The sequence below is a fragment of the Hypanus sabinus genome, chromosome 10 (assembly GCF_030144855.1).
Source record: "Hypanus sabinus isolate sHypSab1 chromosome 10, sHypSab1.hap1, whole genome shotgun sequence".
NCBI lineage: Eukaryota > Metazoa > Chordata > Chondrichthyes > Myliobatiformes > Dasyatidae > Hypanus > Hypanus sabinus.
Window position 1 is genome coordinate 128,342,965 of NC_082715.1, and position 109,232 is coordinate 128,452,196.

General features: G+C 45.0%; 1 protein-coding gene across 4 annotated transcripts; it reads left to right on the forward strand.

Moving 5' to 3' along the window:
- The first annotated feature begins 27,829 nt into the window (after positions 1–27,829).
- Positions 27,830–108,582, forward strand: traf3ip2a (TRAF3 interacting protein 2a). Of its 4 annotated transcripts, none has more exons than XM_059982926.1 (9): positions 27,830–28,021; positions 40,596–41,501; positions 55,288–55,537; positions 80,811–80,986; positions 81,513–81,601; positions 84,428–84,496; positions 90,581–90,697; positions 96,437–96,511; positions 101,234–108,582. In XM_059982926.1, exons 1-9 carry the CDS (start codon positions 28,015–28,017, stop codon positions 101,378–101,380), a joined length of 1,836 nt encoding a protein of 611 aa, XP_059838909.1. In that variant the 5' UTR covers positions 27,830–28,014; the 3' UTR covers positions 101,381–108,582. The 4 variants fall into 4 exon arrangements, with proteins under 4 accessions (XP_059838909.1, XP_059838910.1, XP_059838911.1 ...); XM_059982927.1 differs by having other exon boundaries at positions 90,581–90,813; positions 101,234–101,369; XM_059982928.1 differs by lacking the exon at positions 40,596–41,501.
- The last annotated feature ends 650 nt before the right edge of the window (positions 108,583–109,232 follow it).

The following is a 109,232-nucleotide window of genomic DNA, read 5'->3' on the forward strand; positions in this document are numbered from 1 at the left end:
TATTCGCATGGGTATAAGATTGGCTGACTGGCAGAAGGTAAGGAGTAAAGATAAAGGGAGCCTTTTCTGGTTGGCTGCTAGCAACTGGTTGTGTTCCACAGGTGTCAGTGTTGGATCCACTATTTTTCACATTATATGTTAATGATGGCTTTGTGATCAAATTTTTGGATGACACGAAGTCAAGAGGCAACTAATGTTCAGGAAGCAGGGACTCTACAGAAGGACTTGCACAGGTTGGAAGAATTGGCAAAGAAGTGGCAGTTGGAACAGATAGTGAAGTGTATGGTCCTGCATTTTGGTAGAAGGAATAAACAGGGAGGGAATTCAGAGATAATATGCAAAGGAACTTGGGAGTCCTGGTGCAGGATTCCCTAAAGGTTAGGTTGAAGATTGAGTCAGTTGTAAGAAAGCATTGTTAGCATTCATTTCAATTGGACTGGAATATAAGAGCAAGGATGTGATTCTTAGGCTTATAAGGCATTGGTCACACCACACTTGGAGTATTGTGAGCAGGTTTGGGCCCCCTGCGTGGGAACAGATGTGCTGGCATCGGAGAGGTTCACAAGAATGATTCCAGGAATGAAAGAGTTAACATATGAGGAGTGTTTGATGGCTTTGGGCCTGTTCTCACTGGAGTTTTAAGGAATGACAGAAGATATCATTGAAACCTATCAAATATTGAAAGGTCTAGATAGAGTGCATGTGGAGAGGATATTTGAAGTAGTGGAATTGTCTAGGACGGGGGTCGGCAACCTGCGGCTCCCGAGCCATTTGTGGCTCTTTCACCTCTGTGCTGCGGCTCCCTGTGGCTTTGGGAAATAATTGGTCAGTATTTAATTAAAATGTATTTTATGTTTGTTTGTTAGCTTTTGAAATGTAATTCTAAATTTGAAAATTATGGTGATCTTGTACAATCTAAGTGTGGCGACACATTTCCTCACAATTAGCCAGCATTCCGGCTAAGGGAGATAGCCTACGGGGGTTTGTGAGTACGCGTCTTTTGCAGCATCTGCGTCCATGGGGGCTGAGTTGAGGGAGGCTTAAAAGCAAGGCTGTTTAGTTCGAATAAAGTTATTCGACTGCAGTTTACTGACTGCGTGAGCACACCGCTACAACGTGTTTTTATCGCTATTAATATACGTCACCACTGCCAATACCTGACACCCGCCAGTGCGCGATTTCTTTAATTTTTCGATCCAAGGTAAGCCAACTATGGAGAATTCTAAAAAAAGAAAAGTGACTGAAGAAAACAGAACGCTTAATGATACGTGGACAGATTCATTTGCTTTCACTGTTGACGAGACTGGTTTACCGGTATGCTTAATATGCAATGAGAAACTAGCAAACAACAAAAAGTCAAATGTCGCAAGGCATTTCCAGAATAAACACGCAGCCTTTGCTCAAAACTATCCGGATGGAGATGAGAGAAAAAAAGCCGTTTCGGAACTGATGCGGAAGGTTGATCTGAGCAAAAATCATTTCCAGAAATGGATGAAGTCTGGAAAATCAACGACATACGCCAGTTATATTGCCGCTCAGGAAATAGTCAGGCACGGGAAGCAGTTTACAGATGGTGAATATATAAAAGAATCTTTCATTAAGATTTCAGAACATCTATTCACGGACTTTAAAAACAAGAGTGAAATTGTGCAGAAAATCAGGGATATGCCCCTCTCTGCAAAGACTGTCAAAGACAGAACCATAAAAATGGCAGAAGACATCACAAGACAGCAAATTAAAGACATCAATTCAGCTGTGGCCTACTCGATTGCCTGTGACGAGTCTAAAGACAAAGGTGATATTGAACAAATAGCGTTGTTCTGCCGGTATGTAAACTCTGCCGGGCCACAGGAAGAACTGATTGAGTTGATCAAAGACCAAACACGGGGGGAGGACATCTGTGAGGCTGTCTTGAATTGTTTAAGAGCCAAAGGAATAAAGACCACCCATCTGGTGTCAGTAGCTACTGATGGGGGCACCGAATATGACGGGAACGCACAAGGGAATTGTGGCTTTACTGCAGAAGTCGCTGGACAGAAAGCTGCTGACTTTTCACTGCATCTTGCACCAAGAGGCACTGTGCGCTCAAACATTTCCTCCGGAATGCACAGAAGTAATGGATGTTGTCATTCAGATTGTCAATAAAATAATGGCAAAAAGTTTAAATCACCGTCAATTCCGTTTGTTACTGGACGAGCTGGAAATTGCATATTCTGATCTCCTGCTGCACAACAAAGTCTGATGGTTGTCCAGGGGGGAGGTGCTGAAACGCTTTGTCGCGTGTCTGGAAGAAGTGAAAACTTTCCTGGGCAGCAAAGGGCTCAACTTTCCTGAGCTGGAACAGCCAGAGTGGCTGGAAAAGCTACACTTCATGGTAGACATGACAGCGCACCTGAACACGCTGAACACAGCTCTTCAACGGGGTAAGGACGTACAGCCCTGCACATGTTGGAGGATGTTTTGGCATTCGAGCGCAAGTTGACGTTGCTTGCCAGAGATTTACAGAAAGGCACATTGTCTCACTTCCCCAATTTGAGAGAGTTCAAACAAGGTCACGACATGATAAATTCGGAGTATTTACATTCTGCAATCATCGCAATGCAAACATCGTTTGGGAAACGCTTCTGTGAGTTCAGAGAGGAAAAAAACACATTATCCTTCCCGGTCACTCCCCTAAGCATCGATCCATCCCTACTGAATACGACTGCATTGTCAGGTGTGAGTCAACCTGAACAAGTATGATAAATATTTTAATTGCCTATTATTTTACGTATATTCATATGTTTTCATTGTTCAGTGAAATAGTCCTTTTATTTTTCAGGTTGACAGCTGGCTGACGTTATTTTTGGTTTGCTGCTGGCGGCAAATTTAAGTTTGGCGTTTTTCATAAATACAAGAAGGACTCAAATAGACGTTGAGTATTTTACTTAAAAGTAACCTTCAACCCAACGTCTTTTTTTCGGAGTTCAAAATGTTTTTGTTGCATGCAGAAATGTAATTTCATTTTCTCTGCAGGAGTTCATCAATTTCATAAATGCAACACATTATAGTTTGTTTATACATAGCATAAAGGCAAAACAAAACGTTGTATGCAGTGTTATTTCATTTTAAATGTCAAACGGGTTTTGCGGCTCCCAGTGTTTTCTTTTCTGTGGGAAACGGGTCCAAGTGGCTCTTTCAGTGGTAAAGGTTGCTGACCCCTGGTCTAGGACCAGAGGGCACAGCCTCAGAATAGAAGGATATCACTTTAGAATAGAGGTGGGGAGGAGTATTTTAGCCAGAGACACAGTGGAATTCATTGCTGTCATTGGGTATATTTAAAGTGGAGACTGATATGTTCTTGATTAGTAATGGTATCAGAGATTATGGGGTGTAGGCAGGATAATAGGGTTAAGAAGGAAAAGTATATCAGCCATGATTGAATGGCGGAGCAGGCTCAATGGGCCGAATGGCCTAATTCTTTTCCTCTATATATTATGGTCTTATGGATCAGGAAGTCTTCGAGCAAAATTACTCAGCTAATGGGAAAACAATGCCACTGACTCTACACTTCCCAGTCAGTTTTCGTTCAGAGTTATTCAATCTATTTGTGTCTGTGCCGTATTCAATCCTTCTGTAAGCATGCTTTAAAATTGTTGACTTGTGTAGAACACAACATTCTGGATCTCAAAATCCCCACTGGAGCCCAGCTTAAGCATGCTGAAGTCACACTATTAGATATGAAAAGCAATTATAGGCCTGCTGTATCTCCAACTTGAGACCAGTTGCCACATTCAGACTCCAGCAATTCCTTCTGTTGGCCTGTGATTTTTACAGGGACTCAGCCGACTGCGCTAAATGCTTCTTTGTGTGTCTGTGGTAAACAGTAAGCACCACTCATTTGGTTTTAAGTAGAAACCAAAAGATGCTGAAGTCCGAAAGCAAAGGTTGCTGGAGCCAGTCAGTGTGTGCAGGGAGGAAGAGGAGTTAGGCCTTGTCTGATAAAGGTTTATTTTACCCAAATGTTTACTAATTAGGCCTCTGCACTATTGGTCACTGGGTCAAAGGCATATTTATATTATCTTCCATGTAATGTACTGCTTTCTTTAAGTTGGAGAGCTTCGTTGCTACTCTCTCACTACCACACATGGTGAGTTTGTTTATTACAGAGCTCCAACTTGCTGTGGTTGATTAATTAATAATGGGTGGTATAATCTAGGAGACCGCCTAGCCAACCACCACCATCATCTCAAAGCAGCTGTCAGCCACTGAAATGTGTTTGAAGTGTTGCAGGAAAGAGGGGAAGTAATATGTGCACAGCAAGATCTCATCAACAACTGTGTACTCAGGACAAGATGTCAATGATTGAGTATCGGCAGGACAACAGTAATCTCTCCTTAGCTCTCCATCAGAATTCCACAATGGTGCCTGTCTTTTCCATTCAGGGAAGAGACTGGACCTCAGTTTAATACTGAGACACAAGAGGTTGCTAATTCTGAGATACGGAGCATGTCCAGGTGAAAATATGACAAAGTCCCACATAGGAGGCTGGTCCAGAAGTTTCCATCACTTGTCGCTCAGGGTGAGGCCCAGTCAAGATGGCGGCTGCATACAACGCTCCTTCAGTCGACGTCTTCTGGATAGATCACGAACCACGTTTCACTTTTATGTCTTTTGCGTTTGTATTTCATCACGGATGTGATTCTGGAACTGTTCGCTGTTTGGAGGTGGTTTGGGTGTTCCGGTGCTAACTGCAGTTTCCTAGAGGATTCCAGGAGGCAGAGGCAGTTTGCGTGAACCTCATGGCCTTTGCTTGACTCCATTTTGTTGATTAAACCTTCTGTTCGCCGAGGAAGATTGAAACTTTGAGGTGAATGCAGAAGGTGAGCGCCATCTGCTGTCTTTTAATCGCCCGTCTACCAGAGAGGGGAGAGACTGCCACTGTGCTCAGAGACTGGTACCCAGGTTTACCGCATCTTGGATATGGACTTCGACTGACTTTTTTTTAAGTCTTATAGTTTTTTATATTCAGTTTCTTTCACCCAATCTTCCTCGTTTTTTTTGTGCAAGGAGGGGGATTTGGGGGCTGATGAGCCTGTTCTGTTTGTTTTGTTTTGTTTTTTTGTGCGGGAGGAATGATTTGAGGATTGATATGCCTGTTCGGTTTTTTTTGTGCAAGGAGGGGGATTTGGGGGCTGATGGGCCTGTCCTGTTTGTTTTTTTGTGCGGGGAGGAGGGATTTGGGGGCTGATGGGCTTGTCCTGTTTGTTTTTTGGTGTGGGAGGAGGGATTTGGGGGTCGACATGCCTGTCCTGTTTGTTTTGTTTTTTTGTGCGGGAGGAATGATTTGAGGATTGATGTGCCTGTTCTGTTTTTTTTTTTGTGAATGGAGGGAGGATTTGGGGGGGGGGGGTTGATGATTCTTTCTTTCTCTTTCTTGGTTTCATGGCTACCTGGAGAAGAAGAATTTCAGACTCCTATACTTTGATAATAAAATGAACCCTTTGAACCTTAAACTGGATTTGACATTGGCTTTGTGGGAGAAGCCAGAGAGTGGTAGTAGATGACTCTCTACTACCTCTCTGCCTCTCTGACTGGAATATGTGACCAGTGGCGTGCCACAGGAGTCGGTGCTGGGCCCATTTGGGATCTATATCAATGCTTAGAATGATAATCTCATAAGTTATAGTAAACCAAGGTTAGCACTGTAGTGGACAGTGAGGAAAACTATCAAAACCTGCAGTGGGATCTGGACCAGCTGGGAAAATGGGCTGAAAAATGGTAGGCGGAACTTATTGTAGGGTATTGCTCTTTGGGACAACAGACCAGGGTAGGACTGCACTGTGAACGGTAGGGCACCGAGGATTGCAGTGGAGTAAAGGGACCTGGGTATACAGATCCATAATTCTTTGAAAGTGTCATCATTAGTAGATAGGGTGGTAAAGGGAGTTTTGGCGTGTTGGTTTTCATAAATCACAGTACTGAGTTGGGATGTTGAAGTTGTATAAGATGTTGCTGAGGCTAAATTCAGAGTATACTGACTAATTGGCCCATCGGTTAATCAGTGCAGCCACTTATTTGGGACGACTCTTAAAGAACAGAAACCACTGGAGAAAAGAGCAGGATTTGCTTCATTTATTTGGGATGCTATTCCACTTAATTGAGACGGGAGACTGTTGCTGAACGGTTTCTCGCTAGCATCAGTCGTGTGCACTACACTGCCCCATGCTTTGAGCAGAAGTTTTTTTAAATACCATCAGTTGCGTCTGTTTGTGTTTAAAAAAAACAGTGATTTTGCTACTGATGGTTGGCGAGAAATAAGCATTAAGACTATCCGAACAATTTTGCTCACTATGGTTTCAAGCATTCAGGCTTGGAGATGCCAGAAAGAGCTGGGAGTGAAAGTGAAACAACGTCACTACTTCAACGAGTTAGGAACGGTGAAGAATTTGAAGGTATTAACAATCACCTTGGTCCCCACTGGACATTCAGCTCTCATCTGCGCCTCCAAGTAGCGGTTTGCCTGCGACAGTGGCCACACCGCTTCAAGGCTGCAGGCCGGTGAGACAGAGACATGCCTGCCCAAGCAGGTAATGTCAGCGCTGGCAGGCTGGGTGAACTCCGGTCAGATCCAGTGGCCAGGAAGGCCGTTCTGCAACACCACAGGACGTGATAAGAAACATAAGAAGCCACGGCAATCCACTTCAACCAGGGAGGACCACATTCGTGACGTCTACTCGTTCCGCTGAACCCAGACATCCGAGGTCCAGATAGTGGAACTGCACCACTGCAACCGCATTTCCTCTTTAAAAACTCTCCCACATAGATACACCATCAGATACAACGAACAACCACCAATAGTACTGGTAGTGTTCTGATTTGTTCTGTTTTTCATTTAAATACACAATTTGTTACTCAGTTGAATGGTAGTCTGTCGCTTTTAAGCCTTCTTAACTATTTCCATGAAATTTTGGCTAGTTGGGTCATCTGCTTAATTGGTCCCAATTGCATCACTTGTTACCTTGTCCCAGTTGAACAGAAGCCACTGTATTGTGCATAGTTCTGGTTCCCTGCCTACAGGAAAGATATCAATAAGATTGAAAGAGTACAATGAAAATTTACAAGGATGTTGCTGACGCTTGAGGTCTTCAGTTATAAGGAGAGGCTGAATAGGTTGGGGTTTTTTCCCTGGAGTGTAGGCGAATGAGGGGAGGATTGATAGTTATACAAAATTATGAGGGGCATGGAGTAGGGTTAACACAAGCAGGCTTTCTCCACTGAGGTCGGGTGCGACTACATCTAGGAGTCATAGTTCAAGGATGAAAGGTGAAATATTGAAGGGGAAGCTCGGGTTAAGGGTCGAAGGTGAATAAATAAGGTGTGGAACGAGCTGCCACGTAAGTGGTGGATGCAGTTTCCACTTTGGCAATTAAGCGGAGTTTGGATAAGTGCCTGGAGGAGAGGAGTGTGGGTCCATGGGACTAGGCAGATAAATACATTGAGTAGACCTGCTGAATTCCTCTAACTATTTGTTTAATGTTACTTGTTTATTTGTTGACTGAGATACAGTGAGAAGTGTCACCCTAGCCCAATCACGGGACAACAATTAACCTGTCAACTGGACCGTGGGAGGAAACTGGAGGAAATCCCCCGCGGTCACGGGGAGAACACATAGACTCCTTACGGGAGCTCGGAAGAGAGCGTTCCTCAGCACTGCGCCGGAGAAGTCAGCGTGGGTTTTCTGAGCCCGTGCCTCCAGGTGGGCGGGCCTGAGCCCATCGCCTTCCGCCTCGGCATAAGCTGTGTTGGCTGGAGAGGGAAATCCCAATGGCTCTGTAAAATGAGGGGAGACCTGCTAACAGTGCTTGGTGTACGAAATGAAACAGAAAACGCTGGGGATACTCAGCAAGTCACCCGGCATCTGGAGGGGTTGGCTTCGCAGGTCAGTGACCTGGCCGGTGACAGGAGATGCCGAGATGCGACATTTCCCGCTGGGAGGTCAGTGCTCACTGGTGGTGTGACTGGTATTCCAAAGAAGAAAACCAGCCCACTCCTACCTGTCAAAATCCCTTGCCTCAACAGAACCGACTCTAGGGAAAAAAAATGTTAACCAATCCCTGTGTCACCCATAAGTGAGGTAAAGTGCCTTTGTGATCCTGCAGAAAGGGCGACTGGGCCACTAATAATGCTCAGTGCTAGTCCCCTCGAAGCCCGGGATGAGAGCAGCACAGGGGCCTCGTCACTGACTGAACGTTTAGATCCCATTCACCGCGCACTCCCAACGTCTGAACTATCACCTTTCCTACTTCTCAACGTGACTGTGCTTTTTCCTTGTAGGAAGTTCTTACAGGGATTGAGCTCTTTGTGAATCCTGGGTCTTGGTGTCTTCGAGCTCTGGCCACGCTATCAAGCAGCTTAGGCTTTAGTGCTTGAAGACCTTTATCCCTCCAACAAAGCACCAGAGCAGTGGTCAAGTTCAGTGATGGCCGCTCTCTCCGTTCCAATGACTAGGTTAGTTACGAGTACTCAGAATGTCTTTGGCTTCCACTGTGATCTTATCTGTCTCTACAGCTGAACTGGTGCTTGTAGACTGGCTATGCTTTTCCCCACCGGTGTGGTCTAAGCACCCGTCTGTCTATATAAGGAAACTGACACTTGGGAGAAGGCGAATTTGAACCAATGGCTCCCAACCAGTGCGGCATTTCACTCCGTCACGACAGAGTCTCGCGATGGCCGGTCCTCGAGCCTCATCGTTACCCTCGTGCGAACCCAAAATTGGCGAAAGGCCAGTGAGGTGGACTTGGGTCGGTCCCAAAACTGTGCTTGGCTTGGCCCAGTGGGCAGCCCTGGCACCCCTGAGCTAGAAGGTTGCGGCTCCACTCTGAATAGTTCAGCATGGAAGTCACTGTCACGATGTATGGGGGCAGCGCCCTCTTCTGGTTGGGACGTCAAACTAGAGCCCTGGCTGCCCACTTGGGTGAACGTAAAAGATTCACGTTATTTTAAGAAGAGTTATTGTCTTCTGCCCAATATTTAACATTAATCATTGTCGTGTTGTTGTTTGTAGGATGACGTGTATAATTGGCCTATTGGGTTTCTCAGGGTACTAAAAACAGTGCTTTCCAGGAGCTATTTCATTGTCTGCATGGTGGGGCTTTGAAATGTGATGTAGTGATCCCAGTTTCCCTCGGGATCAATAAAGTATGTCTGTCTGTCAAAATGCTGCAGATCTATTAAACTCTGGTTAGACCACACTATTGTGTTGAGTTCTGGCCACATCCTCATCAGAAGGAAGTGGAGGCTCCAGAGAGGGTGCAGAGTAAGATTTACCAGGATGCTGCCTGGATTAGAAAGCATGGCTTACGAGGTTAGGCTGAGCGAGCTGGGGCTTTTCTCTTTGCACCGAAGGAGGATGAGAGGTGACTTGATAGAGGTGTACAAGATGACAAGAGGCTTAGATCAAGTGGTCAACCAAAGACTTTTTCCCGGGGGGACTGGCTAATACAAGAGAAAATAACTTTAAGGTGTTTGGAGGGAAGTATAGAGAGGATGTCAGAGGGGTTTTTTTACACAGAGAGTGATAGGTGCATGGAACTACCTGTGTCTCTGTATATTGCAGAGACAGATACATTAGGGACGTCTAAGATGCTCTCAGATCGGCACATGGAAAACTATATAGGAGGGAAGGGTTAGATTCATCTTAGAGTAGGGTTTTTCCAACAATATTTTTATTGTTTTTTTTAAATGAAGAGAACATAGTATAAAGGAGAATTATGCAGTGCGTAACAAATGTATGAAATATACAATTCACATTCATGAAAGAGATGCACCCATAGTACAGACATTATCACCCCACCCCTCCCTGTCCCCAACTCCAAACCATCTATGCATTGGCAAAAGGGGTTAAGCAGAACCTTTGTCCCCACAGAGCTGCATTGGTATAGAGAAGGTGTATTCTTCTATACATAGGCTGTTGTGTGATAACAAATTTGAGTCCAATGAGTTTTACCGGAAAATGCTGGAGGTCAGGGATTTATGTACTGATGAAAGGGAGAGAGAATGGCTGGGAATTTTGAAAATGTTCAAGAAAGGGTCCCACACCTTTTGGAACTTCAGGATCTTAGAGTAGGTTAAGAGGTTAAGGGCCTGTACTGGGCTGTAGTTGTGTCAAACACACCACGTCCTTGTGAATGTGCTAATCATTCTGGGGGTATTAGCAATTGTACCGTTTGTTTCCGAAGGAATCAGTGGCCCACGGAAAATTTCAGTGGGTCATTCTGACACTCTTCACGACCATGTTATCCTGTCGTTCACCGTGTTTCAAATTAACGTGTAGCTACTGTACTTGTTCAAACAGTAGAAAGGGCAATTGATCTTGCACTGCCTCGTCTTAGGTGATATTGAAAGGGTGATTTCTGGTCGGAAAAGAACAAGCCGCTTATGAATGATTGGCGGCGAGGCTCTTCCCTCGGGCCCGATGATGGGACACAATGGGACCGAATTCACGGAATTGGGGAACTGATACAAAATAGGTGGAGGCCTTCTGACAATTGCAGAAACATTAAATATGCCCAAGCCTTGACTTTCTGCCTGTTAACATCCCACCAGACTGTGGAATCCACACGATGAAATGGCATCTATGGATGATGTGCTTTTATTGCCAACATTCATTCTGAAAGATCTCGTAGGTACTGTAGCGGTGTGCTACACGCAGCGCTAAAATTACGACACGGAGTCGGTAACTACAGTCGAAGGAAAAAAACTTTATTCGAAAACTTCAGCCTCACTTTTAAGCCTCTGTCAACCAGCCCCCCATGGCGAAGAGGCTCCAAAGCTCTGTGCTCGCAAACCCCCGTAGGCTATCTAATTGTGAGTCGGTTCGGATACGCTAGGAAATGAGTCGCCACAGTACTGTATTAATTTTCCTTCCGTCAGCGATCAGGCTGTAATACCAAGGCTGGCCACTGAGGGGTAGTGCAGAGCAGGGTTTGAAATCTTCCCACCGGTGGCTGAGTTGGGGGGGGGGGGGACCCTTCTCCCACCTAACCCCTACTCCCCCACTGTCTAAAATACTTTTTTGCTGCATTGTACTCAGCAGATAATCTGGGAGTCTGATGCCAATTCAGAGACATTTTCAGGTAGGAAGCGAGGGAGTGTGAACCCAGGGTGGTGGCGGTTGCTAGTGTTTTCAGAGAGGGGTTAAACTAGCTCAGAAGGGGGTTTGAGCATCAAAGGAAGGAAAGAAACAAAGCAGGAAGAGCAATTTAGAATAATGGGTAGCGGAAATAAAGCCAGCCACATAAGGGGTGGGGGAGAAAGACTAAATGCTTTTTAAAAATGTTATTTATTGAAATGTACAAAAAAGCTGGATGAACTCAGCAGGTCGGACAGCATCCGTTGAAAGGAGCAGTCAACGTTTCAGGCCGAGATCCTTCGTCAGGACACCCGAACCGTTGACTGCTTCTCTCAACGGATGCTGCCCGACCTGCTGAGTTCACCCAGCTTTTTTGTACGTCTTGATTTGACCTCAGCATCTGCACTGCACTTTATGTTTGTTATTTATTGAGATCCCTGCCGGCCCTTCGAGCCGCGCTGCCCAGCAGCCCCCGATTTAACCCCAGGCTAATCACGGGACAATTTACAATGAGCAATTAACCCACCAACATGTAGATCCTTGGACTGTGGAAGGAAACTGGAGCCCTTGGAGGAAATCCACACGGGAGGGAGGGAGGAACACAGAAGCTCCTCGCAGACAGCAGCGGGAATTGAACCCGTGCCGCTAAATGACAATTGTTAAACAGCTCTGTATCTGAATGCTCATAGCACCAGCGAATTAAAAGCACTGCTTCACAACGCTCGGTGAAAAAGTAAAAAGTAAACAGGTGTGGCCTAGGTTGTTGAAACTTGACTGCAGAATGAACAAAGCTGGGAACTAAATATTGGAGTGGTGTGGCCCTGTTGATGAGGGAGGAGATCAGCATTGCCCGGATATTGGCAACAAGAATTATAATCAATTTGCATCAGGTGTAGGAACAGGTTAGTGCAGAAAACATTGGCAGAAGTTACTATTCATGGCCATTCACTGGTGATTGTAATATTAGGCAAAGCATAGATCAGGAGATTAGTTGAGACTTTAACATAGAGAACATTTGTTAGAGGGGAGGAGGTGAATTCACGGAATGTATTCAAGATGCTTTTCTGGATCAGTATGTTGAAGATCCTGTGCGTGCCAAAAGGAAGTGCTGGTACTTCAGAGGGATGTGGGCAACTGGACTGACTGGTCTGAAACGTGGCAGGTGGAGCTCAGTTGAAAAAGTGTGAAGTCATCCACTTGGTTGTACAAGCCAGGAAACCAGATATTGGTTAAATGGTGGGAGGCTGGTTTTGGTTAAAATGCTGCTGTTCAGCTGGACATACGGCAGGCGTGACTGCAAATGAGTCACACAGTTAGGATGGCAGATAGTACATTACTCCTGGAGACACAGAAGTCTGCTGATGCTGGGTTCTGCAGCAAGCATCAAGCTGCTGGAAGAACTCAGCAGGCCAGGCAGCATCTGTGAGGGCAGAGGGGTGGTTAACACTTGGTGTTGAGACCCAGCATCAGGACAACAGTGTAAACTGGTGAAGTGTAAATGTGTTAGCCGTATTAATTTTAATCCAGGACTAAGTAATACTTTTTCAGTTTGTATAGTCTTGGAGTAATGTGTACTGCTTTGATCTCCTAGAAAGAGAAAGAGCAGCGGAGATGAACGGGTCTGGTTCAGGAAGAGGAGACTGAGTGCAATAGGAGTATATTTTCTCCAGTTTAAAATACTGAGAAGAGATCTGAGTGAAACTAACAAACTTCTTAAAGGGCTGGGCAGGGGAGTCCAGGTCCTGAGCTCAGTGTTTGAGAGTAAGTGGTAGGCCAGCTGGAGCAAGAGAAGGGTCTTCATTCAGTTCATGGTGAATCCTGGGAATCCTCTGTCCTGGAGGCTATGGAGATTCAGTCACTGTGTCCTTTCAAAATCACAATAAATAGGATCCTGGATGTGTAGGGAATCAAGGCTGACTGGGATCACAAAAGGAAGTGCAGCCGTGATCCGGATGAATGGTGGAGAAGGGCTGAATGGTCTCCCTCCGACCTGTTCTTTTGCCTCTTGGGCAACGTTGCACGGTTGGTCGTACTGGAGCGAGCCCCTTGCAGCGTGCTGTGCACGGTTGGTTAGCACATTAGCTGCTGTGACGTCCACCCTTCAGCAACTCTACATTGGCCCATTCAAATCTGGAAGAAACATCCAGGGTGATAGAAGGAGAGGAACACTGGGGCAAGAACTGGCCATTCATCCCTTCAGGCCTGCTTCACCTTTCTGTGACATCATGGCTGACCCGCCCCTGTCTTGTTCACTGGAAGTACATTGATGTCCTTCATAAAAATAAACAACCACTCGGCTGCCGGAGTTCCACCAATCTTAGAGTGAAGAGATCTCTTCCCACCTCCGTCCCCACATCCTGAGAGTGTGACCCCCTCAAACTTGGACCATTCTCCTTCTCCCTCCCTCTTCCAGGAGAAACATCCTCTCTACATCCAGCCTATCTAGTCCTGTCAGGGGTTTGTACAGTCAAACACCCAGTGTGCGGGCGGGGGGGAACAAATCACGCAAACAACAAAAGCAAGCGACTGTCTGAAGTTCGGGAAAGTGAGTCGTCAGCCGTGAAGCCAGGCGTCAGTGCAGTTGATCCAGGCGCCTGTTAGTTGCAGGCCTCAGCCTCAGTGCCGCGCAGAGACAAGTAAACCTCGCTGAGCAGCGTGGTGAACCAGCCCTCGCCCCAACACTCTGACCGTCTCAATCTGGCCTGGCCTCAGGCCATTCCTTGCTCTCAGAGCCGGGCCCTGCCGCTTCGATACACTATCAGGCGAGGGCCCCACTGCCTCTATCCAGCCTGGTGCCGAAATCGATCGGACCTCGGTAAATACGAACCTAATCCTTAAGCGTCGAGCGCTGTTCCCAGTACTTACACAGGACCTCATGAGCGGCAGGCCCATGAGTGTCCTGCACTCACTCTGTGACAGGCATGTCCCTTCCTGGGTGAGACGGTCAAACTACTGCAGGCAAAACTTGCCTGTGTTCTCAGCAATTGATATATAGAAATTCTACTTTATTCAAACGTACAAGATCGTGCAGAGATGTTTTCACGTGGCGAACAAGGGGCATAGTAACAAAGCAAGGGGTGCTCACTTAGAGTGAGCGGCGCAGGAATTCCTACTCCCTGAAGATAGTGATTCCCCAGGATTCTCCCCCCCCCCCCACCACTCCCGAGGGAAAAGCTCGTTTATTAGATATACAGCATTTCAGCTGGTTATGAATAAATATTTGAAAGATTGGGGGTAATAGGGAACTGTGACGAAAGAGGCCGGTATGGATCAGTCTCTCTCCCCCTCTCCCCCTCTCCCCCTCTCCCCCTCTCCCCCTCTCCCCCTCTCCCCCTCTCCCCCTCTCCCCCTCTCCCCCTCTCCCCCTCTCCCCCTCTCCCCCTCTCCCCCTCTCCCCCTCTCCCCCTCTCCCCCTCTCCCCATCCCATAGGATGACTATGGTTCCTTTCAGTCAGTTAGTGGGGTTTGATATATGCATCCTGGAGTTGCTGTACAGGCCAATCCTTGAGAGGCACTGCTTGCCACATACTTGGCAGGTGAGGTCTGGAGGGGCAGCAGGGGCAGAAGCTCTGTTGTGGTGCTTCCTGTGCCTTTCCTCTAAGCTTGTTCTCAGCAGCGTCCGCTCCTTTTCTGATGGCGTCCCTCCACTGTGAGTGATCTTTAGCCAGATCCTCCCATGTTGATGGGGCAATGTCAGTTTCTTGAGGCTCTTGTGCAGAACAGCCTTGTAACATAATCGCTGGCCTCCTCGTTTTCGGGTACCACTGGATAGTTGGCCATACCAGAAGTCCTTGGGAAATCTTCCATCAGATATTCTGACATGTCCTGTCCAGCGCAGTTGGGCTAACATCACCAAGGTTGAAAATGCTGGCATTCTGAGGACCTCAGTATTGGAGACCTTGTCTCGGCAGGTGATCTTCATCAGAGAACGTAGGTGACGCTGCTGCAGTTGGTCCAGCTGGCATAAGTGACTCTGATATGGGCACCATGTCTCACATCCGCATAGCAAGGCTGATATGACAACGGGCCTGTATACCTTGCACATGGTGGCCAACCTGATGTTCTGTGACCAAATTCAATCTTTCAGCTGACTAAAGGCAAAGCAGGCTTTTCTGGTTCTTGACTTGATTTCTACATCCAGAGCTGAGGATGTTGTTATGCTGTCCACGTAGCAGACAGTACTGAGATGAGTTTCATCAATGAGGACAGTTGGTTCTTAGTAGCTTGAGCCAGGGGCCAGTTGGTACAAAACTTCCATCCTTTTTCAGGCTGATTGTCAGTTCGAAGCTTTTGGCTGCACTGGCAAAGCGACTGGTGATCTCCTGCAAGTCTTCGAGAGAGTGGGCAACCAGTGCACAGTCATCAGCAAACTGTAGCTCATGCTCCACAATGTCCCTGACTTTTGTTTCTGCTCTCAGTCTTGTGAGGTTGAGGAGCCCACCATCAACCCTTGTTTGTAGGAAGACCCCTGACTTCAGGTCTGATGTGGCATCCTGAAGGACAGCAGCGAAGAATAGTCCAAACAGGGTAGGAGCCAAAACACAGCCCTGTTTTACGCCGTTGCTGATGGGGAAATGGGTCAGACAACTTACCACCCACGTTGATGCGGTCTTCCATGCCTTTGTGGAACTGACGGATGGTGTTGGTTAGGCGTGGGGGGCAACCGAATTTTGATAAGATAAGATAAAATGTGACAGAGAGGCTTCTCTGCTGCTCAAGACATTTCTCTTGGAGCTGCCTCGGTGAGGAGATCACGCCCACTGTACTACGGCCTACTCGAAAACCACACTGGCTTTCTGGAAGGACGTTGTCACTGATGTTGGACACCAAGCGTCTGAGGATGATCTTTGTGAGGCATTTTCCCGCAACTGACAGAAGAGAGACGCCACAGTAATTGTTGCAGTCTCTCTTGTCTCCCTTGTTCATTATCATATTGAAAAGCAGAGCAGGTTCAAGGGGCCAAGTGGACTCTCTTCCTCCTATTCCTCAAGGTTACCGTGACCTCACCCTCTGAGTTAAACTATTTATCTCACCAATTCTTCCCCCACCTTCTTTGCAACATGAAACTGCCTTGTTTCCACCCCACCCCTTGCCCGGTCCTGATAAAGGGCCTTCAAATTCAAAACAATAACTGTTTTTCCCTTTCCATAGATGCTGGTTGATTTGCTGATCATTTCAAGCATTCCTATCTTTTATCACCCTCCTCCCTCAGATATTTCCTCAACCACTAGATCTCATAAAATGCATTGTTGACCTTTTTATGTGCTAGGGCAGGGGTCAGCAACCTTTACCACTGAAAGAGCCACTTGGACCCGTTTCCCACAGAAAAGAAAACACTGGGAGCCGCAAAACCCGTTTGACATTTAAAATGAAATAACACTGCATACCACGTTTTGTTTTGCCTTTATGCTATGTATAAACAAACTATAATGTGTTGCATTTATGAAATTGATGAACTCCTGCAGAGAAAACGAAATTACATTTCTGCATGCAACAAAAACATTTTGAACTCTGAAAAAAAGACGTTGGGTTGAAGGTTACTTTTAAGTAAAATACTCAACGTCTATTTGAGTCCTTCTTGTATTTATGAAAAACGCCAAACTTAAATTTGCCGCCAGCAGCAAACCAAAAATAACGTCAGCCAGCTGTCAACCTGAAAAATAAAAGGACTATTTCACTGAACACTGAAAACATATGAATATACGTAAAATAATAGGCAATTAAAATATTTATCATACTTGGTCAGGTTGACTCACACCTGACAATGCAGTCGTATTCAGTAGGGATGGATCGATGCTTAGGGGAGTGACCGGGAAGGATAATGTGTTTTTTTCCTCTCTGAACTCACAGAAGCGTTTCCCAAACGATGTTTGCATTGCGATGATTGCAGAATGTAAATACTCCGAATTTATCATGTTGTGACCTTGTTTGAACTCTTTCAAATTGGGGAAGTGAGACAATGTGCCTTTCTGTAAATCTCTGGCAAGCACTGTCAACTTGCGCTCAAATGCCAAAACATCCTCCAACATGTGCAGGGCTGTACGTCCTTACCCCGTTGAAGAGCTGTGTTCAGCGTGTTCAGGTGCGCTGTCATGTCTACCATGAAGTGTAGCTTTTCCAGCTACTCTGGCTGTTCCAGCTCAGGAAAGGTGAGCCCTTTGCTGCCCAGGAAAGTTTTCACTTCTTCCAGACACGCGACAAAGCGTTTCAGCACCTCCCCTCTGGACAGCCAGCGATAAAAACACGTTGTAGCGGTGTGTTACACGCAGTCAGTAAACTGCAGTCAAAGATAGCTTTATTCAAACTAAACAGCCTTGCTTTTAAGCCTCCCTCAACCCGCCCCCCATGGGCGCGGATGCTGCAAAAGACACGTACTCACAAACCCCCGTAGGCTATCTCCCTTAGCCTGAACACTGGCTAATTGTGAGCCGGTTCGGATGTGTCAGGAAATGGGTCGCCACAATGTCTTATTTAGATTGTACAAGATCACCATAATCTTCAAATTTAGAATTACATTTCAAAAACTAACATAAAATACATTTTAATTAAATACTGACCAATTATTTCCCAAAGCAACAGGGAGCCGCAGCACAGACGTAAAAGAGCCACATGTGGCTCCGGAGCCGCGGGTTGCCGACCCCCGTGCTAGGGTAACTTCCCATTCCTTATCAGTGGTTGTGTTGTAATTCCGACGCTGGCCACCAAGGGGTGGTGTGGTGCAGTATTTGATCAGTTGAACACGAAGTCAGTAAAGAAAACAGACATAGAGGGTAAAATCAGCAGATAAAAAGCAAGTATTCACCCTCAGGAGAACAGTCTCAGTGGTACGAAGAACTCCGATGTATATTCTGCCTTAAGGTTTAAAGGTGCTTCACCAGACAGTCATCAACCAGAGGTGGACAAGGAGATATTCAGGTGTGGTCCTACAATACAGTTAATGTGGCTTTCAGCTCCATTGAGTACATGTCATTCATCAACCACCCATCTATACTAGTCCCATTTTCCAGCGCTCACCTCATCGTCTTCTATCCCTTAGGACTTCAACTGCTCAGCTAAATACTCCTTAAATGTGAGAGCACCTACCTTCACCAACACCTTCAGGAATCGATTCCAGATCTCAACCAGCTTCTGGGTGAAAAAAAAACATTCTTCCTTAAATCCTCTGTAAATACAAGATTCCAGACCGGTTAATATCATTTCCAGTGTAAAGGAGAACAAAGTAATTGTTATTCTGATTTGGCACAGCACAAACAAAAGTCAATAAGATGAAAAAGACAATAAATATAAATACATGAGCTAGTTTAGAGACATGATTGATTGCATGTGCATAAAGTGGTGTTGGATACAGGGGTATCTGTACATGGTGTCAAATCTGACAGGAAATTATAAAGTAGTGGTGGAGGGGTGGGTTAGTGGGTGGAGGTGTTGATCAGCCTTACTGCTTGGGGAAAGTAACTGTTTTTGAGTCTGGTGGTCCTGGTGTTGCTGCTACGTAGCCTCCTCCCTGATGTCAGTGGGGCAAGCAGTCCATGAGCAGGGAGGGTGGGATCCTTCCCGATATTGCTGGCTTTTTCCCGGCACCTTTCTGTGGGTACATCCTTGAAGGCAGGTTGTCGGAAGCCTGTGATACCACTGACAGCTTTGACTACCTGTTATAGGGCCGTCACTATTAAGATAAATTTCATATTGTTTTTAAAAATAGGAAATAAATGACGAAACTGTGCAACAGCGCGCAAGCACCATGGGAAGCTGGAATGACAATATCCTCTATTACATTGAACAGCGGGGCCTGGGGGGACGAATCTACATCTGCCGTTCCTTTGTCAATCTGGAGAACGGGACAACCTTCCAATGTGACCATCGAGCTCTCACCGGTCGACAGTTAGACCAAGGTGAAAATTCCTCTATCATAAGAACAGATACAACCATATAACAATTACAGCACGGAAACAGGTCATCTCGGCCCTTCTAGTCCGTGCCCACCAACCCGCACTCAGCCCATAACCCTCCATTCCTTTCCTGTCCATATACCTATCCAATTTTACTTTAAATGACAATCGTGATCATGACCTTTTATTTTACCCCCCGTGTGCCACTGGCAGATCCCAAAGCCCTTTGGAAAAACTTGTGGTGCTCTTCCCACTCTCACTTTCCTCCATCTTCACCACCACGTCACCTCTTGCTCCACGCCTCCCTCCACCATTTTATACCGTGGCTGCCCCCCTTCTGTCTATTACACCAGTTGAACAGCCTCAGCCCAAAACGCGGGTGGGATGGATGAAGTTGTGCTGATTGAGGGCAAGGAGGGTTGGATGAATCGGGGGTGTGGGATCAGCTTCGTGGGTCAAAAATGATGAAGGTTTATTTTCCGCACATGTACTGAGTTATGGTGAACGCCTTGGCAAGTTATCCACACGGATCACTTTGAGGGAGTGAAGGGAAAATCAATAGTGGATTGTAGGAAATGGTATAAAAGTTACAGTCACACAGAAAGTGCATTGCGAATGTGATATGGTGTGGCGGCCATGATGAGGTGGGTTGTGAAGTCAAGAGTCTGCCTTTATTGTACACGAGATACATTTCAGAGGAGAGACACTGTCCTTGAGCTGGGTGCGTAAACACAGTAGATTCTGCAGGTGCTGGAAATCCAGAGCAACACACACTAAAATGCCGGAGGAACTTAGCAGGTCAGTCAATATCTATGGTAATGAATAAACAATCGACGTTTTTGGCCAAGACCCTTCATCAGGACTGGAAAGGAAGGGGGAAGATTCCAGAATAAAAAGGTTGGGGGGGGGTGATAGGTGAAGTCAGGTGGATAGAAAAAGCAAGGGCCGGAGAAGAAAGAATCTGATAGGAGGAAAGAGTGGACCATGGGCAATAGGAAGGGCACCAGGTAGGTGACAGGCTGATGAGGAGAAGAGGCAAGAGGCCTGAGTGAGCAATAGAAGAAGAGGGAAGGGGGATGAAAACTACTACCAGAAGGAGAAATTGATGTTGGTGCCATCAGGTTGGAGGTTACCTAGGTGAAATAAGACCGTAAGACATAGGAACAGAATTAAGCCATTTGGCCCATCGAGTCTGCTCCTCCATTCAATCATGGCTGATCCTTTTTCTCCTCCTCAACCCCACTCCCCGGCCTTCTCCCTGTAATCTTTGATCTGTAAAATTCTCTGCATCTGTGGTTTAAATGGACGCCCCCCTATCCTGAGGCTGTGCCCTCTTGTCCTATACTCCCCCACCATGGGAAGTATCCTCTCCACATCCACTCTGTCCATATGAGATGTTGCTCCCCCATCTCATATGACCTCGTCGCAGTAGGAGAGGAGGCCATGGAGTGACATGAATGAACGGGACTAGGGATAAGAACTGAACTCGGCCTCTGGGAGATTTTGCTTTTGGCAGATGGGGCAGAGGTGCTCGACTAAGTTGTTCCCCAATTTACGTCAGGTCTCACCAAACTTAGGAGAGGCTACATCGGGAGCACTGGATGCAATGGATGACCCCAACAGATTCACAGGCGAAGTGCTGTCTCACCTGAAAGGACTGTTTGGGGCCCTGACTGGAAGGGAATGGGCTAGTACAGCAATGCTGGGTAGACCTGCCAGGTCACCTCCAAGCTCCCCAGCTTTTTATTCTGGAGCCCCTCCCCTTCCTCACCAGTCCTGAAGAAGGGTCTGTTCTTTCATCTCCATAGATGCTGTCTGACCTCCTGCATTTAGTGCCTGGTGGCACGTGAATCTTTCGTACCTCCTGGACAATGGAAGGTCGGGGGGGGGGGGGAGGGAGAGAGAGAGAAAAGAGAATGGAGTATTAGGTGGGCACGTTTGAAAAGTGGGGCTTGTGGAAGTCATAGATGTCAGACGGGGGAGAAGAAGTGAAAAGATTGCTCCACGAGGAGCTGTCAAAGACTCAGCCGGTCAGTTGGGTTGGGTTGTCCCAGTGAGGTAAAGATTCTGTTCAATGATTCTGCTGATGGGGCGGAAGGTGAGAAGTAAAAGCTGCATTCGGACTGAAGGAGACTGGTGAGTTCACGCACGAAAAGACCAATACTTCAAATGTGTAAACTGTTAAGGAAAGCCAGACACTCAGGCAAAAAGCACCAGGGACTCCAGTGCAATTATAAAGCACTGACCTCACACGCCTTCACCAGGGAGCAGGATCTCCAGGGGCAAAGAGACAAGGAACCCGCAAACCCCCTCCACCCCCCCCCCCCCCCCGAGGACTGGAGAAACAACAACAACTCATTTAAGGTGCAAAGACAATTCCCTTGTGAGCCTTAATGAGATGTGTCATGGTCTATAGCCTGAGGCTGGAACTGAGCAGTCAGGATGGTGGGCCGGGAAGAGACTCTGCTGCCCATGCATACTGTGGGATATTCATTTCCGCCTCTTTCCACTCTTGTTTGCGCTGGAGTCCTCACGTGAAGTTCCCTCGTCTTGAAGCACTTTGGCACCTCGTTAGAAAGACACGCGTGGAGAGGTACTGCGTGGTCAGAGGGGCTTCCCGTCGAAGGAGATGATCATCAGCTCCGTCGCGAGGCATGAAGCGTATTGGATGGCTGTATGGATAGCAAAGGTTTAGAAACACAAGTGCAGGCAAATGGGACGTGCTCAGGGAGGAATCTTGGGTGGCTTGAGCAAATTCTGTTCCCATGCTCAAAATACTGTTATACCACTCTGACCAACCCCAGGAAGAGGCGATAAATCAGATTGTCACACGGCTATTATGGGGCCTTGCAGAATAACAGTAATTCATGTGTTCTGTTGAGTCAGAGACATTAAACCTTTTAGGAGATCCTTGGAATGTGGAAGGCACCATGTGTACAAGTCTTGTTTTCTCTGCGGCATCAGCTCTTTAGAATGACACTTTCACTTTGACCGTGCACAGCAGGGAGCAGTCCTGATGAAGGGTCTTGGCCAGAAACATCGACCGTTTACTCTTTCCCATAGATGCTGCTGATGGCATTCTGCGAGCCTTGCCTTGGATTGCCAGTGTCTGCAGTTTCTTGTGTTTGTGGGGGCCATGCCGGCTGGTTGCATCACAGCGTGGTATGGAAACGGGGACACAAAAGTCTACATAACGTGCTCGATACAGCTCAGCCCATCACAAGCAAAGCCCCTCTCCCCCACCACCGCCACAGAGCGTATTTTCAAGGAGTACTGCCACAAGAAAACAGCATCCATCATCAGGGACCTGTCCTCTTCCTGCTACTACTATTGGAAAGAAGCTACAGGAGCCTTAGGCCCCACACCACCAGCTTCAGGAACATACAGCCTTCAGGCTCCTGAACCAGCCTGGATAACTTCACTCACCTCAGCTCTGAACTGAATCCACAGCCTATAGGCTCGCTTTCCAGGACTCTACGTATCATTCTCTATTTATTTATTTTTTTACATGCACTATTTGTCTCCTTTTTCACATTGCTCGTTTGTCAGTCTTCCTTTATGTACAGCTTTTCTGTTGAAATTCTATATTTTCCTGCAAGATGCCTGCAAGGAAATGAATCTCCATATGTGGTGACATCAGTGTATTCGATAATAAATTTGATTTTGAAACAAGTCATCCCGAGATCGAATGGAGGAAGTAAATTGGTTTATTAGTGCCACAAGTACCAAGATGCAGTGAAAACCTGTCTCGCATGCCATCCATACTGATCATTACAGTGTATTGAGGAAGCAGAAGGTAAAAATTACCAAGTGCAGAATAAAGTATTACAGTATGAAGGAAGTACAGTGCAGGTAGGCAGTGAAGTACAAAGTCACGAGGAGGTAGATTGTGAGGTCAATCTTATCACACTGGGAAAACATGGATAGAAGCTGTCCTTGAACCTAGTGGTGTGGGCTTTCAGGTTTTTTGATCTTCTGCCTAAAGCAAGGGAGGGAGGGGGGAGGAAGTGAAAATGTCTGGGTTGGAAGGGGCCTTTGATAATGCTGGCTGCTTTATTGAGGCAGTGAGGATTGTAAACCGAGGTCATGAAGGCAGGACTGGTCTCTGTGAAGTTCTGAGTGGTCAGTGAAGGCTGCCACAAAACTGTTAAGATGCAGGTAAAGTTGAAAGAAGAAGAAAATGTGCAAACAAGTTTTTCAGATCCACCTTCCGTTGTATCAAAAGCCAGAATTTTGCCTGAAATGCTCGATGTTTCAATGACTTCATTAATTGCGATACCAAGAGAGGAACTGTGCCGCGCACACAGTTTTCTATGGGGATAGGAGTTCTGCTTCTTACTGCTCAGTCAGCTGAGCTTCAGCAGCTCCTGAGGATAACCCAGTAATCCTGCTTAAGATCTGAACGCAAGGTCGTTATCAATAAGATCAAACTTGGCACAGAGGTGAGGCTTTCTCCTCTCACCTGGGAGCTCAGCTGAGAGAAAGTCTGCAGACGCTGGAAATCTAGAGCAACACACACAAAATGCTGGAGGAGTTCAGCAGTCCAGGCAGCATCTATGGAAAAGACCCTCATTGGGGTCTCAGTCTGAAACGTCGACTGTTTACTCTTTTCCATTTATGCTGCCTGACCTGCTGAGTTCCTCCGGCATTTTGCGTGTGTTTCAGTGAATCACCTAGTTGCTACTTTACTTTTGCTCTGTCATTGTGACCATGTGATCTTCCACAGTGAGTGAAGTGTAAAGACTCCGTTCTTCTGTCAGAATAATCTCTGCAAACTTTGCAAGCTGCAGAAGGATCTTTTAACCCAGCAGGTTAAAGAGCTCTGAGATCGTGGCAGAGGGTGTCGAGGGGCACGTAGAAATTCCTGGGCTGAACAAGCTCTGTTGTTCGGTGATCAAAAGAACCTTACCCTTTGCGTTGGTCCGTGAACAGGGCAGTAGGGAAGTAGACACAACTGGGAAAGCATCGTCATTCTGGAGCCTTTTCTCTTCATATTAACTCTCGATAAACAGGTTCTTTTCCCTCTGGCTTCCCTCTAATAGTTTTGTACACGTCAACAACACTCATCAATCTCTGCTGCAAAGCAAAACCATCATCTTTCTTAATTGCTAAAATTCTCCTGTCCTAGCAAAATGCTGACACCCTCTCTGGTTATGTAACAAGACTGGACACAGTATTTCACACATGGCCCTAAGATGTTGTACAGGTTAACTATGATATTCTCACACTAAACCGCCATGCCTCCGCCAACAATACATCCTTTAACTCTTCTTTAACAACCTTGTATTTGCTGATCACACCCAAGTCCAATAAATCTGCCCCCAGTGCAGTTCCAGAAATGATGTAGTACACTAAATGGGGCCCTGCTGAAGGGTTCCAGCCTGAAGCATCGACTGTTTACTCTTTTCCACAGATGTTGCCTGGCCTGCTAGGTTCCTCCGGCATTTTGTGAGTGTTGCTTGGGGTCAAATGTAGTCTTTTATAACTGCAACGTAACTTTCACCCCAACCCTACAATACCATAACTGACGAGGAAATCTGCAGATGCTGGAAATTCAAACAACAACACACACAAAATGCTGGTGGGACACAGCAGGCCAGGCAGCGTCTACAGGGAGAAGCGCTGTCGACGTTTCGGGCCGAGACCCTTCGTCAGGACTGATACCATCACTCTCTTATTTTTTCTGTGGTTTTATTGCAAGGCTGTCCACAGCCTCCTGGTGTTTTGCTGGTTGGGCCCTTTTATCTTTGTTTCTCCATCATTACTGTTCTCCCAGTTTAAGAAACACCCCTGCAGCCTTGTGAGCACCTGTATTTGTTCATTGTTGTCTTTACCTGAGTCGTTAAGCCCTCATGCTTTCTGTTTAATCTTGTCACGTTTATTTTGACTGGCACAGGTTTTCCATGCACAATGATTATTTAAAGCGGACTCCCGATTAAAACTTATTGTGGGGTCCTTGTTCTGAGAATGATTTGTCTCACGGTGTTACTTGGTCGAGCTACCGATGTTCTGTTGGATTTCCAATGTATGAACCTGTGTTTCCATCTCCTCATAGGAGTCTGGCCTGGGTTCAGTCGTTGCCAGCGCACACTGTGACAGAAGGACCCCACGATCAATGGACTCAGCAGAGGTTCAACAGTCGGCTGGAGGCGAGGGTGCCTTCTATACTCAGTTCATGCCCCGAGTCTACATTCTGAGCTTCTTCAGTCTACGTTCAAGACTTTTTCCAAGGTTCTCTATGTCAACAACTTTTGCTAGGTCTCCCATAGAGTCTGTCTGGGTTCAGTTATTGCCAGTGCACACAGTGACAGCTCCAATCTCTCCCTATCAGCAACAGAACACTCTAGGCCACCTTTTGCACGACCAGGAACTTGCCTCTGATTGTGTCTTTTCTTTTGCACTAAGGTCTTATTTTTTCTCTCTTCACTGTCCTGTGGAATTTGTGTATCATTTATATTCTGCGTGTGGCCTGTCATGCTGCTGATGTAAGTATTTCATTGTGCCTGGATCTCACCATGCTTGAGCATGGCAAATAAACAGTTAATATCCGAAGAGGATGAACGTGCACTTTCTCATACCAGGCTGTAGCTGCCACAGTTTTTCCCACTTGCTCCATCTATCAGTGCCTTTCTGTCTCGGTCTACAATGTTCACTGTTGCATCTCATCTATTGTCACAACGTGTGCTGGCAACATCGCAACCCAGCTGTGGAGGAACTCTGCATGTAGAGACGGTGCCGAGAGCCAAACGACACCGTGAGAAGCTAAAATTCTCAAAACCAGGACCCTGCGATTAGCGCTAATCAGGCACCCACCTGATTATACAAGAAACACGGAATCCCTGAGCCTATCAAAATAAACTTAACGAGTTTAAACAGAAAGCACCAGGAGACCACATCAGAAAGAGCAAGCTGCTTGAGAAAAACACAAGGAAATCTAAATGATTAATAACCTTCGCTGGACAACAATTAACCAGTTCAGGTGATCTAAACGCCTGGGGGCCCCCAATGCTTTCTGGCACCCCACGCAGGCCCAAAGATCTCATTACACTTACTGTCATCTGCAAATCTGACTGTAAATTACTCATGTTCTGTTACTTAGATCACTAATAAATATAGTGATAAGCCAAAATCTCAGTCTCTGGTACCATCCTGTGAGTCACTTATGTCACGTCTTGCTGCAAGTTTTCCTGCTCTCTTATGTTGTTCCCTGCCATGTCACTAAGTTCCTTTCGTTTGTCTAAAGTGTGTAGGGTTCCCGGGGACCAGTGGGCTGGTAGGTTGATTGAGAATGCTCCACTGAAAGTCAGCATGCACACAGTGGGACACATTGAAAAACAGGCTGGGACCCTTCATCAGGATTGGAAAGGAAGTCGGGGCAAGGAAGTGGGGGTGGGGGTGGGGAAGGAGTACAAGGTGGTAGGTGAAACCAGGAGGCAGGGGGAAGGGTGAAGTAAAGAGCTGCGAAGTTGATTGGTGAAAGCGATAAAGGGCTAGAGAAGGGAGAATCTGATGTCTTTGTCGCCCCTCTCGCTGGGAAATGGGGGCACCTCTTTATTTCTTGCTAGGGCGAGAGAGAGCCTGTGATAAGTCGCATACCGGGTGAACGAGTTGTCTTTGGGGTACTGCACGTCTGTGTCTTTATTGATGCTTTGCTGCAGACTTGAGTGCTTGGTGGGGGGGGGGGAAGAGGGGAGTCATTGCGTTGCAGCTGCTTACGCTTGGGAGGGGGGAGCTGGGGAGGGTCTTTGGGTTTCTAACGTTTAACTGTCATTCATTCTGTGGGGCACTCCTCTGTTTTCGTGGATGGTTGCAAAGAGAAAGTATTTCAGGATGTATGTTGTACACATTTCTCTGACATTAAATGCACCTATTGGTATGAGAGTACAGAAGAAAGGGAAGGGGTAGGAGCACCAGAGGGAGGTGATGGGGGTGTGAGGAGATGAGGTGAGAGAGGGAAACGGGAATGGTGAAGGAGAGGAGGGGGGAATGGTAATTACCGGAAGTTCGAGGAAGAGTACTTGGTTGCAGTCAGAGGTCACGGAGTGAGAGAGAAGGCCATCGAACTCCCATTGTATGGAAGATTTAAACTTCTTCTGGGTAGGCATCTCTCAGAGAGACTTTGCAGTAGTAGTGGCATCACAAACACGAGAAAATCCCCAATCCCAGGAACACGCACAAAATGCTCGAGGGAAGTTCCTGCGTCATTTCGTGTGCGTTCCTTTGGATTTTCAGCCATCTGCAGATGTTCTCCCGTTTGGGAAACAGACAATGGGCTGAACGGCCTCCCTTGTGTTGCAATAAGCCCTGGAGAAGCTGGGTGCACTAATCTCAGATGGACATGTGGAGAGTGAGTGTTTCTCTGTACCTGACCCCATTCCTCTGTCCTGAGGTCTGGAAGTGGAAGGAATTTTATGGAGACACAAGAGACTGCAGATGCTCCACTCTGGTGGTGGTGGGGGGGGGGGGGAATGGACAGTTGACTTTTCATCTGGACATTCTCTGGATTTGACCGCACTCTCCATTCCTAAAGGAGTGAGGCGGAGGGAGGGGGGACACTTTTACTCTGGACCTGACTGCGCGATCCATTCCTGGGGGTGTGAGGTGTGGAGTGGAGGGAGTATCGGACCTCACTGTCCAGTACTGGGACGTTTGGGGGCACACTCTGTTTCTAAACCGAGGTGTGTGTCAGCCTTTCGTTATACCAGGAATTCCGCACTGGCCGAGTTTCCCGTACTCGGCGCAACAAAGTTTGGCCGCAAGAGTTTTTGGCCTGAAGTTTTTCTTCCCGAAGCCAACAGCAGCTGGGTTTCCTGTGGGAGCAGGAAGAGGGAAGTCCCGCTCCACAATGAGCCTGGCCTGGGGGAGTGCTGGGGTTTTACAGCCCAGCCTATTTGCATAGGGTGAGTTGAGACCGTCCCTGATTTTTTTTCTCTCTCTGGGATCTTCCTCCTTCCACTTCTATGAACAGCGGCAAACCCCGAGCAGCCGAGGTGCTCTTTGACTGGCTTTCCGATGCAAGGTAGGACACGCTCCCCAGCTGTGGGCTCAGTGGGCCGGGGTGTGGGCGACCAACTGAGCGCCCGGCTTAATGTGCCCGCCACCCTCGGCAGACGGAGGGCCGAGCGGAGCGACGGGGCGAGGGGAGCAGCAGCCTGAGGGTTAAGCCGGTGCCCGCCCCCCGGAGGAAGCTCGGCGCTTGAGTTTCGGTGGGGGGGCGTGTTTGAGGGACGAGTCAGCCTTTCACAGCAGGGAGGGGCTCAGCATCCGGAGGAGGGAAAGAGATGGTCATCGTTTCTGGACCCTGCGTCCGAAGTGAGGGTTCAGAGGGGAGGTAAAATGGCGAGGGGGGGGGAGGGATGAGGCAAATAGGTGGGAAGCAGGTGAGGAAAAAGATGATGAGCGGCTGGAACCTAGAGGGAGAAAGGTGGAATAGAGAGATGGAGACCAAAACCACTGCCTTCAGTGTGCCCAATATGGCCTCCTGTACACCAAGTCCAAGCAGAGACTAGGCAACTAGTTAGCGGAGAATCCACAGTACCTGCGGTGGTCACTCCGAGTTCCCTTGGCATGCCGTTTCAACTCCCTCTTCCATTCCCACGCCACCCTCTGCAGTCTCAGCACTGCCAAGCTGAAGCTCAACCCAGAAGAGCGGAACACGTTCCAGCTGGAACGGTACAATGGCAGGACTGAGCATGGACAGGTTGCTGTGGGAATGGCACGAAACTGGGAGCTTGGCATGGCCATTGTATGCAGACAGTCAACTAGTCTATTCGTGGTCTCCCATCATCCCTGTGGCGTTTCCCACAGGCTGGGCGAGGTCAACCACAAACTAGAAGGACAACACTACATAATCCTCATGAGCTGTCTGCAGTCCAGTGGTATGGATAGCAAACTTCTCTATTTCAATTAGCTTGCACCCTGTATTTCTTTTTCTCTCCCCTTCTAGTCCACTCTCACAACCTTCATACCCCCCACCCCCAAGCCAGCCTCCCAGTCCTCCATTATCAAGTTCTGTTCCAGTCCCCACTTGGTTCTGTTGGCCCTTCGCTTAACCTACAGGGTCTCCTGTTGTCCCAACTGGTTCTATCAGCCTATCATCCCTCCCTGATTGGATTACACTTACCACCTTCCTTACACTAGATTCCAGCGTCCACAGTTTCCTTTGTCTCCACTCATCACATTCAGTCTCCTCCTCCTGCCTAATTATACCTGCCTCTTTACCCTTTCTTCTTTTGCTGATCACACACTGCCCACTGTCTCCCTACGGCACCAAACCCCCTGCCCCGGCCCATTCAGCTCATTCCTATCATCTCCCTCCTCTGGGGTTCCCAGCCATTACTCACCACCCCATCCTCTCACCTCTTTATGTCTCTATTTTGGCTCTCTTCCCTCCACAGTCCTGATTCAGAGTCTCAACTTGAAATGCCAACAATCCCTCTGCGCCCACCGCTTGATCTGACTTCCTCCAGCCATTTTCTCCCCGCTCCCAATTAACAGCATCTGTAGTCTCTTGCATTCCCTAGTTCATGGGCCTACAGTCAACAGTAAGTGTTGAATGTGTCTGCGATCCAGGGAGGGTGAACAGGTCATGTCTCAGTGGGTTAGAGTAGATTTGGTCTGGGGGTGTCTGAATGGAATTCACTTGTCCTTCCATTTTGTTAACCAGCAGCAGTTTTATTTTCATTGGGAGCTTGGCTGGGATTAAATGTGAGGACCTGGTTCCTCATTATGGACTCTAGCATCCTGAGGGTGAAGGCAGCCTAGAGAAGCAGCTCTCTTCTCGCTGTCTTTGTAAATGGGGTGTCAGATTCACATGTCAGGGCGGTACAGAAGGTAATTCAGTCCAAACTGTTCAACACTTGGAGAGGACAAAAGCGATTATTTTTATTTTTCAGGATTAGATTAGCATGGACAGTCTCTGAAATTCATCATGGATTTCAATGGGATCAGTGCTGGACTCCGAAGCGAAGGCTCCCGAGTCAAATCCAAGTCGGGCCCCCCCCCCCCCCCCCCCGCCGAGCATGCTTCCCGTCCGTGCCGGGTCGAGTGTCGAGCTAGCCACTTGGCCTCGTAAAAAAAAAAGCGTCGTGTCAGGAACGTTCATACCGTGACCTGGTTAATCTGAAAGGAGACCAATCCTGACACCACACGCCAGACCAGGATGGCTGACTGTCCGGTGTGACGCGCAAAAAAAAAAATCATGGACATTTGGTAAAGATCAAGGACTGTGATGGAAAACCAGAATCTCTCTCTCCCTGCCCTTTCCCTCCTCTGTGTGGATGCTGTCTGACCTGTTAAGTCATCTCAGCATTTCAGATTTCCAGTATCCACTGTGCTTTCATTTCTGAACACATTATCATCCCACTGGCTAGCTCCAGTAATGGAAACCATGAAACTACCAGACTCTTGTACAAGAACAACTCACCTCATTCGTTAATGTCTCTTACGGAAGGAACACTGCTACCTTTACTCTGAGCTGGCCTTTGTTTGATCACAACCCACCAAAGTGGGTCGTCTAACCATCTTCTCAGTTCATGGACATTTAGAGCTGGATAATGAAATGTTGCCAATGTCAGCTACATCCACGTTTCCTGAACAAAGATATTCTGCAAATTGGATATGATAGATATTCACTAATATCCACAGGCAGCACAACACTTTACAGTACAGGTGACCCAGGTTCAATTCCCGTTGCTGCCTGTAAGGAGTCTGTACCTTCTCTTTGTGACCACGTGGGTCGAAAGGATGGATCGGTTGGTAGGTTCATTAGTCCTTGTCAGTTGTCCCATGATTAGGCTAAGGTTAAATCAGGGTTGCTGTGCAGTGTGGCTTGAAGGGCCTATTCCCTGCTCAATCTCAAATACGCTGGATGTCAGGAGGCTGAGGGTGGAGCTTGGCTTTCTGAAATAGTGTAGTGGGAACTGTTTTGCATCTCCATGGTCAAACGGAAGTTTACGTCAGGAGGAACAAACAGCTGCTGGTTGACTGCCAGCATTTCATAATGTTGATATTCAAACATTTCCTTGTGTCAAAGTCTACCTTAATGAAATTAGGGCGTCTGAGATTTGATGTCAAATGATGTCAAAGAGTCTAAAGTGAACAAAGAACTGGAATAAATTGGCATCTGCAAAAAAAAAGATTGGAGTAATTAATGAGGGCAAAATCCCCAGGACCTGACGACCTGTTTTGAAAGAAGTGGCTATGGAGCTGGTAACTGCACTTCCCAACTACTAAAATTCCATATATTCTGGAATGTTTACCACAGACTAGAAAGTAGCAAATGTAATTCCATAATTTAAGGAAAGAGGGATAAATAAATCAGAGAAATAGATTACAAGAACTAAATGATTCAATGTTGTAAAACAATAAAACATGAAAAATTCCAAGGCAGGTGAATACTTTTTATAGGCACTGTTCTATTTTTATACCTACAAATAAACTCTTCTCTGGCTTTCAGCTGAGTACAAGTCACAATTATAACCAATGTTTCGATGACAAACTCTGCCATCTTCATAGGGATGATGCCTGGGCATGTCTCGTCCGGGGGGGTATTCCCCCCCCCCCAATAGTCCTGATTAGTTAGTTCTCCTCCAATCAGGTTTTTGCTCTCCCACATTACATACAACCAAATTCCATTTCTTTCTTAGAGTGAGCCCTTCGTCTTTGTTAAAATTCTTTTCCTCTAGTTTTATTTCAATGGCTTCCTTTACCAGGTGGTTCCAAAAGCCATTGGTGTGGCAGAGTAGGTTTGTGCTGTGGAAGTCAATGTTCTGCTACCACTGATTTCTCTGGGTAACCAAACGGATACAACCTCCTGTGCTCCTTGATGTGGGTTTCCGCTGTGTCTCCTCTCTGGCCGAAGTTCGCTGCTCTGCATTCACAGTCCAGGTCATCTCTGACCCACATAAATTGTGATTTGAGATTGCTTACTGGTTTGTGGATGGCATTAATCCAGTATTTCTTCGGGATCCTGGCGATCCTTCCAGAAACTGTAGAAATACAGGGAAGATAGGCGGTAGCAACAGGTTCCTCCTTATTGTTAGGTGTGGTGAACTACATATACCTGTCTGGACACGCCCCCCTCCCCCCACCGCTGACTGCTCCTTTGGCTCCTCCCACTGACCCCTGTATAAAGGCGATTGGAGGCACTGCTCCTCCCTCAGTCTCCAGGATGTTGTGTGATGGTCTCTTGCTGCTGACAGTGCTTTCTTCCAGCTAATAAAAGCCGATCTCTCGCCTCACGTCTCCGAGAGTTATTGATGGCGCATCATTAGGTTTTCTGGTTTTTCTGTCGGCCCTTTTAAGGGCCCGATTTTTCCTTCACCTTGTAGCGATTCTGTAGGAACATGCTGCTTATTTCCTTGGGGAAGCTCTCCAGGTCCCAAATAGCTTTCACACGATTAATCAAAGTAGAAAGAGCCGCTCTACATTGAGAGGTGTGATGCTGGCTGTATTGTTGAGGACACTGCATTTGTGATGGCCAAAGGATTGACTTCGACAGCACAAAACTACTCTGCCGTGCCAGTGGCTTTCAGGACCACCTGGTAAAGGAAGCCATTGAGATAAAACCAGAGGAAAAGAATTTTAACAAAGACCAGCGTCTTACTCTTAGTGAGAACTGGAGTTTGATTGTAAACAAGGTGGGAGAGCTGAAACCTGATTGGATGGGGAATAACCAATCAGGAGGGATGGACTACGGAGAGGGGTATAAATACCACCGGACCAGACATGCCCAGGCATCATCCCTGAAGAAGGTGGCGGAGCTTGTCAGTGAAACATCAGTTATAATCGATACCTGTACCCAGCCGGAAGCCCGAGAAAAGTTTATTTGTCATATACACTGGGAAAGCTCTGGATCCTGTTTTTATTCATTGCCAAGATTTGAACCAAGAATTAGAAGCTGGTAATGCACGTCAGGTCAGTCATCAAATGGAAGGCAAATAATAAGTTAACAATGCACAGAATGAAATCTCACTGGAACCGGCTGATCATGAACAAATTCTAAGTGGACACAGATATATCCTGTGCCTTTATTCACCTTTAAATCTGTGGCTTTTATTTCTATATTCTTAGCTTTGAACTTTGTTGTAAGGTGGGACAATTCTTATCTTCATAGTGTTTCTAATAGCTGGTGATTGCTCTCAGATCAGATTTAAATTGACTTCTGACAAATATCCCTATCAGACATGGGTCACACCTTAAAGGATATTTAAAGACGTTTTGTAACACTGTATCTCATGCATGACATGAATCCTTGTCATGGGATTGCAGAGATTTGTTAACATCCCGAAGGAAGGCAGTCGAATCAAGTGTGTGTTTCCCCCGTTCTGTCACTACCACCTCTTATAATACACTTCACAGCAAAATGTTAAAAGTTCCTTTCAAAGCATTTGACTTAAAGATTTTTGAAAAATCATGTTTGTGAACATTGGTGTGGTGCAGTAGTTCTCTGGTGGGGGGGGGGGGGGGGGTTGTAGCCTTTCCCTACCCGGTGACAAACAATACCACAGCAAGCCATTGCTCGTAACCAGATTGAATTCCATTAATATCCATGTAAAGACGGTCCTAACACAGATTATGGGTTAACCCCACAGAGATCCAGAATCAGAATAAGGTTTAATATCACTGGGAAGTGACAAGTTGCATCTCCATCTGGTACGGGAGCAGCCAAGCATCGGACCAGAATTCCCCACGAAGGACTGTGAGAGCAGCTGAGAGGATCATAGGGGTCTCCCTACCATCCTTCAGGGACATTTATCGGGAGCACTCCGTACGCAGGGCCCTTAGTATTATCAATGATCCCACCCATCCATCCAGCATCCTCTTTGACTTTCTACCATCAGGCAGGAGACTGATGCATAAAAACAAGATCAGTTAGAATGAGAGACAGCTTCTTCCCCCAGGCCGTTAAGCTTCTGAACTCCCTGCGGCATCGTATTCAAAGTGTCACTGCTTAATTTGTTCCAAACCTTACAATATTTAATATTGATGCACTTTAGTTTGTTATTTATGTGTGATTCATCTGTAGATTCTATCCTTACCTTCATAAGTTATCAGGTGTTATGTGTACTACTGTGCTTTACACCCTGGTTCGAAGAAACATCTTGTTTCACTATATATTTTATTGTTATATGTGTTATATACATGTGTATCATTATATGGCAATAAACTTGAGTTGAGTATGTCTTGAAATTTGTTTTGTGGCAGCAGTACATTGCAATACATTAAAATAATTATAAATTACAATGAGTATATATAACAAAGAAAATTAAATTAAATAAGTAGTGCAAAAAGAGAAGAAACATCCTCAGGAATCCTCATGGGTTCAATGTCCATTCAGAAATCTGACGGCGGAGGGGAAAGAGCTATTGCTGAAATGTTGAGTGTGTGTCTTCAGGCTCCTGTGCCTCCTCCTGGATGGTAGCAGAGAGAAGGGGTGCTGGGGAGGCCAGTGCCCATGATGGAGCTGGCAGAGTTTACAACTTTATGCAGATTTTGTCTGATCCTGCGCAATGATCTCAGACAATGATGCAACCAGTTAGAATCCTCCACAGTACCTCTGTAGAAATTTGTGAGTGTCTTTGGTGACATACCGAATCTCCTCAAACTTATAATGAAGTATAGCTGCTGTTGTGCCTTCTTTGTAGTTGCATCATTATGGTGGGCCCAGGATAGACCTTCAGAGGTGTTGACACCCAGGAACTTAAAACTGCTCACCCTTTCCACTGCTGATTCCTCAATGAGGATTGGTGTGTGTTCCCTCGACTTCCCCTTCCTGTAGTCCACAATCAATTCCTTGGTCTCACTGATGTTGAGTGCCAGGCTATTGTTACAACACCATTCAACCAGCTGATCTATCTCGTTCCTGTATGCCCCCTCATCACTAACTGAGATTCTGCCAGCAACAGTTCTGTCATTGACAAATTTATAGATGCAAAGGATTTCCATAATGATTAAAGTTCAAGGTATATTTATTATCAAAGTATATATACTATAAACACTCTTAAAATCTGTCTCCTTACAGGCAGCCACAAATAAAGATTGTGTCTAACAAGTCTGAAAGAATTTTTTGAGGAGGTGACCAGGCATATAGATGAGGGTAGTGTGGTGGATGTGATCTACATGGATTCTAGTAAGGCATTTGACAAGGTTCCACATGGTAGGCTTATTCAGAAAGTCAGAAGGCATGGGATCCAGGGAAGTTTGGCCAGGTGGATTCAGAATTGGCTTGCCTGCAGAAGGCAGAGGGTCGTGGTGGAGGGAGTACATTCAGATTGGAGGGTTGTGACTAGTGGTGTCCCACAAGGATCTGTTCTGGGACCTCTACTTTTCGTGATTTTTATTAACGACCTGGGGGTAGGAGGGTGGGTTAGCAAGTTTGCAGACGACACAAAGGTTGGTGGTGTTGTAGATAGTGTAGAGGATTGTCAAAGATTGCAGAGAGACATTGATAGGATGCAGAAGTGGGCTGAGAAGTGGCAGATGGAGTTCAACTCGGAGAAGTGTGAGGTGGTACACTTTGGAAGGACAAATTCCAAAGCAGAGTACAAAGTAAATGGCAGGATACTTGGTAGTGTGGAGGAGCAGAGGGATCTGGGGGTACATGTCCGCAGATCCCTGAAAGTTGCCTCACAAGTAGATAAGGTAGTTAAGAAAGCTTATGGGGTGTTAGCTTTCATAAGTCGAGGGATAGAGTTTAAGAGTCATGATGTAATGATGCAGCTCTATAAAACTCTGGTTAGGCTACACTTGGAGTACTGTGTCCAGTTCTGGTCGCCTCACTATAGGAAGGATGTGGAGGTATTGGAAAGGGTACAGAGGAGATTTACCAGGATGCTGCCTGGTTTAGAGAGTATGCATTATGATCAGAGCTCTTTGGAGAGAAGGAGGATAAGAGGAGACATGATAGAGGTGTACAAGATATTAAGAGGAATAGATAGAGTGGACAGCCAGCGCCTCTTCCCCAGGGCACCACTGCTCAGTACAAGAGGACATGGCTTTAAGGTAAGGGGAGGGAAGTTCAAGGGGGATATTAGAGGAAGGTTTTTTACTCAGAGTGTGGTTGGTGCGTGGAATGCACTGCCTGAGTCAGTGGTGGAGGCAGATACACAAGTGAAGTTTAAGAGACTACTAGACAGGTATATGGAGGAATTTAACGTGGGGGGTTATATGGGAGGCAGGGTTTGAGGATCGGCACAACATTGTGGGCCGAAGGGCCTGTATATAAAAAAAATAAAGAAACCCAATAGAGCCCATTAAACTAAAAGACTGTGCAGAAAAATAAACAAATCATGTTAACCATAATAGTAAGCAAATCATGCTAACCAAAACAGTCAGAACTGAAGTTCACAGTCACAAAACCAGTCACCACTGCAGCCATTTCAGGAGCCAATTAATTGCAGGCCACAGCCTCAGTTCAGCGCAGAGGACAAGAAAGCTTCACGGAGCAGGGAGGTGAACCGGCTCATCCCTTAGCTCCCGCCATGACACCCTGATCTTTTCAATCTGGCCCAGCACTAAAATTGTCCATACCTCGAGTTGGGCCCTTCTGTCTCGATTGGGCCTGTACCCAACTTTTCCAATTGCGCCTGGCGCTTAAATCAATCAAGCCTTGGGTCTTTCATCGCTCTCAAGCCCAGACCCGGATCCTGACGTTTCAACTCTGCATTGCCTCTACTTGCCTCGCCTCAGTTCTGCGCATCGAATCACCTCTAAATCCGCGCCAGCAATGGCCAAACATCGGCTCATTCCCCGCTGTCGTGCCCAGGCCAAGTCACCTTGAGTCTACCTGTACACACCAGGCCGCAACCATCATGCACCTTCAAGAATTAAGTTCACATCACAAAAGTGCCAGGTTGTTCAGGCAGCTCAGCTCCAAGTAGGAAGTAACAGGATTGCAGTGGTCGTATCCACGAAAAAGTGTGATTCATGCAGTAACTTTTTGTTTTGTTTGCTCCCTGCAAGTGGTCGCTGTGCTTCACCAGTGCCATCTTAAGCGGAAGTTTCCTCCTTACTGTTGGAAGCCTTTGCATTGATGGTTCAATCCTGCATGAGACTTCTGAGGAAATTGTGGCAGTCGGACTCATTATATTGGTACGTTTAAGTGGTTGAAGCAGCGTTGTTTCCCAAATGCTGGAAGTGCACAGCATGAAAATCCGTAGTGCTGACGGATTATCAGTAATGTTGACCTCAAAGGCAGAAGACTATCATAAAAACCTATCTGTTTCACTAAAATCTTTTAAGGGCAGAAATGTGTAGTCCCTATCTCGTGTGGCCTATGTGTGCACTTGTCTTCTAAATTGGCTTAATAAGGTCTTTGGTGCAGTTGAGGATGGAACAATGCCATCATTGTTGACAGCACCAGCTTCATGTGAATAAACAGGTAAAAGTGCTTCACTCCACTTTCCCGAGTAACTGCCACTCAATAGAGGAAATGTGAAAAGGAAGCTCTTTTGTGGTGAAAAGTGCACTACGTTCTACGAGATTTTTCTGGTTATCTCTTCTTCAGAGCCCAGCTTATTCCTGGAAAGGAGGTTAGTTTTGATAACTGTTCACTTTATCTCTCCACAACGCCCCGTCTCCCCAGCCACCGTCAGAACGTGCCTCTGAAAGGCATCAACTGTAGTGCTCACCTGGCACAGCCCCAAACCTCAGCAGTCGCCATTTCCCCCACGTGGTCTCTCTCTGGTCAACCATCCAATGACTGACTCTGTTGCGGTTTCTGGGAGTTGGAGTAGTTCGCCGTGACCTGCCAGAAACGACACGTAGAGGCGATTGTTCGTTACTGGTAGGGAATTCCTGAACCTCTGCCACCAGTTCTCATGCATTACGCTGAAACCACAGGGGCTGAGATTCTCTGTGAGATCAGTTTCCGTTAACTCTGTTGGGCCCTTTGGCGCAGTAACCCAAAGGGCACGAGGTCAGATCACATCCCTGCAGATGAAGCACCGGAGTTCAGCTCAAAGCATCCAGAGCTCTGGATTCTCATGAAAAGGATATCCAGGCAAACTCACGTTCTTTGAAAGAAATCCGCCAACATCTATCATTCAAAGGCTGAGATGGATAGTGTGTAAACTGTACTCCAAAACAAGGATTGGAGGGGGGAGGGTTTCAATCCCTGTGACTCGGGCACGCCAAGAATGAGGGAAGCGTACAGGTGGGAGTACTCTCTGTAGATTTTTGGAGCTCCCATTGTATGTATCCTCATCGAAGGATCAGCAGTAGAGAGGGTGAGCAGCTTCAGGTTCCAGGGTGTCAACATCTCAAAGGATCTGTCCTGGGCCCAGCGCAGAAACACTCATGAAGAAGGCATGACAGTGTCTCCACTTCCTTAGAAATTTAGGGAGATCTGATAAGTCATTCAAGTACTGTAACAGATTTTTAGAACTATGTAATCAAAAGTATTCTTATTTAATTTACGTCTGTCGTGATTGTAATGTGCTGAGATAAACTCTGCTGCAAAACAAAAAGAATTTTCATGGCACTAGTACCCTGTGTGTGTATGTTCATCAGAATAAACTTGAATTGGATTGCATCCCTTCTTATGCAGTCGTCTCCAGACGGAAGCTCTTTCACTCCTGAGCCAAGAGTTGGTTACAGGTCCGACTCCCAACAACTTTGGCGCTAATGACTATGCTGGATGGAGTGCTGCGCTATTGAATCTTCCAGACAGGACACCATTTTGTGTACGTCTTCTCACAGGAACATGACGAATTAACGTTTTGTTGCCACCAGCGAGTGGGAGCATGATCATCGAATCTTTGGGAGCAGCCTCCCTTACTGCTAAAACAAGGAGTGGGATTCGAGAGGACAGGGCGGGAGTGGGGATGAGGCATTGCAGACAAAGATAAATTCAGTTTCAGTGGCGAGTCCGGATAGGCTATCTTACATAGACGTTTGTGTCTTTAGGATACAAAAAAACGGACAATAGACCATATCTTTTTTGTGGGAATCCTGTCTTCATCTTCAACTAACTGAATCTAGGGAACTCAGCTTGATTTAGTTACTATTTATTTCCAACCTACTACATTGTTCATATCATTTTTATCTACATCCTGTTTGCGTTTCTTAACAAAAAGCAATTTGATAAAAGTAATGAAATGTAGAAACATTAGTGGATTGGAGAATTATCAAGGTCAACCATTTATTCTTTTCACAGAAAGAACAATGTTTGCACAGATTAATCTCCCAGAAAGAGTAACAAGGTTTGGCACACAAACTTGTGCTTTCAGTAAAACTTTATACTTACTTATTATTAATTAGAATGTGGCCAATCAGCCCATTTAATCCACGCTGTCTCCCAGCAGCAATCCCATCCCTCCCTGTTTACCTGAAGAGTATTTTCTACAACAGGTAACTGGGTGCCACGATGGCGTAGCAGGTTTCACAACGCTAGTACAGCTCGAAGCTTCAGAGTTCAATTCCTGCATCACCTGTAAGGAATCTGTATGTCCTCTTAAGGGAATGGGTGCTCTGGCTTCTTCCCACGGTCGAAAGACATACTGACGTGCTGGTTAGTAGTTAATTGGTCATTGTAAATTGTCCCGTCATTAGGCTAGAGCAGGAGTTCCCAACCTTGGGTCCCCGGACCCTTCAATTAATGGTAGGGGTCCATGGCATAAAAAAGGTTGGGAAACCCCAGGCTAGGGTTAAATGGGGGGGGGGGGTGTTTGCTGGGGAGCACAGCTGAAAGGATTCTGCACGGTATCGCTGAATAAATAAATAAATCTTTGGAGGCCACTAAGCCATCAGGATGCCTTTAGTGAGTAGGAGCAAACTGGAGCGCATGGTAGAACACACCACACGATCACAGAGAGACTGCACAGATCGTACCAAGGTCAGGTTCAAAGCCATGGGGGCAGAAACACAGACAACTGCTCCACAGTAATAATGCTGGAGGCATTCTGCAGGTCAGGCAGCATCTATGGAAAAGAATAAGCAGACTGTGTTTTGGGCTGAGAACCTTCGTCTGGAGTCCAAGTGAAGGGTCTCGGCCCGAAGTGCTGACGGTTTACTCTTTCCTATGGATGCTGCCTGGCCTGCTGAGTTCCTCCGGCATTATTACTGTCTGTGTTGCTTGGATTTCCAGCATCTGCAGATTTCCTCGTGTTTGTGATTCGACTACTGCTCCACATCTTAGGGAAATGGAAATTTGTGATTCTGCCAGTTGATGCAAATACAAATTTATGTGTCTTCATGCGGCGGGACCTAACTTGTCATCCCCTGCAGGCAGTAGCTTAGTATGCTAGCTACGATACTAGCTTAGTATCGTTGCTTGCAGTGAAATTGGACCAATATATCTTGCCAGTCAGTCTTCTAAATTGATATGCAAATAATCAGATTCAGAAGGAGTTGCTTTTCGAGTTTCTCCAGTGCTTTGGTAGATGGGACCTACCTCCATGTTTATCCCAGCAACCCCCGCCGCCTTTTGCTTTTGACCTGAATTGTGGTGCATGCTGACTGTCGTGGGTTGGGCGGGCTGGGGTGAAGAAGGTGAATAGAAACTGTTGGGGGCCTAGTTTCCCAGTGTTGTCGAAACCCATGTGTAACTGTGCTCAGCTCATTGAGGTCTTGCTTCACCCTCTGTCTTCCAGCAAGAGCGGCTGTCCAGAACGGACCCCAGGAGGTGGATGAGGACTTGCATTACTGGACCCGACCCACATGCTCGGCGAGGAACCATGCGGGTGAGACAGTGCAGCAGTGCAGCAGTGCAGGAGAAGCTGAAGACTGGCTCTGCCACTGCGAGCCTGCTCAAACTCTCCGTTCCTGCCCAGCGCCGGAGGAGAACGCAGCAGTGCCTCGGGAGAAGGTGAGACCAGCAGTTCCAAGGGCGGGAGCCGGCAGCCATCAACGTCACTCTGAACCCACCTTGGTTAGTCATGGTCAACAGCATGACCTCTTCTCCGTGGAGGCTCAGACTGACTCGAGGGAAGCCCGGGAATCTGAATTCGAGGATTTCGGGGTGACAAATGACCCGGAGCAGTTTTCTGGATATGGCACATCCCAGAGCTCCTCTGATGTCAGTGTGCTTGTGGCAGCAAAAGACAAACAGACCTCTTCCAGGAGGGAGGGTCTTCACAGCAGACCCGAGAACAGGGACCAGGCCAAAGCAGGCTCAACCCCGTCCTTGAGCTGCAGGAACCCCTCAGTGAACTGTGCCTATTCGTGTGATATGGGGAAGGACTTACTCGGCTCAAATCAGAGTTTAAACAAGAGCACACTGACTAACCTGCCTGATGGTCAGCACCAGTCAGAACTACCCAGTCAAGACACAGGATACGAGTCCCAAGATGACTTTGCAATTGGTTTACTAGATCCACCTGGACCACTGCGATCTGGATTGAATGACCTGGAGCCCCCTGGTCCTTTGCGGTCCTGGGCAGTTCCCATAGGAGATCTCCAGATCCGTCCAATGTTTCCTTATCCTAATGGACCAGCCTATTTCCATCCGTACCCTCCTGGTGTGCCTCAACCCCAATATCGACGCTTGCAGGTTCCAGGTAAGTACGTAATTAGCCTCATTTGGAATGTGACCTCTTGGAGAATTACTCACATTTGCTTATTGCATTGATTATCCGGCAGGGAATGAGACCATTTCACCAACCAGCTCCGCCCAGCCCCCTTTAATATCAGCGACAGCATGTTCTGTTTCTTTCTCAGACTCAGAGAGAGATACGGAGCGGAAATAGATTAGTTAGCCCACTGGGTCCACACCGACCAACAAGCTCCCATTCACGCTAAACCTACATTGACCCCGTATTCTCATCGTCTGTCCCATTCGCTACAACCAACCTACACAGCAGGGGAAAGGTTCTTACACTGGCATGCAGGAGGACAGTCACAGAGAATTCTACACAGACCGCACCGGAGTTGAGGATTGACCCCAGCTCACTTGAGCTGAAAGGTGTGCTCCTCACAACTCCCCCTTAAGTGCTTTACACATACAGTGCCTATAAAAATATTCACCCCCCTACCCCGGAAGTTTTCATGTTTTATTGTTTTACAACATTGAAAATCTCAGTGGATTTAATTTGGCTTTGTTTGACACTGAGCAACAGAAAACATCTCTTTCGAGTCAAAGTGAAAACAGAGCTCTATAAAGTGATCTGAATTAATTGAAAATGCAAAGCACAAAATAATTGATTACTTATGTACTCATCCCCTTTAATATGACACACCAAATCATCACTGGTGCAGCCAGTTGGGTTTTAAAGTCACATATTTAGTTAAATGGAGATCACCTGTGTACAGTCACGGTGTTTCAGTTGATTGGAGTAAAAATACACCTGTGTCTGGAAGGTCCGACTGCTGGTGAGTCAGTATCCTGGCAAAAACTACACCACGAAGACAACAGAACACTCCAAACAACTCTATGAAAAGGTTATTGAACAGCACAAGTCAGGAGATGGATACAAGAACATTTCCAAGTCACCGAATATCCCTTGGAGTACAGTGAAGTCAATCATCAAGAAATGGCACAGCTGTAAATCTACCTGGAGCAGGCCGTCCTCAAAAACTGAGTGACCGTGCTAGTGAGGGAGGCCACCAAGAGGCCTGGGGGAGTTACAAGCTTCAGTGGCTGAGATGGGAGAGACTGTGCGTACAACAACAGTTGTCCGGGTGCTTCACTGGTCACAACTTTATGGGAGAATGGCAAAGTGAAAGCCACTGTTGGAAAAAATCTCACATGAAATCTTGGCTAGAGTTTGCCAGAAGTCACGTGGGAAACTCTGAAGTCAACCGGGAGAAGGTTCTATGATCTGATGAAGCCAAAATTGAGCTTTCTGGCCATCAGACTAAATGTTATGTTTGGCGTAAGCCAATCACTACGCATCAAAAACACACCATCCTACTGTGAACCATAGTGGTAGCTGCATCACGCTGCGGGGATGCTTCAATGCAGCAGACCCTGGAAGGCTTGTGAAGGTAGAGGGTAAAATGAATGCAGCAAAATACAGGGAAATCCTGGAGAACAACCTGATGCAGTCTGCAAGAGAACTGTGACTTGGGAGAAGCTTTGTTTTCCAGCAAGACAATGATCGCAAGCATTAAAACCAAAGCTGCACAGGAATGGCTTGAGAACAACAAAGTTAATGTCCTGGAGTAGCCAAGTCAGAGTCCAGACCTCAATCCAATTGAGAATTTGTGGCTGGATTTGAAAATGATCCAAATGATCCTGACTCATGTTCCAAATGCAATCTGACTGAGCTTGAGCAGTTTTGTAAAGAAAATTAGTGTGCAGATGTGCAAAGCTGATAGAGGCCTACCCACACAGGCTCGGGGTTGTAATTGCTGCCAATAGTGCATAAACTAAATACTGACTTGAAACGGGTGAGTAATTTTGCAATCAATCATTTTGTGTTACTAACTAATAAATTTTGACCAGTTTGTAGAATTGCTTTCTGCATGGATCGCTCCCTATGTGACTTCATTCGTCCCTCCCTCCCTCCCCAGTGATCTCCCTCCTGGTACTTGTCCTTGCAAGCGGAACAAGTGCTAACACCTGCCCCTACACCACCTTCCTCACTACCATTCAGGCCTCCAAACGGTCCTTCCAGGTGAGGCGACACTGCACCTGTGAGCCTGTTGGATCATATACTGTGTTCGGTGCTCCTGGTGTGGCCTCTTGTATGTCGGTGACACCTGACTTAGATTGGGAGACGGCTTCACCGAGCTTCTACGCTCAATCCACCAGAACAAGCGGGATCTCCCAGTGGCCACCCATTTTAATTCCACTTCCTATTCCCATTCCAATATGTCCATCCATGGCCTCCTCCACTGTTGCGATGAGGCCACACTCGGGTTGGAGGAACAACACCTTATATTCCGTTTGTGTGGCCTCCAGCCTGATGGCATGAACATCATTTTCTCGAAATTCTGGTAATGTCCCCCCCCACCTCTCCTTCATCATTTCCCATCCCCTTTTCCCTCTCTCACCTTGCTAGACCATTGCCTCCTCTGGTGCTCCTACCACCAACCCCCCCCCCCGATTTTTTTCTTTCTTCCATGGTCTTCTGTCTCATTCACTAATCAACTTCCCAGCTCTTTACTTCACCCCTCTTCCTTCAGGTTTCACCTATCTCCTGGCGATTTTTCTCTCCCCATCCCCACCGTTCAAATCTACTCCTCAGCTTTTTTTTTCCAGTCCTGCCGAAGGATCTCGACCCAAAACGTCGACTGTACTCTTTTCCATGGATGCTGCCTGGCCTGTGAGTTTCCAAGCATTTTGTCTGTGATAGCAATTTGTAGAAAATTTATTTTCACTTTGACACAAAAGAGTCTGTTCTGTCGATCAGCGTCAAAAAAGCCAAATTAAAACCACTGTGATTCAATGTTGTAAAACAAAAAAACATGAAAACTTTCAAGGGGGGGGGGGAGTTGAATACATTGTAGGCAATGTATATTCAAATTAAACTGGTTATTTACTCAGTTGTTCATTCTTTCAGACCCAAGGCAGCATGATTTCTGGACTTGTACGTACAACCCAGGATTCAAATCTCATAAGCACCAGCTGGGGAATTTAAATTTAAATCATCAAATCAAAATGGAATAATTAAAGCTTGTATTGTTAAGGGTGACAATTGAACTGAAAACCTACCAGTGTACTTAAGGAAAGGAAGTTTGCCATCTAAACCCAGACTGGCTTATATGGACACGTGTCTTTAGCAAGGGTGCCTAAGACTTCGGCACAGCACTGTAGTAATTTTATATATTGCTCTGTTCTGTTGTCACTTTAAGAAAAGCAAATTTTCATGATATGTGAGTAATGATAGACCTGATTCTGATGTGGGTCTGTGTTGTGGAGTGGGAAGGAGTAAGGGAGAGAGGAATTATGATGGGGGGGGGAAGGAGAAGGGGGTTGGAAGCACTAGAAAAGCATCCTGCAATGTTCAATAAACCAATAGTTTGGATCAAATGCCTTGCCTGGTTTCTCAGGGCTGGGAGTATCTGCACCCATGCTACCCCGCCCCCGACACTCCTTTGTTGCCACCCAACCCAAACTCCTCCCACAGTGCCACGCCCTCACCATTCCCGACATCCTTTGCTCCCGTCAGATTTACAAACTGGCTGTCCGCTCCACGTTGAGCAATAGTGAGTGGTGCAGCTGCTATTTTGGAGTAATGAAAGATGGAAGTAGTTGTTAGTATTGCTAGTGACATTGTCAAAGCTGTGACAAACTGACGTGCTCTTAATCTGTATAATTTCTATTTTTCCATTTTCATATTTCCAGCATCTCATCCTGAGTCCTAGATGTATTAAACTTGCATCTACATATGGTCATAGAGAGAGAGAGAGAGAGAGATAGCAGGGATACAGGCCCTTCAGCCCACCAAGTCCATGCTAACCATGTCATCCACCTAGCTAATTCCAATTTCCAGGTCCTTTCACGAGTTACTCGGTTCTTTCATAGCAGGTCCCAGACTCTCAACTTGAGATAATCTGCCCGAGGGAGACACAACAGACTGTGGAGGCTAGAATCTAAAGCAAAAACCAAACTACTGCAGGAACTCAGCAGGTCAAGCAGCATCTGTGAGGGGAATGGAATAATTGATGTTTCGGAACTTCCAGCAGTTTTCCGTCTGTCCAGAAGTCGGGTAAACAAGACGTGTTTGTCCCAAGGATTTCTTGCATTTCATTTAACATAGTCATTAATGTGATGTCAAACTCCAGTGTCCCATAACATCAGACACCTGCTCATTCAGCTGTTCAGTTTGCTTAGTTCTTAGAGTAATTTGTTTTGTTTGTGTTGCAAGACATGGGTGATCATGATCTTTCCCTGACCACCGTTGTTCTTGGCAAATTTTTCAACTGAAGTGGTTTGCCATTGCCATCTTCTGGGCAGTGTCTTTACAAGACGGGTGACCCAGGACATCATCAATACTCTTCAGAGACTGTCTGCCTGGCGTCAGTGGTCACATAATCAGGACCTGTGATGTGCACCAGCTGCTCATACCACCGTCCACCACCTGGCTTCACATGACCTGGATCGGGGGGCTAAGCAGGTGCATCACCTGCCCTAGGGTGACCTTCAGGCTAGCAGAGAGAAGGAGAGCCTTTGGTAGAGAGGTGCAATCGCCTAACTCCCATAGTGGTCATGTAAAGTTGGCTTTATTTGCTATCGTGCTTTGTAACTTAACTGAGAGCCACCTGGTTGTGTTACATTTAACCCTGCTGCCCTCTCAACTTCCTCTAATAATTTCATACAAACTCCCGTCTTTCCTCCCTTTTACAACTTTATTTAGGATGGGATGTACCAGAAAGCTGTGCCTTGTCATTGTAGCACGGCCATACACGCGTTCACATTCTTATCTACAGGAAACATCGAGGCAGGCAATTAAGCAATGACATGTACTGCTGACATTTTATTGATGAGCCTACCTGGTTTTGGCATGTGGTGGCAGATGGTAACTTTTTCCCTCCTCAGACCTTGGGGTAAACATTGTTGTGGTGTGGCTGAAACGTTAAACCAAGTTGGTCTTCTTGCCTGTTCCTGCAGTTCCGCTGCATCTTAAAGACCTTTGGAAAATATTCTTTTTTTAAAAAAAAAGAGAGAAACAGAGCATTTCTCAGCTTGCAACTTCCCTTCAGAATGACACCATCAAATACCAGCCATCTTGTGATTCTGCTCAGTGCTGATTATACAATAGCCCTGAGCAATCAAATAGCAAACTTTACTATCTCGTGTGCTCAGTGCTGGGCTTCACCCTCAAAAAGAAAATTCAGAAAGAGGGTGGTGTGAATTTACTTCAGCATACTCTCCTATAAAAGGGATTGAGGTAGCACAATTATGAAGCTCGGTGAGCTGGTGTGCCACATCTCCGGTGATCCTGTGCTGAGTTAGCATATTCTCTCCCTAACCCTAAAGGTTTCCACCGGGTGCTCAGGTTTCCTCCCACATTCCAATAATGTCCAGGTTGGCAGGTTAATTGGCGACGGTGAATTGTTTCTCGTATGTTGGTGAGTGACGGCATCTGTGGGGAGTTGATAAGACCATAAGATATAGGAGCAGAATTTGGCCATTTGGCCCATCGAGTCTGCTCCACCATTTCGTCATGGCTGATCCACCTTTCGTCTCAGCCCCAGTTTCCCGCCTTCCTACCCCCCTGCCACATATGCCCTGACCAATCAAGAGTCTATCAACCTCTACTTTGAATATACATAAAGACTTGGCCTCCAGTTACCTGTGGCAATGAATTCCACAGATTCACCACTCTCTAGCTAAAGAAGTTCCTCCCCATCTCTGTTCTGAAAGGACGTCCTTCAGTTCTGAAACTCTGTGCTCTGATCTTTAGTCTCCCCTGCAATAGGAACCATCCTTTCCACATCCACTCTATCGAGGCCTTTCACCATTCGATAGTTTTCAGTTAGCTCACCCCCTCAATAGGTTTCAATTCAGCCACCCTTCTTTCTTCTGAATTCTAGTGAGCACAGGTCTAGAGCTATGTGACAAGCCATTCAATCCTGGAATTATTTTCATGAACCTCTCCAATTTCAGCACATCCTCCCTAAGAGAAGGGGCCCAAAACTGCTCACAATACTCCAAGTGAGGCCTCACCAGTGCTTTATGAAGCCTCATCCTTGCTTTTATAGTCTAGTCCTCATAAGGATGGTGAGGGAATAAAATGGGATTAGTAAATGTAATAAGTGAGGTGCCATGATAGCGCAATGTTATCACAACGCCAGCAAACTGGGTTCAATTCCTGCCACTGTCTGTAAGGAGTTTGCATGTTCTCCCTGTGACCGCGTGCCTTCGCTCCAGTTTCCTCTGGCATTCCAAGGATGTAGTTGGAGACCAGAGAAGAGGGGCATCATAATCATGGAGAAACCAGAGGAACTGAGATAGTCTGCATTTAAATTTGATTGTCCTCCATATTGATCAAAATACTGTGAGAACTAAGCTAATCCCAATGGTTGCATTTGGTCCATATTCTTTTTCCTAGCTATGTACCTGTTTGATTTTTTTTTAAGTCGTAATCATACCTGACTTTTCCACCTCCTCTGGTAGTTTGCTCCATATTTGCACCCCTCAGCCTCCACTGCTCCAGGGAAATCGATCACAGTCTATCCTTAACTCCTGCAGCCCAGGCAATATCCTGTGAATCTTTTCTGCACCCTCTCTGGCTTAATCACAGTACTAAAGCGGCCTTTTTTACTCTACTTGCAACGTTAGTTACTGCCTGTTACACCGCTGGTGTTTCAGGCAGCACTAAAGGTTCTTCATCTGCCTGTCCATACCATTGCACACGGATACAAAAGGATTATTCTTTGCTGTTTCCGTAACAATTGTTTTTTAACCAGTCAGGGTTGTTGGCTCTGAGCTGAATCCTCGAACCCAGAGGACTGGTGGATCACTCTAGCCTGGCCTCTATCCTTTGATCTTTTTGGCAAGGGTGGCCCTACCAAGAGCCAAAATGTAAAGCCCTGACTCCAGCCAACATAGCTCTCTGGGTCATTGAAGCGCGCAAACCTCCAAACCCTACAACAAGGCTGTGGTCCTCTTGGAGAACTTGTAATGTTGAAAGCCATGAAATACCCAAACGTTATGCCCTGCATCACAATACTGAAATTCAAATTGATTTGATAGCTGAACTCACTGACCTGGAAAATCAGGCTTGCAGAGTGTGCATTTTTTTTTAAATGCTCCGTGATTGGTGTGTGGCATTGTGTCAGTCCTGGGTAACCCCCATTTGGGAGCTCGTATTGTGCATGGTCCATCGCAAAAAGCTCATACTCATGGTTTGTACTGAACGTCCAGAGCATGTAGGGATGATATCGGTCCTGATTTGCCCAGATCCAGGGGCCATGCACATGGGGTCTAAATAGTGGGGAGCTGTCCTCTTTGCCAGCATCATCAATTGCTTACAGGTTGATGACGGTGCGAGTTGGGGAGTTATGTGGAGTCTGAACACTGCAGAAATTTCTGAGTGTGTCAGACGCTCTTGTAAGGCCACGTATTCACTATCCAAAGAAGGGAAGCTTTAACAACAGCTCTCTGGCCTCTTGGTCAGAACAGGAACAGAAGGACTAAAGGCGATGTTCTGCCACAGAATACCAGAAGATATGGGAATGTCTGTGCAGTTTGGAGGGTGGCTGCTTCTCCTTTTCCTGATGTTTTTATGCGGCAGAACATTTGATACGTTGTGGTATCAGATACTCCTGTCAGCTCAGTTGCTGCCTTCAGTAGAATACATTCTGCTGATGGCTCTGCCTCTTGACTTGGCAAGCAGCAGCACTAAGAACTCTGCAGTGACAGCTAGCAGTGGTTCCACGCCGGCTGATGCTGGACCTGTTCCACTGCAAGCCCAGCATTGGGAGGAGGTTCTGGCCATAGGCATCATTGCTCTCTGATACCATGTACTTCTGCTTCACACCCAGGAGATGAACTATTGTGTTCCTTTCACTGCGCTAGAGGGAGACTGCACAAATTGCCTGCTGCACTTTCTGCATGACATCTGCAACTGAACTTCAGAAAGGAATTCATCAGTTCTGAAATGCTTTCAGATGCCTCAATGCTTTTCTGCTTCCATTACTCCCCTGGCCTTTGGAGCAGAGGTGGCTGAATTTATTTATCCAAAATACTTTTGCTTTACTCATAAAGATGTACCTCTTCCATAAATGTTTTAAAAAAATTACACATGGTCTGCTTCTACATCCTTTTTAAAGTCCTCGGTGCCTGAAACAATGGCATAATTTTCTTTTTAGCAATGACAATACCAAGTGCAACCGTGTTCTCATAATTGCATAAGCTTCTATCAAGTCTCCCTCAGCCTCTGATACTCCAGAGAAAACAGCCCAAGTTTGTCCAACTTCTTTTAGCTCGTACCCTCTAATCTGTACAGCATCCTGACAAACTTTGTCTGCACCCTTTCCAAATCCTTCACATCCTTCCTGTAATGCAGTGATCAGGATGCCCAAATATTTCATTAGTTCCTTCATAATTTCACATTTTCTTTATGACATAAAGGATGGCCATTTTGGCCCTTCGTGCCCATGCAGGCTCTCAAGCTATTTCTATTCTCCCATTAATCTTTTTATTGCCAAACACCTGCCAGAAGCTACCATTCACCTACACACCAGAGACGGTTTATCATAGCCAATCAATTCTCCTCCTACCCTGAGGAAGACACCTGGTGAATCTTGCACATTGTTCTAACCAGCAATATGAGGCAGATCAAGAGGCAGTTTTGAGATCCAATTTCAAATTCAAGTTCGAGTGAACATCACCAACAGCCGTCCTGATCCAACCACATAGATAGCCCAGCTAAGCAAGCTCAAAAGCGCCTCTACTTCCTCAGGAACCTAAAGAAATCTGGTGCGTCCCTGTTTACCCTCACCAAGTTTAAAAATGTGCGCCAAAGAAGGCATTCTATCTGGATGCATCATAGTTTGGTATAGCAACTATTCTGTCCATGATGGTGTGAAATTGCAGAGCTGTGGACTCAATTTAGTGCTTCATGAAAACTAACCCCTCCTCTTAGATTCTGTCTGTACTTTTCAATGCTTCAGTAAAGCACTCAACAGAATCAAAGCCCCAAACCACCCTGATAATTCATAAAATCCTGAAAGCATGTAGCACCAGCCTTACTGGCACCTTCCATCCCACTGTTGTAATACTCCTGAAAAGACTTCTTGTATGATAAGATGGAATCCAGACCTCATAATCTACTTGTTATAACCTTGCACTTTATTATCCACCTGCACTGCACTTCCTCAGCAAAGTAATTATGTCCTACAGTACTGGGCAAAAGCCTTAGGCACGTGTATAGCTAGGATTCCTAAGACTTTTGCACAGTACTGTATTTGTCAACTTGGAGCAAAGAATGAGTTTGTAAATCTGGAGCAAGGAAATTTGGGAATGGCAAGGGTGGAGTGCTGGGAGGGGGTGTGGGACAGGTGGCAGAGAAGGAGTGCAGGGGCAGGGGGTAGACACACCCAGCCCTGAGACACCAGGTGAGGTGATTTGATACCAGACAACTGGTTTATTAATCATTACAGAATGTCTCTCTGGTGCTTTCTTCTCCCTTCCCCTTTTTCCAACCATGATTCCCCTCACTTCCTCCTTCTACTCTCAGTCCACGACAGAGACCCATGTCAGAATCAGGTTTATCATCACTCGCCTGTGTCATAAAATTAGTTTTTTTGCAGCAGCAGTACAGTGCAATACTTAAAATTACTGTAGTACTGTGCAAAAGTCATAGGCACCCTAGTTTTATATATAGCTAGAATATTCAACAGGCTATACAGGTTATTTAAAAGTATATTTGCATATATACACACGGAGCTTCTGTGACCTCCGCCTACACAATGCTTACTGGAAATAGTTGCTGATGCTGTCTAGTGTAGTTAATGTAAACCTCACTTTGTCAATAATAGCAATAGGGCAGGAAGAGCTTCAATGACCTCACAAGGGCAGTGAAGACACTGGGGTCGGGATAAACCCTTCAGCATCTCAGACCTCTTCGCTGGCTCTCCAGTTGCATCTCGTTGCTTCTTGAAGACCATGAGGAGAGACTGGATAGGCTGCTGGGTATTTTCTTAAGAGCAGAGATGGCTGAACTTATTCAAAATAGTTTTTAATCTAGCAATGACCATACCAAGTACTACTGTTCTCACCGAACATAGCACAAGATGTCCATATCATCAGGTTTGCCCTCAATTGTTGGCTGCTGCTAGTTCAGGTTCATGGTGTGCACGAGGAACAGCCATGGAGGAGTAAATCTCACAGAGGTAGCTCCAACACGAGAAAATCTGCTGATCCAAGCAACACACACTGGACTGACATGTTGGAATGGGAGTTCATGGCCTTCTCTACTGCCGCAATGAAGCCACACTCAGGTTGGAGGAGCAACACCTTATACTCTGTCTGAGTAGCCTCCAACCTGATGGCATGAATATCAGTTTCTCAAGCTTACGGTAATTACCCACCTTCACCATTCCCTATTCCCACTTCCCTCTCTCACCTTATCTCCTTACCTGCCCATCACCTCCCTCTGGTGCTCCTCCCACTTCCCTTTCTTCCATGGACTTCTGTCCTCCCTGTCAGATTCCCCCTTCTCCAGCATTTTATCTCTTCTACCAATCAACTCCCCAGCCCTTTACGTCACCCCTCCCCCTCTCCTGGTTTCATCTATCACCTACCACCTTGTACTAATTCCTCCCCACCCCCACCTTCCTATTCTGATCTCTTCCTCTCCAGTCCCCATGAAGGGTCTTGGCCCGAAATGTCAACTGTTCCATCGATGCTGCCTGGCCTGCTGAGTTCCTCCGGCATTTTGTGTGTGCCATTCACAGATGGTTTACTTAAAGTTAATAAGGATCTTACTGCATCCATAACTAAGTCTTTGACATCCACGCAAGGAGAATTACTTTGCAGACTAGCCATGTGCGGCTATCATCAAGCACGCAAAGCTGTGAAGCAGTTTTTGATTTGTAATCTTGACTTGCTGACACATCCTTGTTGGTCAATATTTCAGAGAAGTTTCAAAAGCCTCGTGGGGGTTTCAGGCACACTCAGTACTCTGACACACTTGGTGTTCAGCTTCATGGATGTGGTAGATATAATTCTTCACTTGACAGGCTCTGTTCCTGCTGATACAGTATCACCAGAGGCTCCTGCTCTTCCAGAGGGCGGACATTCATCAGGAGCTGTCCTGTTTCACAGTGTCAGCCTGTAATGAAAATTACTTTCAAATTCCTTCCGTGTTCTTTTCTTACTGAGCAGGACTAGGTTTTTGCAAACCAAGGAGGTAACATGCAACAATGCATGTGTTGAAGGCCACGAGAGATCACTTTATTAGAGTTATATAAAGATAGAGAAAGAAAGACAAATGGTTACTGAAGTAGTTGTACAGAAAATAAATTAATATTTATCATCCGCTTAATGAGATGATCTACACCATGCCAAAGGGAAACCACAGACCCCACAACTTCTCTTAGTGCTCTGCCCCCCTCTCTCCCCCTCTCTCCCCCCTCTCTCCCCCCTCTCTCCCCCCTCTCTCCCCCCCTCTCCCCCCTCTCCCCCCCCTCTCTCCCCCCCTCTCCCCCCTCTCTCCCCCCCTCTCCCCCTCTCCCCCCCTCTCCCCCCCTCTCCCCCTCTCTCCCCCTCCCTTTCTATCTCCAACACTCCCTTACCCCCTCTCTCAACATCTTTGACCATCTCCAACCCTTAGCACTAGCACTAGTCAAGACCCAGCCTAAGAGAAGATACCCCATTTGTACAAAGAAATTGCCCCTTTTTATACCCTCCAGGAGCCCTTTTTATCTCATAACCTTCAGTCTTGATATACACAAATCAGAAATAGGAACAGCAGGCATGTAGAGGGGGAAACGTTCTTTACTGGTATCTAATCTTAATGAAATGTATTCAAAAATAGAACTAAAACGTTGGTCAATAAGGGGGGAAACGGGCTGCTACCACAATCTGAACCAACACCATTTTGTCTTTCAAACTTCCAATTTATTTGAGCAAAGGGATCACATTTAACTCTTTCCTTACACACTGTGAGCCAGTGGCAGGACATTTGCCTCACATGCCAGAAGGATTGGGGTTTGAGTCCTAGAACAGTGTCCCATCCTAAGACAGTATTGAACCCTGGCAGAGTGCTATAGTTTTGAAAGTGCTGTCCTTTTAAAATAAAGTCTCAACCACTGTATCCAGTTAATGTAAAAGATCCAATGGAGTTACTTGGAAGGACAATTCTTACTCCTCCATCAATATCTCTAAACAAGACTTTACTATTTGTGGGATCTTACTAAGCTCCGCAATTTCCTGCTGATTTTCCTACATCACAACAGTGCCGTTAGCTGTAAAGTGTAAATTACTGTACTTCAGAAATCCAAATCTTTAATTGCCACTCTGTATCATCCTTGTTTGTGCTGAGAACAATGCAGGAGATAGGGATGGGGGTAGGCCATTCAGCCCCTTAAACCTGCCTCACCTTTACTAAGATGGTGGCTGATCTTCTCCTCAACACCAATTTCCTGCCTTATCTCCATATTCCTTTGTTCTGCTGATATCCAGAAGCCTACTGATCTGTGTTTTGAGTGAACCTGCTGACTGTGCCGCGGCGTGCGCTCACAGGAGTGCGCGGAGGACCGGAAAGCCTTCTGTGTCTTAGAGGTTGCTGGCACCGACTCAAGCCAGGAGCACGCACCATGGTAGAGTGACCCCACAAGAGCACTAAACGAGAATACTCTTTAAATAATCATAGAAAGCAAGTCACAATGAACTCGGGCAGATGAAAGCACAAGGGCCTAATGGCTTTAGTTAAGATAACGATTACTAAATACAAATGCTGAAGAATCCTAGCAACTTAAGGCTCCGTGGCAAGCTGTGGAGCTGATGATGGACTGAACCTCCGCAACATCCAGGGTAAAGAATTGCCCTCCTTGTTTGACAGACCTGCCACTATTAGATGAATCTTTACCACTCTGTTTCTGTTAAAGGAATATCAGGTTTAGCATTGGAGCTCAAAACTGTATTGAATACTCCCAGCATGGTCTCCTCAAAGCCCCAGTTTAATTGCAGTAAAATAAGTTACTTTTACACTTCAATGCTCTGCAGCAAAAGCCAACGTTTCTTTTGGCTTCCAGTGATTTGTACTCAAGGGCACATAGATCATTCGGAACATCACCACTTTCCATCTCTTCCCCCCCCCATGTAAAGCACACAGTGTTTTCAGAATGTGCTGTGCCAGAGAGAATGGGCCAAACTCGTTCCAGCTTCACAGGCTGCTGGGTAACCACATTTGGCTTCACCCTGTCGGCCCAAGTGATGAAGGAAGGAATAGAGGCAGATATTCACCTCTGCCAGGAAAGGAGTCGCTTTAGGTCTTCCTTCTGGGAAGGAAGAGCATCAGAGGCAATGCCTCTCATAGTCCACAAACAGTTTATCAATTAAAACAGAAAGTAACAGAAACGGTCAGCAGGTTTCCGCTGTGAAAGCAGAAACAGGAGGAACATTTGTCAGAGAAGAGCAAATGGTCATGTAACCTTACCTCCATTTCTCTGGGTATTTCCAGCACTTTGTTGTTTCAGATTTCCAGCATCTACGCTTTCTTTGCCCGTCAGAGTTCTCACCTGGCCTCAAAGAGGAACTGTAGCATCTCCTGTAACTTGCTGGTGAAAGTTACCGCAATTCAGGAATTGTGAACGAGCGGGGGATAGACGTGAGGTAAAGCTTGGAGCCACCAGGCTAATTGTGGAAACAGATTCACTTCCAATCCAAAGTCCTGTCTTGTCATTTAAGTAAATCACGGTTTTATTTCCGTGCGTTTCTGCCACCAGGTGACAAGAGCTGCAAGTCTCCGGTCTGCAGGTGCCAACAGTGCTCTGGCGGCATAAATCAGTGTGGTCCACTCCCTCTGCACCCTGGTCTAAGCCGTAACCAAGACGGTGCTGTGAAAGAGATGTCGCCTTTTCAACCACGTGGATATGGAGTGTTTAACAGCCCACCTCGGTATACCCTGAGGCACCCTTGGAGCGGAGGAACTCAAAGAGACTTCACCCAGGGTCAACCTCACCCACAAGAACTTCAGTGAGTTACTGGTTTTACTTGTCACTCTGTTTGATGCCCCTTGCTCCACAACTGTGATTCGTTACTGTTTTCATCCTGTCCATCCCCTTTCTCTGTGTTTGTGTATGTTGTTTTCATGTGGGATCCTTCCTCTGTTCCTGCCTTTTTGTGTGCTATTACAGTCTCCCATTGCTGCTGTTACACACTGTATGCCAGTTCATGACTATTCATGTGGTTGGTGCACAAGTGCTGTGATTAGCACATTGCCCAAAACCTCCTGGCATCTTATGGCTGGAAGAGGGCACAAGAAAGACCACTGGTATCTTTCATTGCCTGAAGACCCAAAGACTTAATCAATTTCTCCTTTCCCTTCAACCACTTTCTCCCAATGGAGATCCAAGCAACACCTGCAAAATGCTGGAGGAACTCAGCAGGCCGGGCAGCATCTATGGAAAAGAGTGAACAGTCGACGTTTCAGGCTGAGACCCTTCATCAGGACTGCCAGTTTCATCAGAAAAGCCGGTTCATCACCACAGTTAGTCCAGGAGCCCATTTGTTGCAGGCCACTACCTCACTGGTCCTGATGAAGGGTCTCGGCCCGAAGCATCAACTGTTTACTCTTTTCCATAGATGCTGCCTGGCCTGCTGAGTTCCTCCAGCATTTTTGTGTGTGTTTCTCCCAATGGAGTTTACCAGTCAGGTGACGCCTCTGAGGAACAATTCTGTGAGGATTAATCCAGATGGAGAAATCCGTAATGAACGCAGTAGATGGTGGTGAATATTCGTAGTTCGGGTTGAGGTTCTGGATGTTGTGGTGTTTGCCAAGTTTGGCAATTAACCTGCAGGCATTTCATCATCATATTTTAAGGGACAACACATTTTAAGTGTCCCCATATTTTGGGTGGCAGGGTAGAGATGCATCTCTACCAAAATTAAAATAAAATTTGTCTACCCTTCCTTAAATCGTGTTAATGTTATATAATCAGGATAGCAGGGTGGTGGTGGGGGGGGATGTGGTTGGAGATATACATCTCTATCAAAAGAAGTGGAAAGTGCTTCTTCTCTTTGCTAGCCTGAAGGTCACCTTGGACAAGATGTACCACCTGCTTACCCCCCACCCCTCCCCGATCAGGGTCACATGAAGTCATGGTGGTGGATGGTCGTCTGAGCAGCTGGTGCATATCGCAAGTCCTGGTTATGCGACCACTGATACCAGACGGACAATCTCTGAAGAGTATTGATAATGGCTGGGGTCACCCGTCTTGTAAAGGCACCGTCCAGAGGAAGGTACCAGCAAACCACTTCTGTGGAAAAATTTGCCAAGTACAATCATGGTCGTGGAAAGACTAGGATTGCCCACTTCATACGACTCAGCACATAATGATGATGGTGATATTTAATATTTCCATAATAAATATCCCTATATTTTAAGTCTTTGCAACAATTGAAACACTAGTTGACTTCTCTAGCTAAGGCACTCCACATATTTTATCATAAGTATGTGTGTGTGTGTGTGTGTATATATATATATATATCTAAGACTTTCGCAGAGTACTGTACATCCAATGAAAATTCTTTGAGATGAAATTCCTATGAAAGCAGCCGAATTCATCTCGTTTCTGCCAGTACCACGGGCCTCCTCGAGGTTGTAACAACAATCCCCCAACTGCTGTTCAGAAATCAGTCTCCGGGTAGTTCAGCCGCCACCTTTTGGCATGAATCAGGTTAGGAACTTTACTGTGATGCCCAAGGCTGAAGACACGTCCTCCTGAGCCGTTTCCAGGATTTGTGTACTTCTGGCTTAGTGAATATCCTTTTCTTTCCCCTCATCTACCTCCAATGGGCATCACAGTGACACAGTCACAGGCCAGTACACCCCCACGTTGCCAGGCTTAAGAACTACTTCAGGCGTCTCTTCTCATTCCACCAGCACACATTATCTGAAGAAGCACCTCTCCTGTTTGTGAAAGGAGACACACCATAGACTTTAAAACAATATTAAATTGTGTTCATTTTACCCTCTTTTGTGCATAATTTTTTTGCAGAGCTTGTGTTAATGGTCCTGCTGCAGCATTGCAGGGAAGTGGCAGGTTGTCTGTGTGGAGATGCATGTAGGCAGAAAGCCCAGAGTAATGGAATGGCAGCCAAGATCCAGTTCTCTTGTAATGAATGGACCGAAAGAAAATAATACAAAGAGGTTTCTTTTCTCTATTTTTGGTTAAGTATATAAAAGAAGCCATAAAAGAAGGAATGAAAATCGACAAAATAGGAAGACGGTATGAATTTAGTGCAATTAAATAGGTCCTCGAGAACATTATGTGAAGCAGTTTTGCCGTAATGTAGAAATGTTCTGATGTCACAAAGCAATTCTTTGCAGATGCAAGCTTCTTGGGGTCCAACGGGTTGCAGACATTTGTCAGGGACCGCCGTTGAAAGCTCAGCTCCCAAACCACATGAGATGCAGCAGACATCGTGAGATCACTGAGCACAGTCTTTTTCCACAAAGGGGTCGATTGAGGACTGTGCTTTTAGTGCTGTGCCAGAGTGAAGTGAGCTGTGTGGGCAGGGGAACAGTTCCCCACATGCATCTGTCTCAGGAATGGATGGCTCAGTGAGCAGACAGTGCCTGTTAGCGACTCAGCGGGACCTGGATTCTTAGCCACGAGACCCTGCACTGCAGAGTCCTCGACCTCAGATGCGGCAGGGTTGAGAAGACTGACTGGATTTAGCTTGGTGCGATGGAAGGACAAGGAGAGATGCAAAGGATCAAGCGATTCGTCGCCGCTGCACAGTTCCTGGCTGTGAGCTCGGGGAACATTTTTGCCAGGCTTAAAAAAAAATCAGCATACCTATTTCCTCTCTTCAAAACCATGAACGAGTAAGTTTTCTGGTAGCGGGCAAGCTGCAAAGCACGCTGAACAGGTGCCCCTGGAGCACGCCAGTCTTAGATCTGACTTTCCACAAGATGATATACAGCTCCATCGCAGACATTCCCAGCGTATATTTTTGTCTATCGGTCTTCACTGTGGGAGACACTGGCAGGATGGTGGAAGTTCCAGGTGTCAGGGGTCACGAAGTGTGTGAAGTTACTATAACTAGGGAGAAGGTTCTTGTGAAACTGAAAGGTCTGAAGGTGGATGAGTTACCCGGACCAGATGGTGTACACCACAAAGTTCTGAAAGAGGTGGCTGAAGAGATCACGGAGGCATCATCTTTCAAGAATCACTAGGAAGACCGGAAAGTTGCACTCCATGCTTCAAGAAGGAAGAGAGGAAACTATAGGCCAGTTAGTCTGACCTCAGTGGTTGGGAGAATGTTGGAGTTGATTATTAAGGATGAGGTCTGAGGATAATTGGAGGCACATGGTAAAATAGGCCATAGTCAGCTTGGTTTATTCAAGGAAAAATCGTGCCTGACAAATCTATTACAATCCTTTGAAGAAATAACAAGCAGGATAGACAAAGGAGAATTGGTTGATGTTGCACACTTGGATTTTTAGAAAGCCTTTGACAAGGAGCCTCACGTGAGGCTGCTTAACAAGGTACAAGCCTATGGTATTACAGGAAAGATTCTAGCATGGATAAAGCAGTGGCTGATTGGGAATAAAGGGAGCCTTTTCTGGCTGACTGCTGGTGAGTGGTGGTGTTCCACAGGGGTCTGTGCTGGGACTGACTCTTGTTATATGCCAATGATTTTGATGATGGAATTGACGGCTTTGTTGCAAAGTTTGCAGATGAAACGAAGTTAGGTGGAGGGGCAAATAGTTTTGAGGAAGTAGAGAGGCTACAGAAGGACTTGGACAGATCAGGAGAATGAGCAAAGAAATGGCAGTGTCAGGACGTGTATGGTCATGCACTTTGGCAGAAGAAATGAAAGGGTTGACTATTTTCTAAATGGAGAGAAAATACAAAAATCCAAGGTGCAAAGGGACTTGGGAGTCCTTGTGCAGGATTCCCTCAAGGTTAATTTGCAGGTCGAGTCTGTGGTGAGGAAGACAAGTGCAATGTTGGCATTCATTTCAAAAGGACTAGAATATAAAAGGAAGGATGTAATAAATCTTTGTCAAGCACGAGTGAGGCCTCACTTGGTGTATTGTGAGCAGGTTTGGGCCCCTTCTCTGAGAAAGGATGTGGTGATTCATGAAAATGATTCCAGGATTGAATAGCTTATCATATGAGGAGCATTTGATGGCTCAAGGCCTGTATTCACTAGAATTCAGAAGAATGAGGAATGACCTCATTGAATGGTGAAAGGCCTCAATAAAGTGGATCTGGAGAGGATGTTTGCAATGATGGGAGAGTCTAAGACCAGAGGACACAGCCTCTGAATAGAGGGGTGTCCTTTTAGAATGGAGACGAGGAGGAATTTCCTTCATCGGACAGTGGCAAATCTATGGAATTCTTTGCCACAGGCAGCTGTGGAGGCCAAAGCTTTATGTATATTTAAGGCAGAGGTAGATAGTTTCTTGATTGGTCAGGTCATGAAGGGATATGGAGCGAAGGCAGGATTTTGGGACTGAGAGGAAAATTGAATTAACCATGATGAAATGGCAGAACAGATTAGAAGAGCCAAATGGCCTAATTCTGCTCTATCTTGTGGTCTTATAAAAGTGTTCATTATTACTTCACATTCATCAGTGCATGGGCAAGCATAATTTTAAGCAGAGGGTGTTTCTACTAAATATTCACACTTTGGGCCCATCTCAGAGCATCTAACTGAAAGCTGATGTATAGTGGCATCTTACACAGCTTCAGGTGAAAATAGCCTTCAGGAAGCTTAAGAAGGGATGGATTATATTTAAAGTTTGTTTTTGTTCCTCGCCACATTTTGTGGTGCCTCAGGAGACAACCTTGCCGTTTCTTTAGCATTTCTCTGTCTTTAATGTGGCCAATTTGCTAGCTCAGTGCTCAACCCAGCACTGACGAATGGAAAGCGTGGAAGGAGCTGGCTGGATTGGAACCCAGGACCACTCTCCTCAAAGTCCAGTGTGGATGCCACTACACCACCAGCTGGCATCTGACGTCTTAGTCACAAATTATTTGGGGGTTTATCCGTTTTGTTTTATTCTGCAGAGGCTTAATTAAGTGAAAAGGAATCGAGTAACTGCTTTAAATGCAAACATTAGTTTTGATCAAAGCAGTTTCCAATAATTTTTTACTGAGTAAGCCATTTAACAGTTTCTCAGGAAACATTGGTTTCAGGATAGTTGTGCATACAGATGTATATTACTCACTTCCTTAATTCACGGAATTCAAGGTTATACTACTTACTAGCTATTGTATTCACCCTCTCAGTCAGTGCAATCAAATACTTGACTGTACTCTGCATGAGCCGAATATCACATCTGATATTTTTTATGTTGACACCCTCCCAGAGAAAACAAAGAGCAGGCGTTACGGTCTATGTAAAAAAAAACACTGCAAAAACAGCTCCTCTTTCTCCCTCTCCTCATGTTACTTTTGAGAAAATCTGCTCTGTGTGGTTTTTAGTTTAATCCATTAGTGTAGTATTAATTTCCCACACAGAATTCAGGTCACAGGGAAACTGTAGTTATGGGGCACTGCATAGCAGCTGAAGCTGTCAAGTCACTGGGAGAACTTGAGGCAGAGACTGATAGGTTCTTGATTAGTATGAGGAGATGGCAAGACAATGGGGTTAAACGGCAGAACACACTTTGCTGGACAGAATTCTGAAATTCTATTATCTTATGATCTAAGCTCACAGACCTCAGGATACTGGCAGGATTACAATTGTTGCTGTGCCATAAAGCTATACAGCATATTGAAGGAAATGAATCTCATGGAGGATAATGTGGAAAGGTTCTATTGAATATAGGACATAGAACAGTACAGTATAGTACAGGCCATTAGCCCACATTACCTTATGGCTCCTGAACTCAAACCTGACAGTCAACACACCACGTGTCTTCCTAACCACCCTATCAACTTGCACAGCAATTTTGAGGGATACACAGACTTGGACCCCAAGATCAAGAGGATAATGTTGAGGCTTTATAAGATGCTAGTCAGGCCACACGGTATTATTAAACGTTTTGCACCCCGTATCTCAGAAAGAATGTGTTGTCATTGGAGAGAGTCCAGAGGAGACTCACGAGGATGGTTCCGGGAATGAAGGGGTTAACATATGAGGAGCGTATGGCATCTTTGGTCTTGATCTCACTGGAATTTAGAAGAACGCAGGGGATCTGATTGAACGTAGCGAATGTTGAAAGGACTAGATAGGGTGGATGCGGAGAGGATGCTTCCTATGTTGGGAATATCCAGAACTAGAGAGCACAGCCTCAAACACCAAAGGATACGGCGAGAAGGCAGGTGTATGGGGTTGAGTTAGATCGGGGATCAGCCATGATGGAATGGCGGAGCAGACTCAATGGGCTGTTTGGCCTAATTCTGCTCTTATGTCTTATGGTCTTACCTCTGTGAAGGAGAACCCTGTCATTAACCTTCAAGTTAGACCTTCCAACGTGTATCACTTCACACTTTTCCTGGTTGAACTCCACCTGCCATTTCTCATTGAAGTAAAAATGACCCACAATGACTTGCGGAGCAGAAGTGAATGGCATAGGTGGTGCTTCTGTCCCTAATTTTTTGTTCTCTTTAATGAGATTAAGTCCAACTACGCTTGCAGAATGGACGTTGGTCCAGCTGCTGCAGCTCACCAGGTGAGTGTTGCCGGGTATTTCCATGAGCAATGGGTGGTGATATATGCCAAGGTGGGAGTTGCCATTGCATCACAGTGGTCATTGGGGACCTCAGTATTGTGGGGCAGGCCCTTGATGTTCAGAGGACAGTAATTACTAAGATCAACTTTTGTATGTTGGTAAAATAGATTATCGACCTTAACTGGAGGGGAAAAGGTGGTGAATATTTTCCTCCTCCATTTTCAAGATATGAGCATCTCTATTAAAGCTAGATTTATTGCCCATGCCTAATTCCCCTTGACAAGGTGGGGGTGAGCCGACACAAGTCCTCCTTGACTGTGGCATTCTAAGATTTCAGTCCAGTGACGATAAAGGACCATCAGTATCTCTCCATATAAAGATGGTGTGTGACTTGGAGGTGAATTTTCAGGTGTGAGTCCATTGATGGCTTTGTCTTGCACGATGGTAGAGTTCATCACTTTAAGGGGGTGTTACCTGAGTAGCCTGGGTGTAACTTGGAGACGTTTTGTAGATGGTACACACAGCATTATGTGCTGGTGGTGGAGAGAATGAATGTTTAGGGTGGTTTATCAAATCATTTGCTTTGTCCGAGATGCTTGTGATCTTCCTGAGATTTGCAAGTGTATAGTATTCCATCATCCACCTGACATGTTCCTTGTCGATGGAAGGTTTGGGAGTGCAGGAGGTAAGTAACTCCATACAGGAGTTCCAGGTCTGAATCACTCTTGTAGCACCCAGTATTTATCTGCAAAACAAACCAAACCCTTCATCTGGATTCATGTGGCAGGTCCATTTGAACCTGGATGTTGATGATGGAAATTGGGAGAAGGTCATGTTCCTGAATGACAAAGGAAAGTATTGTGGCGACCCATTTCCTGGCACATCCGAACCGACTCACAATTAGATAGCCTACGGGGGTTTGCAAGCACAGAGCTTTGGAGCCTCTGCGCCACGGGGGGCCGGTTGAGGGAGGCTTAAAAGTGAGGCTGAGGATTTTGAATAAAGTTTTTTCCTTCGACTGCAGTTACCGACTCCGTGTCGTAATTTTAGCGCTGCGTGTAGCACACCGCTACAATTGGTGACCCCGACAGTCCAAACGATTTTTGGACCAGAAATGACCGACGCCGCCTCTGTTCATGCGGTTTCGTTGAAACTGCCGGGTTTCTGGACACAGCGACCGAACCTATGGTTCCAGCAAGTCGAAGCCCAATTCCACGTTCGCCAGATCACCTCAGAAGACTCCCGCTACTACTACGTGGTGAGCTCCCTCGACCAGGATACAGCGGCCCAGGTCGCGGAGTTCGTACAGTCGCCCCCGGCAGACGGCAAGTACACGGAATTCAAAGCCCTGCTCCTCAGCACTTTCGGACTCTCACGGCGTGAGCGGGCTGCCCGTTTACTGCACCTGGAAGGCTTGGGCGACAGACCTCCATCGGCTTTAATGAATGAGATGTTGTCCCTCGCCGACGGACACACACCCTGCCTCATGTTTGAGCAGGCATTCCTGGAGCAGCTGCCCGAGGGCATACACCTGCTGCTGTCCGACGCGGATTTCAGTGACCCCTGGAAGGTGGCAGCCCGGGCGGACTTGCTGTGGAACGCCAAAAAGGTCCATCGCACAGATCTCCCAGCCACGCTCCCGGCAGCAAACCAGTCCAGGCCCGGCCGCAGAGCCCGCCAACCCCCAGCCCAATGAACACTGGTGCTTCTACCACCAGCGGTGGGGCGCAGAAGCCCGCCGTTGTCGCCCGCCCTGCAAGTTCCCGGGAAACGCCAGGGCCAGCCGCCGCTGATGGCTACGGCGGCTGGCCATCGGGATAGCCTCCTGTATGTGTGGGATAGAAGATCGGGACGCCGGTTTTTGGTCGATACTGGGGCTGAGATCAGCGTTTTACCCCCGACGAGTTACGACACCCGCAGCAGGGCACCGGGTCCTCCCCTGAGGGCCGTGAATGGCAGCACAGTAAGGACCTATGGCACCCGTCAGGTGCAGCTACAGTTTGGCTCCAGCCAGTTCACGTGGGACTTTACACTGGCCGCCGTAGCCCAACCACTTCTGGGTGCGGATTTTTTGCGGGCTCACAGCCTACTGGTCGACCTGCCCAGGAAGAGACTGGTCCACGCCGAGACCTTTCAGACGTTCTCCCTGGGTGCAGCCCAGTTGCCAGCCCCTCACCTCGGCTCCATCACGCTGTCCGACAACGACTTCACCAGGGTCCTGGCGGATTTCCCATCGGTTCTGGCACCGCAGTTCACAGCAGCCATGCCCAGGCATGGCGTACAGCACCACATCCCTACCCAGGGCCACCCCTCCACGCCCGCGCTTGGCGGCTTCCCCCGGACAAGCTCCGACTGGCGAAGGAGGAGTTCCAGAGGATGGAGGAATTGGGGATCATCCGGCGGTCCGACAGCCCATGGGCCTCCCCCCTGCACATGGTGCCCAAAGCGACGGGGGGCTGGAGACCGTGCGGCGACTACCGCAGGCTGAACGAGGCTGCCACACCGGACTGCTACCCTGTGCCGCACATTCAGGACTTTGCAGCAAACCTGCACGGCGCACGGATCTTCTCCAAGGTAGACCTCATCCGAGGGTACCATCAAATCCCGATGCATCCTGACGACGTCCCCAAAACGGCTCTCATCACCCTGTTTGGCCTTTTCAAGTTCCTCCGCATGCTGTTCGGCCTGAAGAATGCCGCACAGACGTTCCAGCGGTTAATGGACGCGGTGAGACGGGACCTGGACTTCGCGTTCATCTATTTGGATGACATCCTCATAGCCAGCAGCAGTCATCAGGAGCATCTGTCCCACCTCCGTCAACTCTGCGCCCGACTGAGTGAGTACGGTCTTACAATCAACCCCGCCAAATGCCAGTTCGGACTCGATACCATTGACTTCCTGGGCCACAGGATTACTAAAGACGGGGCAACCCCTCTGCCCGCTAAGGTAGATGCGGTCCGCCTCTTTCCCCGACCCACCACAATCAAAGGCCTTCAGGAATTCATAGGTATGGTCAATTTCTACCGCCGCTTCCTCCCTTCAGCTGCCCGGATCATGCGCCCCCTGTTCGCCCTGATGTCGGGTCCGAGCAAGGACATTACCTGGGACGAGGAGTCCGCCGCCGCTTTCATTCAGACGAAGGAAGCTTTGGCGAATGCCGCAATGCTAGTACATCCCAGAATGGACGCCCCTACCGCCCTCACAGTGGACACATCTAACACGGCAGTCGGTGGGGTGCTGGAGCAGCTCATCGCAGGTCGCTGGCAACCCCTGGCGTTTTTCAGCAAACACCTGCGGCCACCCGAGCTCAAGTACAGTGCTTTCGACCGGGAACTGTTGGCGCTCTACCTGGCAATCCGGCATTTCAGGTACTTCCTAGAAGGTCGGCCCTTCACCGCGTTCACGGACCACAAACCGCTTACCTTTGCGTTTACGAAAGCGTCCGACCCCTGGTCGTCCCGCCAGCAACGCCACCTGTCCTACATCTCTGAATACACGACGGATGTCCGGCACGTCTCGGGTAAGGACAATGTCGTGGCGGATGTACTCTCTCACCCTACCGTTCATGCCCTTTCCCAAGGGGTAGACTTTGAGGCACTGGCAGAGGCGCAGCAGGCGGATGAGGAGATTCCAAGTTACAGAACCGCAGTCTCCGGTTTGCAGCTCCAGGACCTCCCCGTGGGCCCGGGTGAGAGGACCCTACTCTGTGACGTCGCCACCGGCCAGCCCCATCCCGTCGTCCCGACAGCCTGGCGGCGCCGCGTTTTCGACTCCAATCATAACTTGGCGCATCCCTTCATCCGGACAACTGTCCGGATGGTTTCTAGCAGGTTCGTTTGGCACGGACTCCTCAAACAGGTCAGTGAATAGGCCAAAACGTGCATGCACTGCCAGACGGCCAAGGTGCAGCGGCACACCAAAGCCCCACCGCACCAGTTCCATCCATCCCACCGGCATTTCGACCACATTCATGTGGATATTGTGGGCCCCCTGCCAGTGTCGCGCGGAGCGCGGCACCTCCTGACTATTGTGGACCGGTTCACAAGATGGCCAGAGGCAGTCCCGCTCACCGACACCACCTCCGAATCTTGCGCCCGAGCCCTGATCGCCACCTGCATATCTCGCTTTGGTGTACCAGCCCACATTACCTCCGACAGAGGCGCCCAGTTCACCTCCAGCCTGTGGTCAGCTATGGCCAGCCTTTTGGGGACTCAGCTGCACCACACCACTGCCTACCACCCACAGTCGAACGGGCTAGTGGAGCGTTTCCACCGTCACCTGAAGTCGGCCCTCATGGCCCGCCTGCGAGGAGCCAACTGGGCGGACGAGCCTGGGTCCTACTCGGCATCCGCACAGCGCCCAAGGACGACCTGCACGCCTCGTCGGCCGAGTTGGTATACGGCGCGCCCCTGGTCGTTCCCGGGGAGTTCCTACCAGCCCCAAGGGGGCTACGCGAGAAGCTCGGTAACCTGGCCCCCATACCCACTTCACAGCACGGGCAGCACCCGACCTGCGTACCCAAAGACCTACAGAACTGTAAGTTTGTGTTTGTACGAAGGGGCGGGCATCGGCCACCGCTGCAGCGGCCAAACGAGGGGCCGTTTATGGTGCTCCGGAACAACGGGTCCACGTTCGTGCTGGACGTTGGGGGGAAAGAGGAGGTTTTCACGGTGGACCGCCTCAAACCGGCCCATGTGGACCTGGCGCAACCGGCCGTTTCCAGCACCTCGGCGCAGAGGCCGACCTCCCAAGCAGGTTCTGGCCCAGACTGCGGACATTGGGGGGTGTATCTCCGGTTCTGGGGGTGGGGGTGGTAATGTGGCGACCCATTTCCTGGCACATCCGAACCGACTCTCAATTAGATAGCCTACGGGGGTTTGCGAGCACAGAGCTTTGGAGCCTCTGCGCCACGGGGGGCAGGTTGAGGGAGGCTTAAAAGTGAGGCTGAAGATTCCGAATAAAGTTTTTTCCTTCGACTGCAGTTACCGACTCCGTGTCGTAATTTTAGCGCTGCGTGTAGCACACCGCTACAGTATGTCGATTCTGGGCGTAACCTTCTATGAAAGTTTAGAAGGATTGCTTCAAGCAGGGTTAGTATGTTTTTAAAGGAACTGAACCTGTCTTTAACACATCTAGTTGGCCTTGTCAAGGATATAATTAGTGGGGTGGAACCAGAATACTTAGATTTTTAAAAATAATTTAAAAGCTGCCACATAAGTTATTATGCATAAAGTAAGTGTAAATGGGATTGGGGAAATACAGTATATTGTCATGGGCAGATGATTGATTTAAGGACAGAAAATAGAGACCAGGTAAACTGGTCACCTGTTTAATAGCAGCACAAGAAACAGACAGTTATGAATGGGGTGCTGCTAAGATCAGTGCTGGAGTTACAGCCATACACAATAAATGAATAACAGCCTTTCTTTCTTTCTTTTTACATTATTTTTATTCAGAAGAAAAAAACAAGATTTACAGAGTGCAACACATAGATACATCTCAACATAACTTGTGTACATTCATATATTGTAATAAAATTGATCAAAATGTTATAGCGTAACACCTAAAGGCATACCACTCTGTAATCAAAAATTTAAAGATAGGTCATACATCATAAAAGAATTTTTTTTATATTAAAAAAGTCAACCCCCTACCAACTACCAAAGAAAAAAGCTGATGGATGATAATGGATAATTAGAAAAAAAACATATTAGCTTAAGAAGGGAAGATAGAAATATACATAAAAGTCTGTGCACTGTTAAGCTTTATAAATTGGAAAAGTAATTTAGGAAAGGTCCCTAGATATCATAAAAAGATTGTTTCGAATTTAAGACTGAGCAGCGGATCTTCTCTAACTTTAAATAAGACGTAATATCACATAGCCATTGAAGATGTGTAAGAGGGGAAGACTCCTTCCATTTAAGCAAGATTGCTCTCCTTGCTAAAAGAGAGGTAAAAACTAAAACCTGTAGGTTAGGAGTATTTAAAGTTATATCTTCATTTGCAGTAAAACCAAACAAGGCAGTAAGGGGATTTGGGTCAAACTGGACCCTAAAAAGTTGTGAGAAGATATGGAATACTTCACGCCAAAACTTTTCAATTTTAGGGCAAAACCAAAACATATGAATTAAAGAGGCATCAGCAGAGTTGCATTGATTACAAAGTGGAGAAACATTTGGATAAAAACTGGACAGCTTCTGTTTAGAAATGTAAGGTCGATGAACCACTTTAAATTGTAGAAGAGGGGAATTCAGGTAAGATGGCGATTGTTTAGTTGCTCCGAACTTTTGCTCCGTTATTCTTCTTACCTTTGCACTATATGTCTCCCTTCTTAAACCTTAGTTAGGTATTTTATTAGTTCTCTTTTACCTGCCTGCAAACACATCTATCTTATAATGGCTACCAAAAGTACTAAAACCGGGAAAAAGGAAACTTCTACGGCTTTGTCGGCTGACATTCTCACTGTTCTGGAACAACATCGACAAGATACTTTAAAGGATTTTAGAACTGAATTTAGAACTTCTTTCAACCAGCTGAATGTTGAATTGGATCAGATTAATGCTAGAGTGGATGAACATGCTGAACATTTATCTCGCATTGACGTAACTTCTGAAGATTTAAAACGCCATGTTCAATATCTTGAAACTCTCTGCTCCAGCCTAGAGGAGAAGAATAGTAAACTTTTTTCCAAAATGGTGGATCTTGAAAATCGGAGCAAACGTTGCCATCTATGAACTCTTGGTTTGCCAGAGGCCACTGAAAAGGGCTCTCCCGTTGAATTTTTTCCTAAGTTTCTCTGTGAGATTTTTGGGAAAGAATTCCTTCCAACTCCACCTGAGCTTGAAAAGGCACACAGGACCTATGTTCCTCGAGCAATTCTGGGTTCCCGCCCACAGCCGATTATTTTATGCTTTCATCAATACCAGGTGAAAAACCGTTTGATGATGGAGGCACGCCGCAGAGGTACTTTTACTTTTCAAAATACGGTCATTCGTTTTGTGGAGGATTTTGCCCCCCAGGTTCTGAAGATGCGTGCTGAGTTTAAAGGTGTAATGAAAGTGCTTTTTGATCGCGGATTCAGACCCTCTCTCCGAAATCCAGCGGATCTTCGAATTACGCTTACTACTGGAGATTATAAGTGGTTTAAATCAGTGAAGGAGGCTGAGGTATTTGTTGGAAGTCTTCCGGCCACCTCGTCTTCTTCGGAACCGGCCTGACCTTCTAAAATGGTTAATAAGTACTTCTCAAAGTAAAACTATCTTTTCCGAACTCAGACTTTACTTGAATAATTCAGACATTATCTATTGAAACTCTAAGGGCTGTAGTCAATCTCTCCCTGGACTTGGTGCGTTTTTTCTAAATAGATAATTTAAATTTGATGTTTCCCTGCGAACTTTTAGATTTTACCTGTGTAATCTATTTTATTTTTGTATAACTTTATCTGTAGAGATCTACAATTGTCTTTAACTTGTTTTGGAGGTTTGGAGTTTTTATTGAAGGCCTCCCTGTTGGTTGATTCATAGTTTAAGTTTTGCTTTTTTTTCTGTAAACGGTTGATAAGGACTCTCCTTGAATTTTATAATTTCCCCCTTTTCTCCCTCACCTTTTTTTTTCTCTTTTAATCTTTTATAATTTTTCGCGGGTAAGTTAGTTTTAGTTTCCTTCTGATTTTCTTTGTATCAAGTTTTATACTTCTGTTGAAGTTCCTATTTGTAATTCTGTTTTCTAGTGCATAAATTAGTTATTATTTGCTTTATTATTTATACGGAACTTTTGTTAATGATACAGAACTGGAAGTCATACTTGGGTTAATTTTTTTGGTAGAGCTAGCTGCTTTTTTAGGTAGCCGTCTAGTTTTGGGTTGCGAGGATGAGGTGGATTCTCCAGTTCCAACACTACTCACTGTTTCTTTTGTTTTCCTTTGTTATTCAGGACATGTCTCTGTTTTGATTCTACGGATCTATGTTTACATTTTTGCTCCCAGACTGTTATTCTACTGCTTGATTTTTTATATGCCTGCTACCTTCTATGCACTAACAATTGATAATGGTTAATTCACTCAAATTTGTGAGCTGGAATGTAAAGGGATTGAATCATCCTGTTAAAAGAAGGAAGGTCTTCTCACATATTAAACAACTCAAAGCTGACATTGCTTTCCTTCAAGGAACTCATATTCGTAGTTTTGATCATTCTTGGCTTCTGTCAAAGTGGACGGGTCAGCATTTTCATTCATCCTTTGCTGACAAAGCTGGGGGGGGGGGGGTCTCCATCCTTATTAACTCAAATATTCCTTTTGAACTCCATAATAAGATATCTGATACAAATGGCCATTTTATTATTGTTTCTGGTAAATTATATAATACTAAAGTTGTACTAGCAAACCTGTATGCTCCCAATTTTGATGATGTTAATTTTTTTGAATGTTTTTTTCTCCTCACTACCAGATTTAAACTCATACTCTTTTATACTGGGTGGTGACTTCAATTGTCGGTTAGATCCTAATTTGGATCGATCATCCTCTGTTACTAGATCTGCTACTAAATCTGCCTTAGCTATTCACTCTTTTCTCTCTAATTATGGTATCTCTGATATATGGCGTTTCCTTCATCCTACTGAGAGAGACTTTTTTTTCACATGTTCACCACACCTTTACTAGAATTGACTACTTTTTACTCGATAATCAACTTATTCCATTTGTCTATTCTTATGACTATCATAGTATACTGATTTCTGACCATGCCCCAATTACTTTGTCTTTAAATTTTCCTGGTCTCCCTCAGAGGAATAAACACTGGCGTTTTGACTCAACTTTATTATCGGATGATGATTTTCTAAAATTTATTAAAGATCAGATAACCTTTTATTTTAACACCAATACATCATCTGAAATGTCATCCCAGATTGTCTGGGATGCCATGAAAGCATATTTGAGGGGTCAAATAATCTCCTATACAGCAAATCTTAATAGAAAGTCCTGTGCAGATCGATTAGACCTCATTAATCAGATTAAAGAATTGGATCAAACTAAGAATCCTGAATTATACAAGAAGCGTGTAGAACTTCAAACTAAATTTAATCTTCTGTCTACTCAACCTGTCAAACGCCAACTTCTTGAAAGTAAGAGTCGCTTCTATATTCATGGTGACAAATCTGGTAAATTTCTAGCCAATCAGCTGAGGCGTTCCAAAGCCAAACAACATATTACAAAGATCCGGAAGGAGAATGGAGACTTTGCATCGGATCACTTAGAAATCAATGACGCATTTAAAAATTTCTATTCCCGACTTTATTCCTCTGAATCTTTGAATGACAATATCTCTGTTGATCATTTTTTAAATAATCTGAATATTCCTTCGCTTTCATCTGATTTTAAAGCCAAACTTAACGCGCCTATATCATCAGAAGAAATATCTTTTGCAATTTCTGCATTGTCTTCAGGGAAATCTCCTGGACCTGATGGGTTCCCCATAGAATTTTATAAATCATTCTCTTCACTTCTTTCTCCTCAGTTATTCTCAGTATTGTCTGACTCGTTTAATAACGGTAAATTGCCACCCTCTTTTAATGAGGCATCTATTATTCTTTTATTAAAAAAGGGTAAAGACCCAACAGAGTGTTCCTCGTATAATCCGAATTCTTTGCTTAATGTTGATGTTAAAATCTTGGCCAAAGCTTTGGCTTATAGATTAGAAACTGTTATTCCCTCTATTTTTTCTGATGATCAAACTGGTTTTATTAAAAACTGTCTTCCTTTTTTTAACACTCGGCGTTTATTTAACATTTTATATTCACCTCCAACTGGGATTCCTGAATGTGTTATTTCCCTCGATGCAGAGAAAGCATTTGATCGTATAGAGTGGAACTACCTTTTTGCAGTTTTAGAAAAATTTGACTTCGGTCAAAGTTTTATCTCTTGGATCAAATTGCTGTATTTGTGTCCTACTGCCTCTGTTTTGACTAATTTTCAGAAATCCCAGTTATTTGACCTCAAACGTGGCAGCCGTCAGGGATGCCCTTTAAGTCCCTTTCTCTTTGATTTGGCTATAGAACCTTTGGCGATAGCATTTCGAAATTATCCTGAATTGACCGGGATTTGGAGAGGGGGCGTTGAGCATGAAGTTTCTCTTTATGCTGATGACTTCTTGTAGCGGTGTGCTACATGCAGTGCTAAAATTACGACACGGAGTCGGTAACTGCAGTCGAAGGAAAAACTTTATTCGAAATCCTCAGCCTCACTTTTAAGCCTCCCTCAACCTGCCCCCCGTGGCGCAGAGGCTCCAAAGCTCTGTGCTCGCAAACCCCCGTAGGCTATCTAATTGTGAGCCGGTTCGGATGTGCCAGGAAATGGGTCGCCACATTACCACCCCCCCCCCCCCAGAACCGGCGATACACCCCCCAATGTCCACAGTCTGGGCCGGAACCTGCTTGGGAGGTCGGCCTCAGCGCCGAGGTGCTGGAAACTCGACCGGTTGCGCCAGGTCCACATGGGTCGGTTTGTGGTCCATGAACGCGGTGAAGGGCCGACCTAGGAAGTACCTGAAATGCCGGATTGCCACGTAGAGCACCAACAGTTCCCGGTCGAAAGCACTGTACTTGAGCTCGGGTGGCTGCAGGTGTTTGCTGAAAAACGCCAGGGGTTGCCAGCGACCTGCGATGAGTTGCTCCAGCACCCCACCGACTGCCGTGTTAGATGCGTCCACTGTGAGGGCGTAGGGGCGTCCATTCTGGGATGTACTAGCATTGCGGCGTTCGCCAAAGCTTCCTTCGTTTGAACGAAAGCGGCGGCGGACTCCTCGTCCCAGGTAATGTCCTTGCTCGGACCCGACATCAGGGCGAACAGGGGGCGCATGATCCGGGCAGCTGAAGGGAGGAAGCGGTGGTAGAAATTGACCATACCTACGAATTCCTGAAGGCCTTTGAGTGTGGTGGGTCGGGGGAAGTGGCGGACCGCATCTACCTTAGCGGGCAGAGGGGTTGCCCCGTCTTTAGTAATCCTGTGGCCCAGGAAATCGATGGTATCGAGTCCGAACTGGCATTTGGCGGGGTTGATTGTAAGACCGTACTCACTCAGTCGGGCGCAGAGTTGACGGAGGTGGGACAGATGCTCCTGACGACTGCTGCTGGCTATGAGGATGTCATCCAAATAGATGAACGCGAAGTCCAGGTCCCGTCTCACCGCGTCCATTAACCGCTGGAACGTCTGTGCGGCATTCTTCAGGCCGAACGGCATGCGGAGGAACTTGAAAAGACTAAACGGGGTGATGAGAGCCGTTTTGGAGACGTCGTCAGGATGCATCGGGATTTGATGGTACCCTCGGACGAGGTCTACCTTGGAGAAGATCCGTGCGCCGTGCAGGTTTGCTGCAAAGTCCTGAATGTGCGGCACAGGGTAGCGGTCCGGTGTGGTAGCCTCGTTCAGCCTGCGGTAGTCGCCGCACGGTCTCCAGCCTCCCGTCGCTTTGGGCACCATGTGCAGGGGGGAGGCCCATGGGCTGTCGGACCGCCGGATGATCCCCAATTCCTCCATCCTCTGGAACTCCTCCTTCGCCAGTCGGAGCTTGTCCGGGGGAAGCCGCCGAGCGCGGGCGTGGAGGGGTGGCCCTGGGTCGGGATGTGGTGCTGTACGCCATGTCGGGGCATGGCCGCTGTGAACTGCGGTGCCAGAACCGATGGGAAATCCGCCAGGACCCTGGTGAAGTCGTTGTCGGACAGCATGATGGAGCCGAGGTGAGGGGCTGGCAACTGGGCTGCACCCAGGGAGAACGTCTGAAAGGTCTCGGCGTGGACCAGTCTCTTCCTGGGCAGGTCGACCAGTAGGCTGTGAGCTCGCAAAAAATCCGCACCCAGAAGCGGTTGGGCTACGGCGGCCAGTGTAAAGTCCCACGTGAACTGGCTGGAGCCGAACTGTAGCTGCACCTGACGGGTGCCATAGGTCCTTACTGTGCTGCCGGTCACGGCCCTCGGGGGGGACCCGGTGCCCTGCTGTGGGTGTCGTAACTCGTCGGAGGTAAAACACTGATCTCGGCACCAGTATCGACCAAAAACCGGCGTCCTGACCTTCTATCCCACACATACAGGAGGCTATCCCGATGGCCAGCCGCCGTAGCCATCAGCGGCAGCTGGCCCTGGCGTTTCCCGGGAACTTGCAGGGCGGGCGACAACGGCGGGCTTCTACGCCCCACCGCTGGTGGTAGAAGCACCAGTGTTCATTGGGCCGGGGGTTGGCGGGCTCTGCGGCCGGGCCTGGACTGGTTTGCTGCTGGGACCGTGGCTGGGAGATCTGTGCGATGGACACAGCTCACCTTTTTGGCGTTCCACAGCAAGTCCGCCCGGGCTGCCACCTTCCGGGGTCACTGAAATCCGCGTCGGACAGCAGCAGGCGTATGTCCTCGGTCAGCTGCTCCAGGAATGCCTGTTCAAACATGAGGCAGGGTGTGTGTCCGTCGGCCAGAGACAACATCTCATTCATTAAAGCCGATGGAGGTCTTTCGCCCAAGCCATCCAGGTGCAGTAAACGGGCAGCCCGCTCACGCCGTGAGAGTCCGAAAGTCCTGAGGAGCAGGGCTTTGAATTCCGTGTACTTGCCGTCTGCCGGGGGCGACTGTATGAACTCTGCGACCTGGGCCGCTGTGTCCTGGTCGAGGGAGCTCACCACGTAGTAGTAGCGGGTGTCTTCTGAGGTGATCTGGCGAACGTGGAATTGGGCTTCGGCTTGCTGGAACCATAGGTTCGGTCGCTGTGTCCAGAAACCCGGCAGTTTCAATGAAACCGCATGAACAGAGGCGGCGTCGGTCATTTCTGGTCCAAAAATCGTTTGGACCATCGGGGTCACCAATTGTAGTGGTGTGCTACATGCAGCGCTAAAATTACGACACGGAGTCGGTAACTGCAATCGAAGGAAAAACTTTATTCGAAATCCTCAGCCTCACTTTTAAGCCTCCCTCAACCTGCCCCCCGTGGCGCAGAGGCTCCAAAGCTCTGTGCTCGCAAACCCCTGTAGGCTATCTAATTGTGAGCCGGTGCGGATGTGCCAGGAAATGGGTTGCCACATTATTACTTTTTCTTTCAAATCCGTCTACATCCTTGCCTCCAATGTTTTCACTTCTTGATCAGTTTAGCCAGTTCTCTGGCTATAAACTTAATTTACATAAGAGCGAACTTTTCCCAATTAATAAAGAAGCACAAGAATTAACACTTCGTGATCTCCCTTTTAAAGTAGTTCATAATCAATTTACTTATCTTGGGATTACAGTCACAAGGAAGTATAAAGATCTCTTTCGTGAAAACTTTGCCAATCTTTCATATACTATAAAACAGAGTCTGTTACAATGGTCACCTCTATCTATGTCTTTGGTAGGTCGTATTAATGTTGTTAAAATGAATGTTCTCCCTAAACTTTTATATTTATTTCAATCAATCCCAATTTTTATTCCTAAGTCTTTTTTTGATTCCTTAGACTCTATTATTTTGCCATATCTGTGGAAGAATAAGCGCTCTAGAATTAATAAAGTTTATCTCCAAAGATCTAAAAAAGAGGGTGGCATGGCTTTACCTGACTTTCGTTTATATTATTGGGCAGCCAATATATGTTGTGCTACCTTTTGGTCTTTTTTCCATGGCCAACCCAAGTGCCCTAATTGGATGGCAATGGAGTTGAGTTCCACTAAAGATTTATCTATCTCTGCACTTCTTGGCTCTGTACTCCCTAGTAGCTTGTCCAGATTAATTGTTAATCCTCTTGTTAGACACACTTTGCGTATATGGGCTCAGTTCAGGAAATTTTATGGTTTCCATGGTTTTTCCTTTTCTAGCCCTATCTTACATAATCACCTTTTTTTACCTACTACGTATGACTCAGCATTCCATGATTGGTATAGGAAGGGCATTAGACATTTTGAAGATCTTTTTATTGATAATCGCTTCGCATCTTTTCTACAGCTCTCTGCTAAGTTCAGTCTGCCCAATGCCAATTTTTTTAGATATCTCCAAATTAGACACTTCATTGTTCCTTTAATTCCTAACTTCCTTGAAATGCCTGAGAAAAATGTTATGGATTTCTTTCTTTCTATTAATCCACTAGTTAAAGGTTTAATATCATTTATTCGTGATAAATTAGCATCCTTACGGCGTGCCCCTGTGGATAAAATTAGAATGGCTTGGGAGCATGATTTAAATATCTCCTTATCTGATGAGTCTTGGGACTCGATTCTCAAATCGGTTAATTCAACCTCTCTTTGTGCTCGCCATTGCCTTTTACAGTTTAAGATTGTTCAAAGAGCCCATATGTCTAAATCTAAACTATCTCGATTTTACCCTAACATTAGTCCTCTTTGTGATAAATGCAAAAGGGACGAGGCCTCTCACATTCATATGTACTGGTTTTGTCCTAGCTTGGAGAAATTTTGTAAAGATGTCTTCACAACGTTATCTTATATTCTGAATCACCACCTAGAGCCTAACCCTTTAATTGCTTTGTTCAGTTTTTTGGGTGAGACAGATTTACGTCTGAGTTCGACCAAGTGTCGAATATTACCTTTTGCTTCTCTCCTGGCTAGGCATTTAATCCTCCTCAGATGGAGAGATGTTGCCCCGTCCATGCATGCTCAATGGCTTAATGATATTATGGCCTGCTTAGACCTTGAAAAAATTCATTATTCAGTTCTTAATTCAGATACAAAGTTCCATAAGGTCTGGGGACCTTTCATAACCTTCCTCTTGACTAGGGTTTTTTTTCGGTCCCTTGCTTTCAGCACCTTTTTTTTTGGTAGTAGGCATCAATATCTTCTGTTGCTAAGTGTATTTACAGTTTTGGGGGTTTGAATGTCCTGATGTATACTCTCTATATTGTGTTGTAGTTGGTCTGGAGTTTTTTTTTTGTTGCGGGGCTTGGGGAGGATACTAATTTTACATGTCTTCAATTTGGGTGCTTTCTCAATTATCTTCTTTTGTATTATATTATTATTGTATGTTTATTTTTGCACTGTATTAATTTTCTTCACTTTGATCTGGGTTTTTTTTTTAATCTGTAGCAATGTCGAAAATGTATAAAAAAACTAATATAAAAAAAAATTGTAGAAGTGAATGACGAGCACAGAAAGATGATTTATTAACCCGTTTAAGAATTTTATTCCATCTTTCATCAGAAATCTGACAATTTAGGTCATCCTTCCAAGCTTTTTTTATTTTATCTAAAAAGTCTTGTCTAGAATCAATCAATAAGTTATAGATACTGGTAATAGAACCATTAACAAAAGGTTTTAAATTTAAAAGATCATCCAGTAAATTTTTATCAGGACCTATAGGAAAAGTAGTTAATCAGGAACGTCAGAAATCTCTAATTTGAAGGTATCTGTAAAAATGTGTTTTTGGCAGTGCAAATTTAGTTGACAATTGGTCAAACGAAGCAAGAGATCCTGAGATAAACAGGTTCCAAAATCACTTAATACCTAGTTCATCCCAATCCTTAAAGACTTTGTCAGTAATGGGATAAACGTATAACAAAAAGATATAAATATTTAGGAAGAATCTTCATTTTAATCGAATTAATTCGGCCAATTAGCGATAAAGAAAGAGGAGACCATTTAGAAAGCTTCTTTTTCACATAATTCAATAAGGGGTTTAAGTTTTCTTTAAATAAATTTTTGAAGTTTTTAGTAATTGTTACACCTAGATATGTAAATTGACTTGTAACAACTTGGAATGGAAATTTGGCATTTGATGACATTAGGTCATTGAAAGGAAATAGCTTATGTAAGTTCAACTTATATCCTGAAAAAAAAACTAAACTGGGAAATTAAAGAAGAACCGAAGGTAAAGAAGTTTCAGTGTTAGAGATAAAAAGTAAAATTTCATCAGCGTATAACGAATTTTTATGAGTCATACCTTCCCTTAGTATACCAGAAATGTCCTTAGATTCTCGAAATGCTATTGCTAAGGGTTCTATAGCTAAAGAAAAAAGTAAAGGACTAAGAGGGCAACCTTGTCTAGTTCAGCCAAAATGAAAAGACGGGTAGAGTCTTTGTTGTCTTTGAGAGGACTCAAGCTGTCAGCAAAAGGAAAGGGGCAGGGTAATTGAAAGAGGAATCTCCACCGAACTTGCATCCACATTTGGTGGGGATTGAACTACCATTTATAAGAACTTAATAAATTAATCACAAATGAACAATTAATTTATGCTTCGTATAAATATATTGTGTGACTCATCATGTCTTCCTGCATATAGCCATTTTAGATAGAACCCTTCCCTGCCCCCCCCCCACTGTTATTGTAACTCCTTGAATTGGGGCTTTATTGAACCAATCCTTTATCATTAGGAAATGCCATTCTGTGTGGTGTTCAACTTTTATCAAGCAAAATGTTTTGATGGGGACATTTCTTTATTTTTCATCATGTTGAAGGTTTTGTGAATGGCTTTCACTCCACCAGTGATGTAAGCATTAACATTTCCAAAGGCATCAGGAATGAAGTCAGACTTAGTGATGCCAAAGTTGCCACCTCTCTGTAGATACCTTAATATAGGGTCAGCCGTATGGTTAAACTTCAACAAATGGTTCAGCATGGACTAAATGAGCTGAATGCCCTGCTTCTGTGTTGTAATTTTCTATGACTCTGTGTCTCAAGCACATCTCAGCTCTTCTCTCAATTTCTTCCTCAGCTTATTTTAAATTTTCATTAAGAAGCCTTGGTTCCATAAAACACATTGGGACACGAAGCTTGGTCAGTTTTTATCTGTGAAAGCCATGGTTGCCTCTACTGAATAGACCACATTAATGTTGAGTTATGTTCCTGCATGTTTAGCTATAGAATTAGTAGAATGTAGTAAAACGTGAGATATGCCTTGGAGGAAAGAAAAAAAATATAAAGAAAGTAGAGAAGTTAATAACAGTTGGTGTATGGAGAGGAATCTTGATCTGCTAGTGCAAAAAGCTGAACAAGTAATAAATCATCAAAAGGTAAGGTATATGTTATTGTATATTGCAAAGGGATTGGAATGCAAAATATAGTTGTCCTGGGTTCAAATATGAAGAAAGCATGGCAGCACCTCTACTTCTTTAAGAGTTTGTGACAATTTAGGATAACATCTAAAGTTTTGACAATCTTCTCTGAATGTGTAGTGGAGAGTATATTGACTGGCTGCATCACAGCATTTATTTGCCCAATAATTGAAAAGTTCCCCCAACCTATGGACTCATTTTCAATGACTCTTCAGCTCACTTTTTCAATATTTATTGCTTATTTATTTATTTATTTATTTATTTATTATTATTATTATTTATTTTTGTATTTGCACAGTTTGTTGTCCTTTGCACACTGATTGAACAACCAAGTTGCTATGGTGTTTCATTGATTCTGTTATGGTTATTATTTTATTAATGATTAATAAATAAAACCATATTTTATTTATGTCCACAAGAAAATGTATCTCAGTGTTGCATATAGCAACAAATTTGTATTTTGATGGTAAGTTTACTTCAAAAACTTGAAAATTTCTGTACTGTTCTGAGGTTAGTGAGAGCAAATTTAGAGCATAGTTTTGGTCTCCAGACATAAAGGACCTACTGGCTTTGCAATCAGTGTGGTTTGGATTCACGAGATTAATTCCTGGGATAAGGTGTCCGATAATGAGAGATGGAGGAACATAAGCCTATACTCAATGGGGTTTAGGAGAGTAAGAGGTGATGTCACTGAAGTATATAAGACCTGAGAGGGATTGAGAGGGTAGATGCCGAGAAGCTGCTTCCTCGGGCTGAAGAACCTATTATTAACTCAGGATTAAGGGACAGTTGCTTTGGATTCAGCTAACGCATTGAATCCATTCCAGAAGGCAATTCATGCCTTTCAACACTGAGGTTGGAGGGTTTTGAGTACTATTGGAGGGAGAGGAGGATCAGCTGGAGAAGTAATGGTAAGGTAGCTGAAGCCCCTCATCCCAAGAACCAGTCGACAATGAAGTAGGTCATTTTTTACAACTTGCGTTTTAACCTTCACATCCTTCCTAAAGTTGGATGGATGGGATTAGAAGCAACGCTCTGATTGCAGCTTAACCATTGCTTAATGTAATATAATGTTTTACTCTATGCCTGAATTCAAGAAGCCCAGAAGCTTACGTACTTTACTACTCATTCTTTCAAGACCCAGTGTCATCTTTATGCTTATACAGACTCTTCAGAACTATGTACTTTGGTCTCAATTGTCTCTCCATCATATTTCCACCAAAGTGTATCATGTGATGTTTCTAGCCTGGCCACAGTTCCAGCCTGTTTATGTCATCTTGTAACCCGTAGATATTCTCATCAAGCTTTGTGTTATTCACAAATTTGGTAAGTTCACCCCTCGCCTAAGCCTGAAGCGATTGATATATCTCAATAAAGCCAGTGATCCCATGTTACACATGGGAAACTGTTCTCCATCCTGCTGTCATTGCTTTCTCCCTTATTGGTAATTTCCTGCCCACACTGTCAGTGTCCGTTTGATTCCACAGACCATAATTTTGCTGGTGCCTTTTGTGTGGAACTTTCTCAAACACCTGTGGAAAACCTAAGTGAATAATATTTACTACATTTCCTTCATCAACCTGCTCTGTTACCAATAAAATAATCTTCTTCCTTTTAGAGAAAACCTATCTCCTGTAAATGGCAGAAGAATTAATGGGAAGATACCTGGAACTTTTGATGATGAACGGCATGTTGCACAGAATGAAGTAACTCGTAGTCCTCCACCAGCTTATAATGTACAAGACATTCCCAGCAGTGGCAGCCTGAGAGCTATTAACCTGCCACCTTCCTTACGTAAGTGCCTCATTATTCAAGTTACACTTCTGTAGAACCAAATAAGACTGTTGAAGACTAATGAACTGTTAAAGTCAGATGAGGCCTTACACTGTATATGCCATCACGTCATTTCCTGGTCCCATTTCCAACTTATTGAAATGGGACAGAACATTAACCTATCTCAGAGTTCCTGGTCAATCTGACTGTCCAATACCCATTCAATATGGCCTCCTCTCTGATCAGGTATTACTCCGTGTGGCTTGTTGTTCTGCAAAGTATGACAGCTGTGCTGTTTTTGCCCCCTTTAACAGTAACAGCATTTCCAAGGTACCCCATTATGAATTCCTGAAGATGAAGGGACACATTAGAACTACTATTTCTTTCACCTTGTTTATGTCCAAGATGGAATTTTGCCATTGGACTACTGAGAAAACTTCTGTAATAAATACTCCGAGTTTCACGCTTTGAATAAATCTAAATTCAGCTCTCAGAGGAACAAGAGTGGATTTAAGTGATTGATCTGATTGTTTCCTTCATTTGGTAGGAAAGGTATTTGTAACATATTCTGTGGACACAGCCAACGAAATCTGTTTCTTTGTGAACTTCCTGCGTGCCAATGGCTTTGAAACAGCAGTAAGTAATTTTCACAATTTTCCTCCTGGAGAAATGGTGTAGGAAACAACATGGCTAGTAGAGTCGATTCCTTGCCTAGTGGTGTCATAATAACACATTGGGTAAATTTTCATGGAACAGTCTAGGTGGATGTATGCTTTATTATTTACAAAATAGGAAGCAGGCAGAACTAAGGTGAATTTGTGACAGAAAGCAGGGGGTGATAGTGAATAGTTACTTTTGTCAGTTTGGGAGGTGGTTTGAATCATGTTCCCCAAGGAATACTTTGGATCTGTGACTCTTTTCAAATGTTATAATTAATCCAGACCCATTTGCAATGGGCATTTGTGCAGTTTGCAGCTGTTAGAAACATAGAAATATTACAGTACATTACAGGCCCTTCGATCTGCAATGTTGTACAGTACTGACCATGTAAACTTCTCTAGAAACTGCCTAGAATTTCCCTACCACATAGCTCTCTATTTTTCTAAGCTCTATGTACCTGTCTAAGAGTCTCTTAAAAGACGCAATTGTATCTGCCTCTACCACCTTCGCTGGCAGTGCATTCCACGCACCCACCACTCTCTGTGTGAAAAGCCTACCACTGACATCCCCCTCATGCCTACTTCCAAGCACCTTAAAACTATGCCCCCATGTGTTGGCCAGTTCAGCCCGGGGAAAAAGCCTCTGGCTACCCACATGATCGATGCCTCTCATCATCCCATACACGTCTATCGGATCACCTCTTAACCTCCGTCGATCCAAGAAGAAAAGGCCAAGTTCACTCAACCTATCCTCATAAGGCATGCTCTCCAATCCAGGCAACATCCTTGTAAATCTCCTCTGCACCCTTTCTATGGTTTCCACATCCTTCTTGTAGTGAGGTGACCAGAACTGAACCAAGTGGGGTCTAACTAAGGCCTTGTGGAGCTGTAACATTACCTCACAGCTCTTGAGCTCAATCCCACGAATGATGAAGGCCAATATATCATATGCCGTCTTAACAGCACTGTCAACCTGGTGTAAACATTCAACAAAGAAAAAGGTATTGCTAGTTTAATGACCTGATGGGGCTGCAGAAGGTGACTGCCAGACTCCAGTATAAAAATGACTAAAGGTCAAAGTCTAGATCACAAGCTAGGCTTTGCTGTCTTTAAAGATTCCATGGTAGACACAGAAGGTTTGAAAGTGCAAGGGAAAGTGAATCATGCACTCCATCTGCTCAAGAAGGATTTGTGGTGGGATGGGACAATAAACGTTGATTTTGTCAGTGATGCACAAATGCCAGTAAATGGGTAAAATAAAACATCTGATTGTTTATTTATTTATTTATGTACTTATTTATTGAGATACTGTGCAGAATAGGTCCTTTGAGCTACAGTGCCCAGCAAAACCCCCGATTTAGTCTAATCATGGGACAATTTGCAATCACCAATTAACCTACCAACCAATATGTTTTTGGACTGTGGGAGGAAACCCATGTGATCACAGAGAGAAGGTACAAACTCCTGACAGGCAGCGTTGGGCAGTGAACCCGGTCACCTGTACTATAAATAGTGCTAACCACTGAATGACCGTTTCGCCAATACCCCTGGATTAACAAACCCAAAGTCCCCATCTGAATAAAAGATTTGTTTTCACTGCTTTTTTTTTTGGAAACTTAAACTTTTGCAAAAAGAAAGCTTGCACTTCGCACCCCTCCCCCCTTGGTCCGCCTCTGTGCAAAATGTCAAAAGCTCCAGAGAGGAGCTGAGAATTGATCTCACTCCAGAAGTTGCAAAGGTTTAAAGGTCTTGAATCTGAGCGGGTGGTAGAAACTGACTGAATAACGTATTTAGAAAAAGAAGAACTGGTGTCCAAAGATGAGGAACTTACAGGATAAGGAACAAAATTATGTAGGGAACTGGGTGTAAACACTACTGCTCTTTCAAATAGTCAGCCTAGGCATGAGAGGCCAGTGGCCCTTTCTCTAGGTCTTATTATTCTAAGACACATACGCATTAAACAATTTCCTGCGACTTGGGTAAGAAAGGTTTTTAAGGGGCATGATCTTTAGTGGTTTTAAAGGTATATCCCATCACTGTGCTGGTGAGTCACCTGTGCAGCAACACGGGCCACCTGAATCGATTTTAGCTTCCATTGGCTGAGGCTCAGAGGAGTGTTCTCTCTCCCTTAAGGTTGTGGGCTCAAATCTCACTACAGTCACGTGGGCACAAGATGAGGACTGATGCCATCCTTTTGGATGAGACAATGAAACCTTGGTTGCTTTACCAAGTGATGTAACAAGACTAGGTGCATCATCATCATTATGTGCCGTATGATGTAGGCGGTTATGGTCCACAACCACGATTGTCCTTGGCAAATTTTTCTACAGGAGTGGTTTGCCATTGCCTTCTTCTGGGCAGTGTCTTTACAAGACAGGTGACCCCAACCATTATCGATACTCTTCAGAGATTGCCAGCCTGGTGTCAGTGGTCGCATAACCAGGACTTGTGATATGCACCAGCTGCTCAGACAACCGTCCAGCCCCTGCTGCTGTGGCTTCACATGACCATGATCAGGGGGGCCAAGTAGGTGCTACACCTGGCCCAAGGGTGACCAGCAGGTTAGCAGAGGGAAGGAGTGTCTTACACCTCCTTTGGCAGAGAAATATCTCTACCCTACCAAGTTAGGTGGCTTTATTTAAATAGGGTTATAGTTACTATCCTGCCCACTATTTATATACCTCAATCAACATTTTCAAATATTGGATTCATTGTAGCTTCTTTGTACGCAAATTGTTTCATCCATTTGAAAGTACATCAATGTCGCAACTGGATCATCACCCGAGCTTTTCTTGTTCCACAGATCGACATTTTTGAGGACTCGGTTCGAGGAATAGACATTATCAAATGGATGGAAGGATACCTGACTAATGTGAGTACAGGAACCAGTCAGAAATTCAACTGTGACAGTGGCATTGATAGTTAATAGCAGGACTTGCCACTGGACCTGAAGGTAGCGGAATCAAGTACCACTTCAAGACCTGAACTTGTACTGCTGTTTTTTGTTTCTATGCCAGTACAGAGGGAGTGCAGCTCTGCTTGAGGTGCCAGATTTCAGATGAAACTCTTCCCATCCTCTTAGTTGAATGTAACTAATCCCGTGACTTTAGTGGCAGAAGCAGAAGGGAATTATCATTTGTGTACTAGCTGATCCTTTCATTCCTCCCCAGTAACGGTGTGGTAGTGTAGTGGTTAGCAGAATGCTTTTTGGTACATTAATGGCTCCGTCTGTCTAAGTAGACAATGGATGCGCCCAGTTTAGGACTCCAACCGCTCCGTGGCGCAGACCTAGGCGATGAATATGGGGATCCTGGGCTGCCCACACATCAAGATCCCCCTCTCGGCCTCATGGATGTGGTCCAAAGGAATGCGAAGCAGTACATTTGGTATCAGCTTGGCTTCAGGAGCTGCCGGGAGGTGACGTGATACGTCATCCAACCGCCTTAGGGGCTCCTCTCCGGATTTGTGTAGGGTTTACTCCTTAGCCCTCTCTTCTCCCGAAGATACCAACAAGGCAGTGGGGCCCGTAGCCCTGGATAGGGGCCCATACCGGGTACTGTCAGCGGGAGTTGGCTGAGCCCGGGGCTCGCGTAAGGCAGGGACGTCACGTCCTGTAGTAGTGACATATGGAGCCAGTAGTGGCCACCACCCACCTTTGTTTCTTGCCGCTGCCTGTAAGGAGTTTGTATGTTCACCCCATGACCGCACGAGTTTCCCCCCACAGTCCAAAGTCATACCAGTTGTAGGTAAAGTGGTCATTGTAAATTCTCTCCTGATCAGGCTGGGATTAAAATCAGAGGATTGCTGGGTGGCACAGCTCGAAGGGCCAGAAGGGCTTATTTTGTGCTGTAGCGAAATAAATCAATAGATAGATAAATAGTCATGGCAACCTTGCTTTGACAGCTGCACTTTGGGTCAAGGAGGAAGGAGGAATCAGTTTAAATCTGCTCTCCTGACTGCTTTCAGTTGGTCACCCTGGTCAATTCCATCTCTCTCCCCACAAGTACCACCCACCAGCCACAGTAGATGCCAAACCACAAGGACCAGGCTCTCTCACCCTCAGTGATACTAGATCCATTTTCAGCTCTCACTGGGAAGGAAGAACTTGCCTTTTTATAGCACCATTCAGGACCTCAGAATGTCCCTATCCCTCTCTAGGCTGAATTTTGTTTTCCAGTTCTGGTCACCAATTGCTTACCAAAAACTCCTATAAAATAAATAGCCAGATGTTAATATGACACCGAAGGAGGTTGTTTAGCCCTCCTGAACTTTACCAACCCACAGCAACATCAACAGTCCTATTCTGTTCATTTTCATTAACTGCCCACATGCTTCCTGTTTAATGCACCAACTCTGTAGAAGCTCTGAAATCCAGATCATTGCAACTTGACAAATAAAAATAATTTTACCACAGATCTCCCTTGTATCTTTTGCCCAAATTTTAAATCTGAATCTTCTGGGCTTTGAACCACTTGCTAAAGGGAACAGCCTTCCCTCTGTTTACCCTATCCTATGTCCCTCTGTGAAATCCCTTTCAACATTCCTTGTATGAGTAATGATCATGTCTTGAGTCTAAAATAGCATTTGAAATCCTCTACCCTGGGACTAATTTAGTGTGCCCATTTTTTATCTCTGTCTGGGCTCTGCATTTTCTTCTCGTTGTGGCCTAAGCAAGGTTTTACCTGTTTAAAGTCAGTCTTTGATATTCTGCCCTTTGTCCCATCCAGCACTGTGCAAACTCTGACCAGAGTCTTGAACAAACTGGAAGGGTTAAAGGTCAGTGACTGGGACGTGGGTGTGAACATGTTAGCTACAGTGTAGAGAAAGAGCCCTTCAGCGTTGGGGCACACAGGGGAGGTCACAGATCATGAGAACGGGGAAGGGAGAGCATGATAAACAGAGGATCAGGCAAAGACTTATTGTGGTGCTGGCTGGGGTGGGGGGGGGGGGGGGATATTGGAAAGGCACACCTGATCAAGTGAGCTTGTCCCTGTCTTGAAGACAGTGCAGAGGTGAATCTCCATTTGATTCCTGTCATAAAAGGGTTGTCTTGTAAAGGATGAGAGGGCAGCTTGGGCCTGTACTCCTCGATGTTCAGAAAGGTGACCCTATCGAAATGTCAGAGTTTCAGGGTAGATAGGGTGGGGGAACCTAGAGCATGAAGCATCGTCTGAGAGCAGGAGGACACTTATTTAAAGTGCGATGAGCAAGATTTCATCTTCGTGAATCTTTGGAATGCTCCACAGAGAGCTGTAGAAACTAAGTGAATGAATACAGCTGAGCCCAAGCCAGAGGCTTAGATGCAGAAGAACAAAGTTCTTATTAGGACTGGGCATTAGAAGTCCAAGGTAAGATAGGCTGATCTTACTGAATGATAGAAGACCAAGTGGTCCACTCCTCTTCCTACTTGTTTTGACTCTGTTTCTCTCTCACTGCCACCGGGGAAGTCAGCCAGCAGATGCATAATCTTGAGTAATTCTGCAGATGCTGGAAATCCAAAGCGACACACACAAAATGCTGGAGGAACTCAGCAGGTCAGGCAACATCTATGGAAATAAACAAACAGTCGACGTTTCAGACCGAGACCCTTCTTCAGGACTGAAAAGGAAGTGGGGGGAAGACGCAGGAATAAACAGGTGGGGGGAGAGGATGGAGGATAGCTAGAAGATGATAGGTGAAGCCTGGTGGGTAGGAAAGGTAAAGGCCTGGAGAGGAATGAATCTGATAGGAGAAGAGAGTGGACCATAGGAGAAAAGGAAGGAGGGGACTCAAGGAGAGGTTAGACTGTCATGTGTCCCGTGAGAGCTAAGTTTAAATTTTTTAATGACTTCGTACACCTCTCCATGATGGACAATAGACAGTAGGTGCAGGAGTAGGCCATTCGGCCCTTCAAGCCAGCACCGCCATTCATTGTGATCATGGCTGATCGTACACAATCAGTACCCCATTCCTGCCCTCTCCCCGTATCCCTTGACCCCGCTATCTATAAGAGCTCTATCTAACTCTCTCTTGAAAGCATCCAGAGACTTGGCCTCCACTGCCTTCTGAGGCAGAACATTCCACATATCCACCACTCTCTGGGTGAAAAAGTTTTTCTGCATCTCTGTTCTAAATGGCCTACCCCTTATTCTTAAACTGTGGCCTCTAGTTCTGGACTCACCCATCAGCAGGAACATGTTTCCTGCCTCCAGCGTGTCCAATCCCTTAATAATCTTATATGTTTCAATCAGATCCCTTCTCATCCTTCTAAATTCCAGTGTATACAAGTTCACTCGCTCCAATCTTTCAACATATGACAGTCCCGCCATTCCGGGAATTAACCTTGTGAACCTACACTGCACTCACTCAATAGCAAGAATGTCCTTCCTCAAATTTGGGGACCAAAACTGCACACAATACTCCAGGTGGGGTCTTACCAGGGCCCTGTACAGTGCAAAAGGACTTCTTTACTCCCATACTCAATTCCTCTTGTTCCTCCAGCATGCCATTAGCTTTCTTCACTGCCTGCTGTACTTGCATGCTTGCTTTCATTGACTGATGTACAAGAACACCTAGATCTCATTGTACTTCCCCTTTTCCTAACTTGACTCCATTTAGATAGTAATCTGCCTTCCTGTTCTCACTACCAGAGTGGATAACCTCACATTTATCCACATTAAACTGCATCTGCCATACATTTGCCCACTTACCTAGCCTGTCCAAGTCACCCTGCATTCTCATAACATCCTCCTGATATTTCACACTGCCACCCAGCTTTGTGTCATCAGCAAATTTGCTAATGTTACTTTTAATCCCTTCATCTAAATCATTAATGTATATTGTAAACAGCTGCGGTCCCAGCCCTGAAACTTGCGGTACCCCACTGGTCACAGCCTGCCATTCCAAAAGGGACCTGTTAATCACTACTCTTTGTTTCCTGTCAGCCAGCCAATTTTCAATCCATGTCAGTACTCTGCCCCCAATACCATGTGCCCTAATTTTGCCCACTAATCTCCTATGTGGGACTTTATCAAAAGCTTTCTGAAAGTTCAGGTACACTACATCCACTGGCTCTCCCTTGTCCATTTTCATAGTTACATCCTCAAAAAACTCCAGAAGATTAGTCAAGCATGATTTTCCCTTCGTAAATCCATGCTGACTCGAACTGATCCCTTTACTGCTATCCAAATGTGTCGTAATTTCCTCTTTTATAATTGACTCCAGCGTCTTTCCCACTACTGACGTCAGGCCAACTGGTCTATAATTCCCTGTTTTCTCTCTCACTCCTTTCTTGAAAAGTAGGACGACATTAGCCACCCTCCAATCCGCAGGAACTGATCCTGAATCTATAGAACATTGGAAAATGATTACCAATGCGTCCACGATTTCTAGAGCCAACTCTTTAAGTACCCTGGGACGCAGACCATCAGGTCCCGGGGACTTATCAGCTTTCAGACTCAGACTATCCAACACTGTTTCTTGCCTAATATAAATTCCCTTCAGTTCATCCTTTGGCCACTATTACATCTGGGAGATTGTTTGTGTCTTCGCTAGTGAAGACAGATTCAAAGTACCTGTTCAATTCATCTGCCATTTCCTTGTTCCCCATAATATATTCACCCGTTTCTGTCTTGAATGGCCCAATTTTGGTTTTAACTATTTTTTTGCTTTTCACGTACTTAAAGAAGCTTTTACTATCCTCCTTTATATGCTTGGCTAGTTTACCTTTGTACCTCATTTTTTCTCTACGTATTGCCTTTTTTGTTCTCTCCTGTTGCTCTTTAAAAGCTTCCCAGTCCTCCGGCTTCCCGGTCACCTTTGCTATGTTATACTTCTCTTTTATTTTTATACTGTCCTTTACTTCCCTCGTCAGTCACGGCCGCCCCTTCCTCCCTTTAGGATCTTTCTTCCTCTTTGGAATGAACCAATCCTGCACCTTCTACATTATTCCCAGAAATACCTGCCATTGTTGTTCCACTGTCTTCCCTGCTAGGGTATTGTTCCATTGAACTTTGGCCAGTTCCTCCCTCATAGCTCCATAGTTCCCTTTGTTCAGACATTTGTGTCCCTTTGTGTCAGAGCCCTCAGACACCTCAAAAGCTCACATATGAAGGACAATGAGCTGGGATAACTGTTTTTCATTTTAAAATAATTATGCATTTTTGCCACATACAGTACTGTGCAAAAGTCTCAGGCACATATATAGCTAGGGTGCTTAAGACTTTTGCACAGTACTGTATTTGTCAATGTGAAGCGGAGAACAAGTTTGTAAATCTGGCAGGAGCTCACAATATTGGGATTGGTGAGTGTGGAGTGCTGCGAGAAGGTTGCGGCAGGGAAGAAGTACCAAGGGTGGGAGGTGGTGTGGGTGCAGATGCACCCAGCCCTGAGACACCAGGCAAGGTCATTTGATTCCAAACAACTGGTTTATTGATCATTACAGAATGTCTCTCTGGTACTTCCCGCTCCCTCCCTTCTCCCTTCCCCTTTTCCCAACCATGATCCCCCTCTCCATGCCCTCTTGCCACTCTCAATCCACAAGAGAGACCCCATATCAGAATCAGGTTTATCATCACTCACATATGTCATGAAATGTGTTTTTTTTCTGTGTCAGCAGTACAGTGCAATACATAAAATAACTACAGTACTGTGCAAAAGTGTTGGGTACCCTGGCTATATATAGGTGCCTAAGACTTTTGCACAGTTCTGTACTGCTACTTGTTATATTCTTCTTTCAAAGGTTTTAATAAAATTCTAACTTTAGTACTGATTCCACCAAAGATCCTTAGACTGTACATTTGCTTGAAACAGACACATGAAGACCTTTGTGGCGATGGGGGATAAAGTTTTGAAATTAAATAAACTTTAGAAAATCTCCATGCTTTGACTTTGAATAGCTATATTGTCATTCATACCAACTGAACTTTTACATTAGCTGGATGTCACAGAGTCAGCAATTTTCTCTTTCTGTTTACAGAGAGAAGTGATGATTGTAATAGCGATTAGTCCAAAATACAAGCAGGACGTTGAGGGAAGTGGATTGGAGCAGCTGAACGATGAGCACAGTTTGCACACAAAATACATCCACAGAATGGTGAGAGCTCCCGGGTATCTGACCTGTTTGTTCATCGGTCACCACCCCAGCACATCGGTGCAGTGTCCTAAAGCCATCCTTTCTCAGCTAATTCGTCAATCATCTTCCTTCATAAGGTTAGAAGTGTCCGTTCATCTTGTCATATCACAAAGTTCAAATCAATTCACAACTTCTCAGCAAATGAAGCAACCCATGCCTGCATAAATCAAGATGTAGACAATATCTGTGCATTGATTGAAAAGTGTCGGGTTATATTGAGCTATAGGAGTGCAAAGCTGACAACCACCTCCATAAAGGCGGTGTTTAAAACCACATAACCTTGATATTCACTGGCATTCATTTTCCAAAATCCTAGCACTAACCTTATTAAGGAAACCAGTGACCAATACCTCATCTGGACCAGACACATAAGTACTCTGGCTACAAGAGCTGGTCAGAGGCTGGGTATTCTGTAGCAAGTGACTCACCTCCAGACACCCAAAGAATATTCACCGTGTACAATGTAGAAGTCAGGAATGTGATGGAAGTCACTCTAATTATCTGGATTAGGGGTCCCCAACCTGTGGTCCATGGACCTGTTGCTTAATAGTATTGGTCCATGGCATAAAAAAGGTTGGGAACCCCTGGCCTAGATGAAAGCATAGCAAGCAACTCTCAGAAAGCTTGAGCTACATGGAGGACATAGGAGCCCGCTTGATTAGCAACCCATCAGTCATCCTGAACCTTCTACCTCTGCTGCACGGTGGCTGTTTTATATACCATTCACAAAGTGCACTGCAATTATTCACCCAAACTAAACCAGCAACACATCCCAAACCCCAACCTACATGTTCACCTCCAAGTGGAAATATTATTAATTCATCTTCACTGAGTCCAAATCCTGGAATATGTCCTATCTATGACAGGCTGAGCGCAGCAAACATTGGGCAGGACTCCAGGGGTAATTTCCACACTGTTCTTTGAGACAGTGCCAAGGGATCTATTTCAGTCAGAAGGGATGGTTAAATTTCTCAAGCAAAAGACAGTTCTGGCTCATACAATACTGCAATTTCAGCCTTTAATGTTTCCCATATAAGCCTCTGGTATAGAATTTTAATGAACAACCTTCTGACCTTGAAGCAAAGTGTTACGAAGTAGAATCGTTTGTAATCCCCCCCAGGTGATCTTATGCACACTTCATCACTTTGACTTTCCTGACCAATGATATGCGCCAGGATCACAAAATATAATTTAAGGTTATTTATGTTTCTCCAACCGTACTTTTGCACTTTATGATTGTCTTAATAGGGAGCTATTTAGATGACACACAGCAAACATTATTTATTTGATGACTGCGACAGCACACCAAGTATAAATCAGTAGTGATACCTGTCATTGGCATGGCCCAATCAGCAGTTCACACAGCTGCAGATCCAGCGCTTGTGGTGAATTACACCCTGGTGTTTGAGGTTCAGGAGCATCTGTAGCATTCAATAACAGCTACTCTTTTCTCGGGAATGCACCATTTATACAATTCTCCCAATAAAGCAGCTAAACTAATAGTGGTTGAGTTCTTTACCACCCATGACATGCAATTCATTATAAATGTCTTTTTTTCATCCTTTTGCTTGCCAGGACACATTATCCCACCTAAACTCACATGCGCACATTGATTGTTGGGAGAATTGTCCAATGCAGTTCACCACTGCAAGTAAAATGGTACAATGGTACAATTAGACAAGACGTTACCAGTCCCCATATAAGAAGTGATGGCTCCCCTTGTGTGTGGTGAAGATGTAGATATGGTAGTAGTCACCACATAAAGTGTACAAAGAAAGGCACCCTTGCAAACAGACACAAATTTGACATTAAAACATGCCACCGCATTTTTGTCTGATCTTCTCAGGCTGCTCGTGTCTTTTCTCCTGATAGGGACTTCAAGACCATTGTAGGATGAAGTCATGCAGCTGCATTGCGATGATTGTAAGACCCAGGATGAAGCATCCATGTTCCTCCAGTGAATTCGAATCAGATTCATTCTCACTGACATGTTGTGAGATGTGTTGTTCTGCGGTGGCAGTACAGCTCAAGACATAGAAGTTACCATAGGCTACAAAATTAAATAAGTGGTGCAAAAGATGAATAATGAGAAAGTGTCCTTGTGTTCATGGACCATTCAGAAACCTGATGGTGAAGAGGAAGAAGCTGTTCTTAAAATATTGAGTCTGGCTCTTCAGGCTCCAGTACTTCCTCCCCGATGGTAGTAACACGGAAAGGGCATGTCCCAAGTGATGAGGCTCCTCAGTTATGGATGCCACCTTCCTGAAGCAGCGTCTCAGGATGTTGATCCGGGATTGGACTTGCATGGATCCACAGTTTCAAGTGCACTACCAGTGGTAGCTGTGCCTTCACCTGTCTGCCCTCCAAGTTTCTGCTGAGAGATCTCTCTTCAGTTCTCTAAGATACTCCTTGAAACCCAGACCTTTGAGCAAGCTTCCAGACACTTGTGCTGAGAACTGTGCTTAAGTCAGTGTTGAATTCTATTTTGATATTTTTTAAAACCAAATTTTAAAATCTACTTCCAGTTGTCCATCTATTTCTTTGTCAAGCTCACCATTTAAAAAGCCTCACTGTTTGGCAGGAGATTTTATGTTTGGAGTGGTTGATGTGACACCAATCAAGTGGGATGCCTTTTCTTGATGGACAAGCCTCTTGAGAGTTGTTGGAGCTGCACTCGCCCAGGCAGGTGAAGAGTGATCCATCACACTCCTGATTTGTTTCTTACCGATCGTGGAAAGATTTTGGGGTGTCAGGAGATGTGTCAATTGCCACAGGATACCCAGCCTCTGACCTTCTCTTACAGCACAGTGTTTATGTGGCTAACCCCAACTGGGTTTCTGGTTAATGGTAACTACCTTTGGTGAACAGTGGCTACTGTGTGGACTACCTGTAAAATGAACTGCAGTTTTCACCTAGGGTACTCTGACAGCATCACTCAACCATATCACTTCTACAACCAAGTAGGGCGAGGAAGCAGATAGATGGGAAGTTTACCACTTTTGCAGGTTTCTCTATGTTAAATACCATCCTGATTTGGGATTTCCCATCCTTTGAAGTTCAAAAAGGTTCAAAGGTTCATTTTATTATCAAAGTATATATCCAGTATACAACTCTGAGATTCATCTTCTCCAGATAGTCACGAAACAAAGAAAAATCATGGAAGCCATTGAAAGAAAGGTAACAGTTGCCCCCCCCCCCCCCCGCACAGTGGGAGCCCCTTCACCAGGACCGCAGTGGCTCCCTCTGCCCAGGGTGTTGGCAGGGACGTGCCTTTGAATATCAAGGGTACGTGTGCAGACCTTGTTTTATTGGAGGTCAGCATTTCCTGTGGAGAGAATGTTACTCGCCATTTGTGAAGCCATGCCCAAACATTTCCTCGATCTTGTTGCATTCTGGTATGAGCTGCTGCTTTTGCGGAAGTTGCCAGTGGGACGGAATGTTGTCTAATCATCCTTGAGCAACCCAACTTCTGACATTGTGATGGAAGGAAGGTCGTTGATGATGCAGCAGAAGATGGTTGGGTCTAAAGCACGGCCCCGAGAAATCCTATTATACTGTTCTTGGGGCTGGTTTGATTCATCTGCAACTACAGCCATCTTTCTTTATGCACGATGTGACTCCACCCTTTGGAATATTTCTCTGCTTGATGGCCATAGACTTCAGTTTTACCAGAGTCCCCTGATGCCATATGTGGCCAAAATTTGCCTTGCCAAAAAAAAAAATGCAGTTATTTGCCCTTCACCTGTAGAATTCAGCTCTTTGATCCACATTTAGACTGACACTGTGATGAGGGCTGTGGGAGAGAGGTCACAGTAAAGCCCAAACCTGCATCTGTGAGCAGCTACACAGAATAATCTTGATCTCCAGGAATGTGTTTGTTTATTACTTTACTGTCGCCAAACAATTGATACTTGAGCATACAATCATCACAGCAATACTTGATTTGCGCTTCACGGTCCCTAGAGTACAAATCGATAGTAAATATAATAAAAATTTAAATTATAAATCATAAATAGAAAAGGGAAAGTAAGGTAGTGCAAAAAAAAGAGAGACAGGTCCGGATATTTGGGAGGTATGGCCCAGATCCGGGTCAGGATCCATTCAGCAGGCTTATCACAGTTGGAAAGAAGCTGTTCCCAAATCTGGCCGTACAAATCTTCATGCTCCTGAACCTTCTCCCGGAGGGAAGAGGGACAAAAGTGTGTTGGCTGGGTGGGTCTTGTCCTTGATTATCCTGGCAGCACTGTTCCGACAGCGTGTGGTGTAAAGTGAGTCCAAGGACAGAAGATTGGTTTGTGTGATGTGCTGGGCTGTGTTCACGATCTTCTGCAGCTTCTTCCAGTCTTGGACAGGACAACCTACATACCAGGTTGTGATGCACCCTAGAAAAATGCTTTCTACGCTGCATCTATAAAAATTAGTGAGGGTTTTAGGGGACAGGCCAAATTTCTTCAGCTTTCTCAGGAAGTAAAGGCACTGGTGGGCCTTCTTGGCAGTGGACCTTTCCCTTTGAGTATACAGTGCACTGCCATAAAAGCAAGTGTCATTGCTGCATCCAGTAAAGAAACCACTCACTTGCACAATACTGCCAAATGCAAAGCAAATTTGCACACTGACAGAAAGATATCTGCTTGTAGACATCAACAAAGTTATTGATGCAGGAAACTGGCTTGTGCACTTTCTGGCTGCTGGTGTTTCGAGGAATCTAGAGGAATGAGGCTACTGTCCTCTCATGTTGGACAGTGTTTCCATGAGGAAAGTGATATGTGTTCACAGACATCCATTGTTAAGTAGAAGGTCAGACTGCAATGTCAATGCACAGTTTAGGAAGTGCTGAAGTTTGGCAAGGTACAATAATTTTCAGAATCAGAATCTGGTTTAATTGCCCCGGTATATGTCGTGAAATTTGTTGTTATGTGGCAACAGTACATTGCAATACATAATAATAAAAACTGCAATTTACAGTTAGTATATATTACCTTTACAGAGTTAAATTGAGTAAGGGCAAAAAGAGAAAAAAAAGAAAAAGAAAAAAGTAAGAAAAGGGAAAAAGTAAAAAAATAATCATTACATAACGTCATAATGGCATTGGTCTTGTTGGTGGCATTGGTTAGTCTGTGTGAGCCTTCCTGATAAAGGTGGATCAAAGTAAGGCCACCAGCGATAATAATCCTCATTAAAACCCAGTCAGACATATGGGTGTTGGCTGCTGCAGTTTTTGCATTAGGTCGAGATAGTTATCAAGTCATACAGCGTGGAAATGGGCCTTCTGGCCCATGTAAATCATTAAGCACATATTTCAACTAATCCTAACCGATCCCATTTTATCACTCTTTCTCATCAGATTCTGCCAATCACCTACGCGCTAGGTTTGATTTAGAGTGGCTAATTTACCTGCCAACCTGCATTCTTTGGGATGTGGGTGGAAACCAGAATGCCTGAAGGAATCCCACATGAGCACAGGGAGAATAAGATAGAACCAGAGGACAAAATCATACTTCAGTTGCTGAAACAAAGAGGCAGCATTTCTGCAGTTTTGTCATTATGCCTCTTTTAATTTTTGGGGCTTTTCCTTCCTATCTGGAGCAAATTTCAGCCCTAGATGTCAACCAGGGTTAATACTAAAGTGTCCCGCTGGAGTTCATGGGGTATTTTCTAGTGTTTACAGAGCAGAGCTATAAATATGTTCTCTTGTTTCAGATGCAGATTGAATTTATACAACAAGCAAGCATGAATTTTAGGTTTCTTCCAATACTTTTTCCGAATGCTACCAAGGCAAGTAAAACCTAATGTTCTATTCATTCCACCAAATGTACACATATAGGCCCAACAAGAATACTGTATGGAATTTCTAAAAGTAAACCAACACACATAGCTCTGTCCTTCTCAAAATAAGTGATCACTCACAAAGTTAAGGGGAAATTCATTCTCTTGAGGAATTGTGAATCCCTGAAATATGCAGCTTTGAAGAGCAGTTGGATGCTGGTCCAGTGAGTATATCAATGGTTGCATTAGAGGAGGACAAAATGGAAGGAGAAAATAAAGGCAAAGGCTCAAATGATCCACATTGTTAATGAGGCATGCTACAGGCTTGAGGACCCACATCACTTCTTCCTTCACTGACATTCCCAATTTCTATAGAGCAAAGTCCTTCATTACAGAGTCAAAGAGTCGAGAGTGATCTATTTGACAAAAAGTACACTTCATTAAATTTTAGCCAATGTTAAATCTGATCACAAAAGTAACCAATCTAAGGATTATTTGCCATTTTCCCAACATCAAGCTAAAGCACACAGCCCTGCGTATTCATTATTATTTGAAGTTTACCATAAGATATAGGAGCAGAATTAGGCCATTTGGCCCATTGAGGCTACTTTGTTATTTCATCATGACTGATCCATTTTCCCTCTGACCCCCAGTCTCCTGCCTTCTCCCCATAATCCTTTCATTTCCTGACTAGTCAAGACTATCTATTTCTGCCTTAAATACGCCTAAAAACTTGGCCTCCACAGCCACCTGTGGCAATGAATTTCACGGATTCGCCACTCTCTGGCTAAAGAAGTGCCTTCTCATCTCAGTTCTTAAAGGACATCCTCTATTCTAAGGCTGTGTCCTCTGTTCTTAGACTCTCCCACCATAGGAAGCATCCTCTCCACATTGACTCTGTCAAGGCTTTTCACCATTCAATAGGTTTCATTGAGGTCACCCCTCATTCTTCTGAATTCCAGTGAATACAGGCCCAGAGCCATCAAACGCTCTTCATACGACAAGCCATTCAATCCTGGAATTATTTTCGTGAATGTCCTTTGAACCCTCTCCAGTACACTAAAATATGAAAACTAATTGGCTTTTGCTACTTATTCTTTGTGTGTGTTGTAATTTAACCCAGGCAACCTGTTCATATTCTATACCTTTGCAGTATGGTCCAGGTCAAGTTTGACCCGGCCCAAGATTCCCCTCATAACAAGTGTCTATACCAAATTTTGAACCACAGATCTATTAAGAATGTATAAATAGCCTATCTGACATTAATAAATGGGTGATTAATCCTTAGTTAATGTTTCAGAGATCTAAAATCCATTTCAATAGATACGGGTCAAATTTGACCCAGAACAGCCTTAATGAACAAAAATTTGTAGCACCTGTATAAAAGTATAAAATTTTAAAATATTTTCACTTTTGCGCATCTTGGGTCACTTTAGGAAAAGTCATCAAATTTCGGCTAAAAAAAAATGGCATTTAGGGTGTTTCTACTGCTGTCAAATGTCAAAATGGGTCAAATTTGACCCGAAAAGTATGAAGGGTTAATAATATAACCCAAGATGCTGTATTACTAATATGTAGGAAAGATTATAACTTTGTTCTACGTTGATATTTTAAACTGCAAGTTTAATATTTCTCCTCAAAGAAACATATTTGTCCTTTTATAATTAACATTACCATCGCAAACATGATGGCTGTGCAATCCTGGAAAAATACATGTTCTTTTTTTGTAACTTTTACAAAACCATCAGGCAGTTTAAGAATGTGAACTCAGAAGAACTAGGAGCAAAGGTAGGTTATAAGTTCCCTCAAACCTACTGCTGTATTCAGTAAGATCATGGCTTCAATACCATTTTCCTGTCTGTTTCCTAAACCTCTTCATTCCCCCATGGTCTAGATGACCATTGGTCTTTGTCTAGAACATAGAAAATGGAAGAGTGCAACAGAGGACTAAGCCCTTGGACCCATGATGAAATGTCAACTAAACTATTAATTAAATGCCTAATCAAACTAATCCCTTCTATCTACACAATGTGCATACTCCCCCATTCTTTGCACATTCATTTGCCTATCTAAGAGATTTTTTAATGCCTTTATTGTATGTGCCTCTGTTACCATCCCTGACAGCATATTCCAGACACACACCATGCTCTGTGTGTAAAATTAACTGCCCATATCCATCCCCTTTGAATGTATCCTCTCTGAACTTAAATGCCCTCTAGTATTAGACATCACAACCTTGGAAAAAAGATACCAGCCGTCTGCTCTGTTTACATCTCTCATAATCTTATAAACTTCCATCAGGTCTTCCCTCAGCTTCTGCCTCTAAAGAGAAACCATCCCAGTCCGTCCAACTCTTCCCCATAGCACATGGTTTTAATCAAGGAAGCATCTCTTCTGCACCCTCTCCAAAGCCTCTGTGTCCTTCCTACAATGAGGTGACCAGAACTGAATGCAATTACAATATTCCAGAGACAACCTAACCAGAGTCTATTAATAACAACTCCGCCTTTCCTGATCGGCAGGTGCGTATCCCTCCTCATTTCAATCTTAAGTAGCTTATCCTTTACTCCCAAGAATATAGCTGATACACTCTTCCACCAGCAAGTACATTGGAAACCAAACTCCTCCTTCAATGTCCTGTAGGTTTTAAATAATCAACTCAATGATTTGATTAACTGCATAAAAAGGCACATTTATACAGCATCTTGCTCAGTCTGGGGATGGTCCCAAACACTTTACAATTACTGATGTGCAGTTTGTTGCTGTGATGGAGGTATTCCTGCAGCCAGTTTGTTTGCAGTAAGGATCCTCTCATCCATAAGGTGCCACTTCCAGCAGACATATTGCCTCTCAGTATTGGACTGATGCATCAGCCTAGATTTTTAGGCTCAAGTGTCTGATGTGGAACATGAACCTCCTATTTTTTTTTCTACTGTATTACATGAAAGTTGGAACTAACCAAGCCATACCCAATGCCAGAACAGATTCATACAAATGTAGCATTCACCTTTCACTTGGGTTGCACAGGTTGCCATGGTGACATGGAGAGAATTTGCCCAGTTTGTGGATGTTTGTTGCTGACACGTTGTGTACAGTGCAGTTTGGCCCAACAAAGATATATCGAATTTTTAATAAAGTAAGAGCATTCATAGCAGTTAACTGGGTATATTCTGGAGTTATTAGAACATATGGAAGCCTGTGGCTAGTGGATCTGTGCCAAGACCTTTGTGTGTTGGTGATTATATGGTAGCAATTTAGATATGGATGTAGGAGGTGTGATTCGTAAGTTTGTAGACGATATGCAAATTGAAGATGTTGTGGATATTGAGGAAGGATATCTAAAGCTGCCAGAGATTATGGAAAGTTGAGCAAAACATTGGTAGATGGATTTTCATCCCAACAAGTGTAAAGTGATGAATTCAAGGAAGTCAAATAAGGGTAGGGTAGGACATTTGGCATACTGTAAGTGTTAGGGCTGTTGATGAATAAGAGAGACCTCCAAGTCCATAGCTGCATGAAGGTGGCAACACAAGTCCATAAGGTGGTGAAGAAGACATATAGCATGTTTACGTTCATAGGTCAGGACAAAGAACAAAAAAATTTTGTATGAAATATTGCAATTTTTAAAAAGAGTGGTCAAGTCACACTTGGAGTATCGGTTGGAGCACTTTAATTATGTGGCGAGATGGAACAGGCTGGGCTTGTTTTCCCTGGAATCAAGGAGACTGAGGGGTGACCTGATAGAGGTACACACAATTATGAGAAGCGTAGGCAGAATAAGTAATCAAGATCTTTTTCCCACTGTGGGGTATCAGAAACAAGAGGGTTTAAGGTGAGAAGAAGGAGTTCTAAAGGGAGTGTAAGGGTAAGTTTTTTTTAAACAGAGCGTAATTAATAAAAAAAATTACACTGACATTTAAATAAACAGGGAAGAGAAAGACAGAACTAATGCAGACAAATGAGATTATGGTAGATGGTCAAAAAGGTTAGCATGGACGATTTGGTGCTGTAGACTCTGTTAACACTAAGCTCTACAAAAAAAACTTAATAAACTCAAATGTACATAGAATACTTCAAAGGGTTATTTCTGGATAAAATATTTTGAAGTAAGTATACTATACTATATCTGATACATAAAGCCATCCCACATAGAATAAAACTATGAAAAAAGCACTGACCAAATAAGCAAGGCAACAGCCCATGGATGATATTGCTTTTTAATTCTGCTAAACTTAAAAGCAACAGCATGAAAAATGTCCTCACAATTCTGCTGCTTTTCATGAAGCTCCTGTTAGTACATAAAAAATTAAGCACAAGAACGGCCCCTTCAGTCCACAATGTTGTGCCAAATTAATTTAGCTAATGACACCTAATTAAACTAATTCTTACTGCCTGCACGTTGTCCATATCCCTCCATTCTCTGCATATTCATGTATTTATTTAAGATTTCTCCACCACTCACAGCTGCTCATTCCAGGCATTCACTGCTCTCTGTGTAATATTATTACCCCACACATCCCCTCTGAACTTTCCGCCTCTCACCTTAAATGCATGCCCTCTAGTTTTAGACAGGGAAGGAGATAGCAGCTGTCGACTGTTATTGATAGTGTAGTGTTACCCCAGGTTTCCACTGCTTTAACTAATTGCAACTTGCTGAAGTGAATGAGCACTTTGTCTTCCACCAGTCTGTGTTGCCTTGTATGCCCCGTAACATTCTCCCTTACATTACAGGCACACGTGCCCAGCTGGCTGCAGAATACACACATCTACAATTGGCCAAGAGATCAGAAGCGAATCCTCCTCCGACTGCTGAGGGTAGAAGAGTACGTTGCTCCACCAATTGGACAGTTGCCCACGATTCAAACAGTCCCTCTTTGATTACTTTATTTAATTGATCTATTTTGTTTTGAATTAACCATCTGCATACATTCTTGACTCAATAGAGGCCACCTTGTTAAAGTGGACTGCGTAGAGGTTACTGTAATTGCCAAGCTGGGTCAGTGTTTGATCAATACGTTTCTCTTTGGTGAGTTATCGTGCAGTGGGTTGGCTGCTGCACCCACTCGGTCAAGGTCAACCCTGGGATTGTCTGTGACCTCTGTAAGTCTGAAAAAATGCTTCAAACATCATCAATTTGCATGTCATTGGCAAACTTACAAATCAGACCTAATGCATGTGACATGCTGGTTGTCCATCAGGCAGGGAGCATCTCACACATAACATACTTTCTTAAAAAGCCCTCCACCTGGTGAGCAGTGGAAGATTACAAGACGGGTAACAAAATGTCCCCTCCTGGCTGGCCTTATTACTCTAGATGTTAGAGTCATCACAGAATGAGGAACTCCTACCCGGGCTTTTTTGCTTCCTGTTATCTATTTTCAGAGTGACCACAAGCGCTGGGGAAACCTCATTGCCAGAGGCACTGGAGAAAGCAGAACAATAAGAACATTGACAGGCAGACGCTTACTAAAAGAATAACTATGTTTTTAGACATGTCCTTTCTCCCTCAGGTTCTCAGCTCTGGTGTTTGCCACAGCCACTCTGGCCATTAGCAAGCACCACATTCGAGGCATTCACTTCATAAAGACTTTGCTCTTAATTTCCCCTGTTGAACTTATGAAAAAGGGAAAGTAAGGTACACATTTTATACTGTTTCTTAAAAGAACGGGATGCCTCTGAATACTTCTCTGCCGGTGAGTTATTTCTGCAGATGTTGCAAGAACTTAATGCAGATAATCTGTGCACAGCAAGTTCAGTTGTGAAAGACATGATAATGGCTAAGACACGCGATAAGGTGGTTAAGTCACATGCCTTTCCTAGAAGTAGTACTACTGGATACTTTACATTCACCGAGTCAAACATACCTCTCAGCCCGCAATGCTATGCCAAACCAATTAAATAATTAAATGAGTAATCAAATGGTTAACTAAACTATTCTCTTTTGCCTACATAAATGTCCATATCCTTCCATATTCCTCACATTCATGTGTCTATCTAAACATCTCTTAAAATCAGTGCAAGGCCAACAAAAAGAGGAGAGGTGAAAGTGGAGCATCCACTATGTGAGTGGGCCAGTGTTAGAGTGGTTAGACATTACAGGCTTGGGCAAGCACAAACATAGGTTCTAAGTAAGTTTCTAGTAAGTATTTTTTTTTCTCTGTTAGTACGCTGAGAATGGGTGCAGAGGTAGTGGTATGTTCTTTATGCGAGATGTGGGAAAACTAATAAAAAGGGAAGTGGAGCTGCAGCTAGATGACGTTTGGCTCATACGGGAGAATGAAGAGGTGATAGATAGGAGCTAAAGGGAAGTAGTCGCTTCTGAGTTGCAGGAGGCAGGTAGCTGGGTGACTGCCAGGAGAGGGAAAGGGAATGCCAATGCGAAGTACCCATATGGCCTTAATAATGTTTAGTACTTTGGATACTGTGGTGTGTGGGGGGGGGGGGGGAATGACCTACTAGGGAGAAGCAGCAGTGACTGAGTCTGGCTTTCTGGCTCAGAAGGGTAGGGGGAAGAAGAGGAGTGCAGTAGTGAGAGGGGATTCTGTATATAAAGGAGCAGAAAGCAGATGCCAGGGCCAGGGATGTTTTGGATCAGGGCCACGGCATTCTAAAGGGGGAGAATGAACAGCTAGAAGTTGTGGTACATATTGGTACCAATGACATAGAAAAAGAGAGGAGTTCCCGAAGAGAGAATATAGGGAGTTAGGTAGAAAGTCAGGGTAGTAATCTCTGGATTGCTGCCTATTGCCACGTGATAGTGAGGATAAGAATAGGATGATTTGGCAATGAATGTAAGGCTGAAGAACTGGTGTATGGGGCAGGGTTTCTGATTTCTGGATCATTCTGGGAAAGTTATGACCCGTACAAAAAAGATTGGTTACACCTGAACTCAAGGTGGACCGATAACCTTGTGAGCGGGTTTGCTAGATCTGTTGAAGAGAGTTTAAACTAATTTGGTAGGGGGATGGGAACCGGGGTAATAGGCCTGAGGGACAGATGGTATACAACTAAACACAGTGTGGAGTGAGAAAGGACAGGCAGTTAATAGGGCAAAATTGCAGTAAGTGGGATGGATTAAAGTGTAACAGAGAGTCAAATTCAAAAGGGGTGATGAATATAGGACTGAAGGAGTTATATTTGAATGCACACAGTATATGGAGTAAGGTAGATGATCTTGTGGCGTAATTAGAGATTGGTAGCTATGATTTTTGGGCTGAAAGAATATCATAGCTGAGAGCTCAGCATTCAAGGATACACATTGTATCAAAAGGACAGGCAGGTAGGCAGAGGGGGTGGGTGACTCTGTTGGTAAGAAATTCTTAAGAAAAGGTAACATTAGATCAGAAGATGTAGAATCCTTGTGGGTAGAGTTAAGAAACTGCAAGGGTAAATAGACCCCGATGAGAGTTGTATACAGGCCACTGAACAGTAGCCAGGATGTGGGCTACTAATTACAATGGGAGATAACAAAGGCATGTAAAAAGGGCAATGTTCAATAATTGTGGAGGATTTCAATATGTAGGTAGATTGGGAAAATCAGTTTGGTGTTGGATCCCAAGAGAGGGTATTTATAGAATGCCTACGAAATGGCTTTTTAGAGTAGCTTGTGGTTGAGCTCACTAGCGGAACAGCAATTCTGGACTGGGTGTTATGTAATGACCCAGATTTTTGATTAGTGAACTTAAGGTAAAGGAACCCTGAGGAGTCAGTGATTTTATACATGATAAAATTCACCCTTTCATTTGTAAAGGAGAAACTAAAATGGGATATATAATATTACAGTGGAGTAAAGGGAATCACAGAGCACGAGAGAGGAGTTGGCCAAAGTTGACTGGAAGGGGCTGTAGCAGGGATGACAGCAGAACAGCAGTGGCTGATGTTTCTGGGGGAAACTCAGAAGGTATACATCCCAAAGCTGAAGAATTACTCTACAGGGAGGGTGAGGCAACCGTGGATGACAAGGGAAGTCAAAGACAACATAAAAGCAAAAGAGTGGGCATATAATAGAGCAAAAAATAGTGGGAAGGTGGAGGATTTTGAAGCTTTTAAAAACCAACAGATGGCAACTAAAAAAAGCCATAAAGAAAGGAAAGATGAAATATGAAGGTAGGCTAGCTAAAAGAGATTACAAAAGATTTTTCACATATACGAAGATTAAAAGCAAGATGGGAGTGGATATCAGACCACTGAAAAATGACCCTGGGGAGGTAGTAATGGTGGGACAAAGAAATGGCAGATGAACTTAATAAGTATTTTCACTGTGGAAGACATGAGCAGAGTGCCAGAAATGTGAAAGTGTCAGGGGCAGAATTGAGTGTCGTCGTTATTACTAGGGAGAAGGTGCTTGGGAAGCTGAAAAGTCTGAAGGTAGATTAGTTACCTGGACTAAATGGACTACATCCCAGAGTTCCGAAACAGGTAGCTGAAGAGATTGCAGAGGCATTAGTAATAACCTTTCAAGAATCATGACGTTCTGGAGTAGTTCCTGAGGTCTGGAAAATTGCAATTGTCTCTAATGTTTCTGCCTTACCAGCACCTCAGGCAGTGTTTTCCAGGCACCCACCACTCTGTGTAAAAATAAACAAACAAACTTGCCCTTCACATCTTTGAAATTATCCCCTCTCACCTTAAATGCATGCCCTCTGTAATTAGACATTCCAATTCTTGGAGAAAGGTATTGTCTGTCTACTCTATCTTTGCCTCTCATAATCATATAAGCCTCTATCAGATCTCTCCTCAGCCTCTGCTGCTCCAGAGAAAACAACCCAAGTTTGTCCAACCTTATGTTATAGCACACACCCTCTACTCTAGGCAGCGTCCTGACAAACCTCTTCTGCACCTTCTCCAAAGCCTCCAGATCCTTCCTATAATGGGGTGACCAGAACTGTATACAATATTCCAGATGCGGCCTAACCGGAATTTTGTAAAGCTGCAACATAACTGCAACATTGCTTGTGTTTTGTGTTAATTTTTTTATGATGCATTCACTGAGACCACACATTCATTCTGCAGGTCGATATCTCCTAATCTCTTAATTTAATAAGCTTATTTTCTGTTCTCCCTAGCAAAACCAAAATATCACATTGCCTCCTGTTATCCATCACCATTCTCTGAGATAGAGACTGATAGCATGGTTCATTAATAGTTACGTGATGGGTGCCAGTGTCATTGCTGGTAGAGCTGCTACCTCAGACCTCCAGAGTCCCAGAGGCTGTGTGGAGTTTTCACTTTCTCCCATGCCCTGCTGTTGCCTCTTTACATCTACCTCACAGTATACCAGCATACTTTCATCAGGACTTCATCAGAACATTTCAGGCCGAGTCCTGATGAAGGGTCTCGTCCCGAAACATTGCCTGTAGATCTGTAGATGCTGCCTGGCCTGCCGAGTTCCTCTTGCGTTTTGTGTTTGTTGCTCTGGATTCCCGGCATCTATAGAATCTTTTTTTGTTTATACTTTCCAATGTAGCCTTGTGTTGTCAGCAGACCTGCATTCTGTCAGTCCTTCTCATCAGCTGATCTGAATTGTGGTTATTTCCTGCAATCAACTCTGGAAAAGATGAGGAGCAATGAAAGCAAAGTTTCAGTTGAGTACAAGAGCTGAGCAGTTAAGTGAGTGGACTAGCAGCTGGGGTTCTGGACCATTGATCCAGAGATATGAGATTGAATACCACCTTGGTTGCTGGATATTTAAAAAGACTGGAATATATAAAAGCAAAGCTCGTGGTAGTTGCAACCTTGAAAATAACAGATACTGATTTTTTAAAAGATCAATCAGGTTAACTGATGTCCTTCAGGGAAGAAAATCTGTTGTACGTGCAAGGTCTAGCCCGCATGTGACTCCAGACCTACTAATGCAATCAACTCTTAACTGCCTCCACAGTTTAGGTATAATTAAAGATAAAGTACAACATATCTATTGCCAGTGACATCCACTGCCTGTGAGCAGAGAAGTTTTTAAGGGGAGTTATCAAAAAGTGGCATGAAATGAGCAAACTTCATCTCAAAGTATAATTGGTGCTTTCCTTGTTGGTAGATGTTTCTTTCACCGAGCAGAAATCGGAATGGACATTGCTTCTTCGATGCCAGTGATCCCTCATTGTGACACAGCAGTAGCAACATGCAAGTAGATTATAGGGCTGCTGCAACTAAAATGTTTTTCATTGACAAGAAATTGGCAAGCTCAGAAAATTTGTTTATGACTGTTATTAAGATGCAAATTACTTGCATGACATGATCTTCCCTCTGGTTCCTCTCTTCCTCCAAATGTAAAGATAAAATGTCAAGTTACATGGCTTTAGGGGATGCCAGTCTTGCAGAATATCATTGCTTACAGTGTCATGAAGTTGTTGAGAAGTATGTTTCCTACAATTATAGGTGGAATTTTATTTGACATGTAATTATTTATCATTAATTAATTAAATCATAACTTATGATGCAGAAGGAGGCCATTGTGTCCACATCAGTAAAAACAGATTTTGGATTAATCCCACATTCTAGCTCCTAAACCCTGATGGTTACTAATGAGTAAGGTACTATTCAAGTGTACTGATGGTTTCTACCTCCACCACCTTTTCAAGCAGCTTTCCAGACCACGATCTCTGCTTAGTAAAAACTTCCTCAGAAATGTTATCAAGTTACACAAACTGATGATCTTCTGTTAGAGATCTTTCAAAAAAAAATCCTTCTCAGAAATTTTAGGACATTTACAGGAATTCTGAAAAAGTTGGCTTTTACTGTCTTCCCATTTCAGTTCTGTTCCACACTGAAGATTATTAAATTGGGTTTATGTGTATTTCCTTCAAGATCAATGATCCATTCATGTAAGTGATACACCGGATTTGTCTTACATCAGAAGCCCATAGAGCAATCCAGATTGTATTGAATTGACCTGTGCAATGCACTTCAATTAACGTGCACTTAAACTTGTCATCTTTTATTTTCTAACTAATATATTTGAAGGCAGCAGCCTGACCTCCATACAAGTCCTGATTCAATGGTAAAGAGCTCAGGGAAGCAGCATGATTCCAAACGAAGGATACTTCATCACTGAAAAATAAAATCTCTCCGAGCTGAAGAATTGATTTTAATGCAATAGTGGTCATGCAAAGCTAAACTCAGAAACTCAACTCAGTGAAGGTGAAATGAGCTTTGTGTGTGTACGGAGGTTCTGGCCTTGTGCACTGGATTGGTTGTTGGGTGAAGTGGACAATTCAATTACAGTCTGATTAATTATAAATGCAAAACACTGCAGATGCTAGAAATCGGAGATAAAAAGACAAAGTGCCAGAAATATTCACCATCAAAATACACCTGTGAAGAGAGAAGTGGATTACATTGAAGGCTGATGAACTTCCATTGATTCAGAGTCAACATCCATTTCTCCCTCTGTAAACGCTGTCTGACAAGCTGAGTACTTTCAGCATTTTCTGAAGATTATTTATTGACTGGAAACTTGTTTACATATACTGTCTTAGATAAGAAATGCATTGCCTCGAAATTTTACATTAACTCCTCCTACTGGAGTTAAGAATCACTTACCCTTTGGATTTCCTCCAAAACACTACCGTTTGTTAGAGAGGCTGCAGAAAAGATTCACAAGGATGTTACCAGTCCTGGAGGGCTTGAGCTGATAACTACATAGTTTGGGACAATTTCCCTGCAGCTGAGGAGTGACCTTTTCGCAGCTAATTCACAACATATGCTTTTAATAAACCTGCTGCAATAAATAATAATAAACCTGATTCTGATTATAAAATCACGAGGGCTATAGATAAGTGAATACTCTGTCTTTTTCAAAGGGCACGGAAGCCTAAACCTAGAGGCAGAAGTTTAAGGTGAAAGGGAAAAACTTTAAAGGGGACTTGAGGACTGATTTTCCACACAGAGTGTGGTGGGTGTCGTGCATTTAATATTTCATTAATATTAGAGTAATAGGGTATATATATATATATAGTTGATTAAGCATTCTTGTTTGTTTAAATAATTCATTATGGGTTATATGTAAAAATACTTGAATTGCATATGTCATCACGCTACCATGTGATATGTGTGCGCCTTGCTTAAAGTAAACACAAAGTTAGACCTGCATTTTGGACTCCTGTGTCTTCCTTTGAATTAGTCTAATGTTTTGAAGTTATGGAGCATAACACTGGGTACATGGACAATCTGTCAGAGGAAGTGTGAAAGCAAGTACAAGCACAATATGTATAAGACATTTGAACAGGCTCATGGTTGGGAAAAGATTAGGGATATGGGTCAGATGTAGACAAATACCACTTTGGTCAGCATGGATGAGCTGGACTGAAGGGGCTGTGTGACTCTTTGCTGGTTCAAGTTAATGTGTAACAGACTTATTGAAACCATCTGTTTAACCTTTGAAGCAGCCAGGGTGTGATTCAGATCTGCATGGATATGATCTGCTTTCACCTGTTACTTATCTCTGCCTGAAGGTGAAGTGCCACTTCTGGTATCATCGTGAGCAAACATTCCTTAGTGGGTACATCTTGCAATGAGTTAAACCAATTCAGCATCACAGCAAGAGTAACCAGAGCAAGGAGCCTGCCTGGAAAGCCTCCCCATGACCTCTCCCCCGTTCTCACAGCCTCTCATCACTGCTCTGCGCCTTCACCAGCGGCAATCCTCTGACATAACATTTCGCAGCAAGGAGCCTGTGGTCCCCGGGCTGGGAGCCCATATTAACCAAGCAATACTGTAGTATCACAGCTACATT

Bases quoted from the DNA above. Each gene is read 5' to 3' on its own strand.
- traf3ip2a (XM_059982926.1), top strand. The intron at 80,987-81,512 runs GTAAGTGCCTCA...TTCATTTGGTAG, and splicing joins TAACCTGCCACCTTCCTTAC to GAAAGGTATTTGTAACATAT. The intron at 84,497-90,580 runs GTGAGTACAGGA...TTCTGTTTACAG, and splicing joins TGGAAGGATACCTGACTAAT to AGAGAAGTGATGATTGTAAT.